This window comes from Mirounga angustirostris, unplaced genomic scaffold (genome assembly GCF_029215605.1).
Source record: "Mirounga angustirostris isolate CCGP_5_RB_7025 unplaced genomic scaffold, mMirAng1.0.hap1 SCAF_4, whole genome shotgun sequence".
Lineage (NCBI taxonomy): Eukaryota > Metazoa > Chordata > Mammalia > Carnivora > Phocidae > Mirounga > Mirounga angustirostris.
Window position 1 is genome coordinate 98,300,647 of NW_026991712.1, and position 142,881 is coordinate 98,443,527.

At 45.5% G+C, this 142,881-nt stretch overlaps 4 protein-coding genes across 23 annotated transcripts; 2 read left to right on the forward strand and 2 right to left on the reverse strand.

Annotated features, from left to right (window-relative positions):
* Positions 1–6,092: 6,092 nt before the first annotated feature.
* PROK1 (prokineticin 1) lies at positions 6,093–10,856 on the reverse strand. Its single transcript, XM_045895374.2, has 3 exons — positions 10,619–10,856; positions 7,929–8,054; positions 6,093–6,416 (listed from the first exon to the last, which is right to left on the reverse strand). The coding sequence occupies exons 1-3, from the start codon at positions 10,694–10,696 to the stop codon at positions 6,297–6,299; spliced, it is 324 nt and encodes a 107-aa protein (XP_045751330.2). The 5' UTR covers positions 10,697–10,856; the 3' UTR covers positions 6,093–6,296.
* Positions 10,857–49,947: 39,091 nt separating this feature from the next.
* Positions 49,948–55,074, forward strand: LAMTOR5 (late endosomal/lysosomal adaptor, MAPK and MTOR activator 5). Its single transcript, XM_045897006.3, has 4 exons — positions 49,948–50,171; positions 51,282–51,343; positions 53,956–54,073; positions 54,743–55,074. The coding sequence occupies exons 1-4, from the start codon at positions 50,137–50,139 to the stop codon at positions 54,801–54,803; spliced, it is 276 nt and encodes a 91-aa protein (XP_045752962.1). The 5' UTR covers positions 49,948–50,136; the 3' UTR covers positions 54,804–55,074.
* A 2,949-nt stretch (positions 55,075–58,023) lies between these two features.
* On the forward strand, positions 58,024–90,773 carry SLC16A4 (solute carrier family 16 member 4). Its single transcript, XM_064588691.1, has 10 exons — positions 58,024–58,257; positions 62,796–62,841; positions 64,025–64,123; positions 71,911–72,043; positions 72,881–73,024; positions 73,195–73,356; positions 74,716–75,201; positions 77,240–77,451; positions 78,421–78,514; positions 90,319–90,773. The coding sequence occupies exons 3-10, from the start codon at positions 64,037–64,039 to the stop codon at positions 90,441–90,443; spliced, it is 1,443 nt and encodes a 480-aa protein (XP_064444761.1). The 5' UTR covers positions 58,024–58,257; positions 62,796–62,841; positions 64,025–64,036; the 3' UTR covers positions 90,444–90,773.
* RBM15 (RNA binding motif protein 15) lies at positions 76,552–113,243 on the reverse strand. Of its 20 annotated transcripts, none has more exons than XM_064588677.1 (6): positions 108,875–113,243; positions 103,248–104,816; positions 97,562–97,721; positions 97,005–97,089; positions 90,220–90,439; positions 76,552–85,189 (listed from the first exon to the last, which is right to left on the reverse strand). In XM_064588677.1, exons 1-2 carry the CDS (start codon positions 111,738–111,740, stop codon positions 104,770–104,772), a joined length of 2,913 nt encoding a protein of 970 aa, XP_064444747.1. In that variant the 5' UTR covers positions 111,741–113,243; the 3' UTR covers positions 76,552–85,189; positions 90,220–90,439; positions 97,005–97,089; positions 97,562–97,721; positions 103,248–104,769. The 20 variants fall into 20 exon arrangements, with proteins under 20 accessions (XP_064444747.1, XP_064444749.1, XP_064444759.1 ...); XM_064588679.1 differs by lacking the exon at positions 90,220–90,439 and having other exon boundaries at positions 76,552–81,345; positions 84,363–84,468; positions 84,995–85,189; positions 97,005–97,721; XM_064588689.1 differs by lacking the exon at positions 90,220–90,439 and having other exon boundaries at positions 76,552–77,448; positions 81,311–81,345; positions 84,363–85,189; positions 97,005–97,721.
* Positions 113,244–142,881: the final 29,638 nt, after the last annotated feature.

The following is a 142,881-nucleotide window of genomic DNA, read 5'->3' on the forward strand; positions in this document are numbered from 1 at the left end:
CATATTCCTTAGATATTCACAGTTATGCAGCCATCGCTACAACCTAATTTTAGAACATTCTTGCCACCCCAAAAAGAAACCCTGTACCCACCAACAGTCACTCTATTTTCTTACACTCGGCTCCAGGCAATGACCAATCTACTGTCTGTCTCTGGAGATTTACCCATCGTGGGCATTTCGCATAAAGAGAATCATACAAAATGTGGTCTTTTGTGTCTGGCTTCTTTCTTTTCTTTTTTTTTTTTTATTAATTTATTTTAGAGAGAGTGCAAGAGTTGGGGGGGAGGGTGGCAGAGAGAGTCCCAAGCACTGAGCACAGAGCAGGACACAGGGCTCGATCTCAAGACCCTGAGATCACAGCCTGAGCCGGACTGCACTGCCCAGGGGCCCCTGGCTTCTGTCATTTAGCACAGCGTTCTCAAGGTCCGCCCTTGTTGTGGTAATAGCAGTACTAGGTTCCAGTTTACGACTCAATGACATTCCACTGTATGGGCACAGCATCTTTCATTCATTCCCCAGTTGATGGAGGCAAGCTGTTTGTGTAAAGATGGTCCTTCACTTTTCTTTCTGATTCCCCACTGGAAAAACCCTATGCAGAGCGGGCCCCAGACCACCTTGTGCTTCCCTCCTCATCTGGTGGGATCCGAGGCTTTGGTACACTCCAGGAGAATTCTCCAGGTTGACTCTGTGGCTGGTCTCAGATCGGACACAGGGCAAATTTTCAAGAGCAATTCCTCAATCCCAGGGTTTATCACTGTCAAAGCTCCGAAAGAGTAAGCATGCCAAGTGTTGTCCTTGTGGGGGCTTGAGGCCTTGGCCCCAGCTTAACCCGCCCCCAACCAAAACCACGCTGGGTAAATACACAGTCGAAGTAAAACAGTGTGTTTGCTGTGCAGACTCGGCTCTGAGGCGAGTGCCCAGCCCTGGAGCCTCCCCTGAGCTGACCTTTCTCTCTGGCTGAGGGAGGCTTCCTGCTTCCGCCGTGGGTCTTCCCTCTGCTCATTGCCCCAGAGTCTGGTGGCCAGAGTCTGTGAGATGGAAGAAGTGCCGGGGAGAGACACTGAGCAACACGCACTCGTGTGCTTGCTTGGTGCCGGCCAGTTGGAATCCTACCCGATACACTATCTCGAGTTCATCCTTCGGTATTCAGGGGTAGCGGGGCTTAACGGCAGACTTCCACTGAGTCCTCTAGCATTTTAGGCCCTTGAGAGAGCTCCAGGCAGATGCTCAGCTCTGCTCAGCCGCTCAATGTCTGGCCCTTGGTCCTCCATGAGGAGCACCCATGAACGCACCTACCCCCACCCCCCATGCTAGGACACCCAGCTTCCCTTAGGCCCTCCCCTTGCTCAGCTCAGTTCCAGCCCCCGACTGGTGACATCTCCCCTCACTCGTGCCAGCAGCTGGGTCCCTCCCTCTGCCCTACCTTCCGCTAGCATTCTCTTAGAGGGGACGGTCCTTTTTTGTCTTTGGGTCCCCAATGGCAAAGTCCATCCGACAAAAGTAAATGGAATTTGTACAACTTAAGATGTTCTCACTCACAGATCCTGTACTTTCCCACTCCTAGTCTGCACCCCGGGGCCCGTCCTGGTCTCTCAGGGCTATCGTGGGCTTTGTGTATGGCTCGCCCAATCTCCAGGACCTCAGAGGGCCTCCCTCTGCTGAGCCAGAAACTGCAAGGGGGCAGGAGGTGAGCACTGGGGTGTGGGGACTCTGGGGGGAGAAGGTCTGTGACAGGTGGCAGCTATAAACCCTACATACCAGAGGCCCCTGAGACTCTCGCCAGCCTGTCTCCTCCTAGGAAATGCCGCTGCTGTTTCATTCATTCATTCATTTGTTCATTCAGCAGATGTCTGTTGAGCCCAGCTCTAAGCCAGGCACCAGACACAGGAGAAAACCATGGTCTCTGCCCTCCAGCAGCTCATGGTCCTCTGTTAACCATGCAATAAAGGGACCCCTTAGCTCATAAACTAGTAATAAACTAATTAATTAATACATGAATTAACTGGGGGCTCCACTTCAGATGACCAGAAACTTCTCAGTCCTCTGTGGGCCCTCCCTGCAGATCTGCCAAGGTGTCCTCCCCTCCTCCCCATCTATGGCGTGTACCCAGATCCTGAAAGCAAGCACCCTGCCACGTCCCATGTCTCCACTCCAAACATTGTGGGGAGGAGTCTGGGCCAGGCCAGCCAGCCCAGAACACCCCTGCCTCCTCCTCCCAGCTCCCTTCTGCCCGCAGTGACAGACCACAGTGCAGACAGCAGGAGGGCACCGCCTGTGTAGCTTGGGTCTGGAGAAGGGCTGCCGGATGGCAGGCAGCCCACCAACATCCTCTGTCAAGTACTCAGTACACCTGGTACTTGGACTCGGTACACCTGACGCTGGGCTTGGTCTGTGATGAGAAGAACCCTGGCCCCCACGCTCTGAAGCTACTCCTGGCAGAGGGCAGCCTCTGGCCTCAGTAAATGAAGGGATCTGTGGCCAACAGGGCGGTGCAGGCCCTTGGCAAGGAGCTGGGCCCAGAAGCCCCTCCTGCCCCCCTCTCCATCCCCCCCCTCCACCACAGGCCTGGCTGTTCTCAGTCCCTCGACCTCATGCCCCTGGGGATGCAGTCTGCTGTCTACTGGGCACAGGAGGCGAGTCCAGGTCCTGGGAAGTGAGGCCACTGAGAGGATAGGCTGGGGCTGGGTCTGCCCCCAGGTGAGCCTCCGTCCTCTGGCTATGCAGCTGCTCCAGCCCTGGCCCCCACTATTCAACCCGGGGACATAGGCAGGGTGCAGACACTGCCCTTCCTTCTCTCGAGGGGTGGGGGGTGCTCTCTAAGAGCAGGTGCCAGCTCGGGGCCTGAGATGCATCCCAGGTGTTTCTGTGTTGATGGATGAGGATGGGGCAGGGGGGTGCATTTGAGTGGCTCTTGAAGGAGGTGTTGAAGTCCCCAGACAACAGAAGAGAAGCAGAGCATTCCCCGCAGAGGAACAGCTCAGGCAAAGACACATGTAGCCGCTTCCACAGACCATAGGCAGTCCCGAAGCTGAGAAGCCTGGTGGGGAGCATGGGAGAGGCAGAGAAAGGGTGGGTGGGGGCTTGTCGCTCCCTACCAAGGGCTGGGCTTTCTCCTTTGGAGCTGAGAAGGACCATCGGGGAGCACAAACCAGGTAAATGTGCCGCCTAGAAAGATGCTGGTTAACAGGCCAGGGTGGATTTTAAGGTGAAAACTGGAGGCAGAGAGAATAGGTCGGAAGCAGTTGCCACAGGCCATGCTGGGCAGGATGACTGCTTAGACTTGGCCATGGCTGCCGTGAGAAGGGACAGTAGAAGAGAGAAGAAATCTAGACTGCTCTTGAGCTTCCGACTTGGATCCTGGGGGTGATGGGAGCACTGACCCAGATGACTGGCAAAGAAGATGGAGATTCAGGGGCACAGGTAGGGGGAAGGGGCATCCCATCATCCTCGTCTGGCCCCGCCCACCTCCACGGTCCCACTCCGGGGGAAGCTGGAGCGTGTCTCACCGGAAGGTGACAGAAGCTTCTAGGAAAGAAGCATCTAGGAGGGACGGGACCCAAAGGGGCAATTAAATATTTCTCCTGTGCTCCTTAGGGTGACAGATTTCTTTCCACAGGTGGAAGCACTGTCCCTCTAAGCCTCTGGTTGAATCTTGGGGACATCTGGGGAATGGTCCCCGTCCGCTTTGAGAATGGTGCATCTTTGACGCTTCCTTGCCATCCCCAGGTTGGTCACTAGATGGCACGAGACTCCACCTGTCGGGGAGGAAGGGGCTTGGACTAAGAGGAGGTAAGGCCGTCACTGAAGGGGCCCGCATCCTGAAGGGGTGTCCTTTTCACCTAACCCTGATTTAATTTAATTCTTCAGGAATACGTTCTTATCTTGGATATATTATTCTTATGAGTAGGTTCTTATAATTGTATTTCTGAAGAGTATATTCTTGAATATAAAGAATTCTCACAAATACACTTTTCTTACCCCACCACCACCCCTCCCCAAGTCTCCCCATCTCTCCTCTTAGGGCTTCAGAAAAAAAGCAGCGAGAAACTGGGGCAGAGGTCAATTATACATTCCTTGGCATTCTGGTATAAAAAATGAGAATTGTTCCAGTTAAACTAAATAGGGTCTGCAGACTGGCCAGCTCCCAGATGGGGACAGAGATGGGGGTGCTGCAGGTGGCAAGTCAGTGCGCGCCACGTCATGGGCACCCCTCTGCCATCACCCCGTCTCTGCTGTGCTGAAGCATGTGGCCATTGTCTCACCCAGGTTGGCTCTGCCTGCCGAGGACACGGCTTGACTGGGGAGGGCCCCGCACACCATCATGACGTGGTAGGAATCAGCAGTACCTAGAGACCCAAAGGACAAGGATGGGCAGATTTGAACCCTAGACATGGACAGTAGTTCTATGTCCAGCCCCTGAGCCTGAGTGCAGGGGGTAGAGATTTATGCATGGGCTGCAAGAAGGGCCAAGAGTCAGCAAAGCAGGCAGTGATGTCTATCAAAGGAGCCAAAAACAAAGAGAAGGAGCCCTGAGTGGGGCTCAGGTCTGGCCTGAGTGGGTCCTGCAGTAAAGCCTGTTCTGAGCATCCCTGAGCAAGGCGCTGGCAGATCCAGGGCAGATGGGGGAGGGCAGGAGCCCCCAGGGCCTCATTAATCACAATGTGCTTGGAGGCTTATACAATGTCCTTTCATCTTACATTTTGCATTTTTCTAGGCTAGGAATTGGGGTGAGGAGGGGCTGTGGGGACAGTAGCCTGGCACTTAGGCGATGCTCCCAGCCCCTGGGTTCGGACACAGGCTCAGGGCCATCCTGATACAGACTTCCTCATCCCACACATGGTGGTCTGGGGGCATCAGGTCCTGGATACTAAGCAAAAGAGACTAAATTGCAGAAATGGGAGTTGCAACCCATCCAGATCTCACCAATGGAGTCCCCACTCAGCCGCCAGCTCAGGGCTCCCTTCCTGTCTCCAACCCACCAATGCGCCCGAGCCACACACCTGAGCCCGAGCCACACACCCTCCGGGCCCAGAGCCCAGTGCCTGTCACCCTTCATTCAAAGAAACCCTGAATCCACTTTCGCAAAAAAATTGCCCAAAACGAAAGGAGGAACACCAATGGCATCCTTCCCCACCTGGAAAAGGCCCCGTCCTGCCCTCCCTACCCCGTGTCCCCACGCCAGCAGGAACACCACAGCCACTCGCCCTTTGTTCATGCTTTTATTCTGCAGGGGGCAGGTCAGGGAGCGCAGCTTCCGGGGCACCACGCAGTCCTGGGTGAGCCGAGGGCAGGGGCCAGGTGGGAGGAGCTTGGTGGGGCTGTTTTAGAGGCCAGTGGAGACCAGTGACACAACTCCCAGACAGACAGCTTTGAGCTCCGGGAAGCCTTGCTGTCTAGAGAAGTTGCCTTCTCTGGGTGTGAGGCCTGTGCAGCCTGGTCTCTGGGCGGTAGTTGCCTCCCCCAGGTCCAAAATCAATGTGCTTGCCTGCTGTCTCCCCTCCCACCTCCCCACCTCCCCAAGCTGGGCAGAAGCCCCCGTCCTCAAGGTCACAGACATGCTCCCAGCGGCTGATCCTCGGAAAGGAGCTGTTTGAGGTTACTCCCTAATTGCCTCCTAAAATGTCAATGGCTGATTAGATTAAACTGCCCCCACTTGCATTCTATAGGGAGGCCGTGGGAACTGGGGGCTTCACTAGTGAACTGGTCAAGTGTGAGGGGAGGGGCCTCGGAGGCAATGCAGTTCTGGCCTAGTGGGCGGGCTCCCCGCACCTACCATGAGATCACCGTCTACTGCACCCCGGCCTCCCGCCACCCCGGAAAGGTCGCTCCTCACAGGCCTCATGGAAAGGGCCTGAGGCTCAGTCCAGGACCTGTCACGGAGCAATACACCCAGGGCCTGTGCTGGGGAATGTGGGATTCAGGCAGAGGAGCGCATGCAGGAAGGGGGAGAGACGGGCCCAGGGAAGAGGACAAGCCACCTCTGAAGACCAGACGGGTGAGTGAGGCAGAGGCTAAGGGAAAAGAATCCCCTTCCTGTTACTTACAACCCCTCAGGCAGCCGGAACAGGGAAGAGAACCAGTCAGGCCCCGTCTCGGCCCACAGCCCGAAGCTGGGACCCGGTGTGCTATGCGTCAGCATGCACGCACACGGCTGTGCTAGGGAGGAGGGACCGAGGAGGACAGTTCGGGGACGGGGCGGTGGGGGAGCTGGGCCACGGGGCAGATAGGGCCTAAGAGGCGAGCCCAGGCTGGGCTCATGCAGAGGCGCGATGTGTATCCCGACAACAGACAGGCTCCTAGAAGCTGATGTTCTTCAGGTCCGTGGAGCAGCGGTACCTGCCATCCAGGCACCTGGAGCACAGCAGGTTGGGCAGGCAGGGGCAGGTGTGATGCTGGCGTTTTCTGAAGAAGGGGACCTGGGAAAAGAGAAGAAGGAGGACTCCTTCACCATAAGGGAGGTGGGCCTCCTGGCAGGAGCCTCTGGCCAGTCCAGCCCTGGCCGGTGGCTTACTCCTCCGACCAGCCCGACAATAAGTTATGACAGAGGGGGAAACTGAGGCACAGTGGCTGAGCGACATGCCAAGCTCACGCAGCTAATTTGTGGAGGAGCCAGGATTTGAACCCAGGCAATCTGGCTCTTGGGACAACGTAATCAGCCACAACACTGTCCTTCCACTCCAGCCTTAAAACACCACAAGCCCCCGCGCTGCCTAGCCAGGTCCTCTCGCCGGCACACGCGTGCATGCACGCACACACGTTGGTGGACCGAACATCACTTATAGCTCACCTGTGATGTGCTCAACGCTAGGGGGTGCTAGGGATGCAGCGGTGGACAGGACAGGCACCGTCTCTGCCCTGTGACTCACCCAGAGACTAAACTATTGAGGTTTCCTCAGCGGAGGGTGAACAGGAACGGTTATGATCACAGGTAGGGTCAGACTGCCCGGGTTCAAATCCTAAGCTTGCCACTTCCCAGCTGCGTGACAACTGGCAAGTTCTTTAGTCTCTGTGTCTCAACTTTATTATCTGCAAAATGGGTTAATAATAGCACCTACCACATATGGCTGTAAAGAGGTTTAAACTATACAAATGCGAAAGGACTTAGTCTGACAAGTGGCCCATGGTAAGCACTCAGCATTAGCTTTTACTGCCACTGGTGTCTCCTTTGGGAATATAGATCCGCAGCTGAACCACCTCACACACCCCGAGGCGGCAAGGACTGCCTCGCCATCCCACCTCCCCATCCCCCAAGAGGCCCGGATCAGGAGGGTGACCACAGGAGGATGCTCTGAGCCCAGAAGAAACGGGACCCCTGGGTGCAGTTGTGCTTCCCTGAGGAGCATGACAGACTCCTGAACCGCAGGGAGCCCGGGGGAGGGGGCTGGCACGCGGGGTCCCCATGCACACCTCTTGTTGCTCCTGTACCCGGCCCTTCTATGCCCCCTGGGCTGGGAGCTGCCTGTCAGTGGACGGCAGCAGGGTGCGTAGGGCCCAAAAGAGTACAAGTCCCTCCTTGAAGCATATGCCCTGGGCCCGTGGCTTGCCTCACCCTAACCAGACCCATCCCTTGGATGGGAGGCCATTTTGTGAGTCTTATTTCATGTTCTTGAGGGAAAGTTCCTATGGGTAGAGAGCATTCAGGCCCCCTTGAGAATCTGAGCTCATCAGATCTGAAAGAGACTTCGGGAGCGATCGGTCTCTTCCCTCATATACACGAGGCGACTGAGGCCCAGAGCAGTCATGCTAATTGCCCAAGGCCACTCAGCAAGTGAGCAGCTGGGGTTCCCGCCCCCAGGTCTAACAGGCTGTGTGATTAGTACCCCCCCACACTCCACCCCAGGCTGCCTCCAAGGAGCAAGGAGGCGGTGCCCCACCCCCCTGAGATGTCAGCCATCTGGCTCTGGGCCTTGAGCAGGTCTGTGCGGTACCTTATGGCTGCCGGGGTGACACTCCTCTCCTTCCCGCCCCAGCGGGGTGCACATCCGAAGCCCACGTAGCCACAGGCTGATGGCACAGCACGTGCCCGCCCCACACTGGACATCTCGCTCACAGGCCTGCGAGGGGAGACAAAGCAGCCATTCGTGCCTGTTAGTGCCCCCCAAGAGAAAGCAGAAGGGAGAGGTACATCCAAAACCCTCACGGCAGCCTCGCACCCCATGCCGCACATCCGTGCTCCTGCCTCACTTGCGCCGGGATGCTCAGGGCTCAGCGGGGCATCAGCACTGAGTCTGGGGACCCCTCCAAGCTCCTCGGAGGCCACCCCAGTAGGGAGGCAACGCTCCTCTTCAGACCAATGCAGAGGTCAGGAGACACAGCTCTTCCAGCCCCAGGACATGCTCCAAGGATGCTGGTGAAATGGGACTGATCTGAGCTCCTAGAGGTGGGAGGGGCATTGATGGCCCAAGCCCCTAGGGGCTCAGTCCTTGGTTAGTCCAAGCTCCTCCCATCTGGACCCTGCCCTCGGCTCGCCCAGGATGACGTGGTGACCCGGAAGCAAGGTCCCAACCTTGACCCCACACCTGGGGATGGTGCCTACCTTCCCCATGCCGGCCCCCACCTCAGCCCTCCCCTTGGTCCTCACCAGAAGCTCAGCCTCACCCGAGGTGCCAGCACCCCAGAGAACAAGGGGCTCCCCCGGGGCTTCTCTGCTGGCCTCCTTGATCCCCAGATAGGGATGGACCCCTCTGGGTTGGGCTCCAGAACAGGAGCTAAGCGGCCTTGGCTGGTTTCTGGAAGTTGCCATTTGTAAACAAGCCCACCCAAGCCTGCTTTAAACAAAAGCCTGAACGGGGGGAAATAGACCTCTGAACTGCTCCAGCCTCAAGCAGGGCCACAGTGGAGAAGCACCCGATCTTGGCACTCCCAGAGAAGTTTGGTGGCTTTTCTGAGCTGAGATTCACAGCTGCGGAGCACCCTCTGGCTACCTGGGTGGGACCTGGCAGAAACTGGAAGCAGCCAACTTGCTCAGCCCCGGGAGGGAAAGTGGGGGTGCGGGGTCTGCTTGCCACCCGGAGGAGGTGCAAGTGACAGTCACCTGGCTGTGCAGGTCTCCAGCCCAGTGAGGGCACATCTCACACACCCACCAGGCCCTGCAAGCCCGGGGTTAGGGCCAAGTAGACCTTCCCTGACTCTTCTTCTACAGAGCTGGAGCACCATTGTCCCACTCTGGCAGGAGGGACCGTCCAAGCCTGAATCCAGGATGGTCACAGTCCAGGGAGCAGGGGCGTGTGGTGGTGTCCGCCCAGCCTCTTCCTGGGAGTCAGCCTTGGGGCCTCAGCAAGGCATGGAGAGTGGAAAGAGATCCTCACCCCCTGAGGACGGGGTCCCACCCTCTCCTTGTCCTGTCTGTCATGCATGTCCTCCTACCCTAGATTTCTCTCTCACTGCGCTATTCAAAGGGTCCTCTTGAAGGGTTTACTAGAAAGAGATTTTCCCACCACCACTTGGCCAGATGTTGGAGCTGGCCCCATGAGGTCACCTGGGCGTCAAGGTCAACCCGCAGCGCCCATCCCTTTTGGTGGCTTCTCTCCTTTGTTCTTAGCCTCCCCGATCATCAGGCTACACAGTAGGAGGATTCAGAGGCTGATTCATTAGGTATAATTTTGCCCTAACAATGTTATTCATGCTCTGGGTCTCAAAAGCATTGACTTGCCTTTAATATGTGTTTGTCTTTGAAACTCAAGTCTTTTTCCTTTAAAAAGGAGAAGAAAGAAGTTTTCCTTTCTGTGATCATGAAAACTAATGTGATTCCAAGAGACATTTGGCATTTTTCTACATTTCCATTCTCTATGTGAAAAGTTGAAGGACGCTGGGGAAAAATAAATAAATTTCCCTCTCTCGCTCTCTCTTTTTTTTTTTTTCCTAGTGGCTTTGATCTGAAAGCTCTCAGGTATTACTCTCCATTTTAGTAAGAATGGTCCCACCACTGTAACACATTTGAGGGTGGTCCCGGGGAAAGCCCCAGTGTGAAGGCAGGCAAGCACCCCTGTGTGGGGAGCCTCCACTGGGAGGCTAGATTTCCACTTGTTATCCAATGCCTGCTTTTGGGTACACCCAGCCAAATGCTCTGATCAGAACCAGGCACAATTAAAATATACAAATAATAAAGGAAGGAAAGAATTTCAAGACCATCTTTCTTAAGAGTAGAAAAAGCAGAGGTTAAACATCCCCAATTAAAGCTAATAAGGTCACTGCCTTTAATTAAGTCAAGATGCTGTGTAAATTACACTTGACATGTGGACCAGATTGTATAAAAACCAAAATTTACACAAAAGATAAATTATGGGGTGCTAATCAACTTTATGAAAGAATTCCTTATTACACAATTAGGAATCTTCATGTTCTCCAAGGTCTAAACTTCAAAATGTTCGATGTTCTCCTAATGCAATTGAAAATTTTAGATTGGATTTACACACAGCCTCTCCAAAGTAGATCCCGTCTAGGAGTGGGGTAAGGTCCAACTAATCCAAAAAGCATGTGGAATGCCTCTCTGAAATGCTGGCTGACCGCTGACTCCTCAGTTTTTTTGGTTTGCCCCCTGTGTGGTTGCTGGCTCCCATCCAAGCAGACCCTGACACCCTCCCAAAACCCAGGGCAGAGAGGGAGTTGGACGCCTTACCCCTGTGATCACGGCACAGTCCGACACGGTCACCAGAAGAAACATGATTGAGACTCGCATGGCACCTCTCATGGTCATTTGGGGTGAAGGCACGACGCTGCCCGTTCCACAGCCTCTCGCTTGTTCCCGCTCAGCCTCCTGTGCCGGCTGGGAAGGCCAGGCTGTCTGGCCCCCTCCCTCCTCCCAGATTTATGCAGTCCGATCCAAGTTGCCTGTGGATGCCTTGCTCTGCTTTTCCCTTCCCCGTCACCAGTGCTATTCAGATGATCTCAGGGATGAACATGAGACCTGAATCCCTAATGACATCAAATCACCATCAAAACCAATAAAAAATGAGCACATCGGGGGCGTTGACAGGGGCTCGAACTCTCCGAGGAGCGCAGAGAGGCAGTCAGTTACATACATTTCACTCCATGGTCTTCTGCGCCTCTGGGACATCCTTCTATTCTGCTTGGGGCGGGGGGTGGGGGGTGGCTCTGACAATGAATTAAGGGATTTACAACATCACCATTAATCCTTTCCTGCTCCAAACTATGCAACATACAGGATCATCAGTCCCCTCACAGTCAAGCCAACAAGAATTATCTGGGCATTTACCATTTGTTCAGCACCGAGTTGGTGGCCCAGAGGACACGGATGGGTAAGGCAGTGTCCCTGGTTCTCTAAAAGGTTAAAAGTCCAATAGGAGACATAAGACAGTGAGAAAACAAGGCCATGCCGGTGGGGTTGATGTCTCTGAGAGGCACACATGAAGAGTAGCTCTCTAAGAGGCTCAGGAGTCACTTGGTACAGGACTCAGTGTCACTTGATACAGGAACCAGAGGGCAGAAGATGAGCACAGGTCTCTGCTTGGGTGCGACTGCAGCTAAAGGGCACCAGGAGCCTCCCCACTGTCTTTTTGGATTTAGAGTGAGCATGAGAGTGGGCGAACAAACACGGTGGGCTCAGGTGCCAGTCTGGTAGGAGGTTGACTTGGGGCATGGTCCCTCCTGCTGGGTGAAGAAGCCCCCAGTCCCAGACTTCCCATGCCAGCCAACCCAGAGAGAGCTCCCAGAATCCTGTATCAGGCAATCTTCTTTCCTCCACAAGGATAAAAAGCTATTATTTCCAAGGCATGCTTTGCCATATGTTAATAGATGTTACACACACCAATGAATAAATAAAAGATGTCTATAGTCAACACTTAGAGAAACACTGATTATACAAGTTCAACTAGGATTTTTTACTGCAGGACTTTTCAGAGCCTTTCATAGGCTACCAAGCAGGAAATGCAATTTGTAGTATCTCCCAAACCAAATCATCCATCAAATGCTTTTTTCTTGGAGTGTCTCAGAGAAATAGGGTTCCTACATAGAAACGCTGGCAGGCATTTACGAGTGCAAAGGGAGATGAACTAGCACAGTAGCTAAGAGCTAGACCCCAGAGGCAAGACATCTTGACTTCTGATCCCAGATGGCTCATTCGTTTTATGACCCCAAGAATACTGTCAGTCTCTCTAAACCTCAGTCTTCTCATCTATAACATGGGGGTGATAATACCACTTACATTACAGGGTTTTGTGAGTATTCATCCATTTATTTTTTCATTGACTATGTATTTATTTATGACTACTAGATTGAAGGCACTGTTCTTGGTGGTGGAAATAAAGCAGTGAACGAAAAAAGGTTCCTGCTCTCAGGTAGCTTTTCTTCTAGTGAGGAGATAGGTAATAGACAACCAAACAGATTTATAATAAAATGGCTGGGTGTGCTGAGTTCTTTTTTTTTTCTTCTTTTCTTTTTTTTAAGATTTTGTTTATTTGACAGAGAGAGACCCAGCGAGAGAAGGAACATAAGCAGGGGGAGAGAGAGAGGGAGAAGCAGGCTTCCCGCCGAGCAGGGAGCCCAAAGCTGGGCTCAATCCCAGGACCCTGGGACCATGACCTGAGCCAAAGGCAGATGCCTAACGACTGAGCCACCCAGGCGCCCTAGGTGTGCTGAGTTCTATCAGAAACAGAAGACAACAGAGCTTAACAACAGGTGATATTTTGGATGGGGTGAGTGTCTTTCCGAAGAGACACTAGAGAAGGCCTAATAAAATGAAGGGATGATCTGGGCAGCACCCGGGGAGGCGAACCAGAGCAAAGGCCCTGTGGCAGGGCCTTCTTGGCCAGTTCCAGGAGCAGCAAGGAGGGTGGCAGGCAGGGGATGGGAGGGGTTACAGTTGGAGCAGGAGCTGGGGCCATGCCCTGCCAGCCTTGCAGGACATGGTAGGGGCCTGACTGCAAATGTGCCAGAGATCTTGGACGGTTTGGGGCAGGGGAAGGGGGGGGGATGTCATTTATACTTTGAAAGGCTCTCTCTGGCTGCATATAGAGAATTACCTGAGCTAATGCGCGTGACATGCTTATCACCATGCCCGGCATAGAGCAGCGGTTTGCTAACTATTAGCAATTTGTATCACACAAAAAAAAGATGGGCCTATCTGCCTTAATATATGTCCTGTGAGGTGGGCATCAAAATAATGAACCTGTTCGGCCCACCTGTACGCTGAGCACTGAGTCAGGTGCACAGCCAGAGAACTGAGGGACCACCCGGCCTGTCAGACGCTTACCCGGAGGAAGAAAGCAGGGTCACACTGGGTGCTGGAGGAGCTCCCGAAGCAGTCCTGTGGGTTCTGGGTGTCCCCACAGATGCCACCTCACACAGGCCGCCTTCCATGAGACAAGAGTAGATGATGGCTGATCACCCCCAGTCCTCCCCCTGCCTCCCATTCTCACCCCTCCCTTCAACACAAAACTACTTATCCCTTCACTACCTGGTGAAGAACGGTAGCGAGAGATACTGTTGCAAACAAAGCCAATAACATTGATTGAAAGCCTTGTATTCACCTTGAACGCTGGCACTTGAGGAAAAGCCAACTTGATTAGAGGAAGGTAAGGGATAGCTGGTGACTTTGGTGGAAATCCCACAAGAGGTTTTTGGGGAGCTTTCAGGGTTCTTTACCTGATAACTTGATGAAGCAAACATTTGCCGAATGCCTTCCACATGCCAGGCCCAAGAGCTCATGGTTCCCAGGTCTGATTTCTCTCGGGCACTTGAAGCTCTCCTGTTCCTGTGTACATGTGGATTTCAATAGTATTCCTGGCACGTTTTAGCCAAATCAGGGTCACTTTGGGCTGACTGATGTAGCACAGAAGAGAGAGCAGGAGTGGGGAGGCCCTGAACTAGACAGGCAGGAACCCCAGGAGACAAAGGAGAAGTGAGTGGTGAGGAGAAAAACATAGTGACAAGTACTAACAATGACCTTGCGTGTCCCCCAAGGACAAGAAAGCTGGTGAGATGTGTGGGGCCAGAGAGGGTGAGGCAGGTGGACGGGGACAGCCTGCTGCTGAGTGATTGCACGAGAGGGCTCCATGTCACATGCCTTGTGACTGGGACCTGGCCCTACTTCTCGCTCTAGCTGATGCCAGTGTCACCATTTTCCAGACTGTACAGCTGTGTGTGTGTGTGTGTGTGTTTGTGTTTTCATGTGCATGCATGTGTGGTGAGCAAGGGTCACCCTCTGGGCCCAGGTCAGCGCTGACCTGGCATCCTCTCCTAAGATGGTTAACCCTCATCCACGGAATAAATTTGACTCTGAGGGCGTTGGTGTTCCCTTCCAGCTCCACCATGAGGTCCTTGTTCTGCAAGCTACAAAGCAGTGCATGTCCAGGGGCCTCCCAGCCCCTGCCTGAGTGTGACAGAATGTGATCACTACCATTGGTTCCTTGCCAATGATGAATGTGAATTGACTCTGGCTCATTTAAGAATGATAGGAAGAGGGGCGCCTGGGTGGCTCAGTTGGTTAGGCATTTGACTCTTGATTTTTGGCTCAGGTCATGATCTCGGGGTCATGGGATCGAGCCCCTCGTGGGGCTCCACATTCAGCTCAGAGTCTGCTTGAGGTTTTCTCTCTCCTTCTCTCTTTCCTCTGCACCTCCCCCTGCTCATGCTCTCTCTCTAAATAAATAAATAAAATCTTAAAAAAAAAAAAAAGAACAATATGAAGAAAGAAATCAACAAAAAATGGAAACCAAAGCACTGGGACCAGGAGTTCTAAACCTGGGGTCACAGACTCCCAAGGAGTTCATGAGCAGAATTCGGAGGACCCATGCACTTGGCTAGAGAAAAGAATTGTGTCTTCATCCTCACTAAGGTCTAACCAAATTTGAACATTTTCTTCGATTCTAGCCATAAGCCACAAACACAAAGTTATCAGTAAAACCTAGGTCATTGTCACCAAAAGAAGTTGCAGATGTTTTCATATCCTATCACTGTTGTTGCAAACAGGTCAAAAGATTTCAGCTCATCACTATATTAAAGTCATGGGAGTTACTGGACCCACTGCTGGACTGTGCTACTTGAGGTGTTAATAAAGAAGCACATCTATTACCATGTCAGACATGTGTTCTTAAGATGTTTGATAACTAAATTTTAACCTATTGATTTCCTTTGTAATCTTGCACACTTTATTCTATACGTTTACAAACATTATTCTGGGAGGAAGAGTTAAGATGACGGAGGAGTAGGGGGACTCTAGGCTTGCCTTGAACACAGCTAAATAAATATCAAATCATTGTGAACACCCAAGAAATCCATCTGAGGATTGAGAGAACAAACTGCACATCTAGAGGTAGAAAAATGGACACACCGTGGCAGATAAGAGCTACAGAGGGGTGATTTGGGGGAGAAAAGAATTGTGGGTGCTGTGGAGGGGAGGGAGCTCTGATAACGGAGGGAAGAATGAGAGAGAGAGAGACTGACAGAGACAGAGTGAAAACAACATACAGGGGATTACACAAGAAAAACTCTTCCCCAAAACCATTGACTGGGAAAAGGAGAGGGGCTGATTACTGCAAGTTTTTATAAGCAGCAGAGATCAAAGTCTGAAGTTTTCGAAGTCCACACCATTGCCAGGGCTGTGCCTGGCAGACTTAGCAGTACTTCTGTGGTGAAGGAGGGCAGAGGCCTTGGAGCAGACAGCAGGGTCTGAAGATCCCCTGTGTCACATGGGTAGAAACAGTTCCCCTGCTTGGAGTGCTTTTGGGAAAGGCACAGCCTCTCCAGGGACAAAAAAACTGGTGGGAGTCAATGTGCTGCCCTGTTTATTAGCATAGGAACAGAGAGACACCTGTTGAGGGCAGCAAATCTTGGTGCCGACTTTTTGCTGCACTTTATCATAAACTCTGAACCACTGTGCAGTTGTGCAAGTGCTTTTCTGTGACAAACCAGCACCGGCCACAGCGAGGTGAGACCCTCCCCCAAGAGATCAGCATGGGATCACGCCATGCAGATCCCTAAAATTTGGAGTTTTGAAATCCAGCCATGCCCCAAGATAAATCCAGCCACACAGGAGTACTATGCCACCTGGCAGGCAGACAGCTTGGACACAGACAGGATGAAGGCAGGGATCTGATGGAAGCTGGGGACACAAGAGGAAAGATTGTTTGCTCTTCTGTGAGGGCTTCCTGAAGAGTGGTGGGTGCAAACTCCCAGCTCTGGGATGAGAGAGCAGGGCGATGCCATTACCCCCCAACCCCCGCCCATCAGCATAGACCAATTTCAGTGAGCAACATGAGCCACTGACAGCAATTCCCACACCCTGTGCCCTGAAAGTGCATCTTTATTAGGGCAAGTCCCCCTGAGAACCAGCACAACAGGACCCTCCTCCAGAAGACCAGCACAAATACCTCACATGCACCAGGTCTACTGATCATAGAGCACTGGAGAGCTTCAGCTTTAGGAGAAATAGGATCTAGCATCTTTTAACAAGCAGACCAAAACACACCTCATTAAAACTTGCCACCAGTTGACAAGGTCCAAACACCCCCCACTGCAGGCAAGGAGAAACTCTGCAGAGGACTGACCTGAGGGAAGGAGCAGCCAAAACACAGCAGCAGAGTGCACACTCTGAAACACTTCCTGAAGCACCAGGCCCAAGACAGCATAGGACTTCTTAATATAGCCATTACTCTCAGGAGCAGGAATATAACAGGCCTTCCTAACACATACACAAACAAACAGTGACCTAGACAAAATGACAAGATGGAGAAATTCACCCTAAGAAAAAGGACAGGAAGAAGTCACAGTCAGGGATTTAATCAAAACAGATATAAGTAAGATGTCTAAACCAGAATTTAAAACAACAATCATAAGGATACTACCTGTAAGGATACTAGCTGGGCTCAAGAAAAGCATAGAAGACACTAGAGAATCCCTTACTGCAGAGATAAAAGAACTAAAAACTAGTCCCGCCAAAACAAAAATGTTATAACTGGGATGCAAAACTGACTAAATGAAATGACAACAAGGAGGATGAAGCAGAGGAATGAATCAGTGATATAGAGGATAAAATTCTTGAAAATGATGAAGCTAAAAAAAGAGGGAAAGAAAGGCATTGGATCATGAATGTAGACTTAGTGAACTCAGCAACACATTAAGGCATAATAACATTCATATCATAGGAGTTGCAGAAGAAGAAGAGAGGGAAAAGGGGGCAGAAGGTTTGTTTGAGCAAATTATAGCTGAAAACTTCCCTAATCGGGGGAAAGAAACAGACATCGAAATCCAGGAGGCATAGAGAACTCTCAACAAATTCAAGAATAGCTGGCCGACGCCAAAACATATCATAGTCAAATTCAAAAAATGCACAAAGAAAGAATCCTGAAAGCAGCAAGGGAAAAATAGTCCTTAACTTAAAAGGCAAGACAACTCAGGTTCGCAGCAGATCTATCCACAGAAACTTAGCAGGTCAGAAGAAAATGGCATGATGTATTCAACATGCTGAATGGGAAAAATATACAGGCAAGAATACCTTATTCAGCAAATCTGTCATTCAGAATAGAAGGAGGGATAAAGAGTTTCCCAGACAAACAAAAACTAAAAGAGTTAGTGACCACTAAACCAACCCTGCAAGAAATGTTAAAGGGGACTCTTTGAGAGGAAAAGAAAGACCAAAAGCAACAAAAGCTAGACAGGAACAGAGAACATCACCAGAAACACCAACTTTACAGGTAACACAATGACACTAAATTCATATCTAGCAATAATCTTTCTGAATGTAAATGGACTAAATGTTCCAATCAAAAGACATAGGGTATCAGAATGGATAAAGAAAACAAGCCCCATCTGTATGCAGCCTACAAGAGACTCAGTTTAGACCTAAAGACATCTGGAGATTGGAAGTGAGGGGATGCTAATGACATCAAAAGAAAGCTGGAGTAGCCATACTTACATTAGACAAACTAGATTTTAAACCAAAGACTGTAACAAGAGATGAAGAAGGGCATTCTGTCATAATTAAGGGGTATATCAGTCAAGAAGATCTAACAATTGTAAATATTTATGCCCCCAACTTGGGAGCGCCCAAATATGTAAATCAATTAATAACAAACAACGAAACTCATTGATAATTATACAATAATAGTAGGGGACTTTAACACCCCATTACAGCAATGGACAGATCATCTAAGCAGAAAATCAACAAGGAAACAATGGCTTTGAATGACACCCTGGACCAGATGGACTTAACAGATATATTCGGAACATTTCATCCTAAAGCAACAGAGTACATATTCTTCTCAAGTGCACATGAAACATTCTCCAGAATAGATTACTTACTGGGTCACAAATCAGCCCTTCACAAGTACAAAAAGATTGAGATCATACCATGAATATTTTCAGACTACAATGCTATGAAACTTGAAGTCAACCACAACAAAAAATTTGGAAAGACCACAAATACTTGGAGGTTAAAGAACATCCTTCTAAAGAATAAATGGGTCAACCAGGAAATCAAAGAAGAAATAAAAAAAATACATGGAAGCAAATGAAAATGAAAACACGACAGTCTAAAACCTTTGGGATGCAGCAAACGTGATCCTAAGAGGGAAGTATATAGCAATACAGGCCTACCTCAAGAAACAAGGAAAGTCTCAAATACACAACCTAACATTACACCTAAAGGAGCTAGAAAAGGAATAGCAAATAAAGCCTAAAGGCAGCAGAAGATTAGAGCAGAAATAAACAAACAACAACAAAAAAAGCCTAGTAGAACAGATCAACAAAACTGAGAGCTGGTTTTTTGAAAGAATTAATAAAATTGATAAACACCTAGCCAGACTTATCAAAAAGAAAAGAGAAAGGACCCAAATAAACAAAATCATGATGAAAGAGGAGAAATCACAACCAACACCACAGAAATAAAAACAATCAAAGAGAATATTATGAAAAATTATATGCCAACAAACGGGGCAATCTGGAAGAAATGGACAAATTCCTAGAAACATACAAACTACCAAAACTGAAACAGGAAACAATAGAAAAATTTGAACAGACTCCTAACCAGCAAAGAAATTGAATCAGTAATAAAAAAATCTCCTCAAAAACAAAAGTGCAGGGCCAGATGGCTTCCCAGGGGAATTCTACAAGACATTTTTTTTTTAAGATTTTATTTATTTATTTGACACAGAGAAAGAAACAGCTAGAGAGGGAACACAAGTAGGGGGAGCGGGAGAGCGAGAAGCAGGCTCCTGGCTGAGCAGAGAGCCAGATGTGGGGCTCAATCCCAGGACCCTGGCATCATGACCTGAGCCGAAGGCAGAACTTTAGTCGACTGAGCCACCTAGGTGCCCCTCTATAAGACATTTAAAGAAGAGTTAATACCTATTCTTCTCAAACTGTCCCAAAACATACAAATGGAAGGATAACTTCCAAACTCATTGTATGAGGCCAGCATTACCTTGATTCCAGAACCAGACAAAAATCCCACTAAAAAGGAGAATTACAGGCCAGTATCCCTGATGAACATGGATTTAAAATTCTCAACAAGATACCAGTAAATCGAAGCCAATAGCACATTAAAAGAATTACTCACCACGATCAAGTGGAATTTATTCCTTGGCTTCAGGGGTCATTCAGTATTTGCAAATCAATCAACATGATACACCTCATTAATAAAAGAAAGGATAAGAACCATACGATTCTCTCAATAGATGCAGAAAAAGTATTTGACAAAATACAGCATCCATTCTTGATTAAAACCGTCAACAAAATAGGTACAGATGGAACACACCTCAACATCCATAAAGGCCATATATGAAAGACCCATAGCTAATATCATCCTCAATGGGAAAACCTGAGAGCTTTTCCTCTACGGTCAGGAACAAGACAGTTCACTGTGTCAACAAGTCTCTCACCACTGTTATTTAACACAGTACTGGAAATCTTAGCCTCAGCAATCAGATGACAAAAAGAAATAAAAGTTATCCAAATCGGCAAGGAAGAAGTCAAACTTTCACTATTTGCAGATGACATAATACTCTATGGAGAAAACCCGAAAGACTCCACCAAAAAAAATTGCTAGAAGTAATACATGAATTCATCCAAGTCGAAGGATATAAAATCAACATAGAGTAATCTGCTGCATTTCCTTACACCAATAATGAAGCAGCAGAAAAAGAAATCAAGGAATTGATCCCATTTACAATTGCACCAAAAACAATAAGACACCTAGGAATAAACCTAACCAAAGAGGTAAAAGATCTGGGCGCCTGGGTGGCTCAGTTGGTTAAGCGACTGCCTTAGGCTCAGGTCATGATCCTGGAGTCCCTGGATCGAGTCCCGCATCAGGCTCCCTGCTAGGCAGGGAGCCTGCTTCTCCCTCTGACCCTCCCCCCTCTCATGTGCTGTCTCTCTCATTCTCTCTGTCTCAAATAAATAAATAAAATCTTTAAAAAAAAAGAGGTAAAAGATCTGTACTCTGAAAACTATAGAACACTTTTGAAAGAAATTGAAGAGGACACAAAGAAATGGAAAGACATTTCATGCTCATGGATTGGAAAAACAAACATTGTTAAGATGTGTGTATACTACCCAAAGTAATCTACACATTTAATGCAATCCCTTTCAAAATATCACCAGCATTTTTCACAGAGCTAGAACAAACAGTCCTAAAATTTGTATGGAACCACAAAAGACTCTGAATAGCCAAAGCAATCCTGAAAAAGAAAAGCAAAGCTGGAGGTATTATGACTCTGGACTTCAAGCTCTATTACAAAGCTGTAGTCGTCAAGACAGTATGGTACTCGCATAAAAACAAACATATAGGTCAGTGGAACAGAATAGAAAACCCAGAAAAACCCACAGTTATATGGTCAACTAATCTTCAACAAAGCACAGAAGAATATCCAATGGGGGGGAAAAAACCAATCTCTTCAACAAATGGTGTTGAGAAAACTAGACAGCCACATACAGAAGAATGAAACTGGACCACTTTCTTATACCATACACAAAAATAAATTCAAAACGGATGAAAGATATAAATGAGAGACAGGAAACCATCAAAATCCTAGAGGAGAACATAAGCAGCAACCTCTTTAACCTCGGCCGCAGCAAATTCTTACTAGATGTGTCATCAGAGTCAAGGGAAACAAAAGCAAAAATGAACCTTTGGGACTTCAGCAAGGTAAAAAGAAACTTCTGCACAGTGAAGGAAACAATCAACAAAACTAAAAGGCAGCCTACAGAATGGGAGAAGATATTTGCAAATGACATATCCGATAAAGGGTTAGTGTCCAAAATCTATAAAGAACCTATCAAAAAAAGAATGAAATCTTGCTGTTTGCAACGACGCATTTGGAGCTAGAGTGTATTATGCTAAATGAATAAGTCAGAGAAAGAAATACCACATGATTTCACTCATATGTGGAAATTAAGAAACAAAACGTATGAATATAGGGGAAGGGAAAAAAGAGAGAGAGAGAGTGAAGCAAAGCATAAGAGACTCTTAACAATGGAAAACAAACAGGGTTGATGGAGGGAGGTGTGAGGAGGATGGGCTACATGGGTGATGGGCACTTGTTATGATGAGCATGTAAGGGATGAATCACTAAATTCTACTCCTGAAACCAATTCTACACTGTATGTTAACTAACTAGAATTTAAATAAAAATCTGAAAAAAATATAAAACTTCATTCTGAGCAGGATTTATGGACTTCAAAGGGGTCCATGGTAGAAAAATAGTTAAGAACCCCTGAGGCAGAATGAGGAGACAGAGAAAAGAGAGAAGACCCAGTTGAGTGAGGTGGAAGGTCATAGCCCAAAGAGAGAATGTTAAACTGGACACATTTGAAAAAAAAAATTGTCGAGGAGGAGTAGAGGCACAGGGAGGGGAAGAAGCAATAGCAGTAAGCGTGAACAGGCTGACAGCGCGGTCTCTGGGGTCAGACAGAGCAGCGGGACCAAAATGGTAGGGCTACCTCCACACTAAGGGGTCACAGGAAGAACTGGTCCTAATCTGGATCCAGCTGGACTCCATCCCTGTTTCCAGTGTCTCCCTAACCCATATACAACTTATATCTCCATCTACCTCATCTTCAGAACCCTTTGGATTTAAAAAAACAAACAAAAATGACAGAAACAAGGACCAGGTTCCCATCAGTCCTTAAAACTTCAGTCTACATTCAAGCTACTTTGATGTCAACTGTCCAACTGGGTTTCCAATGAGGGCAAGACTTCTCTGTTCTACAAGTCGAAGGTGTAATTAAAAAAGAAGACACCATGGGATGCCTGGGTGGCTCAGTCGGTTAAGCGACTGCCTTCGGCTCAGGTCGTGATCCTGGAGTCCCGGGATCGAGTCCCGCATCGGGCTCCCTGCTCAGCGGGGGGTCTGCTTCTCCCTCTGACCCTCTTCCCTCTCGTGCTCTCTGTCTCTCATTCTCTCTCTCAAATAAATAAATAAAATCTTTTAAAAAAAAAAGAAGAAGAAGAAGAAGACACCATGGGCGCCTGGGTGGCTCAGTCGGTTAAGCGTCTGCCTTCGGCTCAGGTCGTGATCCCAGGGTCCTGGGATCGAGCCCCGCATCGGGCTCCTTGCTCAGCAGGGAACCTGCTTCTCCCTCTGCCTGCCGCTCCGCCTGCTTGTGCTCGCTCGCTCTTTCTCTCTCCTTCTCTGATAAACAAATAAATAAAATCTTAAAAAAGAGAGAGAGAGAGGAGACGCCATTGCAGTCGTTTTAGAGACTATCAAGCACCTAAGAACACACGCCCTGACCACCAGGATCCACTACCCCGTGCTTGTCCTGACAGTGGCCTCCCCGCAGGCTCTGCTCACAGCAGCCCCTTGTATCCAGCCTGGAATGTGGCCCCGCTTCTCTCCTTTAGCTGCACCTGTTCCTCTCCTTCCCTGCACTATAACGCTCTAGAAGGATACACCACCTTCCTCTTTGCCTATCGCCTCCTCGACCCATTCCAGTCTCGCTTCTGTTCCCAGTGACCAGTGACCCTGGCCTTCTAAATTGCCAAGTACAAAGTGTCATTTTCAACCCTTGTCTTACATGCATTTTTGCAGCTTTTGGCACAGGTGACTACTCTTCCTTTAAATTCTTCTCTCTTACTTTTCCTGACATCATCTTCTCTATTGTCCCCACCCTCCACCTTCAGAGGTTCCTCTGCTCTTTCCAACCCTTAAACTCTTCCCTGGGGTCACACTCAATAGTCTCCTATCCCTCCACACCCACACCATGCACATCACTGAAGTGCTTAGGATCCCAACCTGGGTCCCCACCCTGGGCCCCCCAGGCTCCAGGCCCATACAGCCAACAGCCCCAAGGCTGTCACTCAGTGATACCCACTGGCACCCCACACTCACCAGCCTCTGTCCACAGGTGTGTTGAGCAACAGGTGTCCAAGAACAAGTCCCAGAGCCACAAGGCAGAACTCCCTAACAAGGGAGCGTGCTTCCCAAAGGCAGATCTGCGGTGACCTCCAGGCCCCATGTGGAGTGTCTTTCTTCACGTCGCTTCGTTCCTGAGTTCTGACTGCAGAGCCCGGGTCTCACCCTGCACCTCCCACGGGAGCACATACAGGGCAGTGGCTGACTCATCACTGAAGACATGGAAAGTGTTTAAAGCTCTCAGGCAGCTACAAAGCACGGTCTCCTGCTGCTCCATTCTTCCTCTTGTGTTCCCTGCTCAGCTAATGGCACCATGACGCAGTCAGTAGCCCCACCTGGGAGTGTCCTGGTTTCTGGAAAGTCTCTGCTTTCATTAGTCGCTGCATCTTGTCACTTGTGCCTCCCCTGGAACTCACAAGCACCCCCCCTTCCATCTTCACCACCACCGCCCATGAACATCTTCCCCGCTGGCCCCCTCCAGGTTCACCCCTCTCCAACCCAGCGTCCGCACAACCCGGACATCCACTCTGCACATCTTGGAGATCAAAAGTTCCCCAAGGACTCCTCACTGACCTCCAGATCAAGCCCAAAGGCTCAGCCTGTCGTCCAAGGGTGGAATGACCTGCCCCACCCTCCTTTCAGCTTCACCTCCCATCACCCCCACCCACACACACTCACCTTTCCAGCGACACACACCCCCTCAAGGCTCCTCCCCAGGCCGGTCTGTGTCGTCCCCCCACACCTTCCACATGCCACTCCTCTTCCCTCTGACCTGGGTGGCAAAACCCCAGGTCTCCATCCTAATGCAGCCACTTACTGATGGTATGAACTTGGACAAGTTACCTCACCTCCCTGAACCTCAGTGTTCTCTTCTGGAAAAAGAGAATATCCTCCTCCCAGGTGCTTTGTGAACAACATAACTCTGCAGAGTGTTGAAGCATTATAGTGGGTTCAAAGGTGGCCCCCCAAAAGATATGTCCCCATCCCATTCCAACCTGTGACTGTTACCTTTGCAGATGTGACTAAATGAAGGATCTTGACCCAAGCTCAGCCTGGATTAGCAGTGGGAGCTAAACCCAATGGCGAATGTCCTTGTAAGGAAGAGACCAGGGAGGGCTGTGGGAAGTCGGGGGCAGAGAAGAGAGCGATGCCACCACAAGCCCAGGAGTGCCAGGAGCTGCCAGAAGCTGAGAGAGGCGAGGAAAGATTCTCCCCCAGAGCCTTTGAGGGGGCATGGCCCTGCCAACACCTTGATTTCTGACTTCCAGCCTCCAGAACTGTGAGAACGGACATTTCTGTTGTTCCAAGCCACCGAGTTTGCGGCAGCTTGCAGGCAGCCGTAAGAACTAGCATAGACCCACCAAGGCCATCCCTCCTCATGCCCCTCCGTCCTCATCCCTTCCAGCTGGGGCCCCACCAGTGATGCTACTGGCCTGGGGACCAGGGAGGCCAGGCCCCGGCCAGCCAGCAACACATCAAAACCACTTTAAAAACAAGCACCACTGGGGCACCTGGGTGGCACAGTCCGTTAAGTATCCGACTCTTGGTTTCAGCTCAAGTCATGATCTCAGGTTGTGGGATCGAGCCCTGTGTTGGGCTCTGTGCTCAGTAGGGAGTCTGCTTGAGATTCTCTTTCACTCTCTCTCCTCTACCCTTCCCCTCACTTGCACGTGTGCTCTCTCTCTCTCTAAAAAATAAATAAAATCTTTAAAAACAATCCCCATGGAGAATACCTCTCTGAAGAGTGAGGTTGGACTAGAGACTCTGCACCACCCTCACCCCAGAGGGTGCAGAGCTAGTAAACCCAGGGGACCAGCTTCACCACTCAAGGGCAGGGCAGGGGGATGAGTTCCCATTTATCTTCGCTTCTTGGAAACTCCCCAGAAATTTACAGCTTATGTTCATTTGTTTATTTCTCTTTTTTTAAGTTCATTTATTTTTTTTTTTTTTTAGTACTCTCTACATCCAACGTGGGGCTCAAACTCACAACCCCGAGATCAAGAATGGCAGGCTCTTCTGACTGAGCCAGCCAGGCGTCGCTGTTTGTTTGTTTCTGAACGTCTTCTAAGAAATGCTTGGACACTCTTCCCTGTGGACATCTGTGGGGCCTGTGGCATCTGGTCATTTTGACTGAGCTTTTCCATCCTGCTTCCTAAGGGTCCAGTTAGGGAACTTAAAGTCCCAGGCATCGTAAGGACATTTGTGTCATTGTCCAGGGTGATCAGCCTGGGCTGGCCAAGGGGAGGCTGCAGGAAACTGGCCATTGGTGGGACAGGGCTTTCTTTCTCTCCACAGCCCTCTGACCTCCACTGCCAGGAGACAACTTTGCATCTTCACTCTCCAGTTTTAGTCCCACGGCAGCTTGGTCCCTCCCTATCCACTCACTCCTCAGAGAAGTAGCTGAGCCCAGAAAGGTTATGGAATTGCCTGGGGTCACACAGCTCGACAGTGGGGAAGCCCACAGTCCATCCAGCTGTGGTAGAGGAGGCAGAGAATGAGGCATATGATGAAGAAAGCTGATTATTTTTTATAATTTTTTCAAAGATTTTGTTTATTTATTTGAGAGACAGCTAGAGAGAGAGAGAGAGAGCATGAGAGGGAGGAGGGTCAGAGGGAGAAGCAGACTCCCTGCCGAGCAGGGAGCCCGATGCGGGGCTCGATCCTGGGACTCCGGGATAATAACCCGAGCCGAAGGCAGTCGCCCAACCAAAGAAGGCTGATTTTTAATCCTGGCTCGGCCACCTAACTCAGCTGGTTTCCCTTACTCCTCCCCTCCCGTGTTCTGGGGAAGACCCACGGAGAGGCGGGGTGCCGACACACTCTGTGAGCTGGGATGCTTTCACAGAAGTGGGACACGGGTCCTCAGCCCCGTGGAAGCCCTCGTGATTTTAGCTCTAAAGTGGAAAAGGAAAGTAACAGAATGGGACTCTTGCCAAAGGTAATTTGTGGTGATCTAGCAGGGCACTGAAAGGAGACCCAGCTAGGCTAGACCTCCTCATGAGCCATGTTTGCGCCTCCTCAGTGTCTGGCTGGCATCAGGCACAGGATGGGGCTCACTCAGGAACCGCCAGGCTGGCTGAGCAGGCAATAAGGATGGAAGAAGGGGCACAGAGGGTGTTATTAACTTCACTTCTTTCCCCCCCAGCATCCCCCCCCCCTCCCCTGTCCCACTCCGGGGCGTCTCCCACCCGCCCCCAAAGCCAGGCTGTTATACTACTCTCCAGTCCAGCCCCCGTACCTGCCCCTGGGTGGGGACCTCCAAAGAGGGGATCTGGGGCACAGGAGGGAAAGGGCAGACAGGGGCCTCGAGCCCAGAGGCATGCTGCACGGTCTAGACTGGTGGAGCTTTTCGAATACCCCCTGGCCCCAGAAAAACCTGGGGTCCGCTCCCTCTTGGTCTGCTTTCCCAACCTGGGGGGGTCAAGGGTGAGTCTGGGGGTTAGTTTGGAAAATCGACAGACCAATTTCCTGCCCACCTGACTCCCCACTCCTCAGGCCCCACCCTGAGGGCCAGCATGCTAATCTGACTACCTTCTTCCCCAGAGAGTCCCCATCTGTCCTCTCTCCCATCATGCTGTCACCCATCAGCTTCCAGACCCTCCAGCCCCCGATGGCAGTGTCCCAGAGCCTTCATTGTCCCCCTGCCTCAGCACAGGCTCATTTTCAGCAGAGAGTGGGCGGGCTGTGTTAGGGCAGGTCTGGAAATGGCACCCTAGCACGTGAAGGCGAGCTGGAGGGGCTCAGCCTGGAGAAGCAGGTACGAGGGCTATCTTTGGTTGTGACGATCATTACAAAGGCAGCCCTCGTGCATCCATCCTCTGGCTTCATTCTTACAATAGTCCCAGGGAGATATCATCACCCCATCCTACCGATGAGGAAAGGGAGGCTCCGTAAGTAGCCAAGGCCAAACGGATGGAAAGTACAGGGCTAGAATCCCACCCCAGACCTGACTTTAGCGCCCACTCCGAACCACCATGCTATACTGCCTCTTACGTGTGAGAAGGGCTGCTGGAAGGAAGGTGGGGCAAGCTTGCTCTGGGCTGCTTCAGAGATAAAAGCGGGGTTAAAGTGTGGAAGTTACAGGAAATGAGATTTCAGCCCAGTGCACGGAGACTATCCCGGCAGGGAAGGGAAGGGGCTGCCAGGGAGGCAGCGAGCTTGTTGTTGCAGATGCTTCGTCGCTTGCCTTCCGGCAGCAAAGCCATAGAGGAGATCCTTGTCTCGGGTGGCTTTTAAGATCCTAAGACACTGAGTATATAAATGGACCATGGCCATACCATATATAAAAATAGAATTCTGCCCCGCAATCTGCAGCAACCAGACCAGGAAACCAGCCCCTTTCCTTAGGTGAGCGGCCCGGGACGCCAGCCTGCTGGAAGTCAGACCTGTAAGAAGTCCGACTGCTACCTCTAGCAACAATCCAGGAAGCCAAACAGTAACTCCTATAAACAACCAGCCCCAGAGAGCCAGGACTTGCCTAATACCTGGCAGCTCCCCTCATTTCTTGTCCCCACATACAACTAGGACCAACCAGAAAAAGTTAAGGATGCACCCCTAACCCATCACATAGGACGCCCACTTCTAGTTAGCTCGCCCACAGCCTCCCTGTGCAGCAGCCTCCAGCCAGGGCACAACGAAGCCTCCCTTCTCCCCGCGAGAGAGCTGGCCCACTCCTCGGCCTGCCTTTGAGTCTCTGCCAAGACTGACGGTGGCCGACTCTCCTGCTATAGCAAACTCTGAAAATAGCTGTTGCTTTTCTCATTTGGTCTTCATTTCCACAACCCATTCAAATGCTGAGTAAAATGAATGTGTGTGTGAGAGAGAGAGAGATCTCACAAATGTGTATAACCTCTTATGTTATTCTTCTTTTTTTTAAGATTTTATTCATTTATTTATTAGAGAGAGAATGCGTGCACACACAAGTTGGGGGAGGAACAGAGGGGGAAGGAGAGAGAGAATCTCGAGCAGACTCTTGGCTGAGCTCAGAGCCCCACACAGGGCTCGATCCCACGATGCCGAGATCACGACCCGTGCCAAACCAAGAGTCGGACACCCAACCCACTGAGCCACCCAGGTGCCCCTCTCCTATGTTATTCTTGCTTGTAGAGCCCTGGGCTCCTAAGCCCCAGCTCATTATCTTCCTGGACCTTGGATAAGTCCCTTGTAGAAGGCACCGCTGCAGTGCCATGATGACACGTCCCCTGGACCTATCACTGATTTCAGGGGCAGATGAGGTGGAAAGTTCCACACGAGCTCAGATTCCCCTGTGCTGACAAGGTCTACATACAGAAGGCCACTTCTTCCCTCCCGAGGCCCCAGGGTCTTCTCTGCATATAAGAGCTCAGCCTGCAAGTACAGGGAGTAGATCCCCACCCCACCCTGGGGGACCTGTCAGCCAGGGACCGGGAGCCAGCGGAAAATGCTCCAACCTGGAAGACCCTGGAATAATCTAGCCCTCTACCTCAAAAACACATTCTTTATTGGCATTCATTCTCTCCTGTCTTCCTCTCCCCGTTTCTCCCTCCTATTTCCTGAAATCACCTCCCAAAGAAAACAAGAGCAACCAAGACTATGCCTCAGGCTCTGCTTCCTGGGAAGCCCAAGCCAAGGTTTCACTCATCATCTTAGGTCTTCCCACTTCCCTCCTCTACAAAATAAGAGGTTTTTAGAAGACAATGAGCCTCAGGGACTGTCTTGGGAGGAAGGGGACCTCCCTCTGCCAGTGAGATCCAGCAAAGAACCTCCCACTCTGTCTAACAGAGCAACCCCATCTTCAGCTCTCTTGTCTGTTGGGTTTCCACGTGAGTTCACTTTTTCAAAGGACTCATGCTTTGACTTGTTAGAAGACCACTGGTCTTGAACGTTCCCTCCGGCCCCGGAGGCAGCTCCAGAAAAGAGAGCCCCCCTGCTGAGGTGGCGTTACTCAGGTGTCCTCTCCAAGGACACACACACAGAGCCTGCTGCCTGTCTCATCACGGGGTCACACCAAAACGAAGCAAGGGCTTAGGATGTGCCCTCGGCTGGACATTTCCAATAAATTTCTGGACATTCCTATCTGGGATGGATTTCTTCTTCCCATAAGAAGGTCCTCCAGGCACCAGAAACCTCTCTGGTTCATTAGCTCCTTGGTTCCCCTGTAAATGTCAGAGTTGCCCTGTCTATGGGAGCACAGCGATGTCTTTGAAGTGGCAGTGGCCATAACCAGCCCTGCTGCTGCCTTGCACATGGCAGGGTTGGGAGGACTCAGAGACAGTCAGACAACGTCAGCCTCCCTGCACACTAATTACTCCCAGCTCCGCGGGAGGATGCCCCAGAGTGGGAGAGCAAAGAGGGCAATTGCTAAAAGTCAGAGGTCCTGAAACCAGGAAGCTTGTGGTGAGCAGGACCCCCTTCCCTGAGCAACTGGGAGAGATTTCTTCACCTCCGCGCTTGTCAGAGCACGGTTCCCAGGAGAGGAGAACCCACGGGTCAGTATTCCCCGCTAGTTCCCTTCTGGCCCAGTTTACACAGGCTTCTTTCTAGGTGTAGCTGGCTCTTCAGCCAAAGGACGTGGTATGACGTCATCTCATGCAACTGCCCCAACAGCACCCCCAGCTGGGTTTACTATTATGCCCATTTTACGGAGGAGCAAACCGAAGCTCAGAGCTTTAGCCCAAGAACGCAAAATTAGGGAGTGGGAGTCAGGGATTGAAATCTGGGTCTGGGGGACTCCGAAGCTCTTGCTCTTCAAGGCCACTCAAGCTGCTGCTGGAATGTGCCTCCCAGGTCAAAAGAAGGGCTTGGCTCTGGCGAGGGTCTCCAGGGCAACTGTCCAGCGTCTGACTCCATCAACATCCTGAGATAATGCAAGCGGGAAGATTCTGGAATTTATAAACCTGCCATAAAATGCAGTCTCTGGAAGCCTGGGTGGCTCAGTCGGTTAAGCATCTGCCTTCGGCTCAGGTCATGATCCCAGGGTCCTGGGATCGAGCCCCACATTGGGCTCTGTGCTCAGCAGGGAGCCTGCTTCTCCCTCTCCCTCTGCCTGCCTGTCTGCCTACTTGTGATCTCTCTCTCTCTCTCCGTCAAATAAATAAATAAAATCTTTTAAAAAAAAAAAAAAGGACTAGGAAAGACACAGAAAAGAGGAAATGAGGTGGGGGGACTTCCGGCCCAGTTACTCACCATAACAGCATTTATCGAACACCTACAATGTGCCAGGCACCCTCCCCAATAACTCCATGAAGTAGATCTTCTTTTGGAGAGAAGGGTACAGGGTAGTGGAACGGTCATAAGTTTACAAATCAGCTCTTCTATTCAACCCCTGCTCTGCCATACGTCAGCTGGGGAGGTGGGCCTTGTGTCCACTTGATGGATACTTACTAGGGGTCACCATGTGATGGGCATTGTGCTCAAGACGAGAGCCTCAGTCTCTGCACTGGGAATCAGCCACAGGACAAGTGTGACAGTTCCCAGTTCCTCCATAGAGGAGCTGTCCACATGGCCTCCATGAGCACAGTCCCATGCTAATGGGTTGGGGTTAGGTAAGCTGAGAGACCGGGGGATTTGAAGAGCATCCTGGGAATGGGCAGGGCCTGATTTTCTTTTGGGGGGATGTGCAGAGACGAAGCCAGTTCTGTGTTTAGAGCAAACATTTAATGCAAAAAGGAGTGAGAGGGTCAGTACGCAGGCAGGAGCTCATGGAGGACCTGAGCACCCACATTCGGACTATTAACCAAGTCCAAGGCCATGGGGACCCCTGAAGGGTTTAGCGCAGGAGAAGACCATAGTCAGGTGTGCTTTGGAGTGGTCCACCACCGAGGGATAGTTAGTGTGCCTCATCAGGATGGGCATTAGAGTCATATCTATAATTATCCTTAGAATTATTAGAATGATAATTATGATTATTCTGTGAAAAGCATCTTTGAGTACAGCTTTTGTGCTTGCAAATGGGAGCAAGGTCCCAGCCCACCAAGCTGCGGAGCGCGGCCCAAGTCCCTGTGCGTGCTAACCTCTGAAAAACCGCCCAGCCCCCTTCATCTCTGAGAAATACGCAGCTTCTCTTCTCTTACTAGGACTTGGTCAGAGAAGCTCAGAGAAGAGCCCTCCTTCTCCCTCTGTGTTCTCCTGCTACAAACCCAAAGGATTAATGGGGGGGGGTTGGTGGGGGGGACTGTGGTCTGTGAGTTACCGTGAGAAGGCAAATGGTTGTTGGCCAGTGCCTGGAAAGAAGAGTAAAGCCACGGAGCTCAAGAATCCCTTAACCGGATGAGCCTTGTAAACGCTCAGGGGAAAAAACTCAGGATGGTCTGAACACGACGTTGATGGAGCATCAGAGCCGATAGCCATGAGGTGGCTGCCCACGTGGCGGGTCAGGACCCTCAGCCGGGGCCTCACGGGCAGGAAGGGGGTGTTATTCCTAACCAGTGTTGGTTGAACAGGGCAATCAACAGAAGCTCTATGGGAACAGTCAGCTGAAGCTTCATATGGGGTGATAAATCTGAGCTGGCCAATTCCCTACTAAAGTAAGTTAGCCACATCCTCCTGGAGAGCCCCCTCTTCTCATTAAAAAATAATCCTTCAATTTCTGAAGCTTCAGAGAGAGTATGTGGGTGATTGTTTTAATACCATTCTTTAACCCAGGCTCTTTCATGCATTTGAAACATTTCATTAAAATAAATATAAACAGGGGTGCCTGGGTGGCTCAGTTGGTTAAGCGTCTGCCTTCGGCTCAGGTCATGATCCCTGGGGGTCCTGGGATCGAGCCCCGCATCGGGCTCCCTGCTCAGTGGGGAGTCTGCTTCTCCCTCTCTCTCTGCCTGCCTCTCTGCCTACTTGTGCTTTCTCTCTGTCAAATAAATAAATAAAATCTTTAAAAATAAATAAATAAATAAAATAAATATAAACACAATTAAAAACAATTATTTTGGTGGCAGACTGGGACCTTCGTCAGCAAAGGGACATTTGCGACTTCCCTCTCTTTCTCTCCCACATAAGATTCAGCAACTGAACATGCCTTTTCTTGAGGAGCAAGAATAGCAGGGTATGGAGAGACACAGCTGGGTTCCTGAAGGTAGGAGGGTCTCAGGAAGCAGGGCCTGCCCGGGGTCACTGCATCCGATAAGCCGCTGCATGGCACAGGGACAGGGCTCTGCCCCTTGCCTGCTTTCGGGAAGAAGGGCTCCTCGCCCCCCACTTCAAGCTGTCCTGCCTAGAGGTGGGAAGAGTCCCAAGAATGGATTAGGAACAGGCAGGAGCAGGGCTGCTTGTGGCAAGGTGAGCAGAGGCACACCTAGTCTTCTACCAGAAAATGCTAAGGCTGGGGAAAGAACTCCTGGGCCATCTTTAGCTCCATTTCCTCCATCCACCTCCACCCCTCCCAGCTACCTCCTGTCCTATTCTTGCAGGGAAAAGAGACAAACTAGAGGCCCTTCTAAGTATTCTATCCAGTGGGAGCTTGGCCTACGACGCCTGCCTATGATGAGAAACTAATTCAGGAAAGACGGGGGCCAGTGCTGGTTGGTCGGAATGGCTGCCGAGAGAATCGTACTGAGGCTGAGCCTGAAGCCGCCTTGGGGCTCCGTGGGAAAGGGTGCCAGCATTGATTGGTGATGTCTGCCACGGGTACAGGTTGGGAAAATAGTGGCACTAGTGCCATGTATCTTCTAACCAGGGGACCTACTCAGAAAGAATCGCTTTGTACTAGAAAATACCCACGAGATAACAACCCCAGGCTCAGGGTCAAGGGGCTTTCAACTCCCGGTCATGCTTTTCTTTTGCCTCTCATTACAGAAATCAATTCCAGCAATGCCTTCCTTCCGCCTCTGGCTCAAGCCAATCCAGTCAGAACCAGAGTTCTTCCTTTGGGAGCTATGGGTTGTTGGTGCTGGAATGGGGTTAAGACTCATCAGTGGGTTCCCCTTTTCTAGTGGTCCGGGGAGTAAACTGCTTTATTTTTTTTTTTCTTATCTTTTTGGTAAAGAGACCGGGGCTGAACCCTAGAAACTCTGTCTCCTGGGATACCAGTCCTTTCTAGGGAGGGAGGCATCACATAGCCTCTGCCCGCCCTGGCCATCCTGGGCAGAGGCTATGTGATGCATACACATGGACCGAGATGATTTCTACAGGCTCAGACTTCCCCCAAATGATGAGACACTCTTTACTTTTCCTCAGTTAATGTTTAGCCTCTCAAAATGGTTCTTTTTAGCTCTGAGAAAAATAAGACCTAGCACCTTCAGGCCTCAAAGTCTCAAGGTCAGTAGTTCCTGCCAAGCCTATGCAAGTTCACGTTGAGAATTGTTTTCCAGAGGTCAGTAACTGATTCCCTTTGGGAAACAGGGACTGGAGTGGTTGCAAAGGGTCAGCCATCCTAACAGGGATGTGCCTTATCCTCTGCATACAGCCCTCTGGTTCTAAATCAATTGCAGAGGAGGAGGCGGTCACACTGCCTTTGGGAACATCCTTCTGGAAGGGCACTATATCATGGATGAACGGCATCTCTCTCTCTCTCTCTCTCTCTCTCTCTCTCTCTCACTTTCTCTCTCTCAGATGGGCTTTGAACAAGTTAACAGGCCCACCCTAAATAGAGTTTGGTAGATTCACAAAGCAGGTATGTGTCACTTGCAAAGCAAGTCCCTTGGGTACAAACCAGCTCAATCTGGAAAGAGGTTCAGTGTCCCCCTAGGGTACAGCCCGGAAAGGAGAGGTGTGACTGGACCCAGAAAACAAAGTGGGGCAGGATGTGCCTTGGATAGACGTTAAGGAACATGGGGCCGAAGATCATGACTGATGTGGGGAAATTAATATTATATTGCTAAGTGAAAAAAGCTGGAAACAAAATTCAATGTAATTCCATTTTGCGCATGTTGGGGGGGTGGGGGCTGTGTGTGTGTGCACATAGACACAAAGAAAAAGAAGGTTGGAAAAAAAGGAATTAAAATGTGAGCATTTCATCCTGACGAGCAAGAATTGCTAATGATGTTGACCCTGTTTTATTCATTTGTTGGTCTTGGTAGTTCTTCTGTCTTCATACATTTCCATGCTTTCTAAGTTCTCGGTAGGAGCATGTGTTCCTTTTGTAATAGAAAATGAAGTAAATGTTTCTTTAAAATAATTAGAAAGGGCGGAAAATGGAAAATATAAAATAACAAGAGTATTGGGATAATTTAGAGCTCTGCTTGGATCCTCATTCGGCCCGTCTAGCTGATGCCCTTGGAGAAACGATTTCTCTTCCCTGGGCCCCTGTTTCCTCTCCCTAACTCACCCTGTGCCACATGCTTAGAGAAGGCAGGGCTGTTGTTTTCGTGATGCTTGGTCGTTGTGTGCAGAGCAAGGGTGCTTAGCAACCAATGAAGGACGGTATGGCCCTAGGAAGGGATTTTGGGGTCTCCTCTATGAGACTGAGGTCTAGAGGGGGCAGACGGGAGGCAGCCTGGGGGAACCCCAGAAGTGGTCCTGCTGGGAGGCGCCCACACTTGCTATCAAGTGCCCAGCAGCGCCTCCAACCCAGACACAGGGAGTGCAGAACAGCAGTGACCTTCCAGACTCCAGGGAGTGAGACTCCAGCCCCATCTATGGCCACGACTCATGTGAGCTGATGCTGAAGAGTCCAGGACACAGTCTCCAAACAGAACATTCTTTCTGAAGCAGCGTGTGTGCGCGCTTATGTGTGTGGGGTGTGTGTGTGTGTGTGTGTGTGTGTGTTTGCAAGCGGGGGGCCAAGCCGGACTGGGAGGGGCGGATAGATGAATGTGCCTGCAAGTTGGTGAGACCCACAGCCAAGAAAAGTGGCTGAGCCACCACGGCAGTGGCACGTGGGACCCAGGGGGAAGCCAGGGCGGGGCTGAGCATGGCTCCAGGCCTTTGGGGACATCGCTCACCATGGGAAAGAGTGCAACAACACCCAGCAGTGTGGCCCAGCAGCGCTGGCCAAAAGCAGCGATCCCGGCTCCCTTCTGCCACGTAAAACTTATGCCAAAGCGCTCAAGTTAATTTCAGCAAGAGGTCCCCAGGGCTCCCAACTGGGCACATAATTTCACCTTCTTAATGGCTCACCCGGCATCTTCCTCCTGTCCTAAGAAAAACAAGAAGAGGAACTGCCAGAATTTCTCAAGAAATTAATCGAAAACAGCATTAAGCGTCTCATGAATACGTAATAAGACAGTAATTTGCTCCTTTCTCAAAGGCAGACTTGGAGGCTGGGTACTTTCCCTCCGGGGCCTGCTCACCCAGGGGCCCTGGCTTCTGGGAGGAGGCGTTCTTGCCACCAGCGAACAGCAGCTGTTCCCTCTCTAGCAAAACTGCGAAACAGCACATTCCTCCCCTGCCTCCCGGCCTCGGAGCCTGCTCCACAGACCTCATGCGCATCATGGGTGGCTCCTCCAAGAAAAACAAGAAGAAAATGCCTCCGTGTATCACAGGCACCCGAATACATCTTTCATGTATTCATTCTATGTTTCGCTTTCATGTTTGCATCCGTAACTCCTTTCTTGGATGGATGACAGACCAAACTAGAATCCAAGCATCTTAGAGCTGGGAGGAAAGCCAGAGAGGAGACAGCATCCCGGTGCCCAGCACAGCGCCCAGCACTTCACATGCAGTCATTTGGTGGGTGAGAACATCAAGGCCCCGGGGAAATCGCAGGACCGGTCACAGTCACAGGCACAATGAAAACACAGGTCCGCTGCTCCCAACTCATTCCACCACGTTGCTTTCTTCAGTTCTGTTCAATAAACCAGAGCAAAGTGAGGAGGCAGCAATGAGTAAGACAGAGCCCCTGCCCTCAAGGGACTGGTGGGAAAGGCAAGGATATAAATGACTGTGATGTTAAATGATAATAAAACCTGTAAATAAGGCCACGAGAGGACACTACGCTCTCCAAACATCATTTGGTGATTGTTACACAAGCCCACCCAAGGATTACTTAATTACCTAGGGGAGAGATTTCTATTTGACTTGGCTATTTACCATTAAGGGCTCAGACTCTGTCGAGTTACATATTAACTTGTAGATCGTGTCCAGTAAAGATGTTAATAATTTCAGGGCGCCTGTCTGGCTCAGTCGGGAGAGCATGCAACACTTGATCTTGGGGTCATAAGTTCAAGCCCCACGTTGAGTGTGGAGATTACTAAAAAAACAAATGGATAGGGGCACCTGGGTGGCTCAGTTGGTTAATCGTCTGCCTTCAGCTCAGGTCATGATCCCAGGGTCCTGGGATTGAGTCCCTTGTCGGGTTCCCTGCTCAGCGGAGAGTCTGCTTCTCCCTCTGCTCCCCCACAACTCATTGTCTCAATCTCCCTCTCTCTCTCTCAAATAAATGAATAAAAATCTTTAAAAAGTAAACAAACTTTAAAATGTATATACAAATAATTTCTATCAAATAGAAAAGATAATTTTCTTTTTCAAAGACTCATTTTATAATTGTCCTATAGGACATCAACCAGTTTTGTTTTATTTTTTAATTGTGGTAAAATACACCTAACATAATATGTTACCATTTTAACCACGCTAAAGTGTACAGCTCTATGGCAGGAAGTACATTCATATTGTGGTGCAACCTTCACCACAATCCATCTCCAGAACTTTTCATCCTGCAAAACTCAGTGCCCATTAAACAATACCTCCCCCCATTCCTCCCTCCCCCAGGACTTGGCAACCACATTCCACTTTCTGTCTCCATGAATTTGACTACTCTAGCCCTTCATATAAGTGGAATCATATGGATTTGTCTTCTTGTGAGTGGCTTATTTTGTCTTCAAGATTCATGCATGTTGTAGCTGTATAGGAATGTCTTTCTTTTTTAAAGCTGAATAATATTCCATTATATGTACAACCCACAGCTTGCTTATCCATCCACCTGTCAATGGACACTTGGGTTGCTTTCACATTTTGGTTATCATAACTAATGCTGTGAATATGAGTGTACAAATATCTCTTCAAGATCCTGCTTTCAGTGCTTATGGATATATACCCAGAAGTGGAATTGTTGGATCATGTAATAATTCTATGTTTAATCTTTGAGGAACCACCATACTGTTTTCCACAGTAGCTGTACCATTTTACAATCCCACCAACAGTGCACAAGGGTTCCAATTTCTCCAAATCCTTGCCAATACTTGTTACTTCTTGGTTTTATTTTGGGGGTTTTTTTTTGGTCCTAATGGGTGTGAGGTAGTATCTCATTGTGGTTTTGATCTGCATTTCCCTAATGATTAGTGATGTTGAGCATCTTTTCACACGTTTGTTGGCCATTGGTACATCCTCTTTGGAGAAATGTCTATTCAAGTTCTTAGCTCATTTTTTAAATTAGGTTGTATGGTTTGTTGTTGTTGACTTGTAGGAGTTCTTTATATATTCTGGATATTAACCCCTTATCAGATACATGATTTGCAAATGTTTTCTCCCATCCTATAGGCTGTCTTTTCCCTCTGTTGATAGTGTCCTTTAATGCACAAGTTTTTGGTTTGTTTGTTTGTTTGTTTTTAGATTGATTGATTGATTTTAGAGAGAGAGAGTGCAAGCCAGGGGAGGCGCAGAGGGAGAGGGAGAGAGAGACTCCTCAAGCAGACTCCCCGCTGATCATGGACTCCAACTCGGGGCGCCATCCCAGGACCCTGAGATGAAGACCAGAGCCAAAATCAAGAGTTGGACGCCCAACCTACTGAGCCACCCAGGTGCCCTGCAAAAGTTTTTAATTTTCATATAATGCAATTTATCTATTTTTTCTTTTGTTTCCTGTGCTAATGGTGTCATATCCAAGAAATCATTGCCAAAAGAAATGTCATGAAGCTTTTCCCTTATGTTTTCTTCTAAGAGTCTTTAGTTTTAGCTTTTACATTCAGGTCTTTGACTCATTTGAGTTCATTTTTTTATACTGTGTAAGGTGAGACTCCAACTTCATTCTTTTGCATGTGGATATTCAGTTTTCTCAATTTCATTTGTTGAAAAGACTGTGGAATGGTTTTGGATCTCTTGTCAAAAATCACTTGTCAAGGGCGCCTGGGTGGCTCAGTCGGTTAAGCGGCTGCCTTCGGCTCAGGTCATGATCCCAGGGTCCTGGGATCGAGTCCCACATCAGGCTCCCCGCTCTGCGGGAAGCCTGCTTCTCCCTCTCCCACTCCCCCTGCTTGTATTCCTGCTCTTGCTGTGTCTCTCTCTGTCAAAAAAATAAATAAAATCTTTAAAAAAAAAAATCACTTGTCAAAAATACATATAAATATATATATACACACATATCATTTGGCCACATATGTAAGTTTTGTTTTTAATCTAGGAATTTAACCCAAACATTTCCTTCTAAGTGTTTATAAATACTCAGCTCCTCCAAATGCTCTCCAAACCAGCTTTGCCACCTTACTGGTTCCCTTATTCATGAGTTCCTAATGTTTGACACATGCCCTTTCCATGTTTTATGAAAGCCATGTTTTTAAATGTTTGAACATTAGGCTTTGACGGTAACGTACAAAGGGCTACACATGTCTGGGTGAAGATCTCCTTTGGTTGGGGGTTCAAAAACCTTTTCACCTCTGAGATCAGCCTTCTGATTAATGGGTGGACTTTTGGCAGGTAGAAATGGAGATCTGTGGCAGACATCAAAGACCCCAAGAACAGCAGGAAAGGTGCTCTCCTTCCTCTTGGCTTCCTTTCTTATGTGTCTTAGCCAGCAAAATCTAAGGGCCAACGCAGATGTGATACTTGCACACAAGCAAGCCTAGGAAAAAAACCCTTCCCGAGGGATCCCTATTACAGCCCCAGGATCGTGCAGCCCTTCCCAAACCCCCACCTCCAGCTGTCCCCCTTCCCCTACCCCACAAGAGGCTAGAAAGTTCCTGGGCCTTTCCTTCCACACTTCAGATTCATCTTCGATGCTGCCTTACCTGGGGAATCACATTTCCTGGCGTCTCAATCCCCCGACATGGCGCATCCGTGAAATATCTCCCTGACAGACTCTAAATGTTACCAGCATCAATCACAGGGATAAACAGCAAACAAGCCCAAGACAGGGCAGCCATCTCTGTCAGACCCAAAGTGGTATTAATCAGAAAACTTACTTCTGGCCACAGAGCACAAGCCCCGCAGCCCTCGAATCACCTTTGCTTTGGCAGGGAAAAGCAAGGCCCAAGAACTTGCAGCTCGTTTCCCTAGACGTTCTCCCAGAAGTCTCCAGGGAAGGCTGCTGGCAAAGCCCCTCTCTCGGGGCTCTTCACTCTGGAGGGTGCTTCTGCCCCTGGTTGAAGGGAAGGGTCAAAATTTAATGCTGAGACTTGTGTTTTCTGAAGATCTCAGGTATGCATGTTCCTTCTTGAGTTTTTGGGATCACACTGCTATGGTCCCCAGGCCTTCCTAATGCAAACATCCTAACCCCTGGTCATGGCGTCTTCTTGGGCTCTCGGTGGTCCCAGCAGCCTGCACTTGCCCGACACTCTGGATGTCCCAGCTTCTGACTAGCCGAGAGACCGTCACTGGCCTCACCTCTCCTCTCCTCCATGGAAATTCATGCACGGCAGGAACCAGGAGGAGGCTCAACAGAGCCTGAGCCCCACATGCTGCTGGGCCCCTCGGCCCCCGCTTGCCCTCTCCTCCACCTATCCCCGAGCCTCAGCTGCCCAGATGCCCTGACTGAGGCCTCCGGATGGTCCAGCCCCTCAGCCCTGGCGGGGCCACTACAACTAGCAAAGGTCATCTCCCCCTTCGGGTCAGCAGGGCTACCTAAGGGACTAACCGAGGAAGGAGTGAGTGGGGTGGACAGAAACACAACAGTCTGGAAGCTGTCCGGGGTTGTCTGGACTCCTTTCAGGCTCAGTAACCTGCATGCACTGGGTGGGGATTGAGGGCAGGCGCAGGGGCAGCCAGGCTGCACCTGATTCACCTTCACTAAGTAACCTTGGGTGAGTCACTCCACCTGACTAAGCCGCAGCTTCCAAATCCGTAAGATGGTGCTGATGATAACATCTCATAAAGCTGCTGGAGAGTGAGAATAAAACACTTAGTACAGCACCGGGCAATGATCAGTCCCCAGCAAATGTTAACTATTTTTGGGGGGAGTCAAGGGTGGATTTTGTCCTGTTTGTGTGGTTGTGTGGATATAAGAAATAGAAAGTCTTAGGGAAAGGACAAGGAAAAAGGCCAGAGAACTTGCTGCTGGTTTCCCTAGACATTCTCTTTGCTGATCGATGTTTCCACCAATTCGTAAAGGAGGTTAGTCCTAATTTCATATTCCCTTGTCCAGAGAGTGACAAACTGTTATCCCCTTAAAGTAATCCACACTGCTTTCAGATCAGCCCTTCTCTGCCTTGACAGATGGGATTATATTCATCTCGCCTCCCCTTTAGCAATTGAAAAGATCAATGAGACATTAGTCTCCTTGCTTCTGACTTTCTCCTGGGGGAAAATGCTGATGGTCCAGAATTAATGTGGCAATTGATTTACTATGTGGTGTCTAAAGGCAGGCGGACAAGCTCTCCCACCAGTGGGAGGAGAGGTGGGGGAAGGCAGCCGTGGTCCACTTTATGGGACTGGCTCAGGGGACTGTGTTCTCTAAACTGGGGGAGAAAATAGTTTGCAGAGCAGCCGACTGATCTGGGACCTACATCCTAGCGACTGGCTGCCCCTAGCCTTGGAGTCCCCAAAGCCATGGACACTTTCAAGTTCTATGTCCTTGATGAGTTATTGACCTCTCCTCTCCTTCATCCATAGAGTGGGGATACAGATTCCCCATCACAGGATGATCGTGGGATCAAAATGAGGTAATGTGTGTGAGCAGGCATGCTTTGTAGATGTCAGTTTTTCATTTTCAGGTGCAAGAATAAAGGCAATGCTCTTGAATGAGAAACTGACCAAGTTTACAGATGTTAAAACCGAGGCCTAGAAAGAGGAAATCCATAACAGTCAGTAAGTTAGGAAGACCATCCACCATCTTCACTGCCATTGACACCTGAGATCACCACTGTTTCTACTGGTTCCTTGGGGGCTGGAGAAATGCACAGATGAAGGGGTGGAGAGGGTCAGTTTCCTGGGATCTCCAGAAGGGATTCCTTCTCTAACAGAAAGACATTTACTGAACACCTGCTGTGGGCCAAATGCTTTTCTAGGGACCATGGAGAGTGAGGACCACACACTCAAGTCTGAAAAGGCCTTGGCTGCGAGAGTTCGGTGTTTCTCTGTTGGTCCTCCTGCCCCCCTCTCTCTCATCTTCTCCTTCCCAGAAGCAGCTCTGCTGTCCCTGACAGGCCTGGGGAGGGCCAGATGCTCCCCCTACTCCAAGTCCTCTCCTGAGAACTTGGTGCCTGGAAATGGCAGTGTTGACCCCAGGCTCCAGGCGGGGCCAGACATGCAGGCTGTCATGGGTGATGATCATTGGTCTGAAAAGTTTCTCTTTCTTGAAATAGAACGTGGGGCTTTTTTTACACTATCTACCTTATTTGCTGTATAGAACATAAGCTCCTTTCCTAGGGAAGCTCTGCTTGATTTACTAGTGCTCCCAGCATAGAGTTTGGTGAACCAGGACTGTGAAATCCATACGGAAATGGAACTGTAAACCAACAGTGAGACCACAGCATGAAGTTGGTGGTCACGCGGCCTCTGAGATGGCTCGGGATGCCCTTATTTCTGGGAGCACAAAGCAAAATGACCAATGCTCTCGAATTCCATACAGACAGGGCTCATGCAGAAGAAAGAGCAGAGAGCACTCCCCTCCCCTTTGCCAGGGGGCAGAAGGTTGCCCAGCTGCAAGGGGGGTGGGGGGGTGCCCCTCCTGCAAAGCAAGCTCCCCCTCTGCAAAGCAAGAAGCCCTCTGTAGGAGACACTTGAAATGCTGTCTTGCTGCCCAGCCCCCTATGAATGCCTCTACTATGTTCAGGGCACCTTCATATGGGATTGAGAAAGCCGAACATTTCCTCCTCAGCCTCCTTTGCACTAAAGCCAGGCGGGTGATCCATGCCTCACTGCTTACACTCACCCACACGAGACCTCAGAGGCTCTGGGAAAACTGCACTTTGCTGGCAAGGGTGGCCTTAGAGGGGTGGCTGGAGGGTGAGGGGTCATGGTTGTAGGGTTAGTTTCCTGACACAGAGGCAGCAGGGTGCTGCGACAGGCCAGGGGCAGGGCTGGCGGGGGGGGCGTTTTCCCCCTGTGGGGTTCCGAGATTTGTCGCTGGATGCTGAGACTGAACTTTCCGGCTCCCCCAGTCCCACCAGTCTCCCAACATCATTTTAAAACTTCCTTTCCTGGGGCACCTGGGTGGCTCGGTCAGTTTAGGGACCGACTCTAGGTTTCAGCTCAGGTCATGATCATCGTGAGATCCAGCCCCATGTCAGGTTCGTGCTCAGCACAGAGTCTGCTCAAGATTCTTGCCTTCAGGGCGCCTGGGTGGCTCAGTCAGTTAAGCGTCTGCCTTCGGCTCAGGTCATGATCCCAGGGTCCTGGGATCGAGCCCCATATCGGGCTCCCTGCTCAGTGGGGAGCCTGATTTTCCCTCTCCCTCTGCCTCCCCTGGCCCCACTCATGCTCTCTCGCTCTCTCCCTCTCTCTCTCGCTCACTGTGCACTCTCTCTCTCCAATAAATAAATAAATAAATTCTTCAAAAAAAGAAAAAACTTAAAAATAAAAGATTCTTTCTCTCCCCTCTCCCCCTCCCCCTCCCCCCACCCCCCATGCACGGTCTCTCTCTTTCTCAAATAAATAATCTTTAAAAAAAGAATAAATTAAAATACAACTTCCTTTCCTACTCCATAAGTCAGCTCCTACTGCTGGTAACTATGAGCCCTGAATGACAGTTGAATTCAAATGTGCCCCAGCTGTCATCTCTTGTGGTCCCAGCAACGACGACGGCTTCTCTTTGTTCAGTGCTGGCACTGGGGCTGGGGGACTGTGCTCCTGGCTCCACGTTAGTTGTCCGCCAGGATCCTCACACCGCCACGCCGAGGCAGGTGCTCTTCTTATCTTCACGGATTGTGGGGAAGAATGGGGACATCAAGGCATGAGAAGACTTGTCCAAGGTCTTTCAAAAGGGTAATTAAATGCCGAGAGTAGCTAAGCGCTGGAAGCCACATGTGGATGCCACAGCCAGTGGCAAGAGAAAAGCTTCTCACTCTGCTCTCCTGGGCAGAACAGGAGGAACAAGGCAGGTCATCTCCTCTTCACAACATGCTCTTCCCTGAAATAAGGACCAGCACCATCTCACCAGGTTCGCAGATGGGGAAGTAAAGACACTGTCCAAGAAAGGGTTTTTTCACAAGATTACTGACCATGGGACGTACCATTCGCCCACAAGCATGTTCTCTAAAACCCACCTGGGGCGAAGGGGATGCACATCAGGTAGACAGTGATATGTAGCCGAAGAAGCTAGAGGCCGGCGTTGGGCTAAAAGCCTCAGCGCGCAGGCCTGCACTGCAAATACATTTCAATACAGGTAATTTCTTTTCTGTTCGTTTTCAAGTTCTTATTTCATTTACACTATTCCAAGGTCGATCAATCTTGACATTAAGGCTGATTTGATGTGTGGTACAGACGGTCGAATTAAGGATAAGATATTTTATCAGCTCCTCTAAATTTTCTTTTCTCTGGTCGACGATTTTTTATACTGCGTTGATCTTTTTTTTATTCATAAGGGCTTCATTCCCATTTGTCATGGCGGCATTAACTGGGCATCTAATGAAGGCTTGGATATGGAAGTCTGCATCTCATTTATCCTCAATAGCAAAATTAATTATTAGCAAAATTTATCCTCAATAGCAAAAGCATCAGGAAAATAGCTTTCTAAGCTGAAACTTCTCTAGCCCACCCTGAGTCATCTAAAATATATTTTGCTTGTGTCTTCCAGGATTGGGACTCAGCTGGACACTTTGGGAGACAGTGCCCAATTTCAACTTCTGTCCACAGACAGTCCATACCCTACCCCCTGCCCAACTCGCTGTTTGGAGAGGCTTGGGTTGGAATGGCCAGGAGCCCATTCTCGTGCTCATTCCCTCTACACACACTTATTGAGCACCTTCTGTAGGCCAAGCTCAGGGATATAAAACAGACTCAAGAAGGTCACAGCCAAGGGGTCATGCCACCACTGTTGGCCAATGTCCAATGTAAGGAAAATAGTTAGCCAAGTATCAAGATTGGGAGCAAGATGGAAAGATTATCTGCTCTATCCTTTTGCCTCTGGTAAGGCGATCTTCTCAACCAGTGTTTCCATTAAGGGCTGCCAAATACCTGCTATCACAGATATTGACTTTGACTTATAGACTTTCTGGATATACGAGTATAGTGGTTTCCCTGGGCTGTCATAACAAAGTACCACAAACTGAGGGGCTTAAACAACAGAAATTTATTGTCTCACAGTTCTGGTGACCAGCTGTCCAAAATCAAAGTGTCGGCGGGATTGGTTCCTTTTGACGGCTGTGAGGAAGGGATCTGTTCCAGGCCCCTCTTTTGGCTTGCAGATGGCAGTCTTCTCCCTTTATCTCCCTGTATCACTGTTCCTTCTGGGAATGTCTCTGTGTCCAAATTCCCTCTTTTTAAAGACACCCGTCATATGGGATTAGGGCCCACTGTAATGACCTGATTTGAAGGATTATCATTGAAAAGGCCCTATTTCCAATAAGGTCACATTCTGAAGTACTGGGAGCTAGGACTTTACCACATGAATTTTAGGGAGACACAATTCAACCTGTAACAATGAACGTCTCTGAAGTTGTTTTAAAGAAAGGTCTAGGGGCGCCTAGGTGGCTCAAGTGTTAAGCGTCTGCCTTCAGCTCAGGTCATGATCCCAGGGTCCTGGGATCGAGCCCCACATCGGGCTCCCTGCTCGGCGGGAAGCCTGCTTCTCCCTCTCCCACTTCCCCTGCTTGTGTTCCCTCTCTCGCTGTGTCTCTCTCTGTCCTATAAATAAATAAATAAAATCTTTAAAAAAAAAAAAAAAAAGAAAGAAAGAAAGGTCTAAAACAGCCTCCAGCAGCACAATATAGTTAGAGCCCTGGGTGGAAGGTGAAGAGTCTGAAGTTCAAGTTCTAAATTAGCCACTTCCCCTCTCTGAGCCTCAGATCTCTCCTCCAGAGAGCAGGAGATCTGGATGGGGCCTCCAAAGCCCTCTTACCTTTCCAGGATCGTGTTGCTGACGAAATGAGAGAAATTGAGGCCATGTAGTAGGGAAGTCCATGGTATGGCTCCACGACTTACAACTAGGGTGATCCTGAGCAAGCACTGACCTTCTGAGCCTCAGGGGGTTTTAACTGGGAAATGGGGAGAGTGACAGGAGCTACTTCAAAAAGTTGTGAGGACTGGACAATGGAATATCACTCAGCCACAAAAAGAAGGAAATCTTGCCATTTGCAAGGATGTGGATGGAGCCAGAGTATTATGCTAAGCAGAATAAGTCAGAGAAAGACAAGTACCGTATGATTTCATTCATATGTGGAATTGAAGAAACATAACAAGCAAAGGGGAAAAAAAATAAGAGAGAGGCAAAGAGAAACCAAGAAAGAGACCTCACTATAGAGAACAATCTGATGCTTACCAGAGGGGAGGTGGGTGGACGGATGGGTTAAATAGGTGATGGGGACTGAGGAGACCTCTTGTTGTAATGAGCACCGGGTGCTGTATGGAAGTATTGAATCACTGTATTGTACACCCGAAACTAATATTATACTGTGTGTTAACCATACTGGAATTTAAAAAAAACAAAAAACAAAAAACAAAAAACTTTAAAAAATACAGAACATAAATATTCTACTAAAAACGAAATAAAACAAAAACCAAAAAAGGCTATGAGGATTAATAAGGCCCGTGGATTGCCCGGAACACAGTTGTCACTCATGCACGTGACCCGTGAATGGTATTATTACTGCGGTCAGGCTTTGGATCTCGGACTCAGCTCTCCGGTGGCGTCCATTGTCAGAAGGCAGGGACCCAGTGTCCCATCCAGTGGCTCCCATGGAGTGAGATGCTTTAGCCCCAACACTCTGGTGACCCTTGTGATATGCCTTTTCCCGGCTCCACCTTACCCAAATCCTGTCCCATTCTATTTAGCTCATTCACATTCGTGTCATTCGGGTTAGGGCTAGGATTTCAAGTGATTTTTCCTCTCACTGTGTTTTATAATTTTTATACCATACAAAAGTGTCATAAACCATATTCAGGGGCACCTGAATGGCTCAGTCGGTTAAGCGTTAAGCATCTACCTTCGTCTCAGGTCACGATCCCGGGGTCCTGGGATCGAGCCCCACATCGGGCTCCCTGCTCAGTGAGGAGGATCCTGCTTCTCCCTCTCCCTCTGCCTGCAACTCCCCATGCATGTGCTCTCGCTCTCTATCTCTCTCTGTCAAATAAATAAATAAAATCTTTTAAAAAACCATATTTGATTAGGGCATTTAACACAGCTCTGCAGAGTAGCTGTGTAAATCCAGCCCTCGACCTCCCTCCCCCATGAACTAGACTCCTGGAGGTATGCCTCAGCGTTTGGCTCTGACCTTCATTGAACTGTTCCTTATTTTCTCATGCGTGTCCTCACCTAGAGTGTAAACAATTTGAGGAAACAAACAGGACTTTTTGCTCAGATTTAGCAGAGCTGATTTACTGACTCCCACAGTGTACCAGTTCCTCTGAGGTAAAGCATCTCATATAATCGTCCCCACAACCTCAGGAGGCAGTTCAAGGTACGCTCAAATCACAGAGGAGCCCCTGAAGCTCAGAGGTCACACAGGTAGACAGGTCAAGAACTCTGCCTCTGTCTGACTCAAAAGCCTAATGCTGCCCTCACTAAGCTGTACCAGCTCAGCAGATCCATGGATCCCTTTCCTTCACCTGGAATCCTCTAGCCTGAGCAGGGTTTTCCATGGCCGTGGTGCTCCCTAGTGGCTTAAGAGGGCCCATTCCCCAGCCAGGTTTCAGACTCATTCCATGGGACATTGAGCACTTGACAAAGTGACCAACAGGGCTGGCCCCGGGGTAGCAGGCCCTGTGCACCCAAGGGAGAACTAGACCCTCTACCCGAGCTGTGCTTCTTCAGTGGACCCCCCAGGAGGATTCTGCTCCTGATAGGCCAAGGAAGAGGAGCTAGGGTCTTTGGGGCCAACAGCAGAGAGAGGACCTAGAAGGTCTGGTTCCCCCAACCATGCTTCTCACCTCCAACTTCCCAGTCAAGACATGTGGGCCATTCTCTGCTGGACTCTCCTGGGACTTCCATTTTCCAAGAGCTTGTTTATGGAGAAGAGGAGAAAGAAGAGGATAAATGTGGCAAAAGTTTGGAACTTAAAGCTTTTTCTTCTTTTTTTAAGTAATCTCTACACCCAACGTGGGGCTCGAACTCACAGCCCCAAGATCAAGAGTCGTACACTCCTCCAACTGAGCCAGCCACGTACCCCACAACTTAAAGGTTCTTAACACGACAGAGAGTTCCTTTCCCAAAAGACCCAGCAAGATTCTTCAATAAATATTGAATCCTCATTGCATTCCACAATGCTCAGGATGCAGAAATGGAGAGGATACTTAACCTTTGAAAAAAGTAAACATATAAAGAATTACAATGCAATGAGGCAAGTACTTGAATGTAGCAGGACTTTTCCTGCTACCCTAGAAACGGATATCAGCACTCAAAACTGAGAAAAAGAATCGTCAATACCCCCCACCAACTCATGAAAGTAGAAAACAGTGTGGGGTCAAGCACTCCTCCAACCGTCTCACCAACCCCCTGCACCTCCCCAGCCTATACACATGCCACCTCGTAGGGGCAAACAGCAACAGGGCAGAGAAAGAGGGGTAGTGTGGAGTAGTCTGCCCTCCTGCCTCCGGTGTGGCAAGGACGCGTGGGCCAGCGGTCATCCTCTTCCTACTTGCTCATTTTCCCTTGAGAGGCCTTTCCTATAGCCTGAAAAGCAATCACCAGCTTTTCTGAGAACACTTGAATCATCAATCTGGCTTTGAGATAATCAGAGATACCCGGGAGCTGCATTAGCCAACATGGCAGCCCATAGCCACACGTGGCTATTGAACACTTGAAGTGTGGCCAGGCTGAATTGAAATGTGCTGTGAAAAATATGCACCGACTTTTGAAGACTTAGTGCGGGGGCAGAAAATGTAAAATATCTCATTAGTATTTTCAAATTGATTGCATGTTGAAATAACAATATTTTGGACACATTAGTTGGATAGAAAAAATATACCATTAAATATAATTTCACCTGTTTTACTTTTTTTAGTGTGGCTAGATTATTCAAAACTACAAATGTGGCTCAAGTTATAGCTCTCTAGGATGGCCTGGCCCGGGAGCTTACAAAGCGGGAGCTGAGAAGCCCTAGTCCAGTTAAGCTTGACAACACATAGGGGGCGCTACCGCAGAGTCACGCTTTGTCCCGCAGAACTTCGGAGGGAAGCCGACTTTTAAAGGTAGTTTTAAGCTGCTTTTTCTAAAATTTAAATGGTCCATACTATGTTAACATAAATAGTTTTTCTAGGCAGAAGTCCGAAACTCCTGAATTACAACATTCAAGACTAGAATTTTAAGGAAGCTGCAAGTTTCACTATCACAGCTAGGGACATATCCTTTGACCCAGTAATTCCATTCTAGTAATGGAATTTATTTATCATAAAAAAAATGTTAGCGTGCACAAATATTTAGCTACAGAGATATTCACCCAGCATTTGTAATACCCCCCCCCCACCGCCTCTAAACCAAAAACCGACTAACTGGATATTAATAAGGGATTAATTAAATCATTTATGGTACAACTATATTATGGAATATTTTGTAACTACCACAAGGGATGCATACCACAAAGTATTCATTTGAATACTTATTGACATGGAAAGACATTTATGCTAAGTTCTGTGGAAAAGGCCAGCTACAGAAATGCATGTCCATTATGTGTCAATTTTGCCTAAAAAAGAAAAAAATAAATAAAAGCATACATTTGCAGGCAATGGGCTGAAAGGATATTCTCCAAGTGGTTTTTTTTGTTTTTGTTTTTTTAAGATTTTATTAATTTATTTGAGAGAGAGAGCATGAGCGGGGAACGGGCAGAGGGAGAGGGACAGGGACAAGCAGACTCCCCAGTGAGCGGGGAGCCCAACGTGAGGCTGGCTCCCAGGACCCCAAGATCATGACCCCAGCAGAAGTCTGACACTGAACTGACTGAGCCACCCAGGTGCCTCTCTCAAGGGATTTTAAATCCTCTCTGGACAGACTGTGGGTGGCTTTCTCTCCTTATTTCACAACTGCTCTTTTAAAGTTATTTTTAAGTAGTCCTACCCAGTCTTCTTTGCAGGGGACACCTTCTTCCCCAAACTTTTCCTGCGCCCTCGCCAAAGCAAGAACCAAGGTCTTCGTTAAAATCCCTACACTTCCCAATATCTAGCTTGGGGTTTTCACCGTGTTCCAGGTGGTCCTCAGGCCCCTGCGTGCATGTCACCTCCCCTACACGCCTGTGCAGCCCTGCACCAGGGTCCTGCGTCGCTCTCTGTCCCTGCCGCACCGCCTGGATCTGACCCTGTCTGACCCGCCCGGTTATTGCAAAACGCACACAAGGTCTGGTCTGAAGGTCTCGGAATCGGCTGAAGGGGAATCCAAAGGTTGACATCGCTGAGACGCAGTGCCAGGCCGGAACCGAGGCCCTGCAGCCCCGCTGCACACCTCTCCCCCCCGCGAGAATTACTCGCGCCACCCGGTTGCGGCTCCGGGCGGCGGCGGCGGCACGATCTCGTCCCAACACAACGCGGAGGTCGCCCGGCGAAGTTTGTCCCTTTGGAGGCGCCGTCCCCCTCTGCGCCCGGCTCGAGTCATGTGAGCGAGACGCGCTCCGGGCCCGGGGCGGAGAAGGAGGCGACGAGAGCTGCGGGATCCGGGCCCCGGCGGAGGACGCGCGGGATGGAGGCCACCTTGGAGCAGCACTTGGAGGATACGTGAGTAGCGCGGCGCGGGGACTTGAGCGGGACACAGGGCGCGCGCTGCGAGTGCCGGCCGGGCGTGCTGGGGACGCCGCGCGACCCTCGGGTCGGGGAAGCGGGGGCGGGGGGGCGGGGTTGAGGCGGCGAACGCTGTCCCGCGGCCGCGGGGTGCCGCGGGTGGCCGGGAATTAAAATCCCGCAATCCCGCCGGGGCTCCGCACCCTCTTCCGGGAGCTGGTCTCCGCAGCCCAAGGCCAAGGCCAAAACCGCCCGTCGTGTTGCAGTCGTCTGTACGGCAGGGTCATTCTTCGGGAGTTTTAGGAAATGGGTTAATTTGGGGGAAGGTTGTACGGGTGTGCAAAGCGAGCCCTGCAATGTAAACATAAGCACACACGTCTGTCCTCGCGTGTGTAGCCAGTTACTTGGTGCTTAAGGAAATGAAAGACATCTCTTAAATTTCTGAACAGGTAATATCCACCTAAAGTATAAAATTGAAAGTGTAAGAAGGCGCACAGGGAAACAGCTCCCTCCCACCAGTGCCGCTCAGTTTCTCCCACTTCCCCTCCTGGAGGCAACCCGTGTTAGTGTTTTCCGCATCTTTAACAATGGCGACAAAATATTAATATTGCCGGGCGCCTGGGTGGCTCAGTTGGTTAAGCGACTGCCTTCGGCTCAGGTCATGATCCCGGAGTCCCTGGATCGAGTCCCGCATCGGGCTCCCTGCTCGGCAGGGAGTCTGCTTCTCCTTCTCCCTCTCCCACTCCCCCTGCTTGTGTTCCCTCTCTCGCTGTGTCTTTCTCTGTCAAATAAATAAATAAAAATCTTTAAAATAAATAAATAAATAAATAAATAAATATTAATATTGCCATATTTGTGGCCCTCCAAAGCTCTCCAGTACCTGACCCAGTCTTTTCTCCCATCAGATATAAATTGGTTTAACTCTTAAATTTAAATTACTTCATTGTAATTTAATTTTTCTCAGCGGGGGTGATAATGAAAAAAGAAACACTGGTTTAAAGCGCGACAGTGCCTGGTACATAGAAAAACGTATATGTGTTGTTATAATTATTTAAATTCATTTTCTGACATCATTCTGCGTCATTCCTCTGGTGCTCCTGGAATTAGAATGAAGAATCCATCCATTGTTGGAGTCCTGTGCACAGATTCACAAGGACTGAATCTGGGCTGTAAGTATCTCACGATCAACTCTTTGGTGGATTGCAGAGCACTTGATATTGACCGGGAGCCTAGTGTGTGTGCTGTTCTCTAGTTTGTACTTCCTGTTATCCTGCCCCTTTCTGGGTACTTTTGTGAGAGTCGAGTTTATCTCCAAAACTGAAACTTTTCAGTTGGTATTTATGAAGGTAGAAGTGGTCCTTGCAGTTCTAACAGTACAAAATTGTTTCTACTAAAATAGTATTTGAATTATTTTAAATTGGGTCTAGGAAGGACTTGAGATAATGACATCAGTCAGGTACCATTTGTTGAATGTGTGCAGACTGCTAGGGTTTGTGTACTTTATCTCTAATTTTCACAATAACCCAGCAAAATAGACAGTGCTATTTTGTAGTCCAACTACACCTAACAGTAAGAGAGTAGGCGGTAGAAGTGGGAGCTTCAGAGCTGAACACACTTGGGTTCAGCCCCCTGCTCTTCCTTTGCTAATAGTGTGACCTTAGACCAAAAATAGCCTTTCTTAGCCTTAGTTTCTCTACTGGGTTGTTTCTGTTGGTTGGCTGTATAGATTTATTTTCAAAGGGCAAAAACTCTTAGACAATTTAAATACAAGTCTAAACAGAATGACTCTGTCAAAGTCAGCAATAATGCCAAACACATTGTCACTTCCAGACACTCACCAGTATCTTCCTTGTCTTCTCTAAGTGAAAAAGGGGGGTCTGACATTTTATTCATATACATCCTTCTTATCTGCAATGTAATATACAATTTCTTGTGGACACATTAACTTCTCCATATCTGTATCAGGAATTTCAAACCCAGAGTCGTCCTCCATGGCCAATATAATAATCTCCACTTGGTCCAAACTGTTTAAGCCATTTGGTCTTTCATCAAATGGGAATTTACCTAGAGCTTTTCTGGGTCAATCTTGTCATTGAGTTTTAAGACTTTTTTTTTTTGGTAAAGAATATGGTCCTTGATTCCCTCTCACATCAGAGGAGGTGCACCACCATACAGACAGCCCACCTGTGTACTGCCCGGACCCTGCTTGAGCACCGAGGCCGCGTGCGCAGGCGCAGCCCTCGTGCGGGCCTCCATGGGGCACAGGGTGGTGCTGAGCAGCCAGGCCTTGGCCAGCGAAGGGGTGTTGGGCAGCAAAGGTCTAGGGCACTTGGCTGACATGGGTGGAAAGGACACGAGCTGCCAAGGCCATGCCAACCCAGGATCTCCGTACTGGGTTGTTATTTAATAACGATAGTAATTATAGAATTGCGTTTATTGAGCGCCAGCTATGTGCGAAGCACCATTCTAAGTGCTTTACCCAAACTCTAGGTCATTTAATCCTTGTAACAACCCTGTGAGGCAGATGAAGAAATTGAGGTTGAGTGACTTGCCCCAGGTCATAGAGCTAGGGTTGAGCTAGGATTTCAGTCAGGCTCCAAAACCTCCTAGTCACGGTGCTGTAAGATTATGTACTGTGTGTGAAACACTCAGCCCAGAACCCAGACATGATGCTCAATAAATGGTAAGCGTTACAGATGAGGAGATAAATCCTGAAAGGTAAGTAACTAAAGCATGCAGCTAATTCATGTCAGAACTCATAAACCAAGGACTCCTACCTCCTTGCTCCTCTTTACTACAGGAATTTTAAAGCTCTGAATTTCTGCTGGGAGGGTAACTGAAAGAGGTAATCTGTGTAACTCAGATTTTACACAAATCCTTTAGTTGGGAGAAAAAAGGCAGATTTACTTGAGCTGCTGGTTGATGGAAAGCCTGAAATTCAGGTGTGGAAATCTAAAATGAAATAAGCTCCTTCAAGAAACCTTCAAAGCCCAAAAGACTGCACGGTCTGTCCAGTTACCATTTTATGTAACCGTAGTAAATCCACAGACTCTGCCATACTGGTGTGTCTGTTACCTGCCACAGTTCCAGGCAGGCGAGCTTCTGCTGCCTTTATATGTGGAAATATAGTGTAAACTTAGTAATTACCTTTTGTATTGGGCACCCAAGATTTAGTTATTATCCACAGGCTAAAACAGACATTAACAAAAGCCAGTTAAGTTTGTATTTGAAAACACCCAGCTTATTCTAGTTGAAATAACTGCTCACAGAATATTCACGTATACTGTCAAAGTGATTTTACAGCTGAACTCCTGAGTAAAGACTTTTGTATCCTTTGAGGTTGAGCTCACTAAAAGGAAATCAGATTTCCCATGAGGAATTAATTAGTTTCACAAGTCTCTTGCCCTTACTGACTGCTTTTTGTCAACTTCACCTCTGAGTGTCTTGTTGGTTTCACTAAGCTTCCGGTAAAAGGAATTTATGGCTTTCAGATTGACTTGAATTAGAGCTTCCTTATATGTGTGAGAAGGTGTTTAGAGAGTGTGATGAGAGTGATTGAAAATTGAGTGTCTCCTGACGCTTTATTGATTTAAGAACTGTTGTCTGGCTTTCTTGTTTATGTAACCAGCTTAGTAGCAGGATAAAATCATTTCATGTCAGTACCTAACCTAAAAGACCATGAACTGAGCCTTCTTTTTGTGAATAAATCAATGAGAGATACTACTATAGCTCAGTACTCATTTTTGGACAATCAGGTGACATGATTACATCTGTCTTCCAGGCCGTGGGACCCTGTCAGATGAGCACGCTGGAGTGATATCTGTTCTAGCCCAGCAAGCAGCTAAGCTGACCTCAGACCCCACTGATATTCCTGTGGTGTGTCTAGAATCAGATAATGGGTGAGTAGATGTTGACAGATCCTTTCTTTTTTAATTAGAAAAGTTCCTGGGAAGGTTGAGTGGGGCCTGCCCTGTGTTATTAGCGATTTCCATTCAAAAAACTTGGAGGGAGGTTCTTCACTCTTTGGACCATAGGAGGAAATAGACTGATCTCTGAAGCTAATGTACTTTCAGGACCACAATTATTTAAATGAAGAGTAAGAATTGTCATGACTATCAGTCTATCAAGAAAAAGAAAGTAATAAATAGTACAGGGGAAGACCAACCAAAGAACAGAAACTACTTCTGTAGTAATAGAAATACTAAAGATATTCCAAGTGAGCATCCTCAGAATAATAGTAAATGATGAAAGCAGAATACAGAACTGTGCACAGTATGATCACAGTTTTGTACAAAGAGAAAAAAAAATGCATGTATGGTATACATGCAGATAACAAAACACAGTAGTGGCTGTCTTTGAGCAGTAGGATTATAGATTCATTTCATTTGTATATTTTATACTTTTCCGTATTTCCCCAATGTTTTCTTGTGTTCATATATTGCTTTCATACATTAAAAAAATGATAAATAATATTTTTTTAGTTGTATCCTAAACCACACAGCATCTTTAATCTTCAACAGACTCCCACTTACAACATTTTACTGACTATCTTCCGCTTTGCCTTTCAGGAACATTATGATCCAGAAACATGATGGCATCACCGTGGCGGTCCACAAGATGGCCTCTTGACGGCTCATAGCAGTTCTCCAGCAGCCTGTCACCAGGGCTCCATCCTACCTGTGTAAATGATCTTGTAGAACTGTGAAAGTCCCAGTAGTTAGGCCATTTATTTAGTGTGTATTGGGCACATTTCTGTTAATTTTAGAGTTAGCTGCTTTTTGACAGTCAATGGACTGACTTATCCAAATATTAGTAAGAAAGGATCATGTTTTGAAACACCAGGTCCAGGTCACTTTGTACATAGAATTTTCTTATGCTCAATAAATCTGGTCAGAGGAAAGCTTGGATCTCTTCTGGATTCTTTAAATTCTTATCAAATGTTCTTTTTTTTTTTCAATTATCAAATTGTAATTTTTTTTTAAGTCTTTGTTCCAAATTACTCACTTCTCTTTCTGAAGATTCCTGAACTACAGACATTCTCACACAAGTGTCCATGGATATTGAAAACAAATTAAGCCTATTCCCACCCCATAATAACATAAAGCTAATTATCATTAAGTACTTACTATATACCAGGAACTCATTTGAATTCTCACTGATAACCCTATATGGTATGTACTCTTAGTTGTCCCATTTTGCATTTGTGTAATTAAGGCTAAGGGATTTGCAGAGTAACCATTTGGATTTTAGACTCCCCAACTCAGGGGCACCTGGGTGGCTCAGACGGTTAAGCGTCTGCCTTTGGCTCTGGCCCTGATCCCAGGGTCCTGGGATCGAGCCCTGCATCGGGCTCCCTGCTCGGTGGGAAGCCTGCCTCTCCCTCTCCCCCTGCCCTCCCCGCCCCGTTCATGCTGTCCCTCTCTCTTGCACTCTCTCTCAAGTAAGTAAATAAAATCTTAAAAAAAAAAAAAAAGACTCCCATCTCTGAGCTTGTACTTTGAACGTCAGACCATTATAAAAATACGCATGTTTGGCCAGAAAAAAAAATCTACCATTTGAACATAAGACAACATTATCTTTTCTTTAACCTTATAAAGGTAAACTGTAAGTTCTCAACAGCGGAATGGTGCACAGGCAGGTACAGGTGACCTCATTTTGTTGAATTCAAATGCAGCTCCTGTTACTCTTTAGCAATTTAATATTTGACAGTATAAAAAAATCTCCAGAATATTATTTATTCAAAAATATCAAGCATCTCCAAATATAAGATACTATAAGAGGATACAAAGATTTTGCATAAGACCTGGTTCCAGCCTTTGAGTTCATACTTGGATAGAAGGAATGTGGATGTATGTTGTCTTCACCAATACCTGACATGTGGTATATATGTTTGTTTTATATATTAAAATATGTTTGTGTGTTATATGGTATTTGCCTGTCTTGCCTGCCTCTGCATAGGTTTTGAGGGCAGGTGCTTTGTCTTATTCACACAAGTGTATTCCAAGTACTTAGAACAGTGCTAGGACATAGTAGTCACTGAATACTTGCCAGGTAGAATAATATATAACTAGTAGAAGAGAATTTCGTGGAAAGGCCTAGGATATTCCAGGCAGAGAGAGTGGCAACAGCAAACACTGGTGATAAACCAAGAGGACTATTTATATAATACTAACTGCTTTAGTTTGGCCTGTGAGGTAGGAGGTAAAAAAGCTGGAAGGTAGGGCAGCTACCTCAAGGAACTTGAATATCTACTTTTTTTTTTTTTTTAAAGATTTTATTTATTTATTTGAGAGAGAGAGAATGAGAGACAGCACGAGAGGGAGGAGGGTCAGAGGGAGAAGCAGACCCCTGCTGAGCAGGGAGCCCGATGCGGGACTCGATCCCGGGACTCCAGGATCATGACCTGAGCCGAAGGCAGTCGCTTAACCAACTGAGCCACCCAGGCGCCCCGAATATCTACTTTTTAAGAGTCCTGGGCCTTACCCTGTTAGCAGAATGGAGTTTGGAATAAATAAGCATCAAATTTGAGCTTAAACATGAGTCTGATGAGGTAGACCAAAGTCACTTTTTTTCAAGCAGAAAAACTTCCTTTTAGTATGTATTTCCAATTCTTAACCATGAGAAGAGCCAATCTTTTAAGTTTTTGCTACATGCTAGACACATGCTAAACAATTTACACGCATTTAGCTCATTTAATCCTCTTACAAGGTATTATCCCCATTTCAGAGAGGAAGAAATAGGCTCAGCAAGATAAAGTCCTTAGCTCAGGATCAAATATGAGACAATTAAAAAAACAAATTGGCAGAAAGGAAACAAAAGAGAATGAAGAATTAGAGATAATTGAATTGTCTAATCTAGAGAGAGGAAGAACTAGGTGCTTTGGAAAGAAGCACTCAGAGGGAAGGATTAGAGAGCAAAGATATCTGGGTTTGATATTAGATATGTTAAACTTGAATTTCTTTTTTTTTTTTTAAGATTTTATTTTATCTATTTGACAGAGACACAGCAAGAGGGGGAACACAAGCAGGGGGAGTGGGAGAGGGAGAAGCAGGCTTCCCGCTGAGCAGGGAGCCCGATGGGGGGCTCAATCCCAGGACCCTGGGATCATGACCTGAGCTGAAGGCAGACGCTTAACGACTGAGCCACCCAAGCGCCCGGAACTTGAATTTCTAACAGGACATGCTGGTGGTGGTGCTCAGGAACAAACAAACATGTATCAGGTGCTCACTTTGTAGCGGGCACAGTGCTATACCTCCCAAGGCCTGTAGAACAAAACCTGAAACTTACCGTGGTCTCCCAAGCCTTGGGAGATCCGGTCCCTGCCCACCCCTTATGCCACATCTCAGAGCACCCTCTGCCTACACGTAGCCCCTCTGTCTAGCACGGTGCCTGGCACAAAGGACGCAACTTTACTGAATGAAATTAATAAACGAACATACGTCCTCATTTATTCCTCATAACAGCCTTCAAGGTAGGGCAGGGTGCACCCACATTTATCGATGGAAAGAGTGCTGCAAAGAGCTCAGGGTTGGAGACGGCTGATTTTCTGGTCTGTACAGTGCTGCAGTGAAAGTAAGATTGTATATGATCCTATGCCGCTGAAGTAGGATTGTGTGTGTGTGCATATACATAGATCTCCTACTGGTTCTGTTTCTCCTACAATCTCTGTATATTGTTAGTCCTCACAAAAAACCTTGCAAGGTGGTACCAGCTACATTTTACAGATTTGAAAACAGACTCAGGGTAACCTGTCCAGAGTCTCCAGGCTTAAAAAGCAGCAGAGTTGAGATCCTAACCAAGTCTGCGTTTCGCACCACACCTGAACGCTCCCTGTATGTCGTAGGTGCTCGGAGCAGTTCATCCGAGGATTGCGCATCCCTCCCAGCCCGCGAGAGTGGCTGACTGTTCCGCCACACTTTGAACCTGACCTCCAGCCCTCAGCATCAGAGCTATCTATGGATAGAAAGCCCAGCCTCAGCTCAGCCTGCTATCAGAATCATAGATAGGAGCAACAAGTCCTCCCCACACACGCACCCCCAAAAATTAGTCCCACGGATGTTTACTCGAAAGTGCTTGTTAGTATGTAAGTACAACACACTAACAATTAGGAACATTGTTAGTAACTACAAATAACTGAAAAGCCTTCACCTTCTCTCTTTAGGGTTTTGCGCTCTGCTGAAGGTCTGTTGGATCCTTAGCACCAGCACCACACAACTGCCTAATCCTTTCCATCTGTAACACTTGCAGGGCATCTTCCCAGCTCTGCTTCTGCTGGCACTTTCATCAAAAAGTATTATAGAGTTTGGTTTTAAGAGCCTGAGAAACCCCTTATTTTTTATAAAGGAGGATGCATAAATATGTGCAGATTTTCCAGATAAAACAAGAAAAACACACTCTGGTTCAAAACCTAGAATGTTGGTGCTGGGGAGATGAAAGGCGATTTCCTGTTGCCTTTTTTATTATATTTTCTTTTTTGATGTGGAGGGTGGGACAGAGGAAGGAAATGGGATAAGAAAGCTGAATTTTCCCTGTCATTTTCGAGAAAACTTAACCATTTCCAAAACGCAAGAAGAAAGGCTTCATTAAAACTACAAGTATATACGTTCCACGGGAGGTGTTTGGAATTAATGTGATCAAGAATTAAAAAACTCTAGATTACTAAGTAAAATTAGTCAATACACAAAAGGTCACATAAATAGGCAGAACTTACTGCAGACTGCCATCCGTAGCCAGGAAACTCATCTCCCAAGTCTGGGAGAGTTGTACGTTTTCTGTAAAATTAGCATGTCCTGAGGAGCTCCCAGAGGAGCAGCACCGCGATCAAAGTTCTGGGGCTCCACACCCCACCTTCAGCATAGTGCTAAACAATAAACTGAGGTATATTAAAAATTATAAGGGGCGCCTGGCCGGCTCAGTCGGTGGAGCATGCAACTCTTGATCTCGGGGTGTGAGTTCGAGCCCCCATGTTGTGTGTAGAGATTATTCAAATAAACTTTACAAGAAATTTACACATAAATAAAAATAAAAAACACATTCGACATTCCTTCCTTGCTTTTCATACAGATGTTTCCTTTCACCCTTACTATTTTTAAGTAGTTTTAATTACATATATTAATTAGAATTCTTAACCCTTGGAGTCCTGAATTTCTTATGAAAACAGAGAAGCAACCAATTGTGGACTGTTAAACTGGTATTCCGTGGACTGGCAAATTTATAAATTTCATAATTTCTAGTAGTGTGTCCTTCCTCGTAGCAAATTTCTCAGTGTGGCACAAAACATACTTCCCGATAGACTCAAACATCCTTAGTTACTCTGTATAAAAAGCCAAAAGTAAATAAACTTAAGTTCAATAATTAGTATTCTAGTATTTTATCTTATTTGGAAATGATGTAGATATTCATGAATATTCATCATTTAACCTAACTTAGTATATAACTTTCTCCTAGTTTCCAAGCAGTGCCCCTACCCCCAACCCCAGGTTCTTTTTGTCCCTTCTGATAAGAATTAAGTGAAGGGGGGAAACCGGAGGGGGAGACAAACCATGAGAGACTATGGACTCTGAGAAACAAACTGAGGGTTCTAGAAGGGAAGGGTGTGGGGAGATGGGTTAGCCTGGTGATGGGTATTAAAGAGGGCATGTATTGAATGGAGCACTGGGTGTTATACGCAAACAATGAATCATGGAACACTACATCAAAAACTAATGATGTATTGTATGGTGATTAACGTAACAAAATAAAATTTTTAAAAATTAAAAAAAAAAAAAAGAATTACCTCCCTGAAGTCTGCATTTCAAAGAAATGGCTCTGGGTACCTAGAGAACGGAAGTAGAACATTTACATCTCAAAGGCACAGGGAAAAGATATAAATTCCACCAAAAAGGATTTTTATTCCCTATATCCAGATGTTTTATAGTACCCTGCAAGTTTTTTGAGATGAACAGGAGACGTTTGGGGATGGTAAAATGGATAGTGTGCTTTGAACCGTTTCTAGAGCCACATTTCTGTTCTTGTAAAGATGAGATTTGTCAGGACAGTACAGTTGTTTTTAATTCCTCAAAGAACTGGGTTGCAACCTGAATGATATCAAGAGGCTGACTGACCCTCCCATCCACCCACATGATCTTCAATTTGCTGATTTATTTATTATTCATTAGGGGGATTTCTTTTCTTTTCTTTTCCTTTTTTTTCTTTTTTATTTATTTGACAGAGAGAGAGAGCACAAGCAGGGGGAGCAGCAGAGTGAGAGGGAGAAACAGGCTCCGCGCTGAGCATGGAGCCCGATGCGGGACTCAATCTCAGGGTCCTGGGATCATGACCTGAGCTGAAGGCAGACCCTTAACCGATTGAGCCACCCAGGCGCCCCCATTAGGGGGATTTCAACTAAGATGGAAATTAAGATTCTCACGCTCCTAAGATTAAGAGCTGTGTGCCTTTATGACTTAGTAAATCCTTTCACAGTGGTTTGGGAATGTTTTTCTTTCCCTTTATGTACATAGTTTCACTTTAATTTAGGGAAAAAGGCCTTTTTAAAAGTTCCTATCAGGCTCTGAATATCAGCTTCCAAACCAGCCGACTTTTGACCACAGAGCTCACTCACTAAACATCCTTTCAAATATCTTATTAATACTTCTTAGCTGGACGAACAGTAAAAATTTTTCTTCTTTTAAACCAGAGGTATCCCTATCAGATGACTCAAAACCCAAACTAACAAACCTTTTATGACTTAACCATGGACAGAAGAGGTGCCCCCAAGGAGGGTGCAAGAGATATTACCTCCCGAGACCCTCAGTTACTCCCAAAGAGAACCCAAAAGGAGACTTCGACAATCCCCCTGATGGCTGAGCATGGCTGGGGAGGACACTAGCTGCATATGGGGATGCAACCCATATTTCTGTCCAGCCATAGTTTTAGGGCCTCCAACCCTACCGTTGAGCTGCCTGCACTTGCAAGAACTAATAACCTATGTGTCCCGACAGGCAGAAAAGCCAAGCCACGTTCTCATGACACAAAATGAGACAAAGGGGAAAGCAATAGCTGTCTCCAGGAAAAAAAGGATTGATAACCAGTGGGCACCCAAACAGAAATTCATGAGCCACAATTCAAAGATCTAATTCTCAAATGGTTTTCGCTTGTCAATCTGAATTTGGAAAGGAATGAACAGCATGAAGTTTACTTCCTCTCTCGCCCAGGCACCACAGACAGAGATCCAGGAGAGCTAACTTTGGTAGGAGTGCTCACCCTTTGCGGGCTTCTGCCGGTTTTCTCAGGATCCCGTCTGCAGGCTCTGGAGTGAGTGGGGTGTCCCAGGAGGTCTCATTCTGGTCACCAGAAATTGCAGAGGAGGAAAAATGATTTTCCCCCACCTTTTAATGTGAGTGTTTGGCTAAGACCCTTTTTTTCTCAAGGGAACCGCATAAATGGATACATTCACCTAAATTAAAAATCCTCCACTGTGGCCACTGGCATTGAAGATTATCTTTGGTAAGGTTAACCTGCTTGTTCAGCTTTAACACAATATTTTATTCAGCTGAGGCCTCACACTGGGCCCAGCCCAGTTTAAGTTGGTCCTAGTCTGCCCCCAGACCCAGGCCAGTGTTTTAAGTTGAACCCAGTCAGTTTCTGGACCCAGTCCCTAAAGAGAAATGCTTGAATGAAGTCCAACAGTGTGGAATACAAACGCTGTGGAGCTAGGACCTAAGAGGGACTTGCCCATGAGCCTGTAGAGGCCCAAGAAAGTCTCAAGCTGCGGGGGCTGGGTGGGGACCTGCGTCCCTTGCTCATTGCTCTTGGGGGAGGGGGTGGTCAGAGGTCTCCTTCCTTTGTTCCCTCTTCTGATACCAGAACTGTTAAAAGATAAACTGAAGCATATTAAATAAATAGGTTAAGAGTTTATTTGAGGAAAAATCTATTCAAATCAGGCAGTGTCAGGTCAGAAGGATTTAGCAGCACTCCATCGACAGGAGCTCAGGGAGAGACTTTCACAGAGAAAAAGGTGTAATTAAAGCAAGGAAGTTTTTGGTGGTGTTGTTGTTGTTTTTTAAGATAGTTTATTTATTGATTTTCGGTAGGCCCTATGCCTGCCATGGGCCTGGAACTCAGGACTCTGAGATCAAGAGTCACGTGCTCTCCTGACTGAGCCAGCCCGGCGCCCCAGCAAGGAAGTTGTTGATATAGTTTGAAGCCTAGTTCCTTGTGATGAGTTGTCTTTACCATTTTCATTTGGTACCTTTGTGGCATTGACTGGGCTTAGATTTGGGTTTGCTTGCAGGAACCACCCTGGGCCTTAGAGCCACCTCTGTGTAAGGGCTTCCTTGTTGAATTAATTTAACCATAGTTCCCAAAAGGATTTTCTACTTGGTTTACTCTGATGCTTGCTTCTGAGCCTATGGTGAAAAATTCTACTTTCTGAGTCTGGATGGGTGGAGGGAGGGCCTGGGAGGATGTCAAATCACAGTGTTTCCTCCACCCCTCAGGAAGTTAAAGTCCACTGGCAGGAGTGACCACATTGACTCCAACCGCACGGACTTAGAATGCTCGCTTGTGTTCACAGTGCAGCTGAATGAAATGCCTTAAAAAAAGGAGTAACTTTGTCGACAATCCTATACTTTTTCTTCCCAGATTGCCTCATTGGTGAAGGATTCCTTTGCTGAAGACCACATCAAAGGTAAAATAAAGACGGGACGGTGTGTTGGGTTGGTTTTCTGCAATGTTTTGAATGACCGGCATCTTCCCCCAGCCCCCCACCTCCCTCACCTGGCCTGCTCACCAGACAGCCTGCCCTGTCCGGGAAGCAACAGCCTGCCTGCCAACCTAACGGAGGGAAATAAAGAATGCCGCATGCTTTCTTCCGGACATTTACATTTCTCTTTGCTATTTCTCTATTTTTTTTTTTATTTTTTTTTTTACTGAACCACTTGTGAGAAAATAGGTTCTATGATACCTCGCTCCTGAGTGCTTGCTAGCACGCCGCTCCCGAGACCAAGAACATGCTCCTAGCAGAACCACAAGACCACGACCGCATGGTCTACTAGAAAGTCCAGAATTCAGATTTCCCCAAGTGATCTCCTAAAATCCTTTACGACTTGTTTCCTGGTCCAGAATTCAGTCGAGGAGCAGTCATGGCATTTTTATTGTCACATCTATTTAGTTAGTCCCTTAGAATATTTTCATTTTAGCAATTGCTTTGTAAAGGGAATTCCTAAACCCGAGGCTCCTCCTCCCCTCCTTGTTTCTCTAAAGTCAGGAGCTCACCCAGAGAACCAGAGGGTGATGCACAACTTCCCCTAGGATGTGGCTTGCAGACCTAGGCCACGGAGGCCAGTGCTAAGAGTGGCCACCTTACAGTGAGGTCAGGCTTTGTAGTTAATTCCTTTGCAATTCCTGCCTGAAATAAACGGAGTGCTCATCTTTCAGATGCCATTCAGATCTCTGTGATGGCTTTGATGTCCCTCGAATCATGGCTTTTCATTAGCTTTTTCTCACCTTTCCCATGGTTCTGCCTGGATTGTGAGTATGGAATAAACAAGGATAGGGAGACATAGTCAGGCTGACTTTATACGTAACTACGGACATACCCCAGGATAACTGTCAAAGCCATCTGGACTTGCCAGGTGAAGCTAGGCAGCAGGCCTTCAGAAAAGTCCCCCAAGATGGTACAAAGCCCTGCTTGCATTTTTGAGGTTGAGATCAGAGCCTGTAAACAATTTAGAAATGAGGAAATCATCCATTTTTAAAGGGGTGGGCTAAAAAAAAATTACAAAGGGTTATATACCACAGAGAAAAATAAAGTTTAAAAGTTTAGATCAGTTTGTCAACTGAATCAACCAACTGTCTTGGTATTGTCACAGAGACCAACCATCATGATGCAGAGGGCAGGGAAGGCCCGACCTTACACTAAAGCCCTGGACGGAGGTTGGGGATGGATGATTGTATTTCATTTCTTCCTGGTAAGAATTTACTTTCCCCTTTTCTACTGCCCAAAAGAGAGCTCCTCTGGAGAAAGGCTCAGAGCAAAGCCAGGAACTGCCAACAGTTGCCAAAGTCAATGGCCCATCCTGAACTCGGAAGAAAGTTGAAAATGTCCTTGAGTGAAAGACAAAGTGTTTCCCTCCAGCCCCCTCCTCACTGCCGTCCCAAAACCTACAGAATGTTCCAGCCACCAGCAGCAGCTCCACCCTGGCTGCATGGCAATTAGGATGCATAGATAATCATACATTTAAGCACCCCAGAAGTAGCAGTGGGAGGTGCTAAAAAGTGCTGTTGGGTGGGTTCCTAGCTCAGCCCAGCATACGCATGGCAGCAACCTCCCTCTCTCCTAGGGAGAGGGGATGGGGACATTTTCTCTCTGTTCTGCCTACTGTCCACTTTCCAACCCAGCCTCACAACTGTAACTTATGCTAGAATTAGGCCCAGTGTGCATTTCTGATATGCCTGGAAAGGGAGAGAAGTATGTGGATTCTGAAACTGGAGACTGATTTTTCTCCATCTGTAAGCAACTGGACTGGGCACTCCATTTCCTAATTAGCTTCTTTCCCTCATCCTCCTAGAGGCTCTTAAGGTTGTTGTGAGACAGTGGTGATGTGAAATGTCAGCATGGCCATTCTAGAATACTGGTGAGTCCCATCCCAGCTGTGCCCCAAACAAGTCTGTAACAGTAGCACCAGCTCCACATTCCGCATAAGTGTTCCCAGATCAGTGAACTTTGAGATGGACTCAGGAAGACACCCTATCCCTCTTGTCTTCCTCCCCTGCTCCGCCCTACAGTAAGAAGCTCACAAAGATGGGACTGCGGGTCTTGGTGACTACTAATAATCCTGCAGTCCACAATGTGATGCAAGAGCTCCATAACTGGGGACAATGGGAAAACATCATACCTCCTCCTCCCTAGTGACAGAGGACGGGAAAGTAGTGGCCCAGGTCCTCAGGCAGGATTTATGTAACACAAACCTAACTGGAGGACTATTTGTTAAACATTAGCTTCCTGACCAAAGAATGTATACTCACTTTTTTTTTTCTCCCAGAAATGTTACTAATAAGGAAGCTAAGGATGTCCTAAGTCTGAGAGCCCTCCCAGACTTTGGGCCACCTCCCCAAATCACGGGCTTTGCAGAGCTAGCATCGCTGGTGAGGGTCTCCAGATCTCCCGCCTTTCTCCCCAGTAATGAGCCTTACTTTTCCAACATTCTCCTCTGGGGAGAGAAGTGATTTGGCCATTGTAGTTACTGGTAAGAAAGACTGCCTAATAGCCAGATTATTATTTTTTTTTAAAGATTTTATTTATTTATTTGACAGAGAGACAGCGAGAGCGGGAACACAAGCAGGGGGAGTGGGAGAGGGAGAAGCAGGCTTCCTGCCGAGCAGGGAGCCCGATGTGGGACTCGATCCCAGGACCCTGAGATCATGACCTGAGCCGAAGGCAGACGCTTGACTGAGCCACCCAGGCGCCCCTAATAGCCAGATTATTAAACAATGTTCAGTGTTCCACTTTTCTGGGTGCGACACTGCTGATGAAAGCACAAAAGAATATACTGAGTCCTCAAGTGTTAACAATTAACTCCAGCTAAGTGATTGCAGTGGATATGGGGATACTTACAGGATTATGGTTTTCTGTCTGCATGAGTTACGAGTATATTTTTCTACAATAGATGAGTTTCTAAAAAGATGAGTGAAAAAAATCCTGGAGCATGTGGCTAGTGCAACTGAGAAACTACATTATGGGGGGTGGCGGGGCTGAAACATTGTAATTTAGTGAAACAACAAAACAAAACAAGGTGCTGGAATGTGCAATATATTCATACAAACACCCTCAGGGGCACATTCAAGTCAAGTGTGAACTCCATACCCCTTCCCCTAGTCCTGACCTCACACCCTGGGACCCCAGTGTCCCTCCATATACAACCATGCACGCTTAATTTGAAAAAGGAAGCCCCAGTGTATTTTGATGTAGCACCCAACTTAATTAAAATTACACTAAATGAGAATTAGCCCCCAACTTGATTAAAACGACATTGAAATTCATTTAATATTAAAATTCAAACAGCCACATGTACAGGCTACTGTATTGGACAGAATAGTTCTATAGTCTATCCTGTGGCCTATTATAAAATGTTCTTTTCAGATTATCAGCCTAATAATTATGTTTTAACCAGTTAATAAATAAGTGGTACAGGGCGCCTGGGTGGCTCAGTTGGTTAAGCGACTGCCTTCGGCTCAGGTCATGATCCTGGAGTCCCGGGGTCGAGTCCCGCATCGGGCTCCCTGCTTGGCGGGGAGTCTGCTTCTCCCTCTGACCCTCCTCCCTCTCATGCTCTCTGTCTCTCATTCTCTCTCTCTCTCAAATAAAATCTTTATAAATAAATAAATAAATAAATAAATAAATAAATAAATAAATAAATAAATAAGTGGTACAGAAAGGCTCTTCAGTAGAGTTTAAAAAATCAAGTGCATGGGAGAGGAAAATGAGCGAGGAAGGAGAAGCCAGAACCCTGAAGAAACAGGGATGAAGTTTAAGTCACTCAAGGGCTCATCTTGGTTCTGTCATGTAGCAGTGGACCCCTGACAAGTGATTGAATCTCTCAAGGCCAGCTTCACCCTCAGAGAAGAGGGGTGGTAACAGCCCTAACCTCCAGGCAGGGTGACTACATCATTTGCAGGATCCAGTGCAAAATAAAAATGCATGGCCCCTTGTTCAACAATTATTAAGAATTTAAAAAAAGAAAGAAAAGAAAAAAGAAATATCCAGTAACAAAATGTTCTTTGGGAGTGCTCTACTTTTTTTTTTTTTAAAGATTTTATTTATTTATTTGAGAGAGAGAGAATGAGAGAGAGCACATGAGAGGGGGAAGGGGCAGAGGGAGAAGCAGACTCCCCGCTGAGCAGGGAGCCCGATGCGGGACTCGATCCCGGGACTCCAGGATCATGACCTGAGCCGAAGGCAGTCGCTTAACCAACTGAGCCACCCAGGCGCCCTGGGAGTGCTCTACTTTAAAAGAAAAAAAAGAGAGCTCATTCTTGGGACGCCTGGCTGGCTCAGTTGGTGAAGCATGTGACTCTTGATTATGGGGTTGTGTGTTTGAGCCCCATGTTGTGTGTAGAGATTACTTAAAAATAAAATCTTTAAAAAGAGTAAAAGTTTATTTATTTTTAAGATTTTATTTATTCATTTGAGACACAGAGATACAGAGAGAGAGCGAGCATGAGCAGGGGGGAGGCAGAGGGAGAGGGAGAAGCAGGCTCCACGCTAAGCCAGGAGCCCGACGTGGGGCTTGATCCCAGGACCCTGGAATCATGACCTGAGCCGAAGGCAGACGCTTAACCATCTGAGCCACCCAGGCACCCCAAGTTTATTATTATTTTTTTTAATTTTATTTATTTGACAGAAAGAGAGAGCATAAGCAGGGGAGAGGGAGAAGCAGGCTACGGGGCTTGATCCCAGGGGCTCAATGCGGGGCTTGATCCCAGGACCCTGGGATCATGACCTGAGCCAAAGGCAGACACTTAACTGACTGAGCCACCCAGGCATCTCCAAAGAGTAAGTTTTTTAAAAAGGACTCATTCTAACTTACCACACTTTGTAACTATATATTTGCATGAGTTTTGTTGTTTTTTTCTGTATTCCGTCTGTCTCACTGGACTGAGTGTCCCATGATGGCAGGTACCATGTCTCACCACCATTTGCTCACCATTGTAAGACCAGCTCCTCATAGTAAACAGCCTGGGACATCGTAGGCATTCAATAAATACCTGTTGGTGGATGGGTAGGATGGATGGAGGGATGAACTGACTGATGGACACACTTATGAATAAAGCAAGTGATTATGATGAGATTGGAGATGGGTAGGGGCCTTGTAGGGGCATGTTTAAAACACTGGTTTTTATCTTGAGGCTGAGGAGCTAATGAAAAAAAGCAAGCAGGGGAAAGGATGGGATCAGATGTGCATTTCAGGAGAATAGCTCTGCCTGCAGGGTGGATGATGATTGGCAGGGGATGGCCTGGAAGCATGGAGATCCACTGGTTGGGTGTTGTGATAATCCAGGTGAGCAAAAAAGGCCCTAAATTAAAGCAATAGCAGTGAGGATGGAGAAAATACAGGTCCGTGCAATAGGGAGGAGATGGACCTATAAGATTTGGACAGGAACAGAGTATTAGGGCAAAAGGGAGTCAAGGAGTCCTGGGTTGTTGGCTTGGGCAACTTGGAGGATAATGCATCACTCACTGAGTTGGAGGACACAAGAAGAAGGGAAGAACATCTGAAGATGCTTGGATAGCTTAATCCTGGGCAGGGACCGTGGGACCTGTGATGTAAGCAGAAATGTGTTCAGCAGCCCACGCACAGGTGGAGCACAGGATCTCGTACTGAAATCTGTGCGTCATCGGCATACATTGGTTGGCTCGAACCAAAGGGCTGGATGGGGAAAATCGCCAGGGATGGGGAGAAGAGCAACTCAGCAGAAGCCTGGAGAAAACTGATGTTAGGGGTTGGGCGGCGAGTAGCCCACGGAGGAAACTAAGAAGCAGTGGGAGATGCAGGGATGCAGCATCACAGAAGCAAAGGCAGAAATGTCCAGGAGCTAAGGGCGATGAACAGATGCTGCCTCGAGGTGAAATGCCAGAACTGACCACAAGGTTTGTTCAGCAACAAGGAAGCTTCTGGTAGCCTTGCTGAGCGTCCCTACAGTCAATGGTAGGATGTGAGGAGGCAGAGATAACCTGATAGACTGTTCTCTAGTTTGTGTAGTCCAGGAAGGAAGAGCTGGGGTGATAAGAGAGAGAGACCCAGAGTAGAAGGAAGTTGTTGTTAAACAACAATTACCCAATCATTTCTGACCAAGCCTGATGCTCTCTATTCAAAAGGGGCCCCTTTGGCTGATCCAGCCCCCTTTCCCAAGACAATATTCTAATGAGTGATCTGGTGAGGGAGCTCTTACTGTGTATGAGTGTTTGTGTGTGTGTGTGTGTGTCTGGGGTGCTCTTAAAGATACTTTATACTTAGGGGCACCTGGGTGGGTCAGTCGTTAAGCATCTGCCTTCGGCTCAGATCATGATCCCAGGGTCCTGGGATCGAGCCCTGCATTGGGCTCCCTGCTCAGCTGGAAGTCTGCTTCTCCCTCTCCCACTCCCCCTGCTTGTGTTCCCCCTCTCTCTGTGTCTCTCTCTGTTAAATAAACAAATAAAATCTTTAAAAAAAAAAAAAGAAAAAGCTGTCTTTAAAAAAAAAGATACTTTATACTTAAAGATATTTAAGAAAATAAGGGGGCTGGGTCAGCCACAGGAGAACTTCTAGGGGCTTTTATTTTTGGGCGAGCCCATTTACAATGTCTGAGGTGGACTCTGGAACAGGACTGAAACCCACCTACCTTAGTTGAAAGCCAGGATGAAGTAATGAAGTAGCAGAATATAGATGTACCTAGTCTGCTTGGATAACTAAGGGAAAATTCAGATCTTGAGAAAAAGAGTTTTGATATCGGAGTCAAAATAGAAACAAAGTTGGAAGGTTACAAGTTAAGGGAGGGAGGCAGAGCTGATGCAAAGGCTGTGTCCTTGGCTTTCTTGACACACAGTGGAAAGCACAGACCCACTTATCACAGACAAGTCCTATCCACTCACTGCTGCTATGCCCAGACATCAAGGACAGACCAGAGAGGAAAGGTCCTAAACTGGGGTGGGGGGGGAAGGGAACACAAGAAGCTAGCCAAATTCAGGTGGCTAAGAAAGGAGAGGACAGCACTGTCTAGACACCAGCATGGAACCATGTCCACAGAAAAAAGGGAAGGAAATTTTACAGAATGATGATGCCTCATTGTGGTGTCCCTTGCTCATGAGAGGCTGCAATCACCACTCTGCATTCCGAACTGAGAAAAACAAGTGGGGGCCGCCTGTGGTTTGCTATGCTCTCTAGCTTCATTTCCTGATAGAAGCAACTCTGAGGAATAGGAGGATTATAAATTGCCTGAACAAGGGCCTGATAAAATGTCTTTTTCACTTGTGAACGTAGAGCCCAGGTGTCCGTGGCATTGTTCACTCTGAATAAGGACAATTTTGTTGCTACTATCAAATCAAAATGGGAAAAGTACATTAAGGGACCCCCTTCTCGCCACGCCCAACGTTTGCAACCTCGGAGCACCACTGGTTCTTAGTCCCTTACTCCAGACAAGGACTAATACTAGTTTGAAACAAGAATCAAATGAAGGGGGCTGAGGAGGAAGCTGTTGGTTATGTAGCACGTGGGGGCTGAGGGAAAGAGAGGCTCTGACTTGGGTGAGCAAGTGGATGGTCCCAATGAAAGGAGAAATGAAAAGACTAGGTGTGGGATAAGGGAAAGAAGAGTAATTTTGGATGGGTTGACCTGAGTTAGATATGGTGGTTATACAAACGAGTCTGAAGCTCTTGAGAAAGCAGAATGGTTACGTGAGGTAACAAAATCACAGTTAACAGTCTGAGTATTAAGTGCTATCCTTTACCTGAATTTTCTCAATCTTCAGTTCTATAAGTGTAACATTTCCTTTATCTTCACTTCACAAAAAAGAAAGCTTAACTTCTGTGAAGTGTTTGCCCAAGGTCACACCTCTCATAGGATATGGAGCCAGGATTCAGGCCAAGACACGCTGACCACAGAACAGTACTTGTAACCATGACACTATGAATACGTGGGTGGTAACTTAAACCTCAAGTGAATGATTGTCTACAGACCAGGTACAGAGTGACATGAGTGAACAACAGGGGGGTAATACAGAGAAAGTGGAATGGGTGAAAGGAAGCCCCAGGTCTGTGGCTGGTCAGCGAAGCGTGGCCAGGTTGAAAGCGGAGAAAGTGGCCTTGGAAAGCTAAGGCCACCGAAAAAAAAAGGGGAAGCTTGAAAGCGCCTGGAGACAGCGAGTGCACGCAGCTCCCGGGCTAAGTGCCTACAGACCCTGGCCCGGTGGCCTCCCTTCAGGTTCCCCCTGCTGACCCCTGCTCTTCACTGCCCCCAGGGTAATGGGAATTCTAAGAAACAAATGTTAATATGCCACAGAAAGAAACGTGACCTCAAAAGGGATATTCCTCCTAGTGGAAGGGAGAATGGTGGTGCTGGCAAGGAGGGTTAGTTGGGACAAAAGAAAAGGATGGGGCACATAACCAACCATAAGCTGACCCTCTAACCTGTTTACCCTTGCTGTTCTGGCATAAATTAATAGTGTTCCTTTCTGCCCTCAAGTATTTCCATTTGGACGATATATGGCCTCCCTATTTATATATCAAGTGAGGAAGGGCACTCAGTTTAAGAGCAAAGTTAAAGCAAAGCTAATCTAAGAACCGATGGGAACAATTCATCTTTTGGACCAACGTGCTTCTCTCACAAGAGTTAAATGCAATTAGCTGTCTTTAAGGGATGCGATTCGAACAGAACAGTACAGTGACTGGTCTGGAGTCAGTCTATCTGGGTTCAAATCTCACCTCTGGCACCCCCATCTTGAGTGACTTTCAATCTCTCTAAACCTTACTTTCCAAAAAAAACATTGATTCCATAGCCTTGGAATGAGGATTAAAGGAGATGCTTTTGTGTCAAGTACCTAGACACTCCAAGAGGATGGCCGCCCCACAAAATACAAAATGTATAACGTGGAACCAACAAACTGGTAAATACCGGTGACCTGGGGCCGGGGGGGCAGGGTCATAAGAACGAGCAGCTGTAAAACTTCTCTGTAATGGCTCACTCACCACCTGACTTGGACTCTTTGGTCTGCTTTGATTTAGGTAAACATGTTTGTGATGGCGATGGTCAAGACGTTTGCAATTTTCTTTGTGGTTTTCCAAGAAGAATTTGAAAGCACCTCAGAGCAAACTGGTTGGATTGGATCCATCATGTCATCACTTCGTTTTTCTGCAGGTATAAAGCTGGCAATAAGCTTGCTGTCTAAGGAAAAGCACCACAAAGGGCAATCCCAAGAAGATTCATCTGTCAGTCATTTAAGACTGAAGCGTTGCTAAAACTCAGATTCATTAATAGGTAAAGCTGAGAAAAGTTAGACTTGAAGTGTTTAGCCTCTACTTGATTTGACAAAATCAGAAGAAATAGGGTTCAAAAAGAGCTTAAGAATCCAACTATTTAAGTCCATGATTCAATTTCTCACACCTTGTTTCTTTCACAGTGCCTGAACACGGGTTCAGTGAGCCAGTCTCTCTGGGAAATCAGACCACAAGGTTCTTAAGCCCAACATCTAAGCATATTCAAAACAACACAGAAAACCAATTCCTCTTCCTTTGCTTCTATTTGGGGCTAAAACATGATAGGGTAGATTAATGATCAAACTTTGTTCTAGTCAAAGGTAACTAGGTGCAATCTCATTTTGTGGGTTTTTTTTTTTTTTTTAAGGTTTTACTTATTTAAGTAATCTGTACACCAACGTGGGGCTCGAACTCATGACCCTGAGATTGAGTCACGGGTTTTTCTGACTGAGCCAGCCAGGCGCCCCTCGTTTTGTGGTTTTATCAAAACTGCTTATTTACAATCCTCTTTAAAACAAACAACTCTTTTTCCAAAAAGCACAATAGTGTGGGCCTGGGAATATTATGAAACCCAATACAGACACCTTTCTAAAGGCTATACAATATTCCAAAGTCAAGTCCTCTTGTTTTCCTTCAGTTGCTCATTTAAATTGCACATCAGAAGATAAGAAATGCCAGAGCGTATTTACCTGTACTTGCCTTTCTTCCTTTTTCTGAGGTCCCCTGGTTGCCATTACTTGTGACATAATTGGAGAGAAGACTGCCTCCATTCTTGGGGTTTTCCTTGTTACTGGTGGATATCTGATCAGCAGCTGGGCTACTAACATTCCCTTTCTTTGTGTGACTATGGGACTTTTACCTGGTGAGTTCACGATAAAAATAAGACTGTAAAAGATGGAACTAGGAACCTTCCCTTTTACTGTCTTGTCCATGGGCCCAAAAGGCCTACTTAAGTTATCTCAGTTCCAGGAGAATATCTCATCTGGTACCAAGCCACTTCATGTGATTCCAAGCTACTGTTTTTCTTTTTAGGTTTGGGTTCTGCTTTCTTGTACCAAGCAGCTGCTGTGGTAACTATCAAATACTTCGAGAAACGATTAGCTCTTTCTACAGCTATTGCCCGTTCTGGGATGGGACTGACGTTTCTAATAGCACCTTTCACAAAAGTCCTGATAGATCTATATGACTGGACAGGTAAGTCATTCTGTGTCTGAACCATCAACTCCACAAGGTATGTTCAGCTCTTTCCCTCTAATGAGTGGAAGTGAAGACTTTTTGAGCCAAGGAAGAAATAAGCAGGATTTCTAAAGTAGCATAAACCTGTGCCTCCCCTTCCCTGGAGAACACAGCAGAAGGCATGTTGAACTACTTGCAGGCTTCGCCACGGACCACCCCAGCAACTCAGACTTCACACGGTTCAGGTCTGAGGGGATGGAGGCCACTCTGTGAAGCTGGCAGAACACCTTGCAGGGAAAGTGATACTCCTGGGGACACACGGATTCCCTCCTCCTCTTCTACTGCTAAAGCACTCACTTTTCAAATATTCTCTTAAGAAAAAATTCCACATTAAAAAATACCTCATCCATCTGACTCACTAAAATAGACCGAGAAAAAGAAGGGCGTAAACAGAGCATTATGTTCCTAAATCTTTTATATACCATCAGCTATAAATTTTTCAGAAATGAAAACCATTCACTCCACGATTTTCTTTGTGCCTGACCTAAAACATTCGGATTAAAATAATCTTAAATTACTGGAAAAATATATGTATATGTACATGTACATATATAGGAATATATACAAACCTGTTTCTACCTACAGAGCCTTACAGTTGATGCTTTCCTTTCCCAAGTGAAAAACTACCAGTGGTTTCATGGTAAACAGAACCAGCTGGCAAATCCGTAAGACAGGACAGCAGAATCTACAGCCAATTCCATCTCTGAAAGCACCACACACAACCCACAGCTTTGGTCAGACCACGCTGAAACCAAGCAACTACTCAGCTTCCAAGGCAAGACTGGCATCTGTCTTCTTTCAAGGAAATTAAAAATGGCATGAGATGAAAGGCTGGCCCCTCTCCTAAGGCAGTTTCCGAATGACTCTCATCATCTAACTCTAGAATTCTGTATTTTCTATCCTTAAATCTATATCCTCACTTCAGGATATCTTAAATCCCTATTTAAAACACACCGTAATTTTCTAACACTTCAAATATCCACCCCCCCACGCTCCCCCAAAAAACTATTCTTTCTTCCTCTCGCACAAATAACACTCTCTCCTTCCACATCATCTCCTGGTGCAGCTTTCTGGTTTTCTATTTTCAAAGGACGCCCTGTTTTCACAAGGATACAGTGGTGTGTAGGGCTAAAAATGAAGTCAACAGATTTAGATACTTCAGTTAAATTTAGGGGACAAAGTAGTGTTTTCAGGAATCACTGCACTGTGACTGAATATATTTGTGGTGGGGCCCCTTCTGAGCCTAAGAACACAGAGTATTGTCAAATGAGAGGGGCCATTTTTAACCTAACTTCTCACTTTCTCTCCCCCATTTAGGTGCTCTTATACTACTTGCAGGGATCACACTGAATTTGGTGCCTTCCAGTATGCTCCTAAGACCCATCCATATAAAAAGCAAGAACAATTCTGATATTAAAAATAAAGGCAGCAGCTTAGCTGCAAGTAATCCAGGGGCAGTGGGTGCGACAGAAACGTCATCCTGCAATGAGACACAAGAAGCCACCATCAGGGACAGTGCTCTGCAAAAGGCCGGACAACCTGGTACAAGTTTAACAGTCTCACAAAACAGAGAGTTCAACAACGAGCCTAACAGGGACAGTTATGAGAAAGAGGCTATTTCATGGAGCTATAAACAAAAACTCTGTGACCTCTCCCTTTTAAAAAATCCTTTCTTCTACATATTTACCTGGTCTTTTCTCCTCAGTCAGTTGGCATATTTCATCCCTACTTTTCACCTGGTGGCCAGAGCCAGAACACTGGGGATTGACATCATGGATGCCTCCTTCCTCGTTTCTGTAGCTGGTAAGAAAGTGCACTTTGACTTCAAGCTCAAAAGGAAAAATGAATTTTACAAAAATTTATTCGATTTTACAAAAAACTAAAGAAAAACAATTTTTTAAAAAAAGGAGTTATGGGAGGGCCAGGAAAAAGGAAGTCTTTTTTTTTTTTTTTTTTTTAATTCTTATGTTAATCCCCATACATAAAAGGAAGTCTTTTGAGGCTGGTAGGAGCACCAGGCTTGTCCCTCCACAGATCTCTGTCACTGCACCTTGCACACAGGAGCTCTATACCAGACAATGGCCCCTAAGCAAGTCTTGTTCATTTTCATGTCCATGTCTGACACAGTACACATTAAGTATTTATTGCATAAATACTTGATTTTAAAAAGTAGGCAACAGCCACCTCCAGGAAGCAGGAAAAGCATAGGCAGACAGCACAGAGCTAGATTGGTTCTAGAGCTTAGACTTCCTGGGTTCACATTTTGTTCTGTATTTCCTAGCTGTAGGACCTTGGGCAAGTTACTCATGTTCTCTGTGCCTCAATTTCCTCATCTGTAATACAGGGATAATAGTACCTATCCTCAAAAGGTTATCAGGATTAAATGAGCAATGCATGTAGAGTTTAGAATAGTGCCTGGCCCATCATAAGCATTCAGTAATGTTCTATTAGTATGGGTAGCTAAGAATTTTTCCCCTTGCACTCATAGTAAGACAGATAAATATGCCCGTTAAGGTCATTCACTAATGGACTGGGCATCATTTTTTTTTTTTAATTAGAATACTAAGTTAAAAATGAAAACTATCATTTTAGTTGAGTATTTATAAAAATGTAAGGGAGCAAAATGCTTAATTCAAAAGAGATGGATTCTCTCAATGGACAAAATAGGTAGCCTAAAAAAGTGAATTGACATGGAACGGGACTATTCTAAATATGTGGAAATTCTATGTAGCTTGATGTTAACTTTTCTCTCCCTAATTTCTTGAAAAGACTGCTTACACAGTCCTTACAAAACTGACTATACGCCATTCCAACTGCAAAGACACACTTCAGTCAACTAAAGCTTGTGTACACAAGAAATACATAGCTAAACTGTTTTTTTTATTAAAATGTCCGGTAGTCATCAATTTAGATCAGATTAGGCTATGCAATGGGACCAAAGAACGTAACAAAAAGTTTCCATATGTATCCTAGGAAGTAACTGTAAAAAGAGAAATAGTAGTATGCATTTTCTGTCCCCCACCCTTTTTTGTGAAGCAATTTAGGAAGAATTTACAGTACAAAGCAACTGTAGCTCCTGCTACTCTTGGTGAAAATGTTCTATTATTTAACTGCTACATTAGTTTATAATCGATAAAAAATAAGAATATCCTGTTATCATGAAAGAAAAATATGATTCTCAAATTTTATTCAAGTTTACAACATAGCTCCAATGTTCAAAATGATCACACATTTCCAGATTTCCCACTTATTTCCAAAAAAAAAGCAAAACAAAACAGATTTCCTATTTCCAAGCATAATAACCTTGAGGGGAGCACTTAATTACCAAAACCTCAGGTACAACCATAAGAAAGAGTCCCAACATCTATTTTTATTTTCAACGTAAGACTTTATTATTTATAATGTCCAGTCTTCCACCATCTGACTCCCCAGCACACTGCCCAGAGGGTCTACCAGTCTTTTAGAACTCTCTCCCCCTCCCCTGCAGGACCTCTCTGAGGAAGGCTTCCTGAGCGCTGGGGCCTCTGTAACCAGGGATTCCCAGTTAGGTAGAACAAGCTTTCCAAACCCGATGAGGAAAAAAAAACAAAAAAAACACCTGAGGGGGTCTTCTACCCAACTCTGGAGGAGTCTTTTTCGGCATTGTATTAGATGTATTTGGAGTAGGTAAATAAATGATTGAATCTGATGACAGACAGATGAGACCATTTTTTGCTCATATGTCCTCACCTCAGGAAGAAGCTGTATTACTCAGGAGAAGAGGTCTTATGCAGTTACACTTTCCAAAGGGGCTAGGGAAACGGAATTCGGATTTCATAAGGTCTTCTCAATCTTGTTCCAGGTATCACTGAGGCAGTCAGTCAGATCATCTCTGGATGGGTTGCTGATCAAAACTGGATCAAGAAGTATCATTACCACAAGTCTTACCTCATCCTCTGCGGCATCACTAACCTCCTTGCTCCTCTGGCAACCACATTTCCATTACTTATGACCTATACCATCTTCTTTGCCATTTTCGCTGGTGGTTACCTGGCAATGATACTTCCTGTACTGGTGAGTAGACATACTCATTAACACTGTAGACCATTTAGAAAAAAGCACGTATTAATAATAACCTCCCCAAAGAGACTACATATTTTGTGTTAATTTTATAATTTAAAAAAAAAACCATATGCAAGGCCTCCGAAACCCTGTAGCTGTATCCTGTCCAGTTTTCATCTTACCCTTGGGGGAGGAATGGTGAGAGAACATATATGAGACAAAAAAGAAATGAAAGCAAAAAGGGGATCAGTAGGATTTCACTTTCTCAGTCCCCCAAAAGGTTAGGTTTGTGTTTACTTGTTTCCTTCAGCTCCAGAAATTTCTTTGGCTCCTTCTAAGACACCATCTTGAGGAGTTCCTTGAGAGAAAAAGTGACTTCCTGACCAGTGTGGCTTCTCTCTTGTTGAGAGTAGTTCTATGTACTTTAATAGGGACATTGTTCATTTCCTCTCTACTTTTACCCCAAATTGACTGGGCCCAAAGGAATGGAAATACTTACACAAATATTTCATGGATTCTTCTGGCCTGATATCAATATTCGCGTAAGGGCTGTAGGATATTATATGAAGCTTATGTAAAAACCAAACTTTCTAAAGCTGAAATCAACCTGGAAAAACTGACTTCTTACAACCAATAGCTGGTATTTAGCCATAGGTGGATTTGAGAATACCACTGTCAGCTCAGAATGTAAATACCATTTCCTAATAGAGAAGAGCCGTGAGGATCAGGGAAGAAAGGTACCCCTGAGTTGTCTCAAAGATTTAAAATAAGAAGCCTCATAGTTCCTTACTAATAAAATGAGAACACTGCCTGCCTGGCATAATAACTCTTCCTTGTTTGCCTCAGCTCTTGTAGAATATCAAGGCAAAAGGCCAACCAAATCGCCTCAAGTCAATCGTTCATAGTATTTATCTCTGCATGCACAGGTCTCTACAGAGTTTCACCTTCAATATGGCTAACACTGGATTCTAATCCCTACAGGTTGATCTGTCTGGGAATTCTAGAGTACACAGGTTCTTGGGACTTGCCGGTTTCTTTGCTGGGATGGCTGTCCTTTCTGGACCACCTATAGCAGGTAACAGCTTAGCCATATTTTGAGCAAACTTCAATAGCTAAAAGAAAATGCTGATCCATTACGAATGGTAACATGCAATGACAGTATCAGGTTAAAAGCCTGATGAGATCTCTGCTGTTCCTACACTCACTTTCACATCCCATCACCAACCCAGGAGAATCTGAGAATTCACTCAACAGATAGTAAGAGGTTAATTAAGCAGCTTCTTACAGTATCTTGGGAGTCTCAGAGCAGGGATTGTGTGTATATCTACTTGCCTAGGGAGACAATCCAGCGTTTTAGAAGATTCTCAAAGATCGATGATGCCTTAAACAAACCAACCAACCACTAGCATCTTTTATCTGAGCAGGAGTCATTACAGAGCTTGAAGGCTGCCTGACCCTTCTGCTCTTCAGATGTGCTACTACACAGCTTGTCCAGGGCTTCCCAGCATCTCTGATTTTCCAAGAGGGATGATGGAGGCCCTTCATACTCTATCTGGTCCGAGGGTGGGAGGATACTTGGCCTACAGGCCAGAATCTCTGTGGAGAGGATGTGTGGGGCCCGCCAGTGGTGAATATTAAATACAAGCGCAGGAAAAATTGGGGGAGTTCTGATATTTAAGCTAGCTTTAAGACTAAAGCATTGTTTTGTATGCAGGTTTAACTTAAATGGACATTCCGTGCTTGCTGAACATTTAATCCAAGACTCTCAAAAGACTACTCACACAGAAACGTTTCGAGGGAACAGACTTAAACTTTAGTATTTTACATACTACAGGTTCTCAATGTTTAAATGTCTAAATTACTACAGCATTTCCAATCACCCACAAAAAGGTATTCAGCCTAAAACTTCCTTTTACTTCCTTCAGTCCTGAAGTGAAACAGAAAAAAATACAATCTTGCCTCACTATCTTTGTTTAAAAACTAAATGCTATTTAGGTTTGCACCTAAATGTAAGACCTAGAAAAGGCAAACAGCAAAAGGGAAAGTATAAAATTAATAACAAAAATTATTATTGAATGGAAAAAAACACACCATTATCTGATGTTCAATTTAGGTGTATCTCTTCTAAAGGAAAAGTTTATACAAATATACAACCAACTCCTACTTGTGTTTATGAGCCCACCTCTGCCCATGTGGTCTAGGTCAGCCTACACCTCACACCTGGAAAGCAGGCTCGAATTTTAAAGTCAGGCCCAGGACTGTGACGTAGGGGCTGGTAACAGGAGACTAACACCAGATGTGCTTAGCAGAGCAGCTCTATGGTTGGTGCCCAGGTCAGCGAGCTAGAAAAAACAGAACTCAAATATAGCTTGCCGATGCATTTTCTCAATCTTGATCCTTCTTCAATGGCCATTCCCGTGATGCCTTAAAACTTTCCAAGCCTATTAGGCCCAAAATATAGGGAGCTAACAAATACCAGGGCACAGAGTATCTTATTCAAAAGATAAAAACATGTAACATGTTTAGAGATTTCAAGTTTTCTATGTTTTTATATGTATCTTAAAATGTTTATTATTTTAAAAATTATTTATTTCAGAAAGAGAGAGAGAAAGCATGCACGAGTGGGGGCGGGAGGCGCAGAGGGAGAGGGAGAAGCAGGCTCCCCGCTGAGTGTGGAGCACTAAGCAGGGCTCGAACCCAGGACCCCGGATTCATGACCAGAGCCGAAGGCAGACGCTTAAACAGACTGAGCCATCCAGGCGCCCCTACATCTTAAAATGTTTAAAGAGTTCAATACATGAGAAGACAAGGCAAGTTTTGTGAGGACTATTACTCTAAAGGGAAGAACTAGAGATGTGTGTGTGGGTATTGAATCAATTTGTTGGGTCATGATCTTTTAAATTTTTTTAATGAAAAAGAACAGATGAGGGGTGCCTGGGTAGCTCAGTCGGCTGAGTGTCCAACTCTTGGTTTCAGCTCAGGTCATGATCTCAGGGTCCTGGGATCGAGCCCCGTGTCAGGCTCCGTGGTCAGCATGGAGTCTGCTTAAGTTTCTTTTTCCCTCTGTCCCTCCCCGCTGCGCTCGATCTCTCTCTCAAAAATAAATAAATAAATCTTATTAGGAAAAGAAAAATAGACTACAACAGAACAGATTAAAAAACACTGTGCATCACTTTATTTTAAATGTTTAGTTCACACACACACACACCTATGTCATATAAAATATATGTGATGTAAAACATATTTCTTATGGTTAATGAGTCAAAAAAATTTACAAGCCTTTTATTACCCAACGTCCACAATACCCTAGCACTATATGTGAGGATAAGGAGAGCTCATGAAAGAATTTTTACCCACCAATTCTGAAAATATTATCTAGGCAATCATAAATTTTATAAATTCTACAAAATAGTCAAAGGAAGTGATAAGGCTGTTGCTGATAGCTTATATATAGATTTTTAGTCTAGAAGTTGCTCACAGTATCTTAAACAAGATTAAAATAATACAAAATTCAGTTAAATTTCCTTCTCTATACCATGATCTCTCATTGACTGCAACGCTGTGCTAAGCATCTTGTTAAAGGGAGAAACTTCAGTAAAGTCCTTACTCATGTAAGCCATTCCTCTGTGAAACAACAAAGAGAATTTTACAAAGGCCATTAGATTTGTTCCTAACCTTTGACTCCAGCAGCAAGGACCAAAGAAACATCAAAGATGTTGATTTACAGATTCACTCAGCTCTCAACAGGTATGGGCAGTCACTTTATCATCTTCAGCTTTAACTAAATCAAAAGGCTTACTGGTTATAAAGTATTACAGTCTCAACCAAATTTAGATTTTCCGCATGTAGGAGATGCTCATTTTGTACTTACCTAGATCTGTTATCAAATTGCAGAAGTTGAAATTCCTACAAAACATTACAGGCATTTTTAAAATTAGGAATCTAACAAACAGTAAAATTTTTCACAATAACCCTCAGTTAACACTAGTTAAAAACTGTAACATTAATTAACAGTATTTTTCTCCTTCCTGTATGGAAATGAAAAAGAAAAACAAGTTAGTCCTATACAGCATGTTTTTTTTAAAGATTTCATTTATTTATCTGACAGAGAAACAGTGAGAGGGAACACAAGCAGGGGAGGTGGAGAAGCAGGCTTCCCGCCGAGCAGGGAGCCCGATGTGGGGCTCAATCCCAGGACCCTGGGACCATGACCTGAGCCGAAGGCAGACACTTAACAACTGAGCCACCGAGGCGCCCCCTATACAGCATATTTTAATAATTCGAGGGAAGAAAAAAAAAAGCATAAGATACCCAAAGGAATCATATGACTGAGTTTTTAAAAAATACTTTTCTTTTAAAAAATATAAATAGAGGGGTGCCTGGGTGGCTCAGTCATTAGGTGTCTGCCTTTGGCTCGGGTCACGGTCCCAGGGTCCTGGGATTGAGCCCCACATCGGGCTCCCTGCTGAGCAGGGAGCCTGCTTCTCCCTCTCCCACTCCCCCACTGCTTGTGTTCCCTCTCTCGCTGTGTCTCTCTCTGTCAAAAAGATAAATAAAATCTTTAAAAAAAAAAAAGTCAATACAACATATGGGCAAGAAAATTTATTTATAGACCTTCATTAACTCTGAATATGATAAGAAACATAGTAGCAACAAAATGTATCAGATCTCGAATGAAAATGACAGGGACTGAAATGGAAACAAGTGAAAAATTACTCCCCATACATACAGAGCTTCTTCCACCCCACAGCCCCTGCTATTCCTTTCTAACACTCCATGACAAATTCAGTGTTAGTTAATAATAGGATCTGCTTTAGATTAGGACAGTTTTTTAGGATTGTTCTAGGTTTCCTGACCTAGGGTGGTCAACAGACCTAAGTGTAGGCCAAATGTCACTGCTCATCCAAACCCAAGTGCTGTTTTTTGCTGGTGGATGGCATCCAGAGCTACAAATTGGCCCAGATGGAAGCCTTGGAAGGTTGTAGAAAAATAAAAAGTACGGGGGCGCCTGGGTGGCTCAGTCGTGAGGCGTCTGCCTTCAGCTCAGATCATGATCCCAGGGTCCTGGGATCGAGCCCCGCATCGGGCTCCCTGCTCGGCGGAAGCCTGCTTCTCCCTCTCCCACTCCCCCTGCTTGTGCTCCCTCTCTCGCTGTGTCTCTCTCTGTCAAATAAATAAATAAAATCTTAAGAAAGAAAAAGTACTGATATTTTAAAACCTTATTATGTTTCTATTTAATCTCTGTTAACAAAAATGAACCTGCAAAAAGCAATATAAATACAAAATTCATGCCTTAAGCAAACAAAGCATATAATCATACTCACCAACATATAAGTAGGAATGTGAAATTTCTAATCTTGTATCCAAGGCATTTGATATGTGAGCCCAAAAATGCTAAAGGCTCAGTTTCACTTAAAAATAAAACCACCAAGGTTTTATCAGCTGCCTATAAAATAAAACTGAATATGCAGTTCCCCTCTCTTCCACATACCCTACCCACTGCCAACTGATGAATGCCTATATTATGCGAATATATATATTTTATACATATTTAAACCAATCACAAATATCTGAAAACTCCGTTAAACCACCATCAATAATTATTTGATCATAACTCGGAATTCATTCAATAATTATCAAGCAACTTATTAGCATAGCACTCTCCTAGCTGTTACGGGGAACACAGAAAAGACAAAAGTTATTCTCTTATATTCTCTTACAGTTCTTCCATAGCACCTTGGGTCATGGCACAGCACTATCATGCACTGCCAGAAATTAATACCAAGGACAATAGTCTAGAACCTCTAAATTTAGATTAGAATGTACATTCTTTCTCTACTTCATTAATTGAAAATTTGGTTAAGTCACTATAACTTGGCTATTGTGAAAACTGGTTAACTCTGTTTTACCTTTATTTTTTTAAATTTAATTCAAATTCAATTAACATATAGTGTATTATTAGTTTCAGAGGTAGAGTTCAGTGATTCATCAGTTGTATATAACACCCAATGCTCATTACATCACATGCCCTCCTTAATGCCCACCACCCCTTTACCCCACCCCCCAATACCCTTCCCCCTCCAGCAACCCTCAGTTTGCTCCCTATGGTTAAGAGTCTCTTATGGTTTGTCTCCTTCTCTGATTTCATCTTATTTTATTTTCCCCCCTTCCCCTATGCTCCTCTGTTTTATTTCTTAAATCCCACATATGAGTGAAATCATATAATTGTCTTTCTCTGATTGACTAATTTCGCTAAACATAATACCCTCTAGTTCCATCTACGTTGTCACAAATGGTAAGATTTCATTTTTTTGATGGCTAAGTAATATTCCATTATACACACACACACACACACACATACATATTCTGCTTTACCTTTAAATGAAGACATCCTGAGCTGTGGTATAGTAAAAATGACCTTAAAAAAAAACTGAAGCTTCACTCAATCAAGTAGGGTATTTCACAAAAGTGATTTTTTTCGACAAACTCAAGAAAAGCCATTTCTAACGCTGAACAATCATAAGCTAGTTCTACTCCAGAGTAAGTTAAATAGTTCCTAAAGGAGAAGTACATCTCTCTCTTGCTATTATTTGTCAGCTTCACACCTCATCAGAAATACCATGGAGGGAAACTGGTAATTTTACACTAACTCTTCACCTGTGTTTTATAAGAGCAGACAATGGCTAAAATGGAAATTCATCCATCTAAGCTTGTCCCTGTCCCATTAATCCAGATAAGGTCATCTCCTCATGAAATGGTCACTCCCTCTCTCTATTCTATCCTCATTTCAGATACAACATGAAACAAATACCCCACCTGCTCCTCACTCCATCTTTTATCAACCATGCCCTCTACAATTTTATCATCTTGGCCAATCAGTTGAAAACTTCTCTATGACCTGAAATTTTATTTGGAAAACAAACCTTTTGATTTGCTATAAATCCACTTTGTAGGCTGGGGTAGGTGGAGAGAAGTAAGAAGGCAGAGCAGAGTTCTCTGTCCTCTAAATCCTGAGGAATATATTATACCCTAAAGAATCAAAAGAAAATAATGCAGATCATTAATTACTCTGTGATTATTTTCCCCATAAACAATAAAGCCCCAAAGAATTATAATTTTATTCAGTATTCCTAAGATTGATGAATCCCTATAAAAACATCAAAAATAAAATCGAAATAGCTCTCAACTGTGGTTAAAAAGAGGGTAGGGGTGGAATAGTCTTTTCTTCACAAAGCCAAAAAAAATCAAGCTTCAAAATCCTAACACAGAGCACAATCCTTTTTTTTTTTTTTTTTTTAAAGATTTTATTTATTTTTTGACAGAGAGAGAGACAGTGAGAGAGGGAACACAGCAGGGGGAGTGGGAGAGGGAGAAGCAGGCTTCCCGCGGAGCAGGGAGCCCGATGCGGGGCTTGATCCCAGGACCCTGGGATGACCTGAGCCAAAGGCAAACGCTTAATGACTGAGTCACCCAGGCGCCCCCAGAGCACAATCCTTTTAATGAAACTCATAGCATAAAGCAAATACTTAAAGCACTCGTGGTAAATCTTACTTACATAGCGACTTTAGAGAGCACCTGTCTTAAAAGGCAGTGAGGCTTGGGGCGCCTGGGTGGCTCAGTCGGTTGAGCAGCTGACTCCTGGTTTTGGCTTGGGTGGTGGGATCAAGCCCCGCATGGGGTTCTGCGCTCAGAATCTGCTTGTCCTTCTCCCTGCTCCTCCCCCTGCTCTCTAATAAATTTTTTTAAAAACCTAAAAAAAAAAAAAAAGGCAGTGAAGTTTAAATTTCCTAAACCATGTTTCCCAAGATTTTTCCCACTATAGCACATATAAAAAATGTTTATATAGCACGCCAGAAGTAAGATGAAAAGGCTGCTAATAGCCAGCCGGTGGCTCCAGTGACTCCAGGGATGACCAAAGATCATTGTCTCTGTACACCTTGGAAGTCTGCCCAACAGCTGGAAGTTCTGGTTCAACACCCGCTAGTCACGTACAGAATTTTCAACCACTAATTTGAACTAGCATCAAGGAACTTGGGAATTAATGGCCTTATGGGTATATTTCAAGTTTTAACAGGATGACCAATAATATACTTACAGTAGTAATCCTAATAAAAAGGATTCATGGGACACCTGGGTGGCTCAGTCAGTTAAGCATCCGACTCTTGATTTCGGCTCAGGTGATTATCTTGGTGTCACGGGATCAAACCCTGCGTCAGTCTTCATACTCAGCATGGAGTCCGCTTGAGTTTCTCTCCCTCTGGCCCTCCCCCTGCTCAAGTGCCCTCTCTCTTAAAATAAATAAATTAATTTAAAAAGAAAAAGGATTCATAACTCAGCTCAACAATCTAGTTCTGAGATATCAGGGGTACTATTTATTTATTAAGGATTTTTATTTATTTACTTGACACAGAGAGAGAGAGCAAACACAAGCAGGGGGAGCAGCAGGTAGATGGAGAGGGAGAAGCAGGCTCCCCGCTGAGCAGGGAGCCCGATGTGGGGGTCGATATCAGGACCCTGGGATCATGACCTGAGCTGATGGCAGATGCTTAACCAACTGAGCCACCCAGGTGCCCCAGAGGTACTTTTTAGATGTTACACTCATTTTTAAATATATATGGCTTTGCCCAAAAAATGATGCAGAAGAGTTTAGAAGTGTTGACATCTAAAAAAATTTAGAACCCTATATTAAATATCGAGTTTGATAGACTATAAAAAAACTCATTTGCGGGTGCCTGGGTGGCTCAGTTGGTTAAGCGACTGCCTTCGGCTCGGGTCATGATCCTGGAGTCCCGGGATCGAGTCCCGCATCGGGCTCCCTGCTCGGCAGGGAGTCTGCTTCTCCCTCTGACCCTCCCCCCTCTCATGTGCTCTCTCTCGCTCTCATTCTCTCTGTCTCAAATAAAAATCTTTAAAAAAAAAAAAAAAAAACTCTTGCAAAACTGTTTATGGAAGCTGAGCCCTACCTTAGTTTTTTTAAATTATCAAAGGAAATATTATTAGACATTCCTGCTTAAAGTAATGGTTACAGCCATAGACACAGGAAAATAATTTGGACTACAATTTTATTGTAAGACTTGACTGGGTCACGCCATGATGAATTATGCTTAAGGGAAGCCAATGAATCTGCACGATGAACATGCATCTCAGATGAATCTGGGGTAGGTAGTCTGTAAACGCTGAGGAAACGCTTACAGGGCACTTGAGCTTAGGCAGTCTGTACCAGCTGCCAGTGTACTACTCCTCAGACTGTTGGCTACATACAGTAACACTCAGCATGGAGTGGACACTTAGATGGATACATATGCTTCTGGATTATGGCTGGTATATTGTCTTTCTCTGTCATTCACAATGCTTTTGCTATGACCACAAAGGAACCCTGTCTTTTGAATGTCAACTTAGCTGTTTACATTTAAAGTTGTTAGAATATGATAGGTTCTCAACTACCAACCATCATTTCTTTTAAAAATATACACGCAGGAGCCTTAAACTGTTTAGGGTTGAAAGTGCATTTGTAAACAGATTTTCCATACTGTTACCAAAAAAGCACAGAGATCTAATAAAATCAGACCAAATATACAGTCTTCTTTTACGGTGGTGGGAAAAGGCTGATTATTCTAACCAAATATAGTAGATGTTTCAATACTAATGAAACTCTGAATTTAACTTACTTAGTAACCATGTAAATTTAAGCTTATGACAGCTAATACTTCCACAAAACAGTCAATATGAAATAGCCCTACATCCTACATTTCACTCGTATTTGCGAATTTTATAAATAAAAAACTAAATACTCAACTACACATGATTAACCTACTGAATCACAACTTGATCTTAGAAATAGAATTTTTAAAATTTACTAATATCTCAGTTATCAAGTATGAATAAGAGGAACAAATTTTTTATTTTTTATTTAAAAATTTTTTTAAAATTTTTATTTACTTGAGAGAGAAGCATGAGCAGGGAGCCCGATGCGGGGCTTGATTCCAGGACCTAGAGATCATGACCTGAGCCGAAGGCAGATGCCCAAGCGACTGAGCCACCTACGTGCCCCAAGAGAAACAGATTTAAAACTAATTATTTCATTAAATGTTGTATGGAAATACATGGAGAGTTCTAAAATATGCCAGATAATTCCCTGCCCTGGCAAGAAAATATATTAAATATATTTTAATCTTTCAGAAACAACATTTTGACTTTAAAATGTGTATGTGATGGGGCTCCTGGGTGGCTCAGATGGTTAAATGTCTGCCTTTGGCTCAGGTCATGATCTCAGGGTTCTGGGACTGAGAGCCCCACATCGGGCTCCCTGCTTGGCAGAGAGCCTGCTTCTCCCTCTCTCTCTACTGTTCCCCCTGTTGTGCTCTCTCGCTCTGTCAAATAAATAAATAAAATCTTTAAAAAAAAATAAAATGTAGAGGCGAGGGGGGTGGGAGGATGGGTTAGCCTGGTGATGGGTATTAAAGAGGGCACGTTCTGCATGGAGCACTGGGTGTTATGCACAAACAATGAATCATGGAACACTACATCTAAAACTAATGATGCAATGTATGGGGATTAACATAACAATAAAAAAATTAAAATGTGTATGTGAAATCAAAGGCTTATTACCAGTTTTCTAGGATTTATAAAGATCACCACCACCACCACCACCCATTTCCACTATTTTTACCTACACCCTCCTGACCTTTTAACAGCACAATCTACGTCCTTATCTAAGAATTACTAGTCTTTTCCAGAGCATTACTTCTAATATCCCTATCTTACAATTCCATACATCTCCTGTACTGGTGGGACTAAAGCAAGAATGACAAGGGATAGGAAAGGGTGCTGGTGCTTTCTATACTTCCTCCTTTCTAGAAATTTGAGACTGTCACCTACCTATCTCTTTGATATCTAAAGGGCAATCACAATCAACATAATACAAAGACTTGTCCTGGTCAGTTTCTCTCCACTTTTTTGCCTAACTCCAAGAAACATTTGAGGTCATTGATCCAACAATAACCCAGGGAAATGTCATGTAATTTTTTTATTTTCCGTTATGACAGGTGTCTAATGCATGTCAGCATGAAATCCTCAACACTGCTGTGTCATCCTTTTTGGTTTTCACCATGCATTTATAAATTTTCAACATAGTAAAAAGCAAGTTAAAGTCAGCTGAATGTAAGAGGCTATAAAACATTCCATTCATTCATTACATCAAGAACAGGAAACATAAAGCTAATGAAGCAAACAAAAAAATTGAATGTCTATATCAGAACCAAATTAAAAAAACAAAGGACAGGAGATAAAGACATACACAATCAGACCAAAAAGAGAAGAGGGTATACACTACCCATTCAGTGAGAAATCATGTTCCAAAATATAAACGAAAGGATACAACATAAGCTCCATGAGGGCAGATATTTCCATCTGTTTCATTCACAGATACACCCCCAGTACCTAGAACTGTGTTGGCACATAGCACCAAAACTTCTTTGAATAAATGATCAGAAGAACAGCTTTAACTTTTTAAGGTATTTTAGGATTAAAAACCAATTTGCATCTACAAACATAATATGCATATACTACTTTAGAAAAGAGGTTCTTAAGAGTGTGGTCAGTGGATACCTGGAAGTCCTAAGACCTTTTTACGAAGCCTCGGAGGTTAAAACTATCACAATAATAATACTAGGACGTTATCTGCCATTTCACAGGGCTGGCTTGTACAACAATGTTTAAGCCAATTCCTTGCACAAATATTCTTTGCCACCATACACTCACAGGTTTTTAAGAAAAGTGTTTCATTTAAAAAGTTCTGGTATGTGCCATTAGCCAAATGATTTTGTGGACCCACTTATTCTTGCTTTAAAAGAACATCTTGATTTCAGGGGGACTTACAGTCATCATTTAACCCACCTAAGTAATCACTTCCTTTTTTTTTTTTTTTTTTTTTTTAAGATTTCATGTATTCATTTGTCAGAGAAAGAGGGAGAGGAAGAGAACATAAGCAGGGAGAGTGGCAGGCAGAGGGAGAAGCAGGCTCCCTGCTGAACAAGGAGCCCCATGTGGGACTTGATCCCAGGACCCTGGGATCATGACCTGAGCCAAAGGCAGACACTTAACCGACTGAGCCACCCAGGCATCCCAAGTAGTCACTTCCTTTTCACATGCTCTCATAGCCTCCTGAACCTTCCCTTCATAGCCCTTATGACATATGTAAATCATGTAGTTAATACCCAACTCCCCATGAAACTGTACAGTCTGTGAGGGCCCTGCACAGACTAGCACACTGTTGGGAGCGTAGTAAGTACTGAAATGTTTGTTCAGTGAGGGGAAAAAAGATAATCAATACTCTCACTTTTTTCTTTGGAAAATAGTAGTAATTCACAATTATTTTCTTCGTAAGAACAGTGGCTTTCTAATAAGACTCATTATAAAAGCAGGGGCACCTGGGTGGCTCAGTCGGGTAAGCTTCTGCTTTCGGCTCAGGTCATGATCCCAGGGTCCTGGGATCGAGTCCACATCGGATTCTCTGCTCAGCAGGGAGTCTCTGCTTCTCCCTCTCCCACTGTGCTCCCTCTCTCAAATAAACAAAATCTTAAAAAAAATCGTAAAATCAGATTGTATACGTCCCTAATTTTCCCCAATTTCCACAGTTAAGACTGCAGATGAGTTCTGAGTCCATGACGACTTTTTCCCCCAGAGGGTCAAGTCCTTAACTCAGGTGGAACAGATTTAACTTCATCAATAGAAAATAAGGCAAGCAGCTAGACTAACTTCCTAATGGGTCACAATACATACTAGTAAGTACAGGAGGCTCCTCCCCTCGATGCAGTCGATGGCTGAGAATTACTATCTGAAAGGTCTGCTTCACTAACAGAGACCACTCCTTCTTTCCAGGCTGGTTATATGATCACACCCGGACATACACTGGCTCCTTCTACTTCTCTGGCATATGCTTTCTCCTCTCTTCAGTTTCCCTGTTCTTTGTACCGCTGGCTGAGAGATGGAAAAACAGAGCCTGACCAGAAAGGAAAAGGACTGCAATCAAGCAAGAGCTTAACAAAACACAATCTAAACTAAGAAGTCACTGGAAACAAAAGCTTGGAAGAAACCCGTTTCCTCATTTGTAAAATGAGAAGGCAAACCAGATAATTTTTAAGGTTCCTTCTTGCTTTTGCATTCTGAGGAATGTCTAATTAATAGTGAGAGAAGAGTAATAGCAACTTAAACTAAGCCGTTTGTTAGTATTTAATCAGGCTAAAATCTTCATCAGTCAAAACAACTACCTTAGGTATTAAGTAAAAATCCGAATAATAAATTATTACTTAATAATAAATTGACCAAACTCTCAACTGTGCCTTGGTAATTCAGCCACTAAAATATGTGGAGATGGAAAACCATTCTCATTAGCTTAAAGAAGTATTAAATGTAGCCATTGGCTGAGTAGGACTCTGAAATCTGAATGAGTATTAAAGCCTTGTTGAGTGATTAGAATGGTATACATCCTCCAGAAAGTTATCTTTCCTTATTAGAAGTAATTAGAAGTAATCTCTGTTTTCATTATTTTGTTTCCTAAATTTTCTATGATAAATGTGTATTGCTATGTAATAAAAAATAAGAATTGCCCAAAAGGGTGGGGGGGCACCTGGGTGATGCAGTTGGTTAAGTGCCCGACCCTTGGTTTCAGCTCAGGTCATGAGCTCAGAGTCGTGAGACTGAGCCCTGTGTAGGGGTCCATGCTCAGTGCAGAGTCTGCTTGAATTTCTCTGTCCCTCTCCCACTCCCGCTTGTGTGTGTGCTCTAAAATAAATAAATAAATCTTTTTAAAAAATTTTAAAAAGGGACATCTGGGTGGCTCAGTTGGTTGTCTCTGACAAATAAATAAGATCTTAAAAAAAAAAAATTGCTAAAAAAAGCACACCTTTATTTCAAGATCATTTGAATAGTATTCCTGCCCATCCAAACAATTTTTTTTTTTTAAAGATTTTATTTATTTATTTGACAGAGAGAGAGAGTTAGCAAGAGCAGGAACACAAGCGGGGGAGTGGGAGAGGGAGAAGCAGGCTTCCCGCCGAGCAGGGAGCCCGATGCGGGGCTTGATCCCAGGACCCTGGGATCACGACCTGAGCCGAAGGCAGACGCTTAACGACTGAGACACCCAGGCGCCCCTATATTACTTTTCACTACATCTAATTATCTAAAATAGTCAAGCTAGGGGCGCCTGGGTGGCTCAGTCGGTTAAGCATCTGCCTTCAGCTCGGGTCGTGATCTCAGGGTCCTGGGATCAAGCCCCGCATCGGGCTCTCTGCTCGGCAGGGAGCCTGTTTCTCCCTCTTCCTCTGCCTGCCGCTCTCCCTGCTTGTTCTGTCTGTCAAATAAATAAATAAAATCTAAAAAAAAAGAGAGAGAGAGAATATATGAAATATTCAAGCTAAATGATCTAGATGTGTCTTTAGAACTACAAGTTTTAGGGGTGCCTGGGTGGCTCAGTTGGTTGGGCGTCTGACTCTTGGTTTCGGCTCAGATCATGATCTTGGGGTTGTGGCATCGAGCCCCATGTTGGGGTCCATGCTTGGCAGGGAATCTGCTTGGGGTTCTCTTCCTCTCCCGCTGCCCCTCACCTACACACTCATGCTCTCTCTCTCTCAAATGGATAATAAATCTTAAAAAAAAAAAAAAGGAACTACAAGTTTTATATGAAGGTTGAATAAGTAGCTTTTAATGGAAGATACACTTAAACTATGTTTTGGTTTTTCTTAAAGATTTTATTTATTTGACAGAGCACATGCAGGGGAAGGCGGCAGAGGGAGAGAGAGAAGCAGGCTCCCCGCTGAGCAGGAGCCCAACACGGGGCCCGATCCCAGGACCCCACGATCATGACCAGAGCCAAAGGCAGCCGCTCAACCAAATGAGCCACCAAGGCAGCCCTAAACTATGTTTTCTATTTTTTTTTAATTTTTTTATTTTTTTTAAGATTTTATTTATTTATTTGAGAGAGAGAGAATGAGAGAGAGCAAGCACATGAGAGGGGGGAGGGTCAGAGGGAGAAGCAGATTCCCTGCCGAGCAGGGAGCCCGATGCGGGACTCGATCCAGGGACTCCAGGATCATGACCTGAGCCGAAGGCAGTCACTTAACCAACTGAGTCACCCAGGCGCCCTAAACTATGTTTTTTAAATATAGAATAATTATGTTAACTAGTTAATAATGTCACTCAGGCTAAGCAATTACATGTGAATAGAGAGCCCTTCATTTCATTACTTGGGTTATTTTAAGAGGAAAGAAAATACCTAGAGTTCTCTGTAACACCAAGCTCCCTGACAATCTCTTTCAGAAGACTCTTTCAAACTACTGTTACTAAAATTAAATAATTAAAATAAATCATTTAAAATTAAACTAATTAAAAAATAAAAATTTATTATCATTATTCTATCCTTCCATTCCTCTCTGCTTTAAAATATCTACTGATTCACTACAGAGGATAAGACTAAACTGAAAGCCTGGCTTTAGCTCCAAAATACCATACCCGCTCACTCCCTGTGTATGTCTCTGTGCAAGGTTTGCCACCACTTACAAAGCTTGCCTTTCTCCCTTGGGCACAGTCTCACCCTTCACAAGCTGACTCACTCAAACGCTACCTCTTCTGGAGACCTCCCCCAGCAGGAAGTCACTCTCTGTTCGGAATCCCATCTACCTTTTAAGAGAGTACTACATGAGCTCATATTGTCACTTTCCCATTAGTCTGCAAGATCAGCAAGTTGGATGGTGTTCTACTCATCTTTTTATTCCCCAGCATAAACTGTGGAACCAAATTAATCTGGATTCAAATCTCAGTGATCTTAAAAACAGTAGTTGGTCCTATTTTAAACATAGATTTTTCATTTAGATATAAATGTCTAACATTCTTTTTGTATTTTAGATGTAAGACAATATAAAAAAAAAGCAAACACCACTCCTCTTACACATACAGACAGCAAAAACAGTTGATAATAAATTCCATTCTGCCACTTGTTACCCTTTGATCTCATCAAAGTCATTCAATCTGAGCCCCAGTTTTCTCCTCTGTACCTGAGGATAACTGTACCAGCCTACCTCACGGATACACTGTGAGGCCTAAATGAAAATACTCCTGTACTAAGCAAAATAACCCTCAGACACAGCAGCTGCTAATTTCCCTTCTTCTGCTTTCTACATCCCTTCCATGTCAAAACAGAAGACAAAAAATCAGCGATTTACTAGAAACCACTCTCATCTATCCCCCTTCTCTTGTGAGCAATACTCTTCTCAAAAGAGACTTTACCTAGAACAATGAGATTCTTTCCTCCTAAGAAAGCAGACTGTACATTTTAAGTAGGACCAACTAAAGAACTCCAAGTTAAATTCTGATTTGGACAGGCTTTATGAATCTTACACAACAGAGCAACTCTTCATCTGCTCAATGGCAATAGCCCTCTGAACCTGGGTGGTGTGGATTAAGAAAGTCTGATTCCCTAGGCTGCAAGAACTTAAAAGACAGCTACAACTAATGTATTCCTTGTAATAACAACTAACTTATGATGTTCCTATTCATCTATTACTTTTCTTGGACAATATTGTAAGATGTCAACACATTTTTAGGAATCCATAATCTAGAAATACTATCTCAGATATATACTCAGTTTCAAGAAAATCAAAACAGTTCATTGACTTTCTTTCCCCTTCCCCCTCAAGAGATTCCTAGGGACAAAGAGGAGAACAAATATTAAATTTAGGATACACAACCATGTGTGTCTGGAGTGGTAGGGTAGTGAACAATTTTATTTCAACATCCAATATATACCCGTCACTGAGGGAGGCACATTTTATATATTATCTTATTTAATCTTCACAACCCTTAGAAACAGATACTATGATTCTTACAATGAATAAGCTTAAAGTCAAAGAAATTAAACATCCAATAAATAGTGAAGTCACAATTCATACAGACTGACAGGAAACCCTACACTGTCCTCTCTAGATCACTCTGACTTCTTGGCAGTACCACAAGATTATGAAGCTGATTTAATTGAAAGCAGTTATAAATTTGTTCTAACTCAAATTGGCATAAAATTTTATAATATCTAGATTGAAATGAAAAGGAGAATGCAAAGTACCTAAGAACCAAAACAAATTAAAATTAAAGCCACAAAAGACATGTGGTACAGTGCAGTAACAATGTAGTTGTAACGATAATTAACTTTTTTAGGTCTTTCAATATTCACTGAATCTTACCAAAGAAGGTAATGCTTGCCTTGTAATTAATTCCTCAGTACTAAAATATTAGTTGGAATGTTTATATTAAGCCTTGAAACATACGTAAATGTTTTTTTATTTAGCAGAGCTATGATAATTTGAACATAAAAATTCAGCATACTTTCTTCTCAACTACTTATTGGCTTATATTTAAAACTGTTGGGTGCCTGGGTGGCTCAGTTGGCTGAGCGACTGCCTTCGGCTCAGATCATGATCCCAGGGTCCCAGGATCAGGCCCCACATTGGGCTCACCCTGCTCTGTGAGGAGCCTGCTTCTCCCTCTCCCTCTGCCTGCCACTCCCCCTGCTTGGGCTCTGTCAAAGAAGTGGAATCTTTAAAAAATAAATAAATAAATAAATAAAACTGTTAAGATACCATTTCTTGCAGCTATTACTCTAAGAAGTGCCATACAATCATCACAAAAGATGGAATTTTCTACATATGTTGTTCATTAAGTACTATTTCTGATACTAAAACTCTACCTTTATGGTACCTTTAACTATTGAAAGTTCTTCCCTACCCATTATCTCATTATCATCATGTCAAGCCTGTAAGGAAGTTGAAGAGGTATTATTATTCCTATTTTATACTTACGGAACAAAAGCAGATTAAGACCGTTATTTGCCTAAAGTTACAAAGCTAGTCTTTAACAGAGCCAATTCTGAAACCTAACTACCAGTGTTGATTAGATCCCGGCCCCTGGCTTTCCCTTAATGATTGTCTAGAAGGTTAAAATTTAATGAAAGCAACAGCTACACTTAAATGGACTGAGGTGATAATTTTGTGATATTTTCCAAATAATCTAGGCATATTAATATATGTGATGCTGTTTGCAAAAAATTAGCTTAGCTAATAAACTTGTCCAACTGTAAAATCAGCTTTTTCCATGAGAAAATACACACCATATATTAGTATTTGTTATTTTTATGCAAGACAATACAAAAAACATGGACAGTAGTTTCTCTGAAGACTTCAATACAAAAAAAAGCCCAACTTTTTAAAATCCTTAAGTGTTTCTCTTAGCCCAAAACCAACTTGTAGGCTTTATGTACACATATTTACCTCATTTGCCTACTCATTTCCCACAAATATCTACCCAACTGGTCTCAGATTTATACCTAAGTTATTAACATATACACAAACAAAAAATAACAAAAGTGGCTGGAATCAATTTTAAATAAATTAGTTAAAATTCATGTTTCATTTCTGAGAGGAAGCTGGTATTACCTATGGTCACTGACTCAAATGACAATCATTTCTAAAAAAAAAAAAAAAAGGAAAGAAAAGAAAGAGGGGCGCCTGGGTGGCTCAGTCGGTCAAGAGTCTGCCTTCGGCTCAGGTCATGACCCCAGGGGTCTGGGATCAGAGACTCGCAGCATAGGGCTCCCTGCTCAGCGGGGAGGCTGCTTCTCTCTCTGCCCCTCCCTCTGCTCGTGCTCCCTCTCTCCCTCTCTCTTAAATAAATAAAATCTTTAAAAAAATTTTTTTTTAATTAAAACAAAGGAAGAGAAAAAGAAACAGAACCTCATCTCTGGTAACATTCCAACAGAAGGTGGTATATTGTGAAATCTCCTTCTATACAAAATAATGATCAATAGTAAGCCAGTGAAGCTTTTTTTAGGGATACAGAGAATAAACTAAGACAGGGTAACCAACTGTCTGGGTTTGGCTGGAAACAAGAGCGTTCCTGGGACGCAGGACTTTCAGTTTTAGAGCCAAGATGAGTTGGCCACCCTTACTAGCGAGGAGAGAATGTCTAGATATTTGACGGCACACAGCTAAAACCGAAAGTTTTCTTCTAGCCACCCCCCCAAAAAAGAAAATCACAAATTCAATTCTATTTTTACCTCATTCAAGCCCCAGCAAGCAAACAGAAACAGGATACACATTAGTAGTTAAGGAAGGGAGGCATACATTTTTAATGCAAATCCACTTTCAGGCATTAACTGACCAGGGACTTGGAAGTAATGGAAGACTTCCAGCTTTCACTTCTACTATTTTTATAGAAGTGACGATGTGAGCTGAAATAAAGCCAGGAGGTCCCACTCTTTGGTTCATGTCAACCAACACTAATGTTTTAGCAGGGAAGAGAAGTTTGTCAGGACCAAGGAAATGAGAAAGCTAAGTGTTAAAGAGCAAGGGCCAAACTGTCTTCCTTCCAATTATCTCAAAACTAGTCAGAGTTTAGCATAAATTATTTGCATACACCAACCTGTAGACTGGAGTTTATCACACTTGATTAAACAATTTCCAGCCTAAATGCCCCAGCTGTGTAGCATAGCCCTCTGAAGCCATAGCAGTAAGATGACTCACCAACTGGCAGGTGTCTTAGGGTCTACGAATAATGGATGTCTGCCTGGATGAAAACAAATGTATGTGCCCAACAGACGACCTCATCCTGCTTGGCAAAGAGAGGAGAGAAACTAAAAAACTGGTCAGTAGTACAGTACTTGTTTTATAATGGAAAAAATCGGACTTAGCGCAAAACAAGAGACTTGTAATTCATGCAGACTTTTAAAATGTCCTCTGTACATATTTTATCTTCCAATTTTCACTTACCAGAAAGGTTCAATAGAATAAGATCTAAGAGGATAAAAATCAATTTTATAATCCCCAAATTAGAAATAACTGAAAGTGAGAATTGTCATACTGAGTTCAATTATTTCAAGAAATGTGAAGTCAGAGTCACAAGAAAAATAAATCCATATTTAAACCCTCCTATTATATTTAATGACTTGATGTCAGTTTCCACTGAAATGAAAATTAGTAGTTCATGTTTGCATTCTAGTTCACGGATGTATTGAAAACTGACACCATGCCACAGTTAATAAGATATGGGTTTATAAATATGGAGTTTAAAAGAAACTTACCCTTTCCCTTTGTGCAGCTCTGACTTCCAACCCAGTTTTTATAGAAACAGGAGGACAAGTGCCAGTGCCAGAAGTCTGCCAATTAGAACTCATCTTTTAGTTGCTGAATAGTAAAGTCATATCCCAAAGTCGGCTATAGGTTTTTGATTGTCAGTAGTTCCTAAAAAGAAACCCAGGAGGAAAAAAAAGGTGTTTAACCAATTATTATACTTAAATATGCTCCCTCCTTTAAAAAAAAAAAGGCTATTAATATGAATTAGATGCTTGATTCTTGTTGCTATGTGAGGAAAAGCAGTTTATTTATGAAGTTACTATCATATTACAATTAAAAATTAAAGCAATTCAAACCTACACCTCAATCCTGTCTATATCCATCCCCGTAGAGATCTAAACCTACCTCTACCAAATTTTCTCAAGTACGGGGCAGCTATCAGCAAACAGTGTCTCAACTATCCTCACCCACGTCTGTAAAAAATAACATGTTTTATCTCACAAGGAAAAGAGTGGACCGACCAGAAGAGAATAGGAAGGAGAGGAAAAAGACAGAAGCATAACAAAATAAGCAAGAACCAACCAAGACAGGCAACAGCAACCCCTCCCCCTGTCTTGGTGACAGAGACCTCTAGTAATTTTCTGGTCACCAGAAGCTCACTACCTAAGAACTCTTTGTTCCTACTTTTCTTGATGAAAATATTTTCTAAATGCTTTAAAGTAAATGTCACATACTAATGAACAAATTGGAAAATCTTACCCATGAGAAATAAGATTCTAATCATCCCATTTTTAGCATAAAGAATATTTATGTATCTACATCTTAAGCATTGCTTCTTAAACTTTAAAGTACATAAAAATTACCTGGGGATCTCATTCCACGCAATGGGTCAGGGTGAGACCCTGTAATTCTATACTTCTAACAAGTTTTCAAATGATAGTAATGCTGCTGGTCTGAGGTCCACACTTTAAAGGGTTAAGGCTTCTGGAAGACTAAGCAACATATATACTGTACTCTGAACGTTTTTGGTTTTGATTTTCAAACAGTGCTTAAGAGGTTGATTCTGTGTGCTTGTGAGTCTGTTTAAGGTCTGTTTCTAGAGCAATGGTTCTCAACCCTGGCTACACATGAGAATCATCTGGGGCACTTAAAACAAAAAAAATAATACCGGGGCCTTGGCAAAGGCCCACTCCACCTAGATCAATTTAAATGAATCTGAGAGAGTGATTTCCAGGTACTGGCACTAAAAAGTTCCTCAGGTGATGCTAACGTAGAAGCTAATGTAGCAGAAACTGTATATGACTATATAGTGGAAGCTCTCCTGACCGTGGCCTGAAAACAGAAAGAATAAGAAATGACATATTGAGGAAATACGGATATACTAGGAGGAAGACTGCTTTGAAATCTCAGGGTGGCCAGCAACTTTGAGCCTGAAGAAGAAATACAATCTCTACTATGGTTATTTAAATAAAAGAACACCACTGATCTCTGAACAAGAACATTTTCAGTCTTACAGTGAATCTGAAATGCTAACATATCTTTGGAGGAAATGCTATCTTTGACTTGTCAACAGCTGAAAGATTTCCTATTTTGAATTACTTATATTGTGTCTGTCTTCAATTAGTGTAGCTAATTAATTCTTCAAATATTTGGGTACCTATTATATGCCAGGCATTATTCTACATCTTGGGAATAGCTGAAGGAAATTTGTGTTACTTTCCTGAGACAGGCAGTCAAATCTTGATCAAATCACAGCACTCCACCTCCTTAAAACTTTAAAAGCTTTCTATTGCATTCAGCATTTGTCCTTGGCAACTGGTCCTTACAGTTCACTATCTCCCTTCTTCCATCAGAATGTCAGCTCCATGAGAAAAGAGAAATTTGTTTTCTTCACCAATATACTCCCAAGATCTAGAATAATTCCTGGTACATACAGATATCTAAATATTTGAAGAATGGGGGCACCTGGGTGCCTCAGTCATTAAGCGTCTGCCTTCCGGCTCAGGTCATGATCCCAGGGTCCTGGGACCGAGCCCCGCATCAGGCTCCAGCCCCACATCGGGCTCCCTGCTCCACGGGAAGCCTGTTTCTCCCTCTCCCACTCCTCCTGCTTGTGTTCCCTCTCTCACTGTGTCTCTCTGTCAAATAAATAAATAAAATCTTTAAAAAATAAATAAATGAATAAGTATTTGAAGAATGAATTAATTCCACACTAACTGAAGACAAACCCAGGTTAGATAATCCAAAACAAGAAATCCTTCAACCATTTAGAAGTCAAAGATACACTCAACTTTATAATTCCATTCTGCCTCAATCCTATCAGTAACCTGCCTAAGAGGTAGTATATATAGGTGCCGGTTCATTCACAAAAAACAACTTGCTCATGTACATACACATATACATAATCCTAGAATCGCTTTCATTTTAATTTAAAATAGACTACAGTCACAGTATTTTTAGATTAACATCCGAAACCTCAAGGATATCCCAATACAGTTCCTGGCTGTATATCCCCTAGCCAAACTCACAAAACTTTTCTGGTATCCCTTTAGCATTTTATAAATTTTTTAAAGAGTGGCCCTTCTTACAGACTGTTATAAGGCAAAAATCACATACTAAGCTAGACTGAATTCCTTGGAAAAATAATTACACGACTATAAAACAGTTACTTAACTGACGGTTTTAAGTGATAAGTTCCATGGCATTTGCAGTTTCATTCTGCTTGTCTCTGTAACAGCTTTGAATTTATCTTCTGCAATTACCTCCTCTCAGCCTCAGAGACAGAACACTACTACTCTGGCTCTTCTCCTTGGGATTCTTTTCCACACCATCTCCCCTTCCCATGCCGTATATATGACATAACCCCAAGTTTACACTTCAGCACTCTACTCTCTGTGGGCCAGTGATGCTCAACATGTGGCCAATCACCACAGACTACATCAGAATTACTGGGGAAGCTCGTAGAAGAACAAAGACTCCTGGGCCATGCCAGCCCTAACAAATCCCAGAATGCGTGGAGTGGGAGCCAAAGGCCTGCATGTTTCCCAAAACCCACAAATGGTGATACACTCTATAGTTTGAAACCCACTGCCCAGACATTTTCTCAAGTTTGCAGCTTTATCCCATCCCAGCCTCCAGAAAAAAGTAGTGAGGTAGGACAGTACAGCAACCAAAAACTCTAGCTGGAACAAATGCCTGGTTAGAACCCTGGCTCTATCAATTCTAGCTGTCAGATTATGGTCTGTAGTGAAACCTATCTGAGACAATGTATGCATAGGCCCTGGCAGAATGCTTGGCCTAAAATGGGTATTTTTAATAAATGATTGCTATTATTAGTACCGTCGCTTTCTGTCAACCTGCCTCAAACTGATTATGCTTCCTCAAACCGCCTTGCCTTTCAGGATTCCCTCCCTATTTCTGTTGACCTGACCATTTTACAAGTTTTCCAGGCTTCAGCCTGCTCAACTTTTCCACTGATCAACAAGCTGTTTTATTATTCATGCTTGCCTGCCCAACATCTCAATCCCAATCTCCCTCATCATTCCACATCCTTCTCCACCTAACACATTATTTTGTAGTCTTTCTTGACTATCCCAGCCTAAAGGAACCTTTAAGCTCATATACTCATAGACCTGTATCACCTGTAAAAATTCATTAGCAATTAATCAAAACCTGGCCTATGACATCCCTCTTGTAATTGTCTTAAACTGTGAACTTTTCCCCTGATATTTAACCATTTACTTGTTTATATCTAGTTTCCCCAATTACAGTATAAGTTGCTGAGATGTGTAGAGACTGATACTTTCATCTATACGCTCAGCACCTTACTTCTTAAGATACAGTCAGCATTCAAATGATTATACAGAAACTCTACCTGAAAGCTTAATGTTACAGCATTTGAGTAGAAGCATGTTAAGTAATTTGACCTCAAGTTCAAAATCTCTTCTTAGCTGCTAAGGACAATCTTGTGTGAGGTTTGAAGGAATTTTGTCATTCAATAAATTGCTTAGGGAACCGGAGGGAGATGGAAGTGGTGGTCAGATAAGCCATAATCAGATAACCCATTGTAAAAAGAAAAATAGATGCTGCAACCAGCCATAAGCATTAAATTTACTGCCTCAGATAAACAGCTTGTAAACAACAATGTGACTTAAGCTACAGAAGTGACAATTTATAAAATCTAAGTTGTATTACTAAAATCAGGGTACTCCCTATTTTCAATTTTAATACCCACAGCTTGGCTTTTCAAAATGAGCACAAGTCAATTCAGAGGTGTTCTTGGAATAATTTCCTTTATAGCAGAATCCTAAATTTAGACCATACGAAAGATACTGAGAAACCAAACAAAGAATTCAAAAAGGCAGGTCCCAATTTATAAAACCAGAAGTCTAGATCTAACACTCAACCCAATTAAGAATTTTTCCTTCATGGTGTAGCTAGAAATAAAATGATTTCATGAGTAGTTTCAAAAGACTGTCATGCTGAGTACCCTTCCATTTTGCATGATATCGTTTCATATACAAATAAATAAATGTTCTATTCGCAACCTTTTCCTCTTGTTCTTGAGATGAAACCTGAGACCTTAGAAAGATACCAAACATGTGGAAATATGTAGAGTGTCACATAATCTTCCTGAAATCATTATAGTGATTTAAAATACTTGCTTACTAGTTGGAAAAACTACTTAATGGGCTTTCAGTGTGGACTAGCCAGAGAAAGAAAATACATTGGAAATTGACATTCCCAACAGGTACAAAACCTTTGAAGAAATGTAGGTGAGATCATCTAGCAGTTTTAGGTGACAGCCAACTCATAAGCAGAGCTTTTAAAAACTTGTCAGTCACACAATGACAAACTGAAAAACAAAAACAACCACTGCACTTCACTTTTCCCCTTTCGAAAGAGATGAAAAACCAGAATTTTGTGAAAAAGAAAAATTCAACATTTCAACCCCACTTTAAGGAAACCTAGCTGTATCATACACTAAAAAAGCCATGCTTATATTAAGTTGCCAAAGCCTCATACCTGATTAATTTGGGGGGAGGGGAGAGGGATTGGAAGGGCTCAGAAGGCTGGTAGGACTAAATGGACAATGAAAATGGCGAGCGCAGACAAAAGCTAGATTTCTCGAAACATTGCCTATTTACGTCCCTAAAACTATAGTTGCCTATTTTGATAATTCCATCTCTTTGTAAGCCAAGAAGAAAACTAACCATTTTGGCTAACTTATCTATCATTCCCAGTCTGACGGTACTTTTCTTTTTGTGCTATATACTAACCCAGAGGTTTAGAATCAGCGTTCGTAATGGCAACATTTTACAGTAGTAAGTTCTTCCAGTACCATTAAATCACCACAGAGGGTGAAGGCCACGGTTAATGGAAAATGTCAAAACTTTAAAGGACATCAGGCTGTAAATCCCAAACCCATAACCAGGATTTTAATACTTTGGGCTCCCACGATAAAAAAATTTTTCCGCGAGTTAAAGTAAACTAAAAAAAGATATACATATAAACACGAAGTACAACAAAAGTTCTGGCCTAGACTTTTACAAACACAACACTTTGGTGAGGAGAGGAAGCTAGTCATGGCAGCAGAGCGCCTAAAGACTTTCAATCAGAGAAACAATACCCCAACCAGTAATAGCCCTCACCCTGTTAATCAAATGCATTTTTGACCTCTAAAAACCCTCTTACCTGTTTACAAGAGTTTATACAGCTGTTTGCCACTGGAACACCACCTTGCAGAGCATAACCGTGGCATCCTTGGTTGATAATCACCTGTTGCCTAAGTAAGCATCATCCCGCATGGAGACAGACAGCACTAGGGCTCTTCCATCCGAGGTTAAAATTCAAAACAAGCCCAACAAGCCTGCATTTCAAGGTGGTCTTCGTCTGCAACTAGTTACGTTTAAAACTGGCAAACGACAATGGTGTCTGAAGCCACTGGTGGCAGTACTGCTGGCTTCCTCTTGAATTGCAGCGTTGTCACTGTGCACCGAAGTCTCCTGCTGCAAACAGGGGAGTTGTTCTCCTGTACTGGGAACAGCTTCCAAAGCTCAGGAGCCCCTGTACAGGATAACGCAGGAACTAAAGGCAAACACTTTCTCCTCTTTAAGGATGCCTCCATTTTTTCCTCACAATCTGTACTACCAACCGAAGTGACTGGGCCTGAGTGTGCGTTCGTACCTATGAAACCGTCACGGTGCATGCACATCCAAGGCATGTGGAACCACAGGTCAAATAAGGCACAGATACCAAGTAATGGTTCTAATTACAAACGCTAGCTCTCAGGAACTCTTCATCCATTCAGAACTAAACCCATCACTGCATAACTCTGGTAAGAAGCCCCTGGAGATGGAGGAGCTCCTCAAATGTGTCAGGAAAGGCTTTATTAACATCATCATTAACATTTAAAAAGCAAACGGAGCATTTCTCCTTCTTTTGGCAATTTGGTGCAAATGTTAAGTGCAAGATAAAGCAATTTCAAACTTTTCTTCAAATTAAAAATGAAACTAAGGCCAAACGTGATGGGTGAACAAAATAAATCAAAACTTAAATTTCAGCAACTCCGGCTCTTCAAACCAGCAAAGCCCCCGACTCGTGCACTGTGGTGAGGCTTACGGTGCTTGCCCCGGCTTCTTGCGTGCCAGCAAACAGCACCATTTCCTCATCAAGTTGAGGACTGAGAAGCAAAGGATCCCCTTCGCTGCAAACAAAGGGGGTCACAGTAACACTAGTGATCCTTCAGAATTGACACACCGCGATAGTCAAAATGATGGTCTCCCTGCTTCTTGCTCAAGACATACAAGATCTGAGCAGCAGCAAGTACCCCCTCGGCTGCAAACAAAGGGGTCAAAGGTTTGCCGTCAATTCACTTCCAGGCAGAAAAACATTTTCCTCAAAAGAAACAATTTATTTAGAATAAAACAAAAGCAGCTCAACTGTGAGCGCACGTTTGAGTGACAGCTACTTTTAAGCTGTGTGAGCCATAAAAAGGGTTTTTCTTTACTTTTCCAGAAATCTTGTGTACACAGCACAAAGCAAGAGGTCATTTTTTTTTCCACTTAAAACACCGGCATTGGCATCACAATAGCAGATACACAACTTTAAGCTGCCATTTTAGTAAAATGCACAAATACTAAACAGATTAGCTTTCTTCCATCAAGAGGCCCATGTAAACTCCACATAAGCCACAACTTCTCTTCAAAAAGGTCCATTAGAGCTTTGAATTCCATATCTTCAATCCGCAGTTCACCAGTTTTGCTTGCGGGGGGGGAAAAAAAGGTTATTCAGTACAAATGTTTACAATATTAAAAATATATATATTTCCCCTATGCCATTATAGATGAACATAACATTAACAAGACCTTCCTGGATAGTCCAGCTTGACTTCAAAAAGCACCAATAATACCCACTGGCACATACCTTGAATGAATTTACTGTATGAATAGACAAATAACAAGTAAAACAACAGGGTGGATTTTTTTAAGGACTGCAATTAAGCAAAGATTACAGGACTGAAAATACCCTTTATACTCATGTAACTGAGTAAAACATGTCAAAAATTTTCAGAAAAAAGAAAGTTTATAATCCATTTATGATCAATATATTCTAAATATAACTTAAAAAATTAAACTAAAAAAAGGTGGAGTTTAGTCAAACTTTTACCCTCTCTGGTTTCATTCCATAATTTATATGGAACAATCCAGAACTATTCCGTTGTAGAAAGGGGTCAAGATATGAAGCCATTTAAAAATCCACCTTCATCTGTGTTACCAAAGACAGCAGCTGTTCTTTTAAGAAAACTCATTAAGAACAATTGCTAAACAGCCAAAGAACATTTTAGGACTTTTACTTTTCAACTGTTTAAATCAAACATAGAAACCTTTTTATTTAGCTAGACAGTTCGCTGTGGTTACCTGAAATCATTTTCTCCCTTTAGGGACATCATTATGACCAGAATGTTAACAGGGTCTGCTCCACTTCTCTTCTCGTTCTCATACCTAACTGCCATCTCAAAACCAAACACCGTAGCAGAGACAGAAAAAAAGTCCAGAAATTCTCTCCAAAACATTTCACATAAAGGTCATTAAGGCCCTCTCCTCAAGAGGATTTCCTAATTCTGTTACCACAGAGTTTTTGGTGAATGGTTCCTATATGAACCCAAACTGAAGTTCAAGCTGTACCTGCATAACGAGCAATTTCATGGTCTAGAGAACGTGGATTTCAAATTTTAAAAAACAAATACTGTCAGTGAAAACCTGCTCATAAAATTTTTAAATAAACCTAAACAGTGTTTGACTCTGAAAGCAACACACACACACCTCACTTTTCCTACTGTATCTCAAATGATCTAAATGAATTAAGGGCCAGAGTATGTTACCTTCAAAATGTGACAAAAAGCTTATACCAGCCAGAGGATGGACATTTTAAGATGTAATCCTTAAAGGGAAAACTCTAGCTACAGAGTCCAAGTATACATGTTAAACCAGGAATTTAAATTTTTGTGTGGAAAACTATAGGAATCCCGGTTACAACCAACAAAATAATATTTAAAAAATTGGCTAGGAGCCGAATGATTGCTTAACTTTCCGTAAACTTTGAAGTTGTGATCTAAGTGTTAATTAGCTTGATGTTTTTCCCCAGTAATACTTAATAAGTCATTAAATGATATACTGAAGAAATTTTCTTTGCATTCCTTTCAACAGAGTTCCAGAAAAATCAATTTAGCTAAACGAGTATTTTTTTTTAAAAGTAAAAGAAACAAGTGGTTGTTATAAAGAACATCCAATATTGAAATTATGAAATTCTGGCTAATGAGAATTAGAACCAGATAGCTTTAGACTCTTGCTTTCATTCCATCCTGAAGGCTTAAGTAGATAGTTTAACAGTATTATGAACCTGCACAACAGAATGGGCAACACAAATAAGAGATTCATCTGAATGATGGCACTCTGTAGGTTAAGCACCAAACTAAACATAATTAGTTATTTCTAATACATACATTTAGAAATGGTATCAAGCCATTGTTTCAGAAACACGGAAGCACAAATTGCGCAGATCTAACAAAAGCCGCCATGTCAGATAAAGAGTCAAACAAACAAACATGGAGCAAAAACCACAGTACTCTTCGGTAAGTTGTCACATCAACTTAAAAAAAAGAAAAAGAAAAGAAAAAAAGGAAAATGGGAAAAACCACACTTTGGATTAGAGTAAAATTAAATGTTGTGGACTTCACTCTCTAAAAGAGCAAAATCATTTGTCCAGCCTTATCAAAAGATATTCAAAAGTTAATGGTTAGTGAGATTATTTAAACTGGAAAAATGTATCTAGCCAAACTGTACTTTGACCCCATGTATACACAGACTGCAAACCTCCATTAGTTTCTGAACAGTGTCTCCTCCATATTAGCGTGCCAAGCAAAGCTTTTTAAAAGCAAAAGCACCAAGTCTTACTTGTAGGATTTCAGATATTCTCCCTACAGGCACACCAAGGACCTTTGTGCTCACAGCCTAGTACCTTCCTTCTGTCAAAATAGCTAGTTTTTCCAGTTTAAAAAACAAACAAAAAACCCACAAACACCTCCCAACTTAAAAAGAAAATTTATAAATGCATGGTGAAAACCAAAAAGGATGACACAGCAGTGTTGAGGATTTCATGCTGACATGCATTAGACACCTGTCATAACGGAAAATAAAAAAATTACATGACATTTCCCTGGGTTATTATTGGTGCTATTTCAAAACTACCAGCTTTGATAACAGAAAGAAAACAGTTGAGTTCTGCCAGGCTTTCTATAAGTCACTTTCACAGAATAGAAACATGACCATGATCCAAAAGGTCGTAGAGTTTCTAATCATAATTAAATATCAAGGGCCTTAGCTAAAGTCCTCAGTGTTTAAAATCAAAGGGGGAAATATACTTAACTAATGACCTGAGAAACTAGGGGTGAGGACAGAGGGACAGATCAAAGAAACAAGACAAAAAAGAAAATCATCCATTACGGTTTTGCAGCAAAAGCCCTTGTTAAGAACCAGGAATTGATATAACCTTCAGCTTTGAAAAAAACTGTGAGGGTGGGTTAAATTATTCTGTATTAATTCCAGGTGTTTGGGAAATAAAACAATAAAAAGAGGTTCTCCCACACTGACATTTCAGTTCTCTGTGGTTGGACACCAGTGAATATGTTAAACACAAAATTTCAAAGATATTCAACATTTTCAATAATGTAATGTCATCGCTACTGTTTATAAATGAAAATAAAAATACAGGCAAAATTTAAAAAGAGCATGTCAAAGGCATTTCACGATGACTTTAAAAATTTCTGCAATCCAGATATGGCTGATTAATGCCCACTAAAACAAAAGCCGACTTATGAGCCTGCAGACAACTCTTCTTTCTATTATTGAAATCAGAAATTTGCATGGATACAAAAAAACTCATCTTTGATGAAAAACACTTAAGTTTTGAAATATGCACAATTAAATTAGACCTGTACCTGCTATACCTCTCTGAAAGTCAGTAAAAACACCACCACACACCAATAACTAACCAAAGAATTCTGATTTTAAAAACACCTACTCACTTCTTGCATACTAGCATAAGACATAAATGGTTTGTAACCTACTCCTCAATTTTTACTGAACAGTTACAGCTACAAACCAAAAGTGCATATACGGGATACAGAACTTAAGAACTAATGATAAAAAATGCGTATGTTAAAGCAAACTCTCCGGGAATGAACCATGTATCTTAAGAGAAATACTCAAATACCTGATTAAAATAATTACATTGCTATACAATTTACCAGCTTGTACTTTTAAAATTCCTGATCAAATTTCAGCCACACAAATAACATTTCTGGTACAGGAATTATTTACCTACATACGAATCAAGCCATTTTTAGGTGTATATTATCATCTTTATAAAGTCAGTGGGCTCTTCTCCAAATCCCGACTTTTCAAAAATTTTGGGTTTGTAACTCTGAGGATTTTTTTTTTTTAAGCTCAAGGTTAAAAAAGGAAAAAAAAAAAAAACTGAAGAAAAAGAGGAAAAGAAGTTACTCATAGGAGTAGGAACTCCTAATTAAAATAAATCCATCCGCCTGCTACCTTCAGGGCATCCCTTTCACTTAAAATAATAGCTAAACTGTCCTGACTTCTATTTTAAAGGTTTATAAAAATATAAAAAAGAAAAAAGCTAGAACTAAACAAACTAATTCAAAAGAAAATTTCATCTGATGCTGTATCCCATTACACATCACAAAACAGGAACCATGTCAAAGTAGTAAATACAAGTTACACATGGACTTTAGGACGCACCACGGACAATGATCATGACCAGGTAATCTTCTTCAGATTTGGCCAGTGCCTTGGCAGGGGAATCCAGGAACTGCTGGGAGAACTCACAGGGTGGGAAAGCATGTAGGACCCCGGTGTTTTCCTTGTCTTTGTTGCCCCCCACAGGGAGGCTTATCACCCCAGCGGCCTGCTTTTGCTTTAAATAGGACACAAGGTTCCTAAGTGGCCTCTGAGTAGAGGTGGCAGTGTCTGACGTGGCTGAAGAAGAGGAGGACCTGCTGTCAGAACTTCCAGGCACAGCCAGAAGAATGGCATAACCATTGGGCCCTGCCACTTTGATGCGTCGAGTTACTTCATCCAACTTGGGCTGGTCCAAACGAAGACGCTGAGTGATCTTGAGCTGGGCTACTTTGCCTCCAGTTGAGCCCTCCACAAGAAGACTACTAGCCACTTGGAGGTCACCCTGCAACAGATGCATGTTGGAAGGAAAGTTGCTGTTCTTCAATAGAAGCATGCCCTGCCAGGCCAAACAGAGTTTGGGAGAGGCTGCAGCTGTGGGGGCTGTCCCACCGTCCTGTTTCTGGGAAGGGGACTTTAGCTTCGAGGAAACAGTGCTGGTGCTGGGTGCACTCCCATCAGAACGGTCTTCTTTTTTCAGAGGGCTTTTTCCCTCAGTGGGAGCAGCTGTCCGGTGCTTCCTATCCCGTTCAGCTGATGCAGAGTTTTTACGGTCTCGCTTGTCACCCTGGCTCTTCTCCAAACTACCTCGTCTGTCTCTGACTGGAGAGGGCCTTTCCAAGATAAGAAGACGGGAAGATCGATCATTGTCACTGTTGTAGCGATCCCGGCTACTGCTCAACTCTGGGCTGCGGTCGGGAGAAGGAGCACAGTGACGTTTTCGGGGACGGTCACTCTCAGGGGACCTATCCAGGTGCCGGCCCCCACTTTCCTCAGGCAGCCTTCGCTTCCTAGGCTGGTCTCTGCTGCTGGGCAAATCTCGCTCGCCTCTGTCCCGGTCCAAGGACCAGCCATCTCGCCTGCGATCCAGGCTATCCAGTGGCTCATAAGCAGGCACAGCAGTAGCTGCAGTCCGAGTGCTGCGTTCACGGACTGGGGGCGGGGGTGGCACCCAGTCAGAGTCAGGATAAAGGTCTCTGTCACGATCTCTGTACAGTAAGGGTGGTGTCCTATCCCGAGCACCCCTCAAAGGGTCAGGTGCTCGATGTCCAAAAGCATCTGTCACCAACTCATAATGAGTTAAGGGCAGAGGCTGCAGATATTGCTGCTGGTAACGATGTTCTGTATCTGCAAAGTCTACTCTAAGGCGACGATCTGGGCCACCAAGTGGGAAGCCACGCATATGGGTCCAGGCAGCATGAGCTGCATCGAGGCTTTCATATTGGATATATGCCCAACTATCACCTTTGCGGTAGTCTATAGTGCGAATGGTGCCAAATCGGTCAAACTCTCGGGCCAGGGCAGCAAGAGGCACCCAAGGTCCCAGACCACCTACCCAGAGGCGGGTGGTCGGCGTAGCTTTACCATAACCAATTTTGATAGGATTCCGAATAATAATTTTGCCAGACATTGCTAGTTTGGCCCGGTGAGACATGTCTAGGTTCTCAAATTTGAGAAAGCCATAGGTACTGGTCTGGCCCCGAGAAGGCCTCTTGATGTCTACCTCAGTGATGACTCCAAAGCGGTCAAAAGCCCTTCTTAGATCACTCTCTGTCACAGTGATGTCTAGGTTGCCCAAGAAAAGCGTCCGGTTAGCTCGCTGATCATCCTCGGGTGAGATCTCATCCACTTCTCGGAAAGGAGCAGCACCTGCTCCAGCTCCCACCCTTGGCTCAAGACTGTATGCTGGGCGCACTCTCTCATAGAACGGGTAGTCTCGCTCTCTCTCCAGCTCACGGGGCAATGGTGGTGGAGGTGGAGGGGGCAGGCGGCCAAGAGCCAACTGCTGCAACCGGTAGTCTCTGTATCCCAAGGCTGCGCCACCAGGGGAAAGTGATCGCTGGCCTCCACCTCCTCCAGGGGGGTGCCGGTGTCCACCTACAGAGGCCCCGACCACGCTGGCTGACGGAGGGTAAGTATCTTTGTCTAAAGGGGAGCGGCTGCGGCGCCGGCTCACATACACAGCTTCTATCTTCAGAGGCCGGTCATAGAGCACTAAGCGGCCTCGGGCATGCTTGGCCGCCCGCGCGTCCTCTGGCCGCCGGAAGTTCACAAAGGCTACTCGCTCATCCCCGCTGCCAGAACCCGAGAGATGACTGATTTTGACACTTACATCACCGAAACGTTTGAACTCGTGAAACAGTCCGTCCTCCACCGCTTCGTCACTCAGCTGGGACCCCAACTCGCTTATCTTCAGTGTCTTGTATTCCCCGCCGTCCCCGCCGCCAGGAGCTGAGGAGGCGGCCCCAGAGGAACGTGACTCCCCGCCTCCACCCCGGGAGCTGCTGCGCGACTCGCCCCCGCCCGAGGAATTTTTGGTGCTTGGGGAGCTGTAACTATGCAAGCGGCTACTGGAGCTGCCCCCACCAGTGTCATACTCGCGGCTGCCACCTCGGCTGCTGGACTTGTCCAGATGAAGGCTGCGCCGCGACCCGCCGCCGCTGTCGGTCTTTCCGCTGCTACTCCCATTGCTGCCACCAGAGCCCCCTAACTTCTTGCTCCGCTCCCCGCGGGAAGTCGAGTCCTCACCTCCACGGGAGCGTTTGGGCTTGACTGGAGAGCGCTCTTTTCCCTTCATTGTTGCGGGTCGTCGGAGGTCGTCTCCGCGGAGATGATTAACCCGCCGCCCCGCGCTCGTTTCACACAGCGGAACCGCACGCCGCCATCTTGGACTCCGCCGCGGTAAAGGATCCCGCCCCGCAGTCCTCATTGGTCAATTAGCTTGTCTCTTCTACAGTCTCATTGGGAAAACGATTTGTCTGTCTTTACATCTCCCCGCGCTCCGGAAAGGCGCCCGCCCAACCACTGTTATTGGGTTCCCAACGCCCTAGTCTGAGTACCTCATTGGTTATATTTGTTGTCCATCTTAACGGTTCCTCGCGCCAGGCTGTGGCTCCGCCCCTCGCACTCTAGGGTCACCTGACCCAAACTCTGGAGGCGTTGATTGGACAAAAAGTCTGCCCTGTAACGGTACTTCTAGCGCGGTAAAAGCAGTGATCCCACCTCTTCATTCCTTTCATTGGTTTGTGACTCCGTCCTTTAACTCACTATCTGGGAAGTCGGGCCATCAGTTCTGGCGTTTTTTCTGAGAGGCCCGCTTACAGCGTTCTCGCGAGAGAGAAAGCGCTCCCTTTTTCGACCTCTTTTTCCAACTCCTCCGGCGGCTCAAAGAAGTTTAAATTTGATTGGATGTTGACAAGGAAGTTGATAGGCTGAAATAACTGTCCATCATTCGCTTAAAGGGGTAGGCTCGTATACTGAGAAGGCTGACTGAAGGTGAAAGAGTAGAACACGCGCTTGCTGTGCGACGTCACGAAGACGTCGCGAGATGGTGACCCAGAGCTAGCTCCGCCTCCTCGCGCTTTCGGCGTTCTCTCCTCAAACATTTGTTTGGTCTTGCGGCGTGCTTGGGTGTGCCTCGGCCCCTGGAACCCGAAACTTCTGGGCCGCCCACTTAGTTACTTGCCTAGGACAAGGGGCTGTCGGGGCGAATTCCTCAGGAAGGCGGCCCGGGGAGCTCCCAGCGGACACCATCTTAGTCCCTCTGACCTCAGAACAGCCTGTAAAAGCTGGGGCCCTGGGATCCGCGGGGCAGGGTGGCCGCGGGTTCCCAGTTCGCCAAGTGCCGGTCCCACTAACACCTGGGGCTCTCGGGGGCCCGCAGCCGGGAGGCAGCACAGTCGAGCTGCAGCCCTCGCCCGGGGCCTGGCTCTCCTTGGCGCTCCCCGCTCCAGCCCAAGTACCCCGCGTAACCGGAGGGGGCGGGTACCCGGCGCCCGGGCCCCGCCGCCCGCGCGCGTGTCTCTGCGCTCCCAGTTTTCTGTTGCGAAGCCGCGTGCGTTTGGATTTTGTACAAGATCTGGCGATCTAGGTCCGTGGGCTTTGTATATGTAATGTCCCTCCCCGTTAAATATTCGAGTCAAATTGACGCTCCATATGCAGACGTGTCGCGTTTTTTCTGCGGCTTCTCGTACCTCCCGGCATCAGGTTAGTATAAGAACCCAGTAGCACAGCCTTGCCGACTCTCCAGAGGAACCTCTTTGCCTCCTTCAGGCATCATCTGCTTCAAACCCCAACTTTCATAAAGGTAAATAAAGCACTTGTGGCAGGTGCTGCTCTTTGGCAGGTGAAGGAAGTGCTGAGTTCATCACGGCGATTAGGCTTTTTGCCGTCCTCCCAGGTCTCCTGGCAGAGGTTACGAGAGTTCTTATGTTGATCCTCTCCTCTCACTTCTTTCAAGTCCAGTATGTAGGAGAGAATGAGATTTTAACGTAACATTTTTCAAGGTAATGCGCATGTCCCCAAAACTGAAACCTAAACTTGAAAGCTGTGTTATGATTAGGACTGCAACATGTTTAGCCCTGCCTTAGCCATCCTTCTCTTTCTAGATAATCTTGAGGAAGGTGAATATGAATTTTATCTCTTGATTTGATCAAAGCTTGAAAGAAGCCTGATAGGTAAAAGCATAAAAATCCGCGGCACTGTAGTATGTAGACTTATTCGCTGAATTATGACTAGCTATTAAAACTTCATGAGGCATAGAACAATGTGTATAACATGCTACCACTTGTGGTTTTAAAAAATAATATATATGCGTAGGTGCACGTGTTTTTGTTAATGCATTCACAGAAACTTCATTGAGAGTACTTTGGTTATGGTTACTCAGATTACCCTGAGAGGCGGGTGGAGGGTCTGGGTGGGAGAGAAACTCAACTTTCCATTGTATATCTTTCTGCATTATTAAAAGGAAACTTGTTTTACCATGTGCATGCTATTACTGTTTCATTTTTTTTAATTAGCAATCCTTAAACTAACAAGAAAAAAAAAAAAACAAAAGTAGGATACTATAAAGAACTCCGGTGTACCCAACACCCAATTTCAGCAATTACCAACTCCTGTCAATCTTGTTTCCTATACACTCTCTTCCCACTCTTCCCCCTTTGTTATTTTGTTACAGGCTTATCTGATACATTTCCTGCCCCAGACATGAAATCAGCCAGTTCCTCCAAGGAGATCTGGTTGCTTTTAGTGAGAAATGATATTTAAAGATAAAAATCTGGATGTTAGGAGATAAAGACAACAACAACCAACACATTATTTGTAAAAGCATAAAACAAAAGGCTTTACATTGTTAGGGATTTTAATCTGTTTCAAGATTATATTAAATACAACACAAAATTGAAGTTAAGCCATTATCTGATTACTTAATGTAATAGCCAATCCAAATCAGGCTCCAGAATGACTATTTTTGGCCTAAACTGACCTGCATAGGTGACTGAATGATCAAAGAAAAAGTAAGGACCAAATCAGCATAGTTTCTCAAACATGACAGGGGTTGAGGGAGCACAAGAATGGAGGGAAAGAGTTCAAGGAGCAGGTACCAGTCTGTGCAGCAGTGCCTGAGGCTCTGCTAGGCTTAGTGGCTTAGCATTTGAAATACCAGGGAGCTTGATGGAAGCTAGTGCACACAGCTGTCGGCCTCAGGAGAGCTTGCCTAAGGGGATTGGTGGCCAAGGACTGGTAAGTCGAATGAGTAGACAGAAAAGCCCTGGATTCTGTTATTAGTAACAAAGCCAAAATATAACCTTGATGTGTGTGTCTGTGTGTATGTCCACAACAGAATTGGATAATGACATAATATGGCCATGTTGTAGTCAAAATGAGTGTTTTCATTTCCTTTGTGTTCTTTACAGTATGAAGGTGCTTAGTGAGATCGTATCAGCCTATGTTTGCACATGTGTTTTAAAGAGAGCTGAAAGAGGATAAAAGTGACCCATGGTTTAGAAGGCCAGGACTTTAAACCCTTTTTCTGGCATTGGTGATGGAGCTGTTGAGGTCCAGTTCAAGGTTTCATCTGGCCTTGTGAATACCTTGTCAAAACCCAAGACATAGAGTTGAGAAAAAGCTGCCATAGCCCATTCTGGTGTCTATGTTGTTGGTCCTTTGAAGCTTTGATTCAAAGGCCCTCAAGGACACAGCCCAGCAGGAAAGTGACCACAACTAGCTTTCTCTAGGAATTGCTTTTTCCATATCCTTTAAAATCAGTTTTAGATTTAAGAGGAAAAAGCAAAATAAAAGTTATGGAAGAAACTGCATAATCAAAAGGTATCAGTATGTCTTCAATCAAATGTCTTCATTCCACCCTCTTCCTAGGTTTTATTGTTTGTGTATCCTCAGCACACAGACAATTATGATTACAATATGAAATTGATCTTGGGAACTGAGAGCTGTTTGATTTCCTGGCAGATGAAAAAGGCCTGAAGCTGGGAATTGAAATTATTTTCCCACCCACAAGAGTGGATTAAAATTTTTTATTTCATCTACCTTCATAAACGTGAGTGGTCTCCTGACAGTGAGGTTTATTTTGTTGGTCTGGAGAAAAAGCATGTATTTTACCCATAGGCATATATTAAATCCTAAAATAGCAAACAATCATTTAGGACCCAGTTTGCATTATTAAAGTCACTTACTTATTTGTGGTTTGTGGCCTTTATTTTTAACAGCTTTATTAAGATATAATTTACATACCATAAATTTCACCCATTTAAAGTATAGAACTCATTGGCTTTTAGTATACTTACAGAGCTCTGTATGTGGTTCATCCTTTTAACATTGTTACGGAAAGCACTCTACTCTATCTTCTCCTGCATGACTAAGCCCTAATATGATTATCTCTTTCATTTATTTAGACATCTTATAGGGCAGTGGCTAAGAGCATGGATGCTGGAACCAGCCAGTGTGGATTAAATTCCAGCTCTGCTGTGGGCAGAAGAGTTACTGTTAATCTCTCTGGGCCTCGATATTCTCATCCATGAAATGGGAATAATCCTAGGATCTTCACTGGGAGGACTAAATGGGTTAAAACATATAAAGATCTTAGAACAGTGCCAGGTACATGGTAAGCACTATAAACATGTTTGCTATTACTAATATATTTTCTTTCTGAACTTGGGTACGTAGAATTGGATTAATCATAATCCTTAGTTCATGACACATAATCATCAATGGGCCATACATGGGCCTTTAAATTTTTCATTTCTTTATCAACAACCTAGTGAATACCCATGAAACTGCCACTTGGTCCAAGAAATAGAATGTTATTGATAATTTACATCTACCTAAATACCTTATCCTTATTCCTTATCCACTGCCTACTCTGATAGGTAACTACAATCCTGAATCTGGTGTTTAATAATTTTTTGTTTTGGTTGGTTTTAAGAACTTTAAAGAAATTTTTATTCTTTTTTTTAAGATTTATTTATTCGAGAGAGAGAATATAGGCAGGAGGGGCAGAGAGAGAGAGAGAGAATCTCAAGCAGACTCCCCACTGAGCATGGAGCCCAATGTGGGGCTCAGTCTCATAACCCTGAGATCACAACCTGAGCCAAAACCACGAGTTGGATGCTCAACCAACTGCGCCACCCAGGCACCCCAAGAACTTTAAAGAATTTTTTAAAGGAATTTTTAAAAGTGTGTGTGTGCATGCATGCATGGGCGTGCATGTTCATGCACCTTAATAGTATTTTATTTATCCTTGTTCATACAATATAATCTTTGTAATCTTCTGAGGCTTGCATTTTTCATTCCTAATGTTACTATGATTCTTTCATGTTATCATATGTAGCTATAGTTTATTTCCATTACTGTAAAATATTCCATTGTATTGAATATACCACCACTTATATATCCATTCTTCCTCTGATGGGCATATGGGCCATTTTCTGTTTTTGTGCTATTATGAAGGTTCTTATTCATGTGTCTTGAGGCACACGTGCAAAAATTTCTCTGGGATAGGATAGGGAGATTGTGGGTAGGGGATACCTAGGAAGAGAACTACGAGATTAAAATTTTTTGAATTTTTTAATATTTAATGGTCGGTTTTACAAGAGAATGCCAAATTGTTTTCCAAAGTGTTCTTTTTATCAATTTATATCCTTGCCAGCAATGTATAAGAGGTCTTATTAATCCACGTCATTGGCATGGATTATAACTTTTTTTTTTCCCAAACAAATGGGTGTCAAATAATATCCCTCTGTGGTTTTGATGTTTTATTTCTCCAATTACAGTGAGGTTGTGAATGTCTTTTTAAGTTTCCTGGCCATATGTTTCTTCATCTATGAAATATCTGATCATGTTTTCTGCTCATCTACTGAGTTAGATCTTTCTTATACATGTAGGAGTTTTTCATATATTCTTGATTCTAATATTCTGTAGAATAAATACATGGCAAACATCTTTTTCTAGTTTGCAGCTTATCTTTTCATTAATTTGTTGCTAGCACTTTTTGTATCTTGCCTAAAAAAATCCTCTTCAGTTCCTCCAACCCTGCTGCCAATATTTTTACCTCTGTTAAAATTTTGTTCTGTCTTATACATTTTAGAGTCAATTCATCAAGTTCCATGAACATCTGTCTATGATTGGTGTTTCATTAAATCTATGGATTAATTTAGGGAAAGGTAACATCGTTACGAAATTAAGTCTTGGGGCACCTGGGTGGCTCAGTCATTGGACGTCTGCCTTCAGCTAGGGTCATGGTCCCGGTGTCCTGGGATTGAGCCCGGCGTCCGTCCATCGGGCTCCCTGCTCCACAGGGAGTCTGCTTCTCCCTCCCCCATTCCCCCCCTGCTTGTGTTCCCTCTCTTGCTGTCTCTCTCAATGTCAGATAAATAAATAAAATCTTAAAAAAAAAAAATTAAGCCTTCTTTCAGTGAACAGGGATATCCTCTCATTTAATTAGATCTTATTTAATTTCCATCAGCAAAATTTTTGTAGTTTTATAAGTACCCTTACATTTTTTTTTACTATGGTTTGTTGCTATTGTTAATAGTGTCTTTTTTAAAGTTATACTTTCTATTTGTCATCAGTGACTTGAATTGCAGCCACTTGCTTAGCTGTCCCATTTATATTAATTTAGTATGTAGATCACTTTGAGTTTTCTATGCAGACAATCATGTTGTCTGCAGGTAGTAAGAGTACTTCTTCCTTTCTAATCCTTACAATTTTAAGTTTTTCTGGTCTTACTTTGCTAACTAGAATCTTTGACACAATGTTAAATAGAATGATAGTGAGCACTCCTATGTTATTCCTGATTTTAAAGGGAATGCTTCTAATGTTTCTCCATTTAGGATGATGTTTATTACATGTTTGCTTTTTGTTATCCTGGTTTGCTAAGAGTTTTTAATCATGAATAGATGTTAAATTTCTTCCAAAGTAAAGGAAGCTCAAGAACAGTGACAATAAAATCAGTGCATGATGCCACATTATATCCTAGATGGGGCAGAAGCCGTAATGGAGAATACTAGGACAAGTAATAAAATCTGAATATATATTGTGAATTAGCTAATAATAATGTATCAATGTTATATTTCCCGAGTTTGATCATTATGCTGTGGTTATCAAGATAATGCCTTTGATCTCAGCAGCACATGCTAAAATAGTTAAGGTTGGAAAGGGACATGATAATAACTCCAGCTCATTCTAAATGCTTCAGAAAACTTTCAAGAAATGGATCATTTCCTTCTATTTTATTCCCCTTATACTGCCTCATGATCTGATACAGCTTTGCAAGTTCCAGCCATCAAATAAGCATTCCAGTCAACCAGCAGGGAAGAAGGAGGGAGGAACAACAGCATGTCCTCCTCCTTGTAAGACACTACGTGGAAATAACTCACTAAAATTCCACTTCTCTCTCATTGGCCAGAACATAGACATATGGCCACACTTAGCAGCAAGGAAGGCTGGGAAGTGTATTCTCTATTTAGTTTAGCCACGCTAAAAATCAGGGCTCTTATTGCTAAGGAAAAGGGAGAGAGTAGACATTGGGGTCAACCAGCAGTGTCTCCTACTACTACCTTGTGGGTGAATTCCATGACATGATGCATGCAAAGCTTGTGGTGCTTAGTAGGATTCAATTAAAACATGTCATTTCACGATTTCACTTGCATTATCCAATTTGATCCTCATAGTAATCATATGAGTTAGGACAAATATGATTGTAATTGCAGATCAGGAAACCAAGACTCAGGCTAATTATAGTTGTTGCTGCTGGTGGTAGTTTTTGTTCGATTTGTTTTAAAGAAGGAGGCAGTAGAATCAAAGCATTTACCTTTCCCTAAATTAATCCATAGATTTAATGAAACGCCAATCATAGACAGATGTTCATGGAACTTGATGAATTGACTCTAAAATGTATAAGACAGAACAAAATTTTAACAGAGGTAAAAATATTGGCAGCAGGGTTGGAGGAACTGAAGAGGATTTTTTAGGCAAGATACAAAAAGTGCTAGCAACAAATTAATGAAAAGATAAGCTGCAAACTAGAAGAAGACTAGCTCCTCTAGACAGAATCTACCTCCCACAAAGTCCTGCAATTCTTTGTTCTGTGACATTCTCAATAGTCTGGCACATAAATCGGCAGGGTATGGGACAGAAGCAGGTCCACTGATGGCCACTGTGGGGCGCTTTCCACTGTATCCCATAGGAACTAGGTTGCTGGAAATGACACAGACCTCCGGCAGCCGCCTCTCCTTCCCAAAAGTAGAAATCCAAACAAGTAAGTCCTATTACATAAGCCATTCACAGATAATAAAAACCAAAGCCAGCTGTTATTGAGTGCATACTACATTACCAGGCACTCTGCTAAAACCTCCCTCACATTAGCTCACATCACCCTTACAATAGCCCCAGAAGATAGGTAGGCTTATACTCCTCTTTCTCAGGTAAGGAAACAGTTTGAGAGATCCAATATATTTTTTAAATATTTAAGAAGAATAATATATGTACACTGGAAGAGTTGTGTTTTTCCTGGTCTGTGAAAAGCATTTGATCTGAAGTCATGCTTACATATTATGGGTAACACTCTTGATTGCCTAACTGATAGCCATTCTCCCTTCCTTTGTTGTGCACAGGTAAAATCCTTTGACGGGGAAAATTCTGTAACAAGTGGTATAGACAATTCCATAGGTCAGTACTGTAATGGAAAAATATATGGTAACTATGTTATTATCTGCTGACTTTAAGAATGGTGCTTTAAACTCTGTAGTTCATAGCAACCAGAAGAGAGCATTTCATTTTATTGTAGGCAGTGTAAAGACAAAAATTAGGTGTCTTGCAAAGGATATGGGGATTTGGGGACTCTCAATTACTCTCAATTACTGTACAAAGCTTCCAAAGTCACAGGCAGTTAAAGCTTGATTTGCTGCCCCTTGTTGGATATGAGGCAAAATCCTCATGGTGCTGCCTGTGTCAGGTTAAGATTCCACTCTAGAGCTCTTGATAGTCTATTCCTTATAGTCTTCTATCTCTTGCATGTCCTATCAACCCACCTATAAAGACCAGTGTGGTTACAAAGCCAGTGGAATGTGGGACGCCTGAGTGGCTCAGGTCATGATCCCAGGATCCTGGGATCAAGTCCCGCATCAGGCTCCTTGTTCAGTGGGGAGCCTGCTTCTCCCTGCTACCTGCCGCTCCCCCTGCTTGTGTTCTCTCTCCCTCTCTGACAAATAAATAAATAAAATCTTAAAAAAAAAAAAAAAAAGGAATGGAACGTGAGTCGTTCTGTCACCAATGGTGTTTCAGCTGGACAAAAAGATTCAGATGTGTCCTGATGTGTTTAGTACATAACGTTTCTCGCACAAATGCAGTTAGCTCCTGAGATCTCATAGGCCATCTCTGTGAGCCCACTGTTAGCGAGAGGAGACCAGCTTTGGGGAGAAACCCAGCCCCTCGACACAGCCGTAAATCATCTGATGGAAATAATGGGCTTCAGCAAATCTTTGTGTGTACATAACATGAGCATAAACAGTGTTTCTATGACTTTTTGAAAATTATGAGGGCTTTTAACTAATCACTAAGTCCATTTTTTTAAAGCATGTCCCTTGTGCCTAGCACAGTGAAAATATGGGGAGCATTGTATGACACAACAGAATTGCTTGGATGGGGACAAAAATCAGGTACACTTAAAATAAATCTGTGAATTATTAAAATGTAAAATTTAAAGAGTTAAGTATAAAAGTTTCATGATGGGAGTGCTCAGTGTGGACTCAGGGAAGCTATATGTGTTCATTGTAAAATTCCAGGCAATACAGAGTGCACAATGTAAATTCTGATTAAGTTCCAAGCAATGTTTTGTAAAGGGTGCCAGCCCTACATTTCCCTACTGTGTAACCTTGGACACGTTACTTAACCTCTCTGTCAGTTGAAACTATTGTGAGGAAATGAGGTAGTATGTGCATTATGAGGATGTGAGGAATTATTCTGGGTGGTTGTGAGATGGTATTTAAACTTCTAAAGACCCCAGAGATTGGGGGGCAGGGTGAGAAAGCTATATCTGCGATCTTAATCATTAGTATAATTGGGGGTGCAATGAATTGACTTTTGTTTGAATTAGCTTCAGATATGTAGGAAGAATCCTTGCAACAGGTAAGGGTGAAATGATCTCCATGATCCCTCCCAGCTTTGAAATTTCGATATCTGGAATCAAACCTGTAGTCACATAGGGTAAAGGACAGACCCCAAAGAACATGGTTATAGGTGGGGGCTAGACTGGAAAGAGAACCTTGGGGCTCTCTTCGGATCCCAGTGACAGATGCTGCCGAGTGCATCTCTATTCCTAAGACAAATGTTTCCATAGAGTGCTTTGCTGGAATGAATTGAGGTGAGGGCAGACCTCCCCCTTCCTCAGTCCAATCCCTGAGGTTCAGAGAGGAGATTTCTGGTGAAGTGGATGGCTCTCTGTGTGTTTTTGAAAAGCCAGCTCTGTGGGTTCAGCTGCTTTGTAGGAGAAGGGAGACTTGATCCAGACCTGAGAAAATGAATTCTTTTCAGCATCTCTTCCACCACCATCATCTGGGACCACTTCAGTAGCCTTCTAAACTGTCCACCTAGATCCACTCTGGCCCACTGCCTATCAACTCTCCACTCAGCAGCTTGAAACACAAATCTTCCTCTTCTTCTTCTTCTTTTTTAAAGATTTTATCTGTTTATTTGTCAGAGAGAGAGAGGGCACAAGCAGGGGGAGTGGCAGGCAGAGGGAGAGGGAGAAGCAGGCTCCCCGCTGAGCAAGGAGCCCGATGTGGGACTCGATCCCAGGACTCTGGGATCCTGACCTGAGTCGAAGGCAGACAACTGACTGAGCCACCTGGGCATCCCTTGAAACACAAATCTGATAGCTTCCATTGCTCCTCACATAAAGACAAAAATTCCTAACATGGCCTAGAAGACCCTGTTTGGTTTGGCCTCTTCTACATTTAAGACTCGTCCCCTACTGGCCTTCTTCTGTCCCACACACTTACTGAATGCTTACCATCCCAGAGCATATGCTCCTCTCCATTCTCATCATTATGTGAACTCCTACTCATACTTCAGGTACCAGTTCCAGGTCACCTCCTCAGGGAAGCCTTCCCTGACCAGACTGAGGTTCCCTATTCTAGGCTGTCATGTTGATGCAGGCAGGATGGGTCTGAGGACCAAGAGGGTCCTTAGCTTCATGCAGGGTGGAAATCAAACAAGAGCTGAGAGGAAGTGAGAGCAGAGATGATTGAAGACAAAGAGAAAGCAGATACAGATAGTGTTTGGGAGACTTGGAAAGGAAAATCCTGAGTCTTGTCTTTGCTTGGGGGTCTGGAATTTTTAATTGAGGGCAGTGGTCTGGTGTATGTGTCTCTCAGGCATCCATAGGAACTGATCGAACAAGGGCGAGTGCTCAGGTGTTCTCCATAAGTCATTTATGCTTTGGAGTCAGGGGTCTTAGCATCAAGGTGTTTGGAGTCAGTGGTCTTGGAGAACGTTCATGAAGACCTCACCTGGTCACTCCTTAGATGCTATCTATCTATTCTGCTGGAAATCTCCAAAGACATCATTAACTCCTTGACCTTTACAAGGTGGACATTCATTAAGCATGTGTAAAGTAGGGGTGCAGGTTCTACCAAGAATAAAAGCAGGGAAAGAAGCAAAGGAAAAAAAACCCAGCTTTTTCTTTCATAGGGTCCCTTTGGTTTCCTCTCCCAATCTGGCCATGTGATGTGCATCTCCTTCATTGCACCTGGCACATTTACAATTATACATCTGTTGTGATTATTTGATTTGCAGTTGAGTGCCTTTGATTCATGTCTATCTCCCCCCAAGTCTTCATAAGGACAGGCCTGTGTGTCTGGTTACTTCCCGTTTTATGTCCAGTTCTCAGCACATCGCCAGGCACCTAATTAGCACACAAACACACAGTTTTTTGTTGAGTGAATGAATGAACATCATCTATACAAGTATTGCCCAATATCCCATAAAATGGTCCTAAGGAAAAAAAAAGTGAGATGAGTTTAGTAAATGCTTTATGCCATGTTATCCAAGCCTCTACCCCTACCCCATGTGTCTTTGCATATAAAAGACTCCAGAAGGTCCTACAGTCAAGAAGCCCTCAACTTGATTTGACCATAGAATGTAAGCCAGGGTCCTCTCGGACAGACTCTGGGCACCGTTTCTACTCAAGGGAGAGCCCTTGGATGCCGCTGTGAGTGCTGTTTTTGGAGCCAGCAAACGGCAGGAAGAGTTCTAAATGGTTCCTAAGAGGAATTTCCCAGAAGTGAAGCTGCCATGGCAAGTCTAGAATTTAAGATTTTAAAAATAAAGCCACCAGCACAAACAATGTCTATGAATAGAAGCTGCATCATTAGCTGAAGAATGGACTCTACTCAGCAGAATTTGTACCACAATAAGTACTTGTTCAAGAGAGAAAGTCTCTGGAGTGACCACAGGTCAGCTAGTGGGTCCATCTTTTAATAGAAAGGATAATCATATGATTAAACTTAAAACTCAGCCGTGAATGGAAGGTTTTAAGCTTTGATAGCTAACGGATGGCTACTTTTGCTTATTGAAGTATAGTCGATACACAATGTTACAATTAGTTTTAGGTGTAGGGCATGGGATTCAAAATGTATGGGTAGGGCTCCTGGGTGGCTCAGTTGGTTAAGCGACTGCCTTCGGCTCAGGTCATGATCCTGGAGTCCCTGGATCGGGTCCCGCATCGGGCTCCCTGCTCAGCGGGGGGTCTGCTTCTCCCTCTGACCCTCCTCCCTCTCGTGCTCTCTCTCATTCTCTCTCTCTCAAATAAATAAATAAAATCTTTAAAAAAAAACAAAAACAAAATGTATGGGTATTTTAACTAGCTAGTTAGCGGAAGACTGTGGCATCATAAACCACAGGGGTCAAAGGATATTACCCAGTAACTGGATTTAAAGAGCTACTACTAACACTCTGAGGGTAAATAAATACTGATCTTCCCTTGTTGGTTTTATGATAAACATTCTGTCTACTGCTATTTATTCTAGGATCTAACATTAACTTCCTTTTCGTCAAATCCAATGTTTTCATTTTTTCCACCAGTGTTCACCCTCCTTGATCTTTTGGTGTCTTTTTGACAGTGCTCCACAAGCCTCCTTCTTGAAAATCTCTCTGCCCTTGTTTCTGTGGCCTGCACTTTCAATTCAATTGCATTTTAACCAATATTTATTGATCATCTGCGATGTGCCAGACACTGGGCCATCATCATTCATTTATTAACTCATTCATCAACATTAATTGAGTTCCTACTGGATACCGGGCACCATGCCAGTGACTGAGATAAAAAAATTAACAAGATACAGTCTTGATCTAGGAGCTGCAAAGTCCAGTGAAGGAGAGGCTAGGGGATCATGGAATGGCAAGGCTATAATAGAAGTACAGACTCGGGGACTCTGGCCCCAGAGAAAGAGTCAATTGTGGGAGGGGAGTATGGTGCATTACACCGTGCCTGGCACATGCTAAATCTTTAATAGATATTGTCAGAGGAACACAAAACCTTTCAGACAGAGCGACTTGTATGAATAGGGGGTCTTCAGGAAGCCCTACTGGCTAAAGTAGTAATTTTCAACTCAGTGGGGCAGAATATCAGATTCCCTGGGGGCAGGAGAAGGGTGGTGACGGGGATGACGTTTACCTGAAAGAGATCTTTTTTCCTACTGTTATTATTTAACTGATAAATTTTATGCACATGCATATTTAAAACCACATTATATAAATTATTTACATGTTCAATTTTATACACTTATATCTCAACGAGAACAAAATTATTGTTTTTATAATACAAATTACAAAAATTGAAGCTCAAACTAGCAAAGCTGGTACAGAAATATAGAAGATACAGGGGTTCTGCAACAAAGTCACTGTCCTCTTGAGGGTCTGGTGAGATTTTTCTGTTTAACAAAAGGGGGAGCAGAATATTGGGTTGCCAAGGACTGTATCCTTGTAGGCAGGGGTTTGTCAACCAGGGTCAGAATCAAAATCGCCTGGGGGGGGGGGTGTCTCTCTCTTTTTTTTAAGATTTTATTTATTTATTTAACCCTATGACCCAGCAATTGCACTACTAGGTATTTACCCCGAAGACACAGATGTAGTGAAAAGAAGAGCCATATGCATCCCAATGTTCATAGCAGCAATGTCCGCAATAGCCAAACTGTGGAAAGAGCCGAGATGCCCTTCAACAGATGAATGGATAAAGAAGATGTGGTCCATATATACAATGGAATATTACTCAGCCATCAGAAAGGATGAATACCCACCATTTGCATCGACATGGATGGAACTGGAGGGGATTATGCTAAGTGAAATAAGTCAAGCAGAGAAAGTCAATTATATGGTTTCACTCATATGTGGAACATAAGCAATAGCATGGAGGACATTAGAAGAAGGAAGGGAAAACTGAAGGGGGGGAAATTGGAGGGGAAGATGAACCATGAGAGACTATGGACTCTGAGAAACAAACTGAGGGTTTCAGAGGGAAGAGGAGTGGGAGGATGGGTTAGCCCAGTGATGGGTATTAAGGATGGCACGTATTGCATGGAGCACTGGGTGTTATACGCAAACAATGAATCATGGAACACTACATCAAAAACTAATGTTGTACTATATGGTGACTAACATAACATAATAATAAAAAAAGATTTTATTTATTTATTTATTTATTTAGAGAGAGCGAGAGTAGGGGGAGGAGCAGAGGAAGAGGGACAAGCCGAATCCCTGCTGGGCAGGGAGCCCTACCAGGGCTTAATCCCAGGACCTGAGATCATGACCTGACCCTGAGATCATGACCTGAGCGGAAATCAAGACTCTGTAGCCCAACCCACCGAGCCACCCAGCACCCCTGGGCGGGGGTCTCATTTAAAAAAGCACATTCCTGGGCCCTACCTATTTTAGTCAGGCTTCTCCAGAGAAACAGAGCCACTAGGATATAGAAAGATAGAGACATAAGTATAGACAAGTCCAAGATCAGCATTCAGCAAGGTGGAGACCCCAAGAGCTGACTTTTCAGTTTGAGTCAGAAGGCAGGAAAAGACCAATGTCCCAGTTCAATGAGCCAGGCAGGAGTTGCTGTTTTTTACTCAGCCTTTTTATTCTATTCAGATCTTGAACTGATCTAATAAGGGCCACTCACATTAGGGGGAGGCAATCTGCTTTACTCAGTCTACTGATTTAAATGTTAATCTCCTCCAGAAACACCCTCACAGACACACCCAGAATAATGTTTGACCACTGGTCCTGGGCGCCCTATGGTCATCACAATTAACCACCACACCACCAGATATTTGAGTGCATCCTGAAATTTGAGACCTTTGCAGGCCATTTGGAACCCTGGAAGATTTTATTTATTTGGCAGAGAGAGACACAGCAAGAGAGGGAACACAAGCAAGGGGAGTGGGAGAGGGAGAAGCAGGCTTCCCGCTGAGCAGGGAGCCGGATGCAGGGCTCCATCCCAGGACCCCGGGATCATGACCTGAGCCACCCAGGCCGTCTGGTGGAAGGTGAATGGTGGTGGGGTAAGGAAGGTGAGACAGGATGCAGATTGGGGTAGAACCAGACTGGAGGACAGGAACTTATTTTGCAAGACACAGTGATGTGAGCCTCTTCTCCCCAGTGCTGATGACTCCTGTACCCCTCCCTGTCGCTACATTACAAATGACCCTGACACTTAGCAATTTAAAACAAGAGCAGATCAGGAATTTGAGAAGGGCAAACCTGGGCAGTTGAAGCTTGAAATTTCCTATGTTGTTGCCGTCAGATGTTGGCTGACGCTTCAGTCGCCTCCTCGGGACCAGGTACCCACGGTGGGTCACTGACACGGTTGGCATTGGGCATTGGCTGTATCTGCCACACACCACCTCTGCAGCAGAGCAGTCTGAGGGCAGTCCGACTTCTTCCATGGCTCAGGCTTCATTGCAAGAGAAACAGGCAGAAGGCACATGGTCTTTCTGACCCATGCCCAGAAGTCACACAGCATCACGTCTACCTTCTTTCTCTTAGTCAAGCAGTCAAGAGCCTGCCCAGATTCAAGGGGAAGGGAATTAGTCTCCACCTCTTGATGCGGGCAGTGGCCAGGTCCCGGTATAGAAGAGCATGTGGGATGGGAGGTATCTTGGCCATTTCTGGAAGCTCCAGTCTGACATAGCTCCCAAGCCCACCTCTTCTGTCCTGATAGGCTTACTCCTGTTTTGTTTTATTTTATTTTATTTTATTTTATAGATTTTATTTATTTATTTGAGAGAGTGACAGAGAGATTGAGAGAGAGCACAAGCAGGAGGAGAGGCAGGCAGAGAGGGAAGCAGACTCTCTGCTGAGCAGGAAGCCTGACGCAGGACTCTATCCCAGGACACTGGGATCATGACCTGAGCCGAAGGCAGACCTTTAGTCGACTGAGCCACCCAGGCGCCCCTTATGCCTGTTTTATATACAAAATGACCCACAAGATATCTCCATTCGAAAGTCTTATGTCAACTCAAACTCAAGTCTAAGACAGAATTTACCACAAAACCATCTCAATAATCTTATAATTTTGTGAATGTGGTAACCTAAAAAAAAACACATAGACTAAACCTTTTATCTTTGCTTTTTCTTTCTCTAAAAATAACTTGCTACCACTCCTGTCTTTTCTTCCTTCTTCACACTGGCTCTCGGATTCTCTTCATCCCCTGCCATCGGCCCATCTAGCTCCTCCTCACCTCTTGTTCCCTGCTGCTCTTTTCATCCCCATCGCTGCCCTTGCTCCTCTACCCATTTACCTATCCCAGCCTGGTTAGTCTTGCCCAGATCCCACACCCTACTTTCCTCCTCCACATTCTGGAGTGGCCTCTGATGGAAGTCCACTTATCTCACTTTCTGCCAACGGGTCCCCTGGAAACTGAACTCTGAGACAGAATAATTTAGCACGAAGGGTGTTTCTCCAGGAGTGACTTTGAGAGGGACACCTGCCAAAGGTCAGGGAAGGAACAAGGACTGGGAAGAAGAAGAAGTGGAGCTGAGAACAGACCCAGCAGTAGCCGTGGCCAACCCCACGGGGAGCTCTGGAGTTAAAATGTCACCCTAGTTAGTGGTCTTCAGAGTTGTCCCAAGATGGGTTGAGAGGCTGGGCCTTGACATTTCTGCACTGTTCTGTCATTAGATAGGCCACAGTGGGCAGGAGCATGACCTTGGGCAAGGCAGCTCTCTGCACTTGGGGGACCCTCTACAGTGGCTGACAGCGGTATCCTCCCCCAGCACTCCTGGGAGCTGGAGCAACAAGTCCTCCTGGCCCCAGACTACCCCTCCCCAACCAGTACCCTTGCCTCTTCAATCACATCCCCAGTGCACACCCTCCTGGTGCTCCCAAGTTCAACCTCAAGTCCTTCTTTCATTTGACCTTCAGCCAACTCCATTCCATACCACTCTCTCCATTTTGGCTTACTCTCTGATTGCTTTGTGTACCCAGTCCAACTAGGTTATGGACTCAGGGAGGGAAGAAGTGGAGGCATGCCTCTCTTCCAGGATGTTCAGCACAGAGAGAAGTACGTATCCATTTATAGTCAAAGCTCAAGAGATGCTTGGCGACCTGTTAACCAGAGCCTCTGATGAAGGAAGAGATTGCTCAGAGCGTACTGATTCCGATTTCCATTACCATAGCAGAAGGAAAACACCACCTCATTGTCCTTCTGGGGGGAGTGGAGGAGAGGAAAGGTAAAACCCATGCTGGCCTCCCAGAGCTTGCTGTGCCCGGTCTGGAGGGGACCAGGACCTGGATACCAACCTCACTCTGCCTTGAACAATAGTCTGAGGTCCTCCTTCCCATCCCTTTGTTCCTGTGCACAAAGCAGAGCCCGGGATCTTTCTTGGTCTCACGGGGTGCTGAGTACATTTAACTAATTAATGGCTATAAAGTGTGGCCCAAATGCCAAGTGTAATTATGGGGACCAATTATTTTTGCCTGGAGAGACATCATTCCAGCCATTGTAGAGGGAGGGAGATAAAAGATAGTGTGTTTTCTGGGAGCCCAGGAGAACAAGGGCTGTTTTCCTGCCCTCAGGCAATGGATGGGGAACCCAGATATGGCTTTCTTATGCCCTGGGCATACTGAGCCAGGAACCCCTCATGGGATCACTTTCTCTTTGTAGCTTCATTACTGCTTTGGGGTGAGGGAAGTATGCTGCCAGAAACCACCACCAAGCTGGCTTTGATGTGTGCTGGGGTTCTGAAGACCAAGCACAGCAACACCCCTCCCGCCCGACCCCAGAAAGGTCATGGGCAAAATTCACTTGGGGTTTCCCGGCCACATCCCCATGTCTGAAATTGAATAGCCTCTGCAACGATAGTAATAAATCAAAAATAAAGTACTTTGGGGCCCCCTAAACTGAAGTTTCCACGTGGTTTTTCTATTTAGAGTTCTGTTTCTCCCTCCGGGTAGATTTTATAAATAACCATTGGGAATGCTGAACAGAATTCAATTTCCATATTGATTCTTTTTCTTTTCATGTAAGAAACACCAAGTAATTTCATATCTGTGACCTTTCTCCCTGAAGGTTTGTCGAGTTAGATAATACAAGTAGAAAAATAAATAGGAAAGGAAGAGAAGGAGGGAACAAAGGTGGGGTGACAACTTAAGTAACTTAGAAAGAAACGTAATTCCATCTCGTGTCTTGAGATAAATACAGAGCCGTCCCCATACCCTCACCTTGCACAGTTTAAGTCCTAGGCTAATGCTAGTTAACACTTGCCACACTTGCCATGTGCCCAGCATGATAGGAAGGTGCTTTATAGGCATTATCTCATTTACTTCTCACGTTAACCCTGGAAGTAGATACTATTATTCACCCATTTTACAGAGTAGAAACTGAGGCCTAGGAATTAAATACTCCAAGTGTCCGTCTGACACCACAGCCCAGGCTCCTAACAATGTCACTCTGGGGAACACCATACACGTGTATGAAAATGTCATTTTTATCAAGGAAATCCAGGGCACAGTAAGGTCCTGGGATGAAGATACTCTCATGCCGGGTCCCTCTGGACACCTGAGAAGCAGCCTATCCTACCCTGTTCACCCACTCAGGGACTATGCAGTCTCAGAAGCTTTCCTGGTAATGTCTAGACCTCTAAGCTTCTTCCAGGAGGTAGGAAGTACGTATTGAACCTCTTTTCTCTAAGCGAAATGGGAGTCCATGTCCATTATTTATACTGGCTCAGAAATAATCTTAAAAAAAGATGTTGTTTCATATGAAGAACTTTCATATACACACCTAGAGGTTGTGTGCCCTCTCCGCCACCAGCCTAAGGCAGTCCCTGCCCCCGTGATGGACTCTCAGAGCCTGTTGGACTTGCCCTTCAGAGTGCTTGTCATGCTATGGAACCAGATAATGGCATAACTCTTCGTCCAGGATCACTTTGCCCCGCCAGACTGGAAATTCCATGGGGCAGCGACCGAGTCTGTGCAGCATCCCCAGGGCCTAGTACAATGACTGGTACGGAATAGGTGCCCAGAGACTTCCAGAGGAATAAAGGAGGCTTATCCATGGCACAATTTGTTTCTGAGGAAGTGCTCCAAGACAAACCTGCTGCTCTGAAACCTTTAAAGATCCAGTTAAGTTTTCAGACAAAATAAAGGCATTTTTCAATACACAATTACAATTGTTTTTGAAATGAGAGTAATGGCCGGCTTGCCACTGTGGTGAAGTATATCGGTTCCGGAAGCAGAGGGTCTGGTTCTCAGCCTCTGACTTGGATCACTACTCTCAGCGTGATGGTCAAGTGTTTTCATTCCTCGGTGTGTCCATTTCCTCTTGGGGAAAGTGGGGCTAATGCCAAAGTCAAAGCCATGACGTAGAAGTTCAATGAGTTAACACACAAATGAGTGTTGGCAATTGCACCGGCTGCACGGGAATCCGTAAACATCGGCTGTTACTGTCAGTGCTGTTATTATCTTAGAACTCACAGATTTATATGCTGCAGATTTGTGTCATTCCTAAAAGTTCACAGGATCTGAAAGCTAATTGAGGCCAGGTGTAAAGGTATCTGGACCCCATGTCCCTGCTGTCAGGTTGCCTTACGAGGCCAGAGAGAACCTCTCCCAACCCCAGCCGCCAAGCATCATTTATTTTATCGCCTTTGTCCTGTGGTTGCAGGAAGCAGGGAAGTCCTGGCTTTCTCAGGCCTCTGGTGGGGCCTCTGGTAGAGCCTGCTCTACCACCTGGTTGGATTAGATGGCCTCATTCAGAGAGCCTGTGACTCCATGAGAAGAGCAGGTACCACTCCAAGTCATTCGAGTGGGACCATCATCCTCCCCTCCCCGCCCATTCTCCCTTCCGCTCTGCAACTCTCCCTATTCACTTTGCTTTAATTCACCCTTCAGATTTTACCCCCAGGCACTTCAAATGGCCAAACTTCCTGACTTAGTAACAAAAATTCACTGCTTTGAGCACTTTGCAAAATGTTAACTCAAAACCCACAGAAACGCAATGGGCTCGGTGCTAGAGTTCCCTCCATTTTACAGGTGATGACACGGAGGGGAAGGGAACTTAACCGACTTGTCCAAGGTCACTTCACTGGGAAGTCAAGAGTCAGCGCTCGAACCAGCCTCTGGGCTATGCCACACCACACTGCCTCTGAAGGGGGTCTCCCCACCCTGTCCCTGGGGAGCTCTCCTTAAACGTTCTCCACCACGTCTGCCGTCCTGGAAGAGAAACGAAGATGTGCGAACAAACTCAGGCAGGCAGGGAGGGGTGTGGTGGAGTGGGTAGGAGTACCGGCTGTGGAGCTGGACCGCATGGGTTACCATGCTGGGTTTTGGACTTACAACCCTGGGAAGAAATGGGAATAACAATAGTAATAGTAACAATAATAATAACTAGTATCTTGTATGGTCGTACTGAGCATTAACTTCCACATTAAGCACTTAGAATAGTGTCTGGCATATAATAAGGCCTCGGTACCTTTTTTTTCTGCCTTTTTTTGGGGGGTCTTTTTACATTCTCGAGGGACAGAAGCAGCAATGAATGCTTTTGTAGAAAGAATGGTAGGCTTGGAGTCAGGAGATCAGGTCTGGTGCCTCCTATCTCTTGCCTATTGTAAGATCACATGTACAGCACTTTTCTTCTCTGAGGCCTCACTTTTCTCATCCCAAAATGGGTATGAAAATAATTTCACCCCACGGAGATAGCGCCTGTAAAAGAGTGTCGTAAATTCTAAAGCTAAAACATGGTGCCAACAGTGATTAAAGAATTGTCTCATTTTGTTATTATGGCTTCTCCTAGGAGTAGGCAGATTGGTGCCTTTCAGGTCTTCAGACGAAAAGCACCTCCAGTTTTTAGAGTCCTACCACTGGAGGTTAATTCTCCCATTGGAGAGTCTCCTGGGCTTTTTAGTTTTCGAGCCTCACTTATTAAGGAAGTCCCAGGAAGTGGAGAAGTCTCAGGGACGAGAAGGCTGTCTTGAAGGAGTTGGCAGGCTGCCACGGGGCAAACTGGTCAGACTTCCGAGTCCCTCACCCAAGAGGCAAGAACTGGATCTCTGAGTACAGGTGACAAGGGGCAGCTTCGGTGTCAAAAAAAGAGCAGATTGTTATTTGAATATAGCTCTCAGAATGTGGAAAAGGCTACACGGATGTGAGTGCCCTGTCAGCAGAGGTATTCAAGTAGAGAGACTTGAGACCACTCAGTGGGGAATGGGATAGAGGGCCCTGTAATGAGGTGTGTGGTGGTGGTGGTGGAGCGGGGGAACCTAGGTGACCTGAGCCTGGGAATTCTAGCTCGTCCTAGGAAGGCAGCATGTCATGGGATGCGGGGTGCCCAGCCAGGGAGAAGAAGGACCGCCAAGGGGGCGGCTGATGGAGCCCAGGCCCAGCTCTGCTGAATTCACTGTTTTGCCAAGGGCAGTCCCAGTGTCTTCGCTCTGGGCCCCGGAGCCTGGAGCTGTACACAATCCACTCATTCATTTGGTTACAACTGCAAACATTCACCAGCCCGAGAATCAAGGACCCCGCAGCAACGCGCGGGGATCGCCTGCGCGGGGGAGCCTCTCGCTAGGCCACCGGCAGAGGGCAGGAGAGACACGCAGGTGCCCAACTGCAGAGCCCCGAGCCAAGCTTCTCCACTGGGGAAACTGGGTCACTCGGTCCTGCCAGGCGGCAGACATCCCAAGAGGGTGGGCATCGGCACCCTCGGGCCCCTGACCTGGCGGAATTAGCCCCTGCTTGCAGAAGGAAGAGTGAGATCCATAACATGGAGGGCTCAGGGCCAGGGGAAGAAGGCTAGAGGGATCTCGTCCCAGCAGAGGGTTTCCTGGGGCTCCCACTAGAGAAGAGAAGGTGGGCAGGGGGAGGCCTGCCAAGGCAGGAAGGGGTGGGGTTTGCTTCAGAGAGAACCTGTGACCTCACTAAGGAGTTGGAAGCTCTCTTTAGGGCTGGGTTGAAACCTCCATTGGCAGGTGGGGGGAAGGGCTGACTGGCTGGTTTTGAGTCAGTGCTCAGGAGGCAGGTTTGGAGTCAGATTGGCTTGTGTCCTGGTTTGGCCACGTATATGTTGCAGGACCTTGGGCAAATTATTTTCATACCTCAGTTTCCTTTTTCATAAACTGGTGGCGCTATTATGAAGATGAAGTCAGAAGAATGACATGAGCATGCTGGAGTATTCTTCTTTCTCCCCTCCCCCCCGTCCTGATGGGCATCATCTGCCCTGGGTGACAATGGAAGCAGGGACCTTCTGAGCCTGGCAGCGAGGAGGGGATGCCCACAGTGCTGGCAGTCTCGGCAGGGTGTGAGCATTCTGCGGGGATGACATCGCAGGAAGAGATGCGGGAAGGCTTCTCCCCACCCTCCTCTTCATCCCACAGCACCCCTGCGACAGGGAGAGTCAAAGGCCTGGGGAAAGCGTGTCTCTGCCTCTCTCAAGCTGTGGTATCTTGGCATCTTTGAGGCTTGAGAAATCAGGGAGGTGGGAACAGACCTGGAAGGAGAGGGGACTTGGAGGATAGCAGGGGGAAGGAGCCACTCCTGACACTCCAGCTCCTCCCATGGACCCTGTGATGGTTAGGAGAGCCACTTGAACCCGAAGTCAAGGACTCATTTATGCATTCGTTCAGACTGTGCACTTCCTCCATTCACCTGCAGCAAGGACTGTGCCGCCCTTCCTCTGCAGTAGAGGGATGGTGGGTGCTGGTGTTCTACGGTGTTCAACGCTTGCTGGGTGTTAAGGAATCGTGGAGAACTAATTTGAACCCTCAGTTTTACAGTAGATTAAAAAGAAAAAGCCAAAACACTGAGGCTCAGAGAACAGTGGGGCAGGGAAAGGAAAGTTCTTGTCCTTGTCAATTGCTTCTAGAATCTTCATCTGTCACTGTTTGAAGAAAGTGGCTGGATCTCTATAGTGAGAGCCTTTTCCTCTCCCTGAGGATTTCCCTTTGCCCACATCCTCCCTACTTCACCCCTGGCCACTTCTTACATTACCCAGCCTCAGGTGTGAGGTGGAGCGAGCTCTCCCATCCCCAGGCTGGGGTCTAGGGCTCCAAGGAGCTGCTGGTGTTTCTTTCTTTTTTCTTCTTTTAAGATTTTATTTATTTATTTGAGAGAGAGAGAGAGAGAGCAAGCAGGAGGAAGAGCAGAGGGAGAGGGAGAGAGAGAATCTCAAGCAGACTCCGTGCCGAGCACAGAGCCTGGTGTGGGGCTTGATCCCAGGACCCCATGATCATGACCCCAGTCGAAACCAAGAGTCAGACACTTAACTGACTGAGCCACCCAGGCACCCCACAGCCGGTGGTTCTGAGGTTGAGGAGGACTGAGGAGCATAATGTGTTAAAACCAGCTGAGTCGGAATCCCAGCACTGCCATTTGCTGGCTGTGAGACGTTGGGCAAAATACTCCTATCCCAAGCCTCAGTTTCCTCCTCTATAAATGGGCAGAGCAGTAGTATTTTCCTTATAGATACTATTCCTTCCAGTCCCTCTTAATCTGAGATTGGAAGCAAGAATAAACTCAACAGCCTTCTTTTTCCTTGGGAAAGTCCAATAGCAGAACCCCAAAGCAAAGGGGTGGAAGCCAGAAGTTGGAATCTTCTAGTCCAGGTCCTAGGAACTTTCGAGTGGTAGAAATAGCCCAGGGCTGTGGCCCAGCACATCTCTGCCCCCAGACTGCAGTGTGACTGGATCCTGGTTGCTGTGCCTTTTGGCCCTTAGTATCCTTCTCTGGATGATGGAGAGGTTGGGGACGGTGAGCTCCAGGGTCCCTGCAGCCCTGCGCCTCCTGACACTCCCAGACGCAGAGCCAGGCCTTCATTCATTGGGCTGCAGCCCAGACCTCACACAGCCACTGTAGCTAAAGAGGTCGCACTTGGCTGGGCTCTGGCCCACTTCCCGGAGGAGGTCACTCGGCCCCAGGGAAGCCCCTGGTTTGCTGGTTTGGATGCTGTGAAGGAACAGGCAACAGAGACTTTGGCCTATTGGCATCTGGTTCCGGCCAAAGCTTTTTAGGGAAGGAGGAGGAAGAACAGCGGGCTGGCAGAAGCTGTGATAAACAGCCTGGAGCTCAGAGTCTGTGGCCTTGCTTTGCCATCCACAGCCTCAGCCACCCGGGAAACGTGAAGACTCAAAAGGAGACAATGGCCAGGGGCCCAGGGGAAGTCTCTGGTTTGAGGAGTCCTGGGTGAGGGATGGATTCCACGTGAGGGGAAAAGTACTGGCAGGAGGAGGCTCTGCCAAGGCAAACACGCAGGGGCCAAAGCAGGTACCCCATCCCTGACTCAGGCAGTCAGTAAGCCGTGGCCTAGGTGCCCTCTGTGTGAGGCTGTGGGTGGCAGCCATGGGGGTAGCAGCGGGGGGCTCAGACGGGGCTGGCTCACAGGACTTTAGGATCCATGGGACATGTACGTGGCGTGGACCACACACACGTGGTGGGGCAGGGGAGGGGAGGAAAACCTCAACCCCAGGGGGCTCCCAGGAGGCTGCTCAACACTGTCGGGCAGGAGATAGGTCAGTTTTCTTCCCTTGGGCAGTGAATCCTACTGAATACCCACCCCCCATTCATTTAGGACTACACATGCCAGGCATACCTGCCCCTGTAAGGTCAGGGTCAGGCGTTGACTTGTTGGCTCTAGTGATGGCCGTCCGGACGCAATGGAGGTTGGTGTGGTTACGGTCACTCTGGTTTGCAGGTAAGCAGACGGAGGACTCCTCAGAAGTGCTTCACCCCGGTTGGCCAGTTTCTGAGGCATGTCCACCTATCTTCCAGTCTTGTGTCCGTTCCAGTAAGATGCCCACCCCACCCCCGTCCTCCTGTTGCCATGTAGCAAGGATGAGTTACACCCCATCCCCACCCCCATCCTATGCAGACTGGGCAGATGTTGCCAGAAAGGTAGACATTTCCAGGGAAAATGGGCTACTCTGGTTGCCTGTCCCCACTATAAGTGGAGAAACAGCTCAGTGATTACTGGTCAGCAGGAGATGCCCAGTTGCCCTCTCCTTCCACAGAAGCTTCAGCCGGGGACCCATCCCCCCACCCCACCTCATCTTGATGTCTCCACTTCCACTTGACAGCTCCACTCCAGGACTTCTTGGTGACTCAGGTAGAGGAAAACCATGGCTTTGCAGAGCCAGGCAGAGCCCCCTGGAGTCCTGGTGAAGGCCTCTCAGGAACCAGATGACCTTGAGCAAATTTCAGAACCCTCTGAGCCTGGGCACCCTCATCTATTAAAACAATGAAGACCAACCAGGCTAAATCAAACTTACCGGTTGGTTCTGAGAACTGAATGAGTTAGCCTGTGTGAAGCCGCCTAGCCCTAAGAAAATATTTAATAAGTACAATTCTTCATGGGGTAGGACTGGGGGGCCTTGTGGCAAGAAGAAAGGCTATGGGAATGACAATCACTGGTACTTAAAACATGCTCGCTGCTATGCTCAATCCTTTTCTTGTATTGTATTATCTCAGTTTAGCTTCCCAACACTGCTGTGAAGCAGGGAGTATGTATTTCCCCATTTTGCAGGTAGAGAAACTGAGGCTCCAAGATGTTAAGCCTACTTGCCCAAGGTTGTAGTGATCAAAAGTCTGACCCAGCACCGAAGAGCTAAATATCTCAGATTCTCTGCAAAAATCCTTACTTTCCTGCAGTGACTACAGGGTCCTTCCCTGAAATATGCTCTCATTCTATCTTTGGGTTTTTGTTTCAGTAAGTAAGACCATCCTGAAGGGGGCTTCACGTCCCTCACGCAAATAGTTACTCCTTCTCCTAAGCGTTCAGGACACTGTGGTTATGTTTATCCCTTACACTTTCCATGTATTATGTGTATTTATTTACACATCTGTCTCTGGCACGAGGGGGATGCCCTTTGAGGGCACAGACAGAATCTTGTCTTATTTCTCTTTCTTTCCTTGCCAAGTAACTATTACCCGAAGTGTTTTGCATGTCGCAAGGCTTTTGTAAATGTTTGTTGACTTGAGGTGTGTGTTCAGCAGTGCGAGTAGAGAGCATGACAGACCTGGGTCAGAATCCTTACTGCCACTGACTATGTGACCTTGGGCAAGTCACTCAACCTCTCGGGGCCTCCCTCAGTTTCCGATCATAGCATCAACCATCATGGTGTGGTGTGAGGATGAAACGAAAAAAATGCACACAAAGCATTTCCACGGTGCCTGGTGCATATCACACCCTCAGCGAATGATCTGTCTTATGGCACTGAGGGGTGGAGACAGACAGGTGGATGGTGGTGACGGGGAAGACGGAGGTAGCGCTGGGAGACGTGCAGAAACAAGGACTCTGCTAAAGACCCAGCTTGCTTACTTCTCAGGGCATGATGGAATGGAGATAGATAAAAAGGAAAGAGATATTTTAAGGAAAGTTCAGTCAAATGGAGAGGAGCCAACAAAATGAGTATAAAGCTGCTGGGATGAGGGGGGAAGGAATTGGCTAGAAGCAAGGCAAGCCTGCAGCGGAGGCCCAGGGACTCTGTCCAGGATAGAAGGAGGGGCCTGGGGAAGGGAGAGACATGCCCACCCAACCAAAAGAAGAGTAAGGTTGGTGGCTGAGGGGTTGGTGGCTGGAGGGCAACGTCACAAACTAAGGTGGCTGTGGAAGGAGCAGTTTCTGTCTCGATCCAAAAGGAGGATCCGAAAGCCAAAAAGGATGAATAATCCAGGCTTTGGGCTCAAGGCGGCAGGCAACTGTTCATTTATGGCTTGATGAAGGCTTAACTAAGCCTCTCCAGCAAGTTCGAGAAACGCCCTGCAAACACAGCTTGGCCTGAGACGTCTTTAGCTGGAGCCCATGCCTCACCGCCCACCCCCATCCAAGGTGGGAGCAGAGAGCAAGGGAAGTGAAGGCGCCCAGACCCCCTGGGCCAGCCCCCCTGACCCCTGTTCTCAGCCCTGGGGTGAGGCCCGTAGAAAGTTGCCAGACAGCATGAGGCAGGCCTTCTGTTGCCAGTGCACTGGGCCTCTCTGTCGACTCAAGCAGGGTCTTACTAAGCTTCAAATCTAATCTCTGCAACTTAAATCCAAATTTGCTGACAGAGGAGGTGGGGGCACAGCGGGTTCTACCTGCAAGAGGTTGGGGGAGGGAGGAAGGCCCCTTTTCATAATGAAGAAACGAGGGGCCGCTCTCCATTGGAGCCCCTACCGCCCTCCTGTGCCCATCACTCAGCTGTTTCCCCACAAGGACACAGGAAGAAGCTTGCCAAGTGGCGGGAGCCAAGTCATTCACCAGGCTGCAGGGGCAGAAATGGTCTTCCTGGACTCAGGATGGAGCGGGAGTGTCTAAAGCAATTTGTGGACTAACTTGAAAGGTGACGTGGGCAGGAAAGTGGCTGGGGCGGTGCAAGTTCCTTCAGCCACAGAGCCTGCCTGTTAACCAGAATAGTGCCGGGAGCCAGGAGCCCAGAGGGGCCTCTCCAGCCAGCTGGGAAGAGGCCATGTGGCCGGATGTGTGCCTTTGGGAGGGCACTGGTCTCCTGGCTCCTCCCACTCCTACACAGGCCCAGGTGGGTGGGGGCGGGGTTCTGCTCTACACGCATGCGTTCAGGGATGCAGGTGGCAGTTTTTGCCATCTTCAGCACAAGGCTGCCCTGTGTTCCAACCTCCAGCTGCTGGGGAAAGAATATGGAGACTGCACCTGGGACATCTTTATGGTCAGTTCCAGAAGTGGCCCCATCGCCTCATTGCCATTGGCCAGAACTCATTCCCAAGGACACAACTACGTGGCCAGCAAGGCTGGGAAATGAAGCCTAGCTGTGTGCCCAGGAGAGACAAAATGGGTTTGGTGATGTCAGCAGCATCTGCCACATGCCCCAAATCACACCGGACATTTGGTGATTGAGGGTTGGGAAGAGGCCCCCGAGAAATAAATGGATGGAAGAGATATGAGGGCTTAGGACAACATCCCACCTTTGGGTAGCCTTAACAGGTGCCCCCTTCCTTAGCCCGAGGAGCAGGGAGCCGGAGGGGAGGGCTTGGTGGGGGAGTCAGGTAAGACGTGGTTTGAAGCATTAGAAGTACTGGAAAGCTCTTGGCCTGGAAGAACGGGTGCTCTGGAGGTCTACAGAATGCTCTGAAGAGAGGGCAAGTGCCTGGTCCCTCAAGACAAACTCTGGACTCAGATGAGACTACAGGGAGCCTTAGGTCCCGCGCAGGTCACACACCCCACACTGCAATACTTGTGGGCAATTCTCCCGTGCCCCATCTTTGTGGAAGAGGAGCCAAGGAGCCAGAGCCTAGGAGGAGGGACCAACTGGGAGGTTAGTGGGCAAGGGGGTACCACTGCTCAAGGAGGTCAGGCCACAGTGGGAGAGGAGGGAGCACCCCCATCTGAGGAGGAGGGCACAGAGAGGAGAGAACAGGGAACGGGGAAATGGGACCAAAGAACCCTCTTTTGTATGTGGTGTAAGAGGCGTGGTCTTTATTTGAAAGCTGATATTGTTACTTCTGAGTGTCGCAGAGCTATCCAGTAGAATTGTCTGTGATGATGGACATTTCTATCTGCCCTGTCCCCAATGGTAACCACTAGCCACGTGTGGCTGCTGGGCACATAAAGTACGGCTAAGTGCAACGCAGGAACAAAATTTTAAATTGTATTAATTTTAACTAATTTAGATTTAAATAGCCACAGGTGGCTAGCACGCATATTTTCAGCTCAGGAGAAGCAGGGTGTGGGCTGTCAGTTGATAATTTTAAGGGAATCCCCTCATTCAGCCTGTTCCTGGTCCTGGTCCCGGCTCCATCCCAGCTTTGCCCCATAGGTGAGGCCTGGCAGGCCGGCGAGTCTAGCTCCACCCTGGAGTTTGGGTGAATTTTGACCTCTGAGATTCTCATTTGCTTTCATCCCTGTGGGTCTGCGAGACTGACGGGCACAGCAAGGCATGGGGAAGAGAGGGGAGTCAGAGTGCTGAGCACCCGGTCCTAATTCTGGGGCTCCAGAAGGGGCTTGAACCCTGTGTTCTCCACCCTTGGTTCCAAGGCGTCAGGCTTTGGTCACTATTCCTCCATTTGGAGGAGGGTCTGAGCTATTGCGGCCTGGCCAATGTGTTCTGGAAGATACTTAGGGGCTGTGTCACAGCTCAAGGAGGAGACACGTAATTGCATCTGCCACTCACCTGCTCCGTGCCCAGACTGTCTAAACGGTAAATGCTTTGATGCGTGCTATTCTCCGCCCCCTAGCTTCATGTTAAGCGATCACCACTTAGTGCCTTGTGAGCACATCCCCTCTCCTGGTTCCCAGACCAGCTGAACCAGCTTTTCTTCGAAGCCTGTTGTCTGCCATCCTCTCATTTCACAATATTAAAGAAATCATCCCTAGACATGACTGTGTCTGTCCCCGAGGGACCTCCCCCGCCCCGGGCCCCGGGCTACCTTGCCAGTGCCCAGAGCAACACCCGAGTCCCTGGGGTCAGCTCTACCCTCAAGACTGCCTCTGCTCACTAAGCAAGGGGGGCAGGACCTACATCCATCCCTGCGCCCCTCCCTCGACGTCGTTCTTTCTCCTCGTGGTCTCTACTCCCCTTGCCTTTGGGGAGAGCCGGTTTTCATCCTCGGTGCAGGAGACAACCGAGGATGTTTGGCTCGGTTGGTCCCCAAAACAATATTTGATTGGTCCCCAAATAATCAATTGGTCAATATTTGATTGGACCAATTTGGCTGGTCCCCAAAACAATATTTGAAGGTGGTGAGAGGGAGTTTATAAGAAAGAATGGAGCACAGTGTGGCTTCAGGGGTGTGGCTTTGAGTCCGGGGCGGGGGAGTCTGGTCGGGCTTCCTGCACGTATACCTGGGGTCCGATTTTCCTTGGGCTTAAGTTTTTCTCCCAGCCTTGAAGGCTGCATATGCCTGAAATGAAGCCATGCCTAAGACCTGGCTCAAGCCCTGCCTGAGTCCCCTACCTCTGATCTCACTAAGGCCTCCCAGGCCTTCTTCAAACAGGTACTGAACAGCACTTTCTAAAGCGCAAAGCTAAGCCATCTTGCCCTGTGTCACATCTTCCAATGGGCTCTCAGTGGCTCCCCAATAAAGGCCAGACTCCTTAGCAGGACTTAGGAGAAATGTTATAACCTGTTCCTCTTCTCCAGCCCCATACTGTAACCAGGCCAGGGGACTCCCCTTCTTTTTCCCTGCAGTTCATGCATGAGGTCTGATGGTCCCCTGGAAGGCCTATCCCTCTGGGTGTAGCCAAGATTATTCACAGTCCCCTGTGAGCTAGCTCGAAGTCTGCTCATTTCTCTTCTGCTCGCAGAATGCCCTCGCTGTATATCACCTTTTGGATCTGCTCAGACCCACCACCTCTGTGAAATATTCCTTGTCTCCCTGCCGCCAGACAGCGGGCAGTGGTCTTTCTTGGTTCTGTCTAAGCACGTATGTGAGGTTTTGTTGTTTTATCCCCACCCCAATTCTTAGCACCAGCACCTGGTCGGGCTCACTTATATCGGCCAGTTGAATAAAATGAAACCCACCCTGACCGCCAGCCCGTGAGGCTTTCTCCCAGCCCGAAGCCAGGCTGTGGTCCTGGCTCAGAGCTGACAGATGGGACAATGAACGAGGACCTAGTCCATACGGCTTACGCACTGTCTGTACTAAACGCTGACATTTCCCATGCGCGGCCTCTACCCCCGGTCCTCTCCTCTCTAAAGGATAGAGACCCAGGTGGGCTGGTATAGTCTCTTTCACAGCGCAGATGCTCCATAAATATTTATTGGATGATTAACTCCCAGCGCTCAGCTCTCAGGTTGAAGCTGAGCTCAGATTAAGTTTGGTTGCTGTTGTTTTATTCTTTGTTGTTTTCTGGTCTACAGGGAAGTACAAAGGATGGTCCTAGGGGCAACTGATGTAAGCCGCCACTTTCTCCCTACCCACAGTCCCCCTTGTGAATCTAGAGTCAGGGATTTCAGAGCTGGGGCCAGCAGGCTCTCCCCCATCTCTGGACTGCTCTCTTGGGACTGGCTTCCCACAGCCTCCCCCGTCCCCCGGAGCAGCCAAGACGTCTTATTCACGGATGCTCCTTCTGTGCAGGCCTTGGGTGGTTGCTGCTCTTCTACCACTCTGCCACTCGCTCAGCCGTGGCCCT

Coding starts and splice junctions, on each gene's coding strand:
- PROK1 (XM_045895374.2), bottom strand. CDS start 10,696: ATGACCATGAGAGGTGCCATGCGAGTCTCAATCATGTTTCTTCTGGTG. Junction 8,055..10,618: donor ACTGTGCCGTGATCACAGGG/GTAAGGCGTCCA, acceptor CTCCCCTCGCAG/GCCTGTGAGCGAGATGTCCA. Junction 6,417..7,928: donor GTCACCCCGGCAGCCATAAG/GTACCGCACAGA, acceptor CTCTTTTCCCAG/GTCCCCTTCTTCAGAAAACG.
- LAMTOR5 (XM_045897006.3), top strand. CDS start 50,137: ATGGAGGCCACCTTGGAGCAGCACTTGGAGGATAC. Junction 50,172..51,281: donor GAGCAGCACTTGGAGGATAC/GTGAGTAGCGCG, acceptor TCCTGGAATTAG/AATGAAGAATCCATCCATTG. Junction 54,074..54,742: donor TGTCTAGAATCAGATAATGG/GTGAGTAGATGT, acceptor TTTGCCTTTCAG/GAACATTATGATCCAGAAAC.
- SLC16A4 (XM_064588691.1), top strand. CDS start 64,037: ATGATGCAGAGGGCAGGGAAGGCCCGACCTTACACTAAAGCCCTGGAC. Junction 64,124..71,910: donor TTGTATTTCATTTCTTCCTG/GTAAGAATTTAC, acceptor GCTTTGATTTAG/GTAAACATGTTTGTGATGGC. Junction 77,452..78,420: donor CAATGATACTTCCTGTACTG/GTGAGTAGACAT, acceptor TAATCCCTACAG/GTTGATCTGTCTGGGAATTC.
- RBM15 (XM_054512700.2), bottom strand. CDS start 111,740: ATGAGGACTGCGGGGCGGGATCCTTTACCGCGGCGGAGTCCAAGATGG. Junction 104,817..108,874: donor GGTCATGATCATTGTCCGTG/GTGCGTCCTAAA, acceptor CCCCCCCGCAAG/CAAAACTGGTGAACTGCGGA.